Raw genomic sequence first — 103658 nt, forward strand, 5'->3', positions numbered from 1 at the left:
GTGGACGTGGGGAAAGAGGCAGAGAGCCGTAATACTTTCTTGCTCTTAGTTGTTTCCCTCTGAATTGACAAATCTTGCTGGAAAATGAAACGGAGACTGCTGTTGACAAATGTGCACTGACATTCATGTTATGCTACATAGCTCTATAATATCTGTGCGATGCCAACATGTGGAGTCTTTATTCTATTTGGTGACGCAAAATAGAGTAAAGTATGCTAATCAAGTCAAACAGAGCACTGATGCGGCCGGAGACTTTCAAACTACCCAGAGCACATTCAAACCACCAGCCTTCAACAAGTACCAGATGCGGGCGACCATGAGAAAGGCCTACACACACTTCCTCAGCGAGACCACACACCTCCACAGTCAAATCTCGGCTCTTTTCACTTCCGAGTAACATTACAGGAAGTCTCTAAAATTGATGGGCAAGTTTACTCTGTATTAAGAAGCCATTTTAGAAGTGTTTTTCACAGCTTTGGAGAGGCAAGAATTCAAAGAACCACAAAAATGATGAACTGGCAACTCGGCTGCCTCACAGGCTCTTTCAAGAGTTCACTGAGTCTATCACCGCCTCAACCAGACGCACAAAGCAACAAATATTGACTCTTCCAGATCCTGTGTCTTTCCTTGGTGTTGGGCTGGCAGAGCAAACAGCTGGACTGCTGCAGCACCGCCTTTCATCCTGACAAACTCCCCTTCCACCCCCAGGCCCCTGTCTGCTCATATACCTACAGTACTGCTTTCTCCATGTGGGGGGCCCTCCACACTTCAAAGCGCCCCGTGTGGGAGCTCCAGTGGGGTGACAAGCAGCCACAGTCCAGCTGAGCAGGATCGCACTTGTCAATGCCAAGCAAACACATGTTGGAGACTGGGTGTTAGCGACTTCTGGTTTTGACTGAGCGAGTGACATAAAATACAGATTACTGTGAGTAATCAGGTCGAGGCTGGAATTTCATCTGCATGTGTTGTGTTTATCAACCCCTCCAAAGAACTCATCTGACATCATTATCACCTTTTGTATCCTCCTTTGTGTGGTTTACGTATAATTGATTGTTGCCAAAAGGAAGTGCAATAATGCATTCCTTTAGTGTTTAGTGACGTTTCTCCATGCGCATGTGTAAAACCTTTAATATCCTTGGCCCAATAATCAGGTTTTGCCAGCAGAAATCCAGCTGTTACCTAAATTATTCTCAATCCCAGTCTGAATAGAGGAAAGCAGGTTTTAGCAGCAATGTAAAGATCCAGAAGGTCCAGATTTACAGACTTTGGCACTGGAGGTAGAAAGAAATGTTCAAATGATTTGGATGCTGTTTGACGAAACTACTGAAAGTGTTCTTGAAGGTTATAATAGTTAGACATTTTGGAAAATTTGCTTATTTGCTTTCTTGCCGAGAGTTAGATGTGAAGATCCACACCAGTCTTTAGCTTAGCATAAAGACTAGTAGCAGGACAAGAAATATTCCAGCACATAACCCCCTGTAACAGGACAACTTTTTACACCTTCGTTTTTTGTATCAATTAAACTAATGAAACACGTGTTAATAAGCTTTAGAGGTGCTGGAAGGATGATTTTTAAAAAATCTTTGGACAGATCCAGGCTAGCTATTTCCCCCTGCTTCCAGTCTTTATGCTCAGCTAAACTAACGGCTCCTGGCTGTAGCTTCATATAGCGAGTGGTCTCAATGTTCTCTGCTCTCGTTTCCTTTTAAACATAGTATTTAATCACAGTAATTAACAAAACTGACTCCCTCTTTTTCCAGGAGAAGCCACACTTGATAACATGACTGCTAACAATCAGAGTGTGGAAACTCCAGAGTATGAAAGTAGTATGAAAACCAACAAGGCATTTGAGTAAACGTGGCTTTAAATGAAAGCGTTTGTCTTTCACCGCAGCAAGATCACTGCGACCTAGACTGACTAAATTAGATAAATGAGCTCAAAAATAATGTGTGTATGAGCGAGGGAGGTTAAACGGGTGGTGGTATCATGATGTAGCAAACACAGCTGGCCACCTAATGCTTTCAACCCAAACTGACCTTCAGAAAAACCACGATGGTAGTGACCACGCAGCCTTATATTCTGAGGGGATGGGACCATTTGTATATATTTGCAGTTCAGAGCGTGAAAATTGACTCATCATCTCTTTAGATCTTCGCTCTTGTCACTACATATGCTCTGCTGTGTCTTTCTAGACTAACCCCCCCTCCCCTCCCTTTTTTTGGTTTGTGTAAAACTCTTGGGTGGTCCATTGATACGCGGCTTTAATAGGCCTCAGAGCGTATGCGTGTCTTACAGCAATAGAGGTTTGACCCTAAACAAATGTGTCACAGACAGTCGCAGGGAACAACAGGATCTGTTTGTGTTGATAGAGGGACATGACTTCAGTTTCCCATAAAGAGGATAAGAGAGGCATTTTCTTGGTTTGTTTTATTAGAACTTATACAGTATATGTTTTGTTTTTGTTATATTGCAGCACAAAGAGGCGATTTCTTCCAAGAATCTTGATATATTTCTATCACTTGCCTCTCTCTCCCTCTTGTTTTTGTTGTCTCTTTCTCCGCACACATTTCCATTACAGATCTACCCCTCCTCTGCTTTCGTTGCTTCACCTCTGGGACTCTCTGTGAAAACAGCTGCAGACGAACAAGAGGCGAGCGTGAGACAACGGCAGGAAGGACTAGAGGGACGGATGAAAGGTGGAAAGAATGCTGATAGGCAGGTAGGTTAAGAGGATGTTCCAAGTATCTTAGCATCTGTTGTCAAAACCTCTAATGATCACAGTGCAGCAGCAGCAGCAGCAGAGCGGAGCAGGCAGCAGGCTGGCTGCTAGCTGGACGTCCTGTTCGCCCATTTGTCCCAAGTACACCTGCTTTACTAGAGTTTCACACTCATAAAAGGCTTTTTGTGGCTTTTCCAACCCACGCACTGACAATACAAGGACGCACACACACACACACTTGTGCTTCTACATGTATGTGCACAAACACATGCGCATACACAAGCCAACACACACAAGTGGATGTACAGATGCCTGGTGGTGTGTTACAGCCCTCAGGCAAGATGAGGTGAAGCAGGACTTTCATGCGATTTGGCCTGATTATAAATAACAAATTGGCTTGGTGGGTTGGAATGATGCTACAAATGAGAACATGGTTCAAACTGCTTGAAGGAAATCATATTATGTTCAATCCTTTGGCTTTGATGATCAGATTTCCCGCCGCTATCTTCACCTGTTCTGCAGACGGCGTGCTTCATTTATAGATAAACATTTATTTTTAGGTGACAGAGATCGAAACGTGTTTGTAATGGGAGATGTCCAGGATCCAGATGGAGCAAATTGGTCAATCTTGCCTGCACTTATTATAAGGGTGACGTGTTTAGACTGAAATCTTACTTTGACTAAGTCTTTTCCCGTTTTTGGTTTGCAGACCTCTGTAGATGTCCTAGAGCTTCCAATTCCAGCTTTGACAGTGCTGAGGATCCCGTGTCACTCTGGGCAAATCTGTAATCTGTATCAAGTAATTCACTCTGGTCACTGTGACAACAGAGTATGAGAATCTACTTTGCATTCACTGCTTATGACCTTATTTCATCACTTACAGTACAGGGATATAGAGCTTATTAAATCTTTCAAGCAAACCTTAATAGTCTGCCTCTTAAATGTCCTAATGAAACTTCCTAAAACCTACTGTAGACAAGCTTTTCCATTGTAACTACGTACATTTACTTGAGCACTGTGCTTAAGTACAATTTTGAGGTACAATTTATGCTTCTTCATTCTTCTACTCCACCACATTTATTAACTAGCTGATTTTCCACACAAAATATACTATCAACTTATAAAATATAGTGCATTATTATAGATTAAAGGCACAACAACACAAGTGTTGTTGGTTATGTGGCTGAATATAGATGCTCAGGTTGAAGCTGTGCAAAGTTCAGCTGGGACTTGCATGAAGTCACCATGTACATGTAAGAATGATAAAGTTGTATTTTGTTCTACAACAAAATTAACAGGACAGACCCTGAAGAAAAAAAGAAAAACTATTATTTTTTTATAAACTTGCTCACAAGTTATTATCTTTGTTGTAAAGTGTAAAGTATCATCTGCTGGGACCTCCATATTTTAACATGCCTAAAAGGCTATTCTGTGTAATGGGTACTGAGTAAGATACTAGTGAAGTATCTAAATACTTCTTCCACTACTGGAGATTTGCATGGAAGCATTAAATTGGACATGAAATATTGAATGTTGACTGTTTAGTGAAAAAAATGTAGTTACAATGATAAGTAAAGAACTTACACTCAAATGTTGGGATCATGGGATCATGTGAGTTCAGGGGATGCAGCAGGGTGCAGGTCAGATGTGTTTATGTAAGAAATTGAGGAACAACTGGAATACATCTGTCTATGTTGTTCATGTTAACAATCTGTACGCCACTACAATCCACCATAGTTGCACTGGGGACCTTTACAGCAACACACCCGATGCAAAACAATTACATGCTGCGTTTTGACCCCGGGGCATGACTCACTTTTTCTCCACTGGAAAATCTTGCAAATGTTGTCTTACTATTATTATCGATTATATTATAAACGTTATCATTATGTGTTCTTACACATAGCAATAATTTGCAGGTTAATGGAACAAGTTGAGCCACGTTCTCTGGGGATTGTCAACCATTGGCATCCTTGTATGTGTAGGAAATCAGTACTTAATGGAGTAAATGAGTTACATCGGAGTAAAGTCACATAAAGGTAAATTACAACATTTCATCACAGAATAACATTTTGGGTTGAGGATATTTAATGGTAATAATGTATAAGGGTGACACATTTATGTTCTTGGGCATGCAAGGCCACAGTGAATTGCAGAGCAGAGCAGAAACATAAGGATAATGTTGGGCTCAAAGGTTCAATGTGAAATCTAATACTTCATCACAGATCACAGAGAGAGAACATACAACTGGACTAAAAACATTACAAAGTTGTCTCCAAGCCTGTAAACAGAATCCTCTATGATTAAATCTTAACATTTTAATTCCTGACAAATTTTAGTCTTTTAAAACATACATTTAAATTTAAATCCATGCAGGTATATATGTACTTCCGCATTGGGCAAATTATGGCTCCACAGGAATGGAGGAGACATGTTTATGGCACATTAAAATGAAAACATTTAAGAGGAGGGAAGGAAGGAGATATCAAAGTTGTTATACTCAGGTCATGCTTGACAGATTGTTCCAAAATCCAGACACCATTTTCTATGGCGCTGCTGCCCATCCCCCCCATCCAAGAGCCAACGGGAGAAGGAGGATTAGGCTTCATTTTTCACTTTTTTCCTTTTTAACTCAGTGCCATAAGTCATTTTGGGGGACCACACCTCAGTATGGACTGCCTCAAACTCACCACAGAGGCTGGGCTCAGGGAAAATTCTTGGAGGGTTTTATTAGAAATGGCAAAAAAACATACTAGTTGAAGTTAGTTATTGAATAGCATTACAGTAAAGTAGGTCACACACTGTCCTGATGCAAACCCAATGCAGTCACATGTCTTACAACCGCAAGTACATTTGAAGGTATATATGTGGTTACTTTTGTCCTCTCTATAGCAGTTATCTTGGATAGAATATGAATTCCCAATTTATTTTAAATGGACTTAATTTCCTTTTGGAACCATAAGTGATGATGAACTTCTGGGCTTTGATTCATTGAACATGCTTGATTAGTAGAGAGGGAAAAGTGGTTGTGTGGTAAAGACACAGGGAGGAGATATTTTAACAACCGGGCCTGTAAGAGAATATGTCTAAATGTTCAGTATAAAAAGAAACCCTGTGAATCTTTATAAAAGTGAGGTCATTTCTCTGTTGGCGGTGGCTAGTTGCCTGGCGACCAGGAGAGATTCCAGGACATCACTAGTCACAGTGAAGAAAAAGTCCATAAAACCGTGAATTGTTGGTTTTGATATTTCAGTTTTTGCACAGGTAAAACGTGTTAATTAGTGAGCGTCAGAGGTGCACAGAGCCAGGCTAGCTGCTTCCCCCTGTTTCCAGTCTTACTAAGCTAGTGAGAGTGGTATCGACCTTCTCATCTCACTCTTGGCCAGAAAGGGAAAATGTCAAACTTTTGCTCTAAGCTGATGACCTACACAATTTCAAAATGTGTTATCTCATTTTTACAGTACAAGTTTTTGACAGAAATGTAATAGTGTTATAAACTGTCTGATAAATGGAGGCCATGGTCTGTCACAGAGCAGCCATAATGTGCATGTGGCTGAGAGTGGAGACTACAGCAATCCACTGCCCCCACCACCCCCCACCCTCTGTAGTCAACTTTACAGTTGGAGCGAGAAATGACCTCACCTCGTCCAAGTCCCAGCTCCCCCAAAGTTTGAACAGGAAATAGGGAGAACACTACCCCCGCCCAGCCCCTTGCCCCCATTACAGCACTCCCAAAGAGAAAACATCAACATCAGAGGAAAGTATAGAACCTAAAAATTAAAGATGATTTGAAAAAAACACACAGGCCTGTCTGTGGATGTAAAACACATAATACTTGTAACATGAGCGAACATGAGATAAAGCTTTAGTTCTAACCACTGTTTTGAATTTTCAGTCTGTGAATTCCAGCCGTTGTTTGGATTCCTCTGAGAGGGAATGTTTTATGCTCCTTTGAAAATACAAAAGACGTCGCGCACATCTGAAAGCCATTAGCCTCTCAAACTGTTAGCAAGCAGTCTGAGGATTCTTTCCGCTCTCTTGGAATCTTTCTACATTTCTCTCTTTGCCTCTTTTCTCTTTTCATTTCTTTCTTTTTTCAGGGGCCCCAGCCTCAGTCTTTTGCAGTTACAAGGGTTATGGAATTTCAAAACTCAGCCCACTAAAACCAAAGCTATATCAAACACATCAACCTCTCTCCATCCCTCTGCCCGCTGTATTTTTTAACAGTCATTTAACTGTGGACAAACGAGCAGTGCAGAGTTACAATGTGATCTATCACTGGGGAACAACCTCACGTGTATACCCGCCTCTTCCTCTTCTGGTTCCCACAAAGCAGGCAGGGGACATGTGAGGCAGGTCTTCCCTCCTCCTCATCATCCTCTGCAGCCTAACCTCGCATAAATGGACCAATGTGTTTGTGTGCTGTTTTATGAGATCACATATTCTCATCCCCCCTTGAACACTGCCATTCTTTGTCTCCGCTCGTGTTATACTTTGAAGTTCTACATTCCTCTCCCACTGCATCACCGGGGCAGCACAGCTGCACAAGGCCAGGTCTTTACAGAGCCAAGCAGAGCAACGCTCCGGGTAAGGTGAGGCAAGAAATGCCTGCTTCTGAAGTAAGTGATGGAAAGAAAGATCGAAGAAGAGGCAGGAGGGGGGACCAGTGTGAGAGAAGGAAAAGAGGAATGATTGGAGGCTGAGAAAAAGGACATGTTGTGGTCTATCTATCTATCTATCTATCTATCTATCTATCTATCTATCTATCTATCTAATAAATTTATCGGTCTGCTTTTCCACTTTATGTGTGCTTGCGTGTGTTTGTTTGTGTAAGCGTGTCTTTATGTGTCGTTATGTGTGTGGTGCAGCGATCATATTTTCATTCAGGGAAAAACCACCAGCACACCACAAGATTCCCAGCTGGGATCATCTCTAGACCCAGTCACACTCCACCCTGACCCCACAGGCTCCAACCACAAACCCCAAGACCACGATGACACTACGAAACCAACCTCTAATCCCTCAGCCCAACCTTACCAAACACACACACAGACGCGCGCGTTGTATGCACACACACACACCTTCACGCTCCCATGACCTTAAGGTCATCCTCTGCCAAAACATACTACGAGTTTGAGAGGCAGAGAGTGAGGAAAATCAGTGGAAAATGGGAACTGAGACAGTCAGTGATGTACATTTGAGGGCTTTGAAGCTCCAGTGAGCCTCATCATTGCCTCATTTGACTTGCACACAAAAAATGAAAAGAAATCGTCAAAACAATCCCGTTTTGCCTCCAATGTCTTCTTCTTTAACCCTGCAGATTCAAACAACTGTTCCATAAACTTTAGAGCTTTTCTCACTTCTCTTTAACACATTATTATAGCTCCTCTTGGTGTAAATACACTACACATCTCAAGCACAACAACAAGATAACACTAGCCTAGCAGAAACAAGATAACACTAGCCTAGCTGAAGCATCATCTCCTTGGTGTGTTTCCAGCTTCACCACCTGTGTAAAAACCTGTGATTTCCAAAAAGTCTATATGGAATATCTTGCATCAGACCTGAGGCAAGGCATTTCAGAGTTACTGCACCTTTGAAAACCTCATAAAAGCACAAGTATTCTGTGCATTCGTATCACTTTACATCTTTTTTTTTTGTTTGTCAAAGTCCTGTCTCTAGCTGTATTATATTTTACATCATGAAGGAGAATATAGTATTCTGCTTGTAATTCATGTTTGTTGCCCCCTTAGGTACAAAAAGAGCTATAATACATAGCTATATAGGAAAACAAATTATGAAAACACATTGAAATCCTTTCACATAAAGTCCTCCGGCTCAGTCCTGCCTCTGATGACCCACAAACGCACCGGTTCACCCCTATGGACAGCAGTACAGTATGACTAATTCTGGCCATGAATCTCTCCCTGCAGAGAGGCTGTCATGGAAGTGATTTGGCTCAGCGATGGCTCTCCTGGCTGAGCTCAAGACAGTCTGAAAGCCCCCATCAGGCTCTGGTGGTCTCTCATGGTTCTGTCTTTCAGCGCTGGGAGAGATCAGGCATCGCTTCAAGAATTCAACTAATACACAAGTATAAGTGTAGAAAAAAAGTACACATCATTTTGGTTTGCACACAATCACACGCAAAGACGAGGAGACACAGTTGCATCACAACATATCCTCCTGTCAATGAATGATACTGATGATCAAAGCTGACATATATAGAATTGGAGTTAGGGGTGGGATTTAAAGGGTAGGCGGGTTTTATGTGTGTGTGTAAATGTAAAAGTGTGTAACTATGTGTTCATGTGAGGACAATGCAATCCTCATCTGGTTTCTGTACTGGCTTGTCATCTTTCATACCATGTGAGCTGCAAGAGGAACCCCAAAGCTCGGCACCGGCGCAACGACCGATCCGCCGCATTCCTGCTCCTTGCTGGGCCAGGCACATGTTATAATAATGCAGTGTGGGCCATTAAAAACAAATAGCTTGCTTTTATCAACGTGAGCCCATGTAGTCACCCCAACGCTCACCACAAGACTCTCTAGGACCATTTTTCTTTAATGGAATAACAAGTATTAAAACTGACAATACAAGTTCCTATCTTGAAAGCACATGTTGCACAGTTGAGGGCATCTAAAGCCAAACCTTTAAACATGAAACGCACAAACAAAAAATGACTTCTCTTCTACTTTCATGACAACGATCGGAAAAATCTGTGACATCACAAGCATACACTGCTCCTGGATCGTTTGGGCAGCCTGCTCCTAGCGCCATATGTATTTACTTTAGGTCGACATATGGTGTGTCTGTGTGTGTGAGAGTTTACATACGTGTATACAAATGTGTGTGCTGTAAAAGAAAGAGACGGAAGACAAGTGAGTGAGGAGAAAGAGGGGGCTAGTAAAAGTATTTCCCCGGGCTCTGAAAGTACAATACACACAGACAGTGGTGTGTTTTCACTGTAGCCAGATCTGATGGTGAAATGTGGTTCTATTTAGAGGGGAGAGGGAGGGACTGCTGAGAGAGAGCAGGAGAGAGAGAGAGGGAGGAAAGACAGAGAAATGGGGGACACACAAATATAAATGAGCTCCAAACTCCTTAAGGGTCTAATTCTTTGTTCCCAACTATCCCAGTCTTTCGTGGTGTCAGCGTGAGACTGTGAGTCTCCCTAAGAGCTTCTGAAGCACACTACAAATCATCCTGCTGCATGTTGAAGGCTGGTCCTACAGCATTCTGCATGTTCCCCATTACAATGAATTGCCGTGTTCAATCGGATGAAGTGAGAGGGGGTTTTGATGTGTGTGTTTGTATGTGTGTCCAGGAGAATGTAGCAATGCTAAAATCTGATTTAATGGGAATTTCCCTGGTTAGTTTTGTTGTTGTTGAAACCATGCGGTAGTAACAAAGCTGTACACTCATTCAATGAACACAATGAGGAAATGTTCCTGTTTTCAAGCAAAATTTAAATACATCCCCTGATAATTAAAAGTGGTTTTACATCATCTCTTCTGCAGAAATCCTCGGCCCCTGCATTCAGTTTGGTAAATTTAGACCACGCCAAGTCCTGCAGAGACAAAAAACAAATGCACATGGTTGTAATTACCCAACTTTGTTAATCTCTGTCCAAATACATTACAACAAAACATGTTAGCCCTATTCAGGCTCACCAGAGGATGTTGGAGAAAATAAATAAGGGTATTGCCAGGTAGCCTTCAGGTCTACACAATGCCCTATTGTGTAAAAAAGTATTTACGGCCGTTACGAAACTTGTGTGTGTGTGAACAGACAGAGGAGACGATTCGAGTGTCGCTGTCCCAGAGAAACACCCTGACTCTGCTTGTTGTCCTCAAAGAGGTTTCCAGTGATAAACAAGGGCTCTCCACTCAGATAACAGGGGCTCTTCAGAAGACCTTTGAGGGCTTAACGGTGTTCATCACTGTCTGAAGAACTACTTGAACCTTCAAATGCTTCTTTGCTTCTTTTTTTTCGGAGGGTTCAGCTTTGATGTTTCCAAAAGCCAGTTGACCAATGTAACTATGGCATGTATGCAGTGAAAAGCTTTCAACCACTGCCTTCCAAAAACACTATCCAGCTTGTATCAGTCTTCCTGGTAATATCAGTGATGAAAAACAAACAAGAATAAAAACTCACTCATCTTGTGGAAAGCACAACAGGGTTTAAAGGTTTTTCATAGGGTCATACTGGGATAGGAACATTTGTAGGGTCAAAAAAGTAGCATCAAAACAGCTTTGGTTATTAATTGATACGTTATTAATTTGATAATTTTTCACAGCGTCAGTTACAAAAGGAACAGGACAGATGTTGGACATTTCAGCAGGAAGGATGTTGCCAACTTGAGGTCTTGAACCTTCATGCCTTGGTTGTTTCTCTTCACAATCTCTCATCAAATCCCACAAAAGCACACATGTCCTGTGAAAAGTAATGGAACTTCATTCAGGAAAGTAACTCAAATTTGTCCGTAGATGTCACACCGAATATCCTATAACAACAGTTTTGTCAAATTAAGATGATTTTTCATAGGAAATTAAAGTCTATTTGAATATCTGTGGTCTTCAATTGATTTATTAACCTACATTATCATTTGTAACTGACTTGTAATGAATTTGCATCGAGAACAGGCACCTTTACTCTCGCTTTCACAATTTATTCAAACCAAAAGAGTCTTCCTTTCTAGAGCTACATTGATCCCTTTTTTGTTGAGAGTGGTGGAATCAGCACAGTAGGTGGAAACATTTGAGATGTGCTCAGCTGTCCTCACCAATATACCACCCAGCTGGCCACTCTCTCAATGTTAACTTCCTATCAGCACTTGTGGCAACAAAGCACAAGGATGTGTCAATCACAAGCACCAGTGGGCCGAGGCAGTAAATAGCAGGACAATTTGAATAGCAGGCGTAAATTTGACACACTGTGACAGAGTGACGTGCTCTTCATGCCTTGCTGTTAACTTCATTTATAAATTGACTGAGATCTGTCATAGAAGTGTGTCGAACCAGAAGACTTCACCTTTGATCAATGCTTTTTCATGAACCATCATGACCTCTTCACCTCTCAGTGGATACTGTTAGTTATCCTATTGATCTGTCATTGTTGGCTCATTTGCCACAGCCTGATGTTAATGCAAGTGCTGCTTGGCAATCATCAAAGATCATTTACTCTGGTGAGACTCATCACTAAACTAACTTTTTTGCAGAGTGGTGATAGTGAAGCCAGGTTAGCCACAGTGTGAAGGTTTAGCTGCTTGGCCCCTGTTAGAACAACTCTAGGAGTCTTGAGGAATGTGGGTTTGTCCTGCAGTCCTTCCTACCCCCTCTCTCTCTCTCTCTGTCTCTGCCTCACTCTCTCTGTCCCCTCCCCTCTCCCAAAACAGGGCATTTCCCTAACTTTTCTCTTTTTCTCACAAGGCTATAGTTCAATATTCCATTCTGGGACACATATCCTGTCTGAAATTGCGACTCTGGGCTCCTCGACGCCAAGGCACTCCAACTGTTGCAAGGTATTGTGTGCATTAGTGCTCTCTTGACTGCAGCACAGTGAAGTTATCAATGGCTTTGATTGTGACTATTGTTTCAGAAGCCCGTTGTTTCACGGGGGATTATCTCCTTATGTGTGTCTGCTAGATAGATGGGGGTCAAATCACAAGATTAAGATGCAGAAAGGCGGATAAAAAGTTTAACATCTGTCCCTAAACGGGTGCAGGTCAGAAGTTGCACATTTTTACCGGCTTTTTGGGAAACTGCATGGGGAGAAAAAAAAATCCCGACAGGCTAGTCACGTTTTACAGTTTGATCGCTCGACCTGTTTGAGTTTTCATACTTTGGGATAAGTTTTCCTGGCGAGTAAAGTGGAACAAAAAAAGGCGCTCTAATATATTTTCCCATCCGTGATTAACTTGTGTTTCAGCGAGCAGAAGCTGATGTTGCGTTTTTCTCCATTCATAAAGTTGCGGTGACGTGCAGAGCTCGTGCCAATGCTGCAATATTGTGAAAAACAATCAGATTTGCCTCTCAATTTGCAACAGACTGCCTCAGCGGCTGCTTTACGCTTTTCAAGTGTAGCAGATGGAACTTGAACTTTTTGTTTAGCGTCTCTATGAAAGTGTGTCAAAAGTGGATTTTCAGTCAATCTACTGTAATTGTATTGTTTTGCAACTCTTAATATTCCATGAATGTAAAGTTATGCTGTGATGTTTTACTTCTCAAATCACTGTGCGATTACAATAAATATGTAGTTATATAGAGTCACATTTAAATGACATGTTGATGATCAGATGATTCATTGATAAAGCTGGATGCTTTACCTGCGTTATTTTGACAGCACTGTTGGAGAAGTGCTCAGCAGAGCTCCCACTCGGTAATTGATCAGGCATTTCTTTTGTTCGGCATCGATCCCGCCTCCATTCACTTCTCTTACTGCAAGCAGCGAAAGCCAACTTCTTTTTTTGTCCTGTTAGAGTGAAAAAAAGCTTTTCTTTTTTGATTTTTCAGGTGTTAAGAAGCTTAATACGCCTACCTCTGGAGTATCTAGTTTACCATTAGAGCTATAGGCCACCACAAAGTAGTTGAGCAACACATTTTAATAGTTTTATTTGTGTCCGCCTTAAAAAACAAAAAGTGAAATATGGAATAATTACAGGCAATTATGTTAACATAAGTATCTTTTAATTCCCATCTCTTCCTGTCTAGTCCATGTCTTGCCAACTCTTTTTCTCTGCATGCTGGAGTGAGTTCACTGCTCATCTATCTCACATCTTCCATTAACATCTATCTGAGTCACTGGGATGTGGTGCCATATTTATTTTCTTCTCTTTGTCCAGCCCAGATATATAATGTGGTTGGACCCATGGCAGGAGGGCTGGAGGCCAGGTCTGCTGAGGTTGTATATCACCAGGTGCCCACAGTTCACTCTTAAACCTGTGGTCTATAATGAGGTGGAGAAGATAAAATAAACCTTATGGCTGTCCAATTCAGTTGGACTCTCTGGATGTTTTTGAATTTAATACACCCTAATGCAGTTAGGACAGGCTTGTAAAACTATATAGGCTATGTATGGGGTTAGCAAATACAAACCCGGACTCCATAAATCACATAATGAACAATAATGGGAGTAATTTAATTGTATGCCTTTATATGGATAAGTAATTGCTCTTTGTTAACAATTAAATACCCCCACTCTTCTCTCTGATTGTGGTATGTGTGATGGATAGAAAACATTTTGAGATGATGGATCATCTTACCTCATCATTTAAGTCATGCCTCTGTCTTTTCTACCAACCTTCCTCTAGTCTGTCTCTCTGGCTCCCTCTAGGCACAAGGCTATGATTTAGGGTGACTCCTAACCTTTTTGGTTTGTGACCCTTTAAAACGAAGCAATGTCTATTTATGACCCCTTGTCCTAGTTTGCATATATGGAATGAGAGTGATGTTCCCCTCTAAGGCTTTTTGCTATGTAAATTGTGTTTAGAGGCCTAGAGAAGTATAATATATGCAGGTTTTCACAGCAAAAAGAGAAAGCTAAGAGAAAAGACAGACAGAATAAAGATAATTTGTGCAGCAGTTTATCTTGCACTGATCTGAGTCTTGACCCCCATGATTTAGGAAAATACTGGATGGATGGACTGATGAATGGAGGCTCGAAAATAAGTCATTAATAAGTCATTGTGCTTAAAACGTTGCAGTTGTGGTGCAGTATAGAAATGTAGAGCCTTCTTTGTTGTGCAGTGGTTCACAGGGCAAAAACAAATACACATGTTTCAATCTATCACAGTTTTTTCGATTTTATGTGATTAGAATCCTTATTAACATCAATTTTATTGACAATAAACATTTAATATTCAACAGCACTGGATCTTTGACATTGAGCATGTCTCTCTAATGAGTTTATGACTTTTCTCTCTGTAGTCTGTAGTCGTACATACAGTATTTGGTGTCTGTGGAGTGATAAACCACTTATGAGACTGCTTTGAAGTTCACTAGTGAAAACAGATTGCTGGAAGTCAGGATTTGAGTGTCTCTTCTGTTTCCTTGCATGTTCTTCTTTTCACCCCCCAACTCATATGTTTTCTCTTTTCTCAATATAATCACCAAGCATGTCACAAACAAAAAAATCGAATCAGTGAATAATTCCATTGCACACCATTTTACCCGATAATGTTACGTTGTTGTGTTCACAAAGGTTGGAGGTTTAAGGTTGTAAAATGAATGATGTTGATAAATGAGAATGATTTAAGATGCATCACAGGGTAAAATCGATTTGGTCTGTTAGATCAGTGATTCCCAACCAGGGGTACGTGTACCCCCTGGGGTACTTCTGCAGTTGCAAGGAAGTACGTCTATGTGGGAAGATCATCTAATTAACTAGTTAAGTTACGCTATCCAGTAAGCTGCCCATCAAGTTGAGTCGTAACACATTAACATCAAATTGAGAGTGCATGAAAACTAGTTACCAAGTACACAAAGAAGATGAAATAGTTAGCTAAAATGGTGAATAAATCGTTGAAATAGTTAGCTAAAAGTAATGGATGAATGGTTTAAGTAGTTGGCTAGCTTTAGCTAAAAGTAATGGATGAATGGTTTAAGTAGTTGGCTAGCTTTAGCTAAAAGTAATGGATAAATGGTTTAAGTAGTTGGCTAGCTTTAGCTAAAAGTAATGGATAAATGGTTGAAACGTCCAGCCTCTGCCTCCTAATAGTAACTTACAAATGTAGTTAAACTTGACCAAAACAACCTAAACACTGATGATTCAATTGTATGCAAAAAACATTGTAACACAATGCACTTTCATATCATTAATAGAGCTAAATAACTTCAGTTTATAATCCATTCAAATGAACACATTTGAAGTGGTGCTGATGAAGGGGTACATGAACTCATCTGACAGGAATGTGGGGGTACGTCAAACAAAAAATGTTGGAAACCACTGTCCTAGATGAGCTGAGTTCACCATCAGTGTAAGTTGATCAGTCCCTCTGTGTTCAAAATATTTCTTAGCTTTCATCTTTTTTCTTCCTCTATCTAGCCCCTACTCTGGAGTGCACATCAGGACTTGGTTTGGATCCAGGTCAAGTTCCCTCTGCTCAGCCTGGGTCCACAGAGTGCTAAAACGGAAGTGCTACGGTTGGAAAGATAGCCAGACCGACCAATGGGATCAGGGAAGCTGGCTCAGGTGCTGCTGGGATGGGCAGCGGTGTGTCTTTCGGCAGTCCATGTGGCTTGTGGTCAAACCGGGGATGGGCCGTACCAAGCTAGCCGATTCACCGGCACTGTGGACCAGAGAGAGGTGCAGCGGGTTCGACGCCGTGGCCAGGAGACACTGAGAGGGTAAGGATGAGAATCGCTGTGTGTGTGTGTGTGTCACTGTCTGTGGTAAATCCCAAATGAGCAGCAATGCACAATGCAGTTTGGTATTGATTTTATAAATGTTAAAGAAGCATTCATGAGGACAGACATGAAGAAAAGTGCATTAAGTTTGTTTTTCATACACAACTCAGAACATTTGTAGCTGTATCTGGAGAAGGTTTAAAATATAAATGGCTTTCCCCTCTCTGTTTTCCTGGCAGCGCTCTTTCAACTGCTGTGCTTTCTGGGCTGAGGCCAAGCTCGTCTTATACCAAATTATGCTGCTGAATACTACCACATTGTTTTCTCAAAAACAGCACATGTTCGACCTTAACAGGCTGCTTGCCACACTGAAATCTCCCCGTGTATTTACAGCAAATTGACATTTTCATGGGAAAGGGAGGAAAAGGCAGCTTTCTATACATCTCATGAGGGGATGATGAGTGAAATACATGACCCAAATTCCCCAGAGTGTATTAGTTAAGCTGGAGAAAGTAGTTCAGGACTGCTGTGGGGAGATTTCTGGCCCCAGTGGTTTAAGTTGAGGCAGGCGATAGGGAAAATTATGTGTGTGTGGGTACATATGAGCATACGTGTGTGTTTTTAAAGGTGCTGTTCATTTAAGTGTCTGTATGTGGGGAGTATCCAGTGAAATGAACTACTACAGGGATCACATCACCTCTCACCAGCTGCAACCCCCCCAGTCCTTTCTCTCTCCTGCAGTCCGACTCTTTCACTTTGTTACCTAAACACCATGAATCTGGGTGTGGGATGTATGTCAGTGCAGCAAAGAGTTTTCACTGTAAATTTCGCCACTTCTTGAAAAACAAAGGATGTTTTGTTGGGGCCCGTTTTCAGTGTCTGCATCAGTTATTCCAATCAGACTCCCATCTGTCCCAGCTTATGGTTCCCCCAGTGCCAAGCCACAGGAAATGAGGTATTCGTATCACCCGAGGGGGGTATGAAAAGGGGCATTTGTTTCACTGCTGTAGGTGACAAAGCAGTAGAAGGAATAACAGAGGGCAGAAAAAGTATGAAAGAAAGACAGCACATGAGGAAATGGAAGATGAGATGAAGAAAAAATGGGGAGTGATAGTGAGAGAGGTAGAAAGAAACAACTAAACTCTGTGAATTGTATTCAGTTGTGGCTTATTAATAGTACAGGGTAAAGCTCACATATAGTCATACAACTGGTGTTTTCTCTAAAAACATATTCAGTGACGGCTCCTGCTGCATAATTCAAATAGATTTGCCTGCCCTGTCACTCATTTTGGTTAATATGGAGGGCATTTGTCCATGTTTAATAAAGAAAATCGTCCTCCCTTTGCATGTAGACATATTTTAAAGGAGACGTTTTATACCAAAATTAGGGCGAGCATGGTAGTCCTTCAACATTTCTACTCTAATGTCCATTGTACTATTTACAGCCACCATGACACCAATTGTCATTGGCATTGAACCTAAAACATTAAATATATGATCTGACTGAACAATAATTCACATTCACAGTTTGTCTAAGAGACAGTGAGCAGCCAGAGGAGAGAGTCACCACACACGGAGGCCTTGCACAAGAGCACATTATTCCCATCAAATAGTGTGTGATTTCATGAGAACATGTAACAAAAGCCTGCAGACTTTTTCCATTACACTGTTAAGTTCTGGAAACACTACTGTGTTAGGAATGAAATGCTCATGTAGTGATAGTTCTGTTTACCAAAGTAAATAGGTAATGAGACTAGACAGCATCTTTGAAACTCAGGGTATGTTGAGGCTAAAAAGCTCTGTTTGCACGCTGGGCTTCAGGCCAGTATGAGTACCACAAACCAGAATTATTTGACAAAATGTTCGACATCTTTTTGATTATTTTTATTGGATTTCTGGGTGTTGCCTGGAAACTGTCACTCGAATTATTCCAAAACTTTAAAGCACCTCCCATCTGTTGGCCAAAGCAAATTGGCCTAATGTGTTGACTTTATTTTCAGTTACTGTTTGAGTGTCGCTGGCTGAAAACGATCACAGTTGAATCGGGTAAAATTAGTCATCTACATGTGTGCATGTTTCATCTAACCACCTCTGGACAGAAGCTGTAGGGTGAAGAAATCACATTTGAGACAAGTGAGTAAATGTTTTGGCTGTTGATAAGGCTTTGCGCAGTGAGGGCCAAATGTTTCTTACACAGGAGTTGTTGAATTTTACTACAACTCATTCACCCCAACAAAGTATAATACATGCCAACCCGGGCTTGTGTCACCATACTGCTTTCATCTAAGAGTTGCAGCAATCACAGTGGACTGTCAGTAACCTTGTATGGTTACAGATTCTCTGAGTGGGTGATGGAGGGAGGTTACTTTAATGATGGTCATTACGCTGGCCTTGGGCTCGGGTGCAGTGTTTATTTGCTGGATAGAGCTCCATATCCCCTGGTCTGTCTCTGGTAGCGCTGGGTCTGATGCTGGCTGACTCTGATTTATTGTCTCTCACTGCAGCCTGGCATCAGTCCACTCAAGGGCGGTATCTGATCAGACCTTAGGCTGGCTGGCTGGCTGGCTGGCTGGCCTGCTTTACTCAATGGGTGATTGACCATCTGGTTGGTAGAATGAGAGAAGGAAAGTGTGAGGCAGAAACCTTTTGCTGTCTCTCTCTTGCTTTCAATTGCCCTACCAACTAAAAGCGTTGAATATTTATAGTTTAATAAGATCTCTTGTATGTTAGAGTTGAAGAATCCAGCCAAGATCTTTTTTTTGGAGTCACCCTCTTTATTAACTTAGCCCAGCTTGGCCCAGCTATACCCAGCTCTGCTGAGGAGAGACGCCTTGAATGCTGGCTAACTTGGCAGACAGTCAGCCCCAAAGTAGAGAATTACATTCAGCCACTCAAGTCGCTTCCAGGATAATGTCAATACCACCCCGATGGCCTCTATTTACTGTCTGCCTAGGCATATGACTTATTTGAAAGAGAATAATAGAATTTCCCTGGTTTTGGATGTCACAGGGCAAATGTCTTTACCTCAGACCTACGGTATCTGAGTGTTTTGAGGACAGAGGAAAGAAAAAAAGACCCACAAAAAGCTCAAGAAGAGTTTATATTCAGGCTGAGTGAACAATTGCCAGTTTCCCTTTCTGTTTTATGTGCATTAGGTTCCATTTTAGGTTTTTATGTGTCTGCATTTTATGCTTACTGTATGTGCAGGCTAAGACTGAGCTGTAAAGACAGGATAATCTGGGACATCTGATTGGCATGTGGTCTGTTAATAAAGTGGTTTCTACTTAATGTCAGACTGTATGAAAATATTCAGCCGTCAGTTTAATTCCCACATTTGACATCACCGCACACATTGACACACACAATAATACACACATACACACACTTTGCTCTCACACACATAAACGCATTGCATGAGCCTGTTGACAAACAATATCAGCTTTGCCACAAATCATTTGAGTTAAGACATTTTCTTATTTAAACAAAACAATAAACAAATATCCCCTCTGGGGTTTGTGTGTGGTAGACCACAGTTTAAGTTATTGTGCTATACAACTGTATCTCCTCATCACAACACACACCACAATAGCGGCTATTCAGTGAGTTACTGTAGCTTTTGTACGTTCCTGTCTCTGTTACACTTCCAACAATTTCTCACTTGTTCCCTCTTTATCTCTGTTTCTCAGTTCAATTCAATTTCTAACCCGAAATGGCATGAGTTTAGAGATCGGGATTTTACATTCACTATAAATATTGTCGTTCTTTCATTCATTGCTTTCTTCAGCTGCTCTGAAAGCATGAAAATCTTCCAAACTGTAGATATTACATTTTGACCTGAAAGTGAAACTAAATTTTACTCTTCTTTACTCGAGTACTTTTACCTTTGATACTTGTGTACATTTTACTACTAATGCTTGTTTACTTTTACTTAAATCAAATTCAGAAACAAAACAAAGTATTTCTAATTGTTTTGAGTAATCTGCCTTATCACCATATGGGTCATTTTCTATACACTTATCATCCCCAGCCCTAGACCTGATAGCAGAGCAACAGGCCCAGGTGTTGCTAGAGGCAGCAATACGTAAGAGTTTTGCTGAGGGGGTTCAGATACCAGGCAGATGAATGTTGACCTATGACCAGTACACCAACACACACATACACGGACACAGACACCGTAGGGCCGTAGCAACTGTGAACTTCTGGTCTGACTGTCTGTGATCATTTTCCATGCCTGCCCGGTGCTGCCCTTTCTTGTAGGTCAGTGGAGGCCGGCTGCTCTGAACTGCCTTAACCTTTGACCCCGTGGATTCCTGCATGAGCAGCGGACCCTCCGGCTACAGCCACTTAACTTGTTGATTTTGCAGTTTCTAATTTTATAACTCTAACTCTTTGCTAAAACCCTAAAGAAAGCTTTAACAACAGAAGAAAATCAACCAGAGCTCCAAGTAACGATTGTTTTCATAATCCATTAATCTGCCGCTCATTTTCTCGACTGGACAATCAATTGCTTTGTCTATATAATGACACAAAATAGTAAAAAAATGGCAATTTGAAATTCCCAGAGGCAAACGTGACTTATTCATATGGCTAGTTTTATCTCACCAACAGTCCAAAACCCAAAGGTATTCAGTTTATTATCTTATGACAAATTGGCAAATTCTCACGTTCTGGCATATTTACTTAAAAAGATACTGAAACGATCAATTAATTATCTAAATGGTTTCTTATAGATCTATACATATACATTTTCTATCAATGGATTAATTGACTAATTGTTTCAACTCTAAAACTAATTAACTGAGTTTCTTAAGAAGAAAAGCAGATTGTGATACCGTACGTAAAATGCAGTTTTATATGTTCATGGTTATTATAATAACTCCATGTCTGGAAATCTGTGTGAAACTGCCTCCCCCTTCGACTTTGAACTCTTGACTACAGTGTCTTTTTTTCCTTCATTCTTCATATTTCCCCTTAGATGAGGTGGCAGCCATTTTCCTTTTATTACTATTAATGGCAGTTAACGAGCGATCCACGGCCCGGGAGGCAACTTCAAAGGCGGCGACGTGGCCACAGAAGAGTTAATCTCCTTTAGATTGAGCCCTGTGAACAGTAGGACATTTCAATATTGAGGAAAACCCCTGGGGCTAAACTCCTTTTTTTTATGGCTTTCATTCTGTTTTACTTCAGTTCATCCTCTAAAGCCTCCTCTCTGTGATAGCAGTCCAGGCATTGACCTGGAGGAAAGACTGAGAGAGAGAGAGAGAGAGGAAGAATAACAAACCAGAGCACCTCAGGGTCAGACCCCTATAATCCTTCATATATTGACATCCCCAAGGTCTGTAACAGTGGAAAATCTTCAACGCTTTGTGGAGAAATAGATCAGGGAAGAAGTTGGGTTCACTGCTCATTAAGTGTTGGAATGCTGATGTCTCGCTCTATGCATTTTTGAAGTTTTTTTGAGGCGCTCTTTGGTTTGTGTGTTTGCCCCAGAAATTCAACTCCCACCGAGGGTCTGGCCTCTTCTTGCTTATGCTGCTTTCTCCTTTGTTTCCATATCTCTGTTTTCCGCTCCCACTCCTCCTCCTGCTTCCTCCTCTTCTCAACATAAACTTGTTTTGCTTTCCCTCCCACTGATCCCCTGTTCCTTTCCCACCGACCCGTCTTCTCTCCTTCTAACCACCATTCCTCTCACTCTCTTCACACTTTCTCTCTAAAAACCAGTTTCAGTTTCTGTGAATGTCCCAAATAATCCACTGCTCTTGTCTGCTCTTCCTGTTTTTATTTTTATCTTCCTTCTTTGTCTGACCACAAATTCTACCTACGTAAATAACTCTCGTCTGCCTGCCCACCTGTTTGTCTGTCTCTCTGTGCCATCTGGTAATGTGTTTGGAGGTGTGCTCTGCTCTCCATCCATCAGAGATTCAAACCCCAGCTGTCATCTCCCTGGTGACAGCTCGGGGTTACTACGGATACCGTCTGGCGAGGAGGAGAGGAAGGTCATCTGTTTCACGCAGGAGGAACTTGAGAAGTTCATCAGACACAACACTTAATGTCCCACTTTAGCTCTGGTCTTCTAATTTCCTGGTTTAGACTGCACATCTGACTACAAGCTGCACATTTTTGTTGTAGTCTGTTGGCTAACAAAACAACCTTCATGTTGACTTTACTGCTTTAGCTGTCAACACTTAGGCCTTTCACTGCAGCACCAATACATGAATTAACCAGTTAGCTAATCCACAGAAAATGTTTTGAAAATCTATAGCTAGATGTTTTGGGAAATACACTACAGGACTAGTAACTTCCTGGAGTCTGGAAGCTGGTTGCCTGGCAACTGGTCCCAAACAACAAATAGTCAGGCACATAAATATTTTTACACTTCGGTTTCTGTACGTGTTAAACTAACAAAATATAATGTGTTAATAATTAGGGAGCTTTAGAGGTGTTGTAGACAAAGCCAGGCTAGCTATTCCCCCCATTTCCAGTCTTTATTCTATATCTCTAAGTTAACTGGCTTCCTGTTCACGCTACATATTTGTTGTAAGACAGAGAGTGCTCTCAATCTTCTCATCAAACTCTCTGCAAGAAAGACATTCATAAATGTCAAACTATTCCTTAAAGTCATTTAATAAACAAAAATGCAAAACAGTCGCTGCTTCTAGTTTCTCAAATCTGGATCTGCTGCCTTCAGAGCAACTGAATGTCACGTTTTATGAAAAAAAAAAAAAAAAGAAAATGTAGCAGTTTTCCCTTTCAGGAGCACAACATACTTTATACATAAAGGTGAGTTTACTGAGGCCTGAGAAACAGTTGTAAAATGTCTTCTGGGGCTGTGGAGGGAGCTCTGCAACCCTGATGTCTGATGAAACTGTGGTCTGATGATGTCATAGTGATGTCATCAGGATTAACTCCAGTTATGCTTCAGACTTTGAATATTTGACAGAAAACATGAATTATAAATTATAAATTGAGTTTGAATGAGGAAATTTGACAGGCAGGGAAGGTCTAATGGAAGAGGCTATTGAGTTGCATCATGGGAAATGAAATACCAATTTTGACATGTCTCCTTTAAATCTGCCTTTTGCAAGTCCCCCAACTTTATGGAAATACAATACTAAATTCCTGGTGTATCCTTTTAAAGGGTTGATGAGTCTAATTTTACTAGGCCTTGGTCACTGTCAAACAACACTGGGTAATCTAGCGTTACTTTAAACAGTCATAAATTATGTCCAGGGAGCAGAAATGGTCTAGACTGAAGAGATGTGATCCCCGTGGCAAATTACTTTACCATGAGCATCTGGATCAGGCTTTATCCCAATTTACCAAGCTGTGGTCCCTTAATTCTTAGTCTTGCCATCAGCAAATGCAAGCAACTAACCACCAACACAGATGACCACAGATATACCCGTCATTATACGCTTCGAAAGGTCACTAAGGATATCATTAGTACCACCACATTGTTGGAATCCCCTCAGCTTGTTAAACAGCTTTATGGGTACAGTGCACACACTGACTCACGCACACTTCCTTATAGTACATGGATTTGGGTTTTGGGATTGATGCATGTTGGGATTTTTATTCCGTTTCTGAATAAACTGAGTTATAAGTGGGCGTGTAATTATTCACGGAAGATAAAAACTGAAGTGATCTTTGCATTAGCTTGTAGGGCAGCTTCAGACCTCAGTCCCACTGCCTGTTTATGTGCCTGTCTGTGCGCATGTGAGCAGAGGCCAGTCATCTCTAGATGTGGTTTAGTCATCTCATCAGAGGGAAACTTTGTGGCTAACCTGTCAGGCCAATCAAGCGCTCCATAAGCTGTGATGACTCTTACATCTGTCAGAGGGGGTCAAAGTTCACTGCAGGCGTTCCACCAGTAAGAATCAGAGCGAAAGGGAGCAGCACTGGATATTTGCCAGAGAACAGGACAGCCAGTCATGGAATTTGGGAGAAAGGAGGACTTTATACATCCTGTCTTTGCCAGTTTAAATTCAGCCTTGAATGAAAACAAAATGCTACTCCTCGTGTTGCAGGCGCCTTGCGTTTCCTTCCCCTCCTCCCCTCTCTGAAAATACCTCCATCCATCACTCGAGGAGGCTTTGTATCAAAGCTTGCTTTGTTTATTCTTAAAGCAGAGGCCACGCAGGTCTTGGGCAGCTCAGAAAATAACTCTTAACTGTGTGTATTTGTTTAGGGGTTTTACTAAAATATGTTTTGGAGGTTAGTAGTGAGTTTGTTTGTTCTTTCTTTTTTGTCTCTGTCAGGCCCAATGTGTGTGGCTCTCGCTTCCACTCATACTGCTGTCCGGGCTGGAAGACTCTGCCGGGAGGCAACCAGTGTATTGTTCGTAAGTTCCTCCATCCTTAAATCCTCTTTAATACGAGACCACAAAGCCCAGTGGAGAACATAACAAAAAGGCGTGGGATAATTCTGTTTATGTTACCATGTATAGCTGAAGACATGCACAATGAATAAACCAATTAAATTCACTCTCCGCTCCTCCTTTTCCTCTTCCTCTCTCCAGCAATTTGCAGGAATTCATGTGGCGATGGCTTCTGTTCCAGACCCAACATGTGTACCTGTTCAAGTGGCCAGCTCTCTCCCAGCTGTGGAGCAGGAGCAGGAGGTCAGTAACAGTGCCACTACTCACACACACATACAGTAACTGAATCTTCATCAAACATCAAACCCCATCGTAAAGTGGTAACGTACAATTAGAATTAAAGAAGGTGAATAGCTATTTAGCTGCATTCAATCCATTACGTTACATTCATCAGACAGTTTTATCCAAGACGACTTGCGCACAAATCAGAAGCAACTTGGGGTTCAGTGTCTTGCTCAAGGACACTTTGATTTTTGGAGATCAAATCATCAAAATTAGTCGATCGACAGCAACTGTTTAAGTCATTTTTCAAGCAAAAATGCCAGACAGATATGAGAGTGGCATCGATCCGCCAGAAAGCGACCAAGCGACCAAGCATGTATGCGACCAACATACATGCTCTGTTCTTTTGGTTGTTAGCTATGCTGCTATGAAATGTGCTGCAGTTGCAGAATAAATGGTTAGCATTCAGTCGTAGTCTGAGTAACAGTTGTTATACAGGTAACATGAATTGGTTAGAGATATAACAAGTGAGTTTGCCAAAAATATATTATTTTGAAATCCAACCTTCTCTAACACCTGAGCTGCAGCAGATGCCCATCAGTCTTGTAAAATTCAGACAGATAAAACAAAAAAAGTCTACTTTTTCCATCAATGTAAGTCCAATATTTGAATCCTGTAGACAACTCAAGCAGCAGAATTGCATAGTGGTCAGAGAGGCTTTCCTTCAACTGCGTTCCCTTATTGAATGCTGGAGAGCATTTGGCCTATTAAGCCTGACTTCACTTTACTGTGTGAAACTGCGAAGTGGCCCAAACTACTGATGAAATGATGTTGCTTGTTACACTGAGCAGTTTCAGTTCCTACTCAACCAATCCATCGGCAATTTTCCAAAAGTAATGGTTCCACCCTTCTCTCATGGGAGCCAGAATAGCACTGTATTCACTGTAATAGTAGTGTATAGAGTCCCAGGCCTGCGCTGCAGCCTGCAGGTCACAGGGTTTGTCAGGATTAAAGTCAAGAGTCTGGCTGCCCCAGCTCAGTCTGCTGGGCTTAGTTACAGACCACTCAGGATGTGTGTGTGTGTTTGGAGTGGAGCGAGGTGTTTTACTGCACACGCAGAGTGTGTGAAATCACGTTTGTCTTAGTAAGATTAGTGCAGTGTGTTCAGGGTTTAAATATGAAGTTAATATGTGCCGGACATGCAGAAAACATTGTCGTTAAGCAGCACTTTGGGAGCATGCAAAGTACGTGTCGATGTGTGTATTAAGTAGCGTGCAATGTGTTCAGCTTCACTGCTTTAGTCGGCCAAAGTCAGCTCGTCAGTCACGCCTGGCCCCTGCCAGACCCTTTGCACATGCTCACATTCCATTAAGCCTGCTAACACACACATTTTCACTTGCACAACTGCACACACTGACAGACACATACATACACACAGACACTCATACTCATATACACAGTGAGCATCAGTTGGCTGTGACCCAGAGGTGTAAAACAGGATCTGTTCCAGCCATAAGTAAGAACGACCCTTAGAGGAAGGGCATGGAGGGTGGGGTGGAGAAAAACAGCCTCTGACCTGTATGGCAGGATACGCACAGATCTCCTGCAGAGTCAGTGCTCTGGCAAGAGCAATGAAGTCATGTTCCTTAGAGGCAGGAATGGCCTGAGAAAGTGAAGTGATAAATTAGAGTGAGAGCTTAGCAGAGCTGGACCGAACTGATTGTCAAACTCAGCAGGGATTTATGGGCTTTTCTACAGGTTTACAGGCAGTGGAGAGGCAGGCACCGTGTGATATGATAATCACAGACAGCTTTATTGTTCTATGATTAGTAAATAGGAAATATGTTTTAGTGCACTGTTAAGAGTGTATCACTTTCAAGAAGGTCAGAGGTCAAACAGCTTTATGACCTGAAATAAACATGCACCCATCAGTGAATGCTGAATGCTGAAGAATGACCCACACTAAACCTGGAGGTCACCTTATTTGGTAAAAGTTAGCTGTCTCTTTTGTCAATGATTGAAGCTATAATTCTGTTTATTCCCTCACTGTAGCTACTCCCGAACTCTCCTGTGTCTAAATATTTGTTATATTTGGATGGGATGTTTTCAGTTGTCTTTGCTCCACTTGATATTTGGTTATAAAGCGTTGTTTTGATCTGAATTCCCAGAGAGCCATACTCACTGTTTTAGGTGTGTTTAACATATTACCAAGTTGAAAAACTGTTTTCACAACATGACTGTCTCGGAGGCTTTAGGCCAAGCCAAGAGAAGGCAAACACTCCTCATCGTAGATCTTGTCTTCCCAAATGTGCTAACTCGCAAATTCAGCTTTTGGAGAGAGTCCACCATTTAACAGGATAATTCAATGCAGTTGGAAACAAATTGCAGCTCTATGGAGATCCTTTTGGAAACGCCAATTTCCTCTGCCTTAATTATACAGCCTGATTCTAGCACCCTGGTTCGTTGGGTTATAGATAGCATCTTTATGTCTCACGTCTTGCCTGTGGAATGCAGAGGTTTAAATAAATCAGCAACACATTTAAGATTTTCTACATGTCTGTGATTATTGTTATATCCATGCAGATGGTTGTCTGTGATTTTTTTTATGACCCTTCCTGGAATCTTTGCTGGTTGCCAATGAAAAATAAAAGCACTTGTTTCTGTGGATAGCCTGGCAGACCTTTAGAAATGTACACATTTCCAGACTTACAAAAGTAAATTTTTTGCGAAGTCGCGGTGGCGTTGTAACTGCACAAGTCCCATTTACCGATAACCTGGAGTTACACGCCAGTTCCCAGACAACAAGGGTTCACGCTGTAAGTCAGCCTTGTAATAAACCCCCCTGACAGTTTAGGGCAGAGCAGCTGTGCTGAGGATCGTATAGGGTCATCTTTATAACCTTGTCTTCCCATAACCATAATTACAAAATCATTACCACTGACGTTCTCGCCCTAATGCTGAGAAACAGCTGTCTTTAGACTGACAGGCTTTCATTGGCCATTGACTAGGAGCACCAGTGAGTCCTGGGAAAGCAGAGAGAGGCCTTTTTAATTAGAAGCCATGTCGCTTCAACGTAGTTCATCTTGACCGCAAAGTAATGCTCTGTCCTCTTAGGTATGAGGTATGTAAGCAAATAAATTGATGATATCTGTGAGGTACGGAGTTCACTGAAAACAAGGTGGGGGACTCTGAGTTTCCAAGAATGGAAAGAAGAATCTCATGCAGCTTTCTGTTCAATACATCGCCCATCCATGCTGAAACTAAGGCTGACTTGTCACTGGTCCCTGGGGTGTGTGTAAATCAGGACAAAACACAGCTATAAAGCTCCTCGGTTTTCCATCAGACACACATATACCTGCACACACTCACACACTCAACACACAAGCCTGGACTTCCTGTGTTTCGCAGCCTCTCGTAAAAAACACCCAGATGTGAGCAGCTCACCGACGACACTGCACCAGAATACAGAGGTGCATTGTGGTGCCGCAAAACTACACCCAACTCCTTTTGCTCAAAGTCTGGAAGACTCACACACACACACACACACACACATGCACATGTACATCCCCCCACCCTGTTGCTCTACACGTGCAGCTTTCCAGGCAGGGGTCATTGGGGCAAACCATCTTTCTCCACCTGCGGGGGATGAAGTGCCATGTGGAGGGGGGAGTGAGAGGCGAAGTTAACCAGTGAGATCATCTCCTTCTGTCTCCAAATGTGCTTGTTTGCTTCCTCCTCCTTCATCTCCCATCCAGTTCCTGTTACAGAAAAAACATATGACACTTACAGAATCTCTGCGACTCGTACCTCCATCTCTCAGGCACCTGTCCCATCATCCTCTGATCCTGAGGGCAGAGAGTTCACTGACCATAAGCGGACAGAGAAGCTCTTACTGCAACGTCTCCCGTCCCTCCAGCTCTATCCACAAATCTTTCCCCATATGTTCTTGACCTATTTAGAAACACTTTGTGTGGGGTGGGGGGACTTGTTGAAAATGGAAGAGTTTACCCAAGTTGCCCTCAGCTTTGGGAGAGTCTGAATTGCAGCACTCTAGAAGGTTTTTCTCCACTGTTTGTTCCATGGCAGGAAAAACTGAAATCAGTCACTGCAATCATTATTCATGTTTCACATCACGGCTCTGATTGTTGGCCTTGAGTGAAGAAAGAGAGTCAATAGTGTGAGTGTAAAGGATTAACCTCATGTCTTGAGGTTGAAACCTGAGAGGAAGACCTGGCTCGTCTCCTGTGAGAGTGAATGAGAAGAAGGGAGAGAAAGCACACTAGTACACTGACCTATAAACCCAGCCTGCCCCAGAGTCCCAAACTATTTGCTTTAATTTATCACCATGTGTTGCCATGAGACACAATCCAGACAAAAAGTTGTTTCTGCCAAATCTGTACACAGAGTCTGCCAAGTGTTGCACATGAGAAAGTTCTCTGGAATTCTTTCTAGACTTTAGATGCAGTATGTATATGGAGTGAATTAAAGCCGTGGTGACAATTTCAGTGAATTACACTTCTGCCTTGCATTTACTGAAACTACACAGGGTCCACATCCAAGATTCGTGCTATTGTGCTTTGACTCATGTAACTGAAGTCAGTCCTGTGTAAGCTGCCAGTAAGGCAGGCATGGGGGATCACAATGAAAAGCTACTTAAGAGTATATTCACTCATCATGACTCACACAAGTCATATTTAGTGTGTGTGGGTACAGTCAGAATAAGTGGGTGGATTATAGTGGCTGAAATGCCTCCCGTTGGCAAGTGTGCAAACTCAGAAAGTCTCATTAGACAAACTCAGCTACGGGGAAGCTCAGTCATTTCCCCTCTGCTCCACAGCTCTGCATGCCAGAAATCTCTCTAAAGAGAGAAAGAGACATAAGCAGACAGATGGAGAGAGAGAGGGAGGAAATTAATGTTGAACTTGCGATTAAGATATAGATATAGACAGAAGAGCATGAAAGGCACTAAGGGAATAGACAAAAGTGGAGGAAGGAAGAAAAATAAAGGCACAGGGAGGAACTCTAAAGGACAATAAAATATCCTCTTGAGCCAGGATGAAAGAAAAAAGAGGATGCAAGGAAACATTTAAAGGATACAGTTCTCGAACATCCAGCACTGTAGGTATCTCCTCTTGTGTTCGGTAAAAGGCTGGCTCAGCAGAAAGCTGCCTGTCTGCCAGGAAGACCAATTAGTTTCCCATATGAAAGCTGCTGCTACGTGTTTGAGGCTGTCAGATTGGCCCTCTCACAGTCTGCTGTAGCAGTCTGCCAGCCATAATACCTGTACCACCACAGCACTTGGGTTTGGGGTTTGTTTACCCACCATTCAAAGTTACTCCCTTTCTTTCTCTTACATTCGCTCCTCTGTGCATCCTGTTTGGATTCTATTTTGCCATTGTGCCTTACCCCTCTCTCTTAGCCCCCTCACCCAGTTTCCCTCTCCTCTCAGCAAATTCCTGACTGACTGACTGACTGACTGTAGCTTACAGCTGGCTCGACTTATTGCCTACCCCCAGTCTGCTTGATTAGCTTTGGTTTTGTGGCCTGGGGGCCTTTGAGTCTTGTCTCTTCATCTAAAGCTGCCAAAGAAACACCAGTGTTGTGCAAACCTGAAAAAGCCTCTTAATGTGTTAAAGTGACCATGGTTATTTAACTCTCAGGTGTTTGGAAACAACTCTTTAGATTAGATTAGATTCAATTTTATTGTCATTGCACAGAGTACACGTACTGAGACAACGAAATGCAGTTTAGCATCTAACCAGAAGTGCAAAAAGCACATAAACATGTACCTCTATAATGTACATATAGAGGCAATATATATAACAGTAAGTGGTAGATATGAATACGATATGAACAGTGTGAAATAAATACACTATGTTACATACAGTATGAGCATGTGTAGCAGTTATAGTAGGCATTGCAGGTATAAGCATATAAGTAATGCTACGAGTGGACATTATATACATAAACAGGTGGAGGTATGATATGTATACACTATAGGTCAGATATATACAGTATGGACAGAAGTATAAATGTATGTATTGTTATGTGAGAGTATAAATAGTGCAGGAAAGTCTATCTTAAAGTGCTTTTTTATTGGCTAACAATACAATGAAGCAATCTAACCAGTCGAACAATTAATGCTCATTTCTTAAAAGTCTGGGTTTCGTTGATAATACCAGTGTAAGCTTTTATAAAACTTTTTGAATAACTGACTCAAAGCACAATATTTTGTGGTAATGTTGCAGCTTGAGTTATTTGATAAAACAGGGGATGTGAAGATAATTTCTAAAGTGTATCTGTTCACATTTGTCTTTCCGTCTTTTCTTGTACCCTCCCCACTCATCATCCCACTCCACCCCCCCCTTTCCTCTCTCCTACAGTTCAGTCCTGTAACGTCAGGTGTATGAATGGAGGCAGCTGTGCAGAGGACTCGTGCTCCTGCCCGAAGGGATACACAGGCAGCCACTGTGGACAGCGTGAGTGAAACACCTGGATGTGAATGCATGTGTGGGGGTAGTTTCACTGTGTCACCTGTTACCTGTTAGTATACCCCATAGTTATAAGGACCAAATGTCTTCAGAAAGATAGGGTTAGACTATTCCTACTTTTTGTGAGCTTGGCCAATCGGGCACTTTTGGTCCATTCTTTACTTGCAGTAACTTGTAAACCCAGTACATTGTATACACACACACATATATATATATATATATATATATATATATATACACATATATATGTATATATAATAATAATTATTGCCAAATACACAGTCCGACTAAAAAAGTTGTACTGTAGTTGTTTAAGGCTTGCATTAGGGTTAATCTGGGTTACAGCAAAGTTTGAAAGGGGGCATAAAGTGAAGAGAGTTGGTGTGTTGGCTAAAGAACTAATGTCATTACTGAAAATCCTCACATATGTTTGTAATACAAATATACAATACAGTATGTGTTTATGAGTCAGTGATGCAAGCGAAGTCATTTGAAGCCTTCTGAAAGATCTGTGTTTGTGTGTCTGTGAGAGAGAAACAAAGAGAGAGAGCGTGCAAAGTGTGTTATTCTCTGTTAATCTTTGTCTTTTCCTCTGTCTCCTGTAGCTGTGTGTGAGAACGGCTGCCAGAACGGTGGGCGCTGTATCGGACCCAACAGATGTGCCTGTGTCTACGGTTTCACTGGCCCGCAGTGCGAGAGAGGTGAGAGCTCATTCTGGTTTCTATGTTGATATGTTATGATTCTCCTCTGTCGTCCTTTCAGCTCTGTTTGTATACAACCTGGGTCTTATTTTGATAGTTTTGGTATAAATTCCTCATATGAGATTTGAGAATGTGGCGACATCCAAAAGAGAAAGGGAGTCAACTGAGCCAAGATCTGATTGGCCAGGAGATGGAAGCCAAGCAGTCAGATTGGAGGGGTGGTAGACCCTGCCTTTTATCAATAGACTCCCAACCCACCCACATACTCTAATGTTAAGGAAGTTATCGAACCAGGAAGGCTTTGATGTGGCCATGCAGTCATGAGTGTTGTTCCTGTCAGTCCAGACATACTGTTAGTTCATTACTGAGCAGTCAGGCTCCTCTAACGTGGATGACTTCATACAGCTGAGACAGACAGTGGGTGTTCATCTCCTGAGCTTTGAACAGAAGCCGGAGGTATTTGTGTGGTGGGAAGTGATGGCAGGGTGCTGGAAGTAGGTGCTACAGTCCCATGGCAGATGAAAAAAATACCTGAAATGTACTTAATTTCTGTTCACCCCAGTTCATCTTTTCAGAGGAGATAAACCATTACACCTTCAAATATTCTGTCACCAACCTCGCCTTTCTGTGACCCTCACCTTCCACCTCCTCCCTCTTCCCCCTGCTGTTACAATGAGGTAGAGGAAAGTTCTTGGCCTGTAATTTAACTCACCTCATTCATCTCAGCCTTTCTTCTGCGTCCCTTTTTCCTAACTACATGTATGTAAGTACGCTTGTTTAAAAACAACCATAAACACTCATCTGCTTCCTTCAAATACTGTTCTTCAACCCAAATCTTCCTTTCTCCAGTCTTCTTTTGTGTTGTGTTCGCTTGTTTTCTTCCCTATGTTTTTAACTGAGGCTACCACTTCATCAAATTCTATATTCTTTTCTAGCCTTCCTCACTTCCTTACTCTCCGTCCCTCATCTTATTTCTCCATGAAACTCTGGGGTCTTGTTTTCTTGGAAAATACAACATTTTGGGGGTTGAGTTTGTCAGAGGGAGCCTTAAAGACATCTGGCAATAAATACACCCCCCCCCCCCTCTCCCCCAGCATCCCCACAGGACTGACAGAATAGAGTTTCTTTGTCAAGTGATCGTGGACATTTCCTGATGAGGAGTGGAGCAAGGTAGGGAAGAGAGAGAAATAGGGAGAGAGGGAGAGGGATGGAGGGGAGGAGGGGGGAAGAAACGAGGGACAGGGTGAAAATGAAAATGGACTCCCCAGCTGTGTACACAAAGCCTGGTGGAGGGGAGTACAAACACTTGGAGGAATGGGAAGACTGCTGGGCCTGCAGGTATTCACAGGGGAAACACTTATAAATCTTTGTTTGTGTGTGTGTATTTTTGGTGCCAAATATCCTTCAGAGAGAGAGAGGAGATAGGCTAAATTTGTTAAATTAACTCCATAACTCATAAGGAATCGTATTAGTGACAACAGAAATAAAAATGATCCTAGCCTCTGTGCATTGGATATGAAAATAGAAAGTTGGACCTCAACAATTTGAATTCAATCAGCTACAACATATTTATTTTTGCTTAACGTGTTGTTGAATCTTTAGCAAACAGGTCATTAAGGAAATTTGTCCTTCAGTTTGTGTCATAGCCCAGGCTCAGTGAGCTAGAGGGAGACACACAAGATTTAAAGTAATTTAAACAAAGTTTTAATTGAAACTAAGACAAAGGCAAAAGTAATAAATGAATCTGTAGTCTGCAAGTCAGTGGTGGATGCAATGCTGAATGTATGTGTGGTGTTGTAAAGGCAAAACCAAGGGGTAAACTAAACCAAAAGGCTAGATGATGATGGTAAGAGAGAGAGAGAGAGAGAGAGAGAGAATGAGGAGCCAGCCTAAATAACATAGGCCCAGCCTGCCCAGGTGAAACGCATCAAATAGAATGGCTCCACCCATCTCTACCTGCATGCAACCTGCAAAAAGAAAACACAACACAGCAGGAGGAGCACTGACAGAGTCAGAGGCTGTCACAGTTTGCCAGAAAACAACTTAGCAGAATTGTTAGCACACTGACCAGAAAACCATCATTTTCAAATTTAGAGACTTAATATCCTCTGAGATATTCAATAATTTTGATAAATGACCTGTGAATTTCTTTAATAAGTGTCCCTGGTGTAACCTCTGGCTCTGTTGTGTATTGTGGTTTGAGAGTTTGTGTAACTGAGTCCGTGAGTCAGTAGATTTACTGCGTGATTCAGTGAGAAGACAGCTGATGAACTGTGATTATGTAGGAAGTGAAAGTCAACCAATATGGGTGAACTGGGTGTGCGGGATGAAGTCGTCATGGGAAACCCTGCATGTTTGCGTGTCTGGGGTGTGTGTGTACAGTTTCTTGTGTGTGTGCGCCTGCGGTTCCCTGACTTTGGTTAGGGTTAGCACCAGAAAGAGTTAGAGTTAGTCATTCCTCCTTCGTCAAAAATGATTCCCACCATCTCTTGTGCAACAGCTATACGTGTGAGTGTGTCACCGTTCTGTTTCTGCATATGTGTGCATGCATGGATACCTATGTCCATACCTTCATGTGAGTTTGTTTTTAGCCATGCTATTGGTGTATCTCTATGGTAATGTCCCTCTGCCTGTCTTTCGGTTTGTCTAGACTGAAATATCTCAACAGCTCTTGGATGGATTGTCATGATATTTGGTACAGCGTTCATGTTCCCCAGAGGATGTATTCTAAGGATTTCAGTGATCCTTTCCTTTCCTTTAGTGCCAGCAGCAGGTCAAGTCTCGACATCTACATAATTGATTGGCTCAACATTTTGTACAGACATTCACGTTTAATTATTACAAACAAGAGCTAATAAGAAAGCAGCACAAGTAACAGTATAGTTCATGTCAAAATAAAAAAATAAATTCTGGGCACAATTTTCTCTCGGCCCCCTATATCACCTATATGAAGCCCCCCCCCCCATATAGCCTCTGTGGTCAGTCCCAGTCCCAGCCTGCGGCCCAGTCCAGAGCAAATAAACCGATAATCGCAGAGGAGCAATTTTGCCCCCCAGCAGGCGGTGACGTCAAGGGCATTTTGAGGTGCTGGAAGCGTAAGCGTAAGTTGTGCTATTTCTGCTCTATTGACTCTGGACAAGAGTGGGCTGAACATGGCTGGACAGGATGGCTGCGCTGGTGGATGGGTGGGACTCAGGGGCAGGCACGGGTCACTCTGTGGAATAAATTCCCAATGACAATTTAGTTTGAGTCAGCCAGTTCGGAGCCATGCTAAATTTGATTTACAACAAGTCTGTAAATTATATCCTAATGCAGCATGACGTTGCCTCATAATGTAGACCCCATATGTGTGTTTTCCACATGCAGAAATGTCTGCTGCAAGACACACAATGAACCTTATCAAGCCACAAAGGAGCAAATATCAACTTAGAGTCAAAAGAACTGGCTAAGAGTGTTTTAAAATTCTACAACGCTGTTTTAATCCATGTCTGGAAATGTGTCTCACTGGGCTAACATGCAGTAATGAGCCCTGTGCTTCATCCAGATACTATGTATGATTATGTGCTCTGAATTAAATCATCATGTCGTGTATTAAGTGTAATTAGTAACGTCACATTTCACAAGCTGTTTTTACTGTCTGCTTTTCATGGGGGCACTAAATGTTTATGATGCGTCTCCTTAGCTAAAGGAAATTATTCACCAGTGCCCAGGCCAAATTTAGAGGCTCTAGTTTGTTCAAATCAATATTTGAGTAGCCTCACGGGATGGCGATGACGGCTGTCCTTGATCCGGCCTGATGAAAAATGGGCCGATTTACTCTCGCTGCACTTAAGAAAGCACTACAAAGACTTCCCCCTCACCGAATAAGTAACATGTCCCATGAGTGGTAGTTGTTGATGGAGTCTGGAGCCCACTTGCCCGACTGTGTTTTTGCCTGGCGGTGTCTGCATTCAATGGAGTCTGCGTTATTGTTCCACTGCTGGACGGCATTGTGATGAGAAGTTTCCCAAAACAGACGAAAATAACTGCAGAAGTCAAGACAGATTTTACAGTACAATGGGTGAGATACAGAAACAATGACTTAGGAGAGGAATTACTTGATGCCACAAGATATGAAGTCACAGTTCCAACAAGTATAGTTGTGCAAAGTTATTATGAAAACAACTATTTTTGATCTGTGTATATTTTTCCATGTAGTTCATGTGTGTTCTGTGCAGTATATTTACCCTCACACACAGCAGTTAGCTCAAGGCTTCAGACTTTCAGATCTTGGTAGATTGCTGAGGGCTTATGTTTCCCATTGCCATTCTCCCACAGTTGTTATCCCCTGTGTGTGTGTGTGTGTGTGTGTGTGTGTGTGTGTGTGTGTGTGTGTTTGTGCTGTGTTAAACATTTTGTCACGTTTGGGTGGCTGCTTTTGGTGTGGACGAAATGAAAGGAGCCGAGTCCTTGAGGAATGATTAGGGATAAAGGAAAAGAGTGATTTCAAGCTTGTTGATAATGGCGCTGATAAGACTAACAGAGACTGCTATGGTTGGCTATAATGAGGATAAACCTCCCAAACACACAGACGGGCACACACACACACACACACACACACACACACACACGCACACACAAACAAACAAGCCCGCACATTTGAATCATTTATTTATATCCACATCAGGAGAAAGGACACATGAACACAAACAATGCAATGCAATCAGAAATTCCACATGACCCGCCAGACATGTGCTCAGTATGCACACACCAACCAAAAATTAACACACAGACACACACATTCACACACGCACACACACATGCACACAGGATAATTAGAACATTTCTCCATTTCTCAACAGGTGAGTAACGGCATGACGTTTTGGCTCAGAGTAAATCTTCCAGCTGTATAAAGTCTAGAGAGGACATCCGGTTTGAATACACATGCATGCTTACACACACACACACACACACACACACCCAAAGGCAAGTGTGTATGTATATATATCTTTTCTTTATTCATTTGACTTGTTGACCTCTTGTCATACGAAAGTATGTATAAATGATGATAGCTTCATTTCCATGTGATCAACTCATATTTCAAGTGTCTTATCTGCCCCGACCTCCTCTCCTGGGAGTTTTATAAATACTTCAGCCGTTATTAATGAATATGAAATGGGATTTTCCTTCTTTTCTTGTGCCATTTCTCTTTCCCTGTCCTCTCCTTCTAGTACTCAGGTCAATGCCCTGTCCCATCTCCCCCGATCCCACAGCTGGACTGGGTTGATGGGAAAATGTTTGCCCAGAAGGCTTTGAGTTCCAGACAGGATTAAATATTTTTTCACCTCAGCCTTTATAGTATTTTATCTTCCTTTAATCCAACTTCCATCAGAGCAAAGAGTAATAGGCTTTGATGATTTTTTTTCTGCAATACCAGATTCTTATGTGGTTGGCTTCACTACAAAAACATCATATGTGAACGGTCCGAACCCGTTAACATCGCCTGATATGACTGTCTGGCTAATTTATGTGGACTGATCTAGGTGAAAGGTTACGAGTGCGTCTGCGGCTTTAAGCAACCTCTGGGCTGTGTTACAACTGGCAGCGATTCCTGGAAACTTTCATTACAAGTGCTGATGTTTATCAAATAAAAGTATTATAAACTTGTAAGAATGTGAAGACTCCATTAAGTCTAACACAAAGTTTACTTTCTCTTTCTCATTATCAGAGGAAAAGGACTTCATTGTGATGCATGCTGGTTCTGAGCACAGAGGTTATGAATGAAACCGGAGACGTCTGGATGAGACAACAGTGGATTTGGGAGTAAGGAGTCGATAGAGGACAGAGAGCAGAGAGGATCTCTGAATGTTTTTGATCTATTGAGCAATTTAAACACTAATTAGACGAAATTACTTCCGAATGTTGTCAGCAGGACCGAGTCAGGATGTTGGATTGCTCCCTTGTACTAACCTGCCCGCGCCCATGTTCGCACGTGTTCACTGAATTTACATGCATAATATACAGATGTGCGTACCACACACACACACACACACACACACAAACACACACACGCACACACACACACACACACACACACACAAATATGGACCAGACAAACAAAAGCCTGAACACATGGAGCTCACACATTGATTGGGACATGGTGAGACAGGCAGCCTTTCACTGTTTCTTATTTGGTGCTTTTAAAGAAAGCTGTGATTGCCGCTCCAGTCTTTTGTTTGGCTCGACGCTGCAGCTCGGACAGATGCTGTGTTTTCTCTCAGTCATGTGTATTTACACAGAGAAGTATGTGCATTCTTGTGTGTACATGCGTGTGTAAGAGAGAGGACGTTTGAGAAAGCATGTGCATGCATATATATATATATATATATATAATTTAGCACACATACACTGTTGAACTTGGCTGCTGTGTGCGACTGTCTGGTGCTGCTCCTCTAAGAGGGGATGCTGTTGATTTTATCTTAAAATCAAAGACTGCAGGATTGGAAGCACCAGACATTTTTTGTCCTTTGGTTTTCCTTCTTATTTTTTTCTTTTTTACTGTCCATTTTAACTGTTTTCAGTGTAATTATTGAATCAACTAGTCCCAAAACAAGACTAACTGTAGATTGTTTGATTGTAATAAATAGTATTAGCAGTTGCTGTCAGAACATTTATGTTGGTTTTAAAGGATAAGGCTGGAAATGTTTTATATTTCTCTTATTGTGTGTCACAGACAGGGAAGTGAAAGGTAGTAAAGTTGAAAAGTATTGAGAGACGGACTATAGCATTGTTGGTTTGGGTCTTCTTTTATTGTTGTTATGTTATTTAATGTAAATGTGTCAGAATCAGAGTAAGCAGGGAGTATTTTGCTTCTGCGTGTATTTGTGTGCAGGTGTGTATGCAGATCTTTTTGTACTAGAGCTCAGAACATGAGTAAACCCATGTGGTGTATAGGGGTTAGGGTTAAGGTCAGCCACTCCACTGTGCCAACCAGGCCACAAGGAGATGGAAGATCAAATAGCGGCTGATAGGCAGGCAACGAGAGAGAAGACAGGCAGACAGGAAGACCTAAAGTGGGCAAAGAGAAATGAAGACAGATGGACGAGAGGGAGAACTGGCGTGAGCCCCAACCTGCGCTCTGCATGCTCAGTTTGACCTACTTTACTTTCCTCTCTCTTTTGCTTTTTTTTTCTTTCTTTCTGCGTCTCCTACTCTTTGCCCCATTCTCTGTGATCCCCTTTCATGTAGCACAAGGAACTAATAAGTCTAAAGAGGGACTCCCACCAGACACCACCACTGATTCCTATCTTTCTATCTCATTCTGTCCTTCAGAGCTGAGCAGGCCGCTCTCTTTCTCCACATCTCGCTGTCACAGCCTTGGCTAGCCAACCATGCAGTTTGTCTTTCATCTCCACTGTGACAATCTAACAATCGACTTTTTTTTTTTTTTTTAATGAAGGCTATATTAAGTTTGGCGCCACTGCAGAGAACTTAATAAGGGTTTCTCCCACAAGGGAAGCCGTCATTAGGCTGTATGTGATTGAAAAGACGAACACCGTATTGCTGAAATGGTTTCAGCATGAGGTCATTGTGCCTGATTTGTGAAGTGCATTTAACGAGATTATGCCACGGTTTCACTGGCAAACGGCAGCGCAGCAAGGAGCCAAGGTGATCTCTGAAGATAGGGACATTTTGTTCTCATAATATGTTTGCTAGCAACATGTGTTTGAATGACTTTACTTCCCTTTATCTTCACTGTTGTTACCATCCTTTCCCAAAAGATTAGAGGTGCAATTTGAACACGTCTGTCTGCATTCCACGAGACATTTGTGTTACTTTTGTGTTATTGGCAACACATGTGTGACTGCGTATGTGTTTTTGCAAAGTCACACAAACGTGCATTGTCCCAAAGATGACATACAGATGCATTAAAATGTCCCATTCATTTTTAGAGTGAATGATTGTCATGGGGTGATTGTTATTGACGACCGCGCTGCCATTAGCATATGGCAGCGTCATATTGATGGAAACAGAGACCACCACTGTTCAGCCCACCACCAACTCCTAGTTAAAGTACAGGAATGTGCTTCAGTATGTCAATCCAATGGGTTAACTTATTATCACAGAGACTAAATACATGGCAGTCATTCCAATCCTATTGCTAAGTTCCTGCTGACAGAAACAGTGTGGATGTGTTTTGCAGTTTAATCAGAGCAGGTTTAATTAGAACATGCCTGAAATCACGTGCTCTGACGTGATTCCTTATGTTGCTACCAACTCTCATATTGTTCCTCTTAAGTCCTGGGGAAACCTGCTACTTGTAAATGCTCCACTTTGTAAGCCGATTGTGCGCCCAAAGAGTAAACACTTGAAACAACTGAACTGTGAGGACGTGTTTAAAGGTCCAGTGAGTCATGTCTCTGAACTCATCGTCTGATGCTGTGCCAACCTGTTTCCACATCCATTCTTCCATTTGTTGTTTGAGTCAAAAGAAAGACAGAGAAGATCACTGACTCAGTTAGTTGGATATTACAGGAAATATGCCTTCTCCGTGAAGAAGAAATTTTCTCATGTGCTTAATCTGGTTTCATTTAATGCTCCACCAGATGTGTTCGTGAAAATTAATCATAGTTTTATCATTCAATCAATCAAATGTTAAATCAGTCACTAACTAATGAAGGATTCGTGCCTCTTTCCCTCCACAGACTACAGGACTGGGCCATGTTTCACCCAGGTGAACAACCAGATGTGTCAGGGCCAGCTCAGTGGAATTGTCTGCACCAAAACCCTCTGCTGCGCTACCATTGGTCGAGCATGGGGCCACCCCTGTGAGCAGTGCCCCGCCCAGCCACACCCCTGCAGGCGAGGCTTCATCCCCAACATCCGCACTGGAGCCTGCCAAGGTCAGATTGGAGCACATGTGGAACTCTCTCTCTCTCTCTCTCTCTCTCTCTCTCTTTCTTGTACACACACCTGGCTGATCTTCTTCAACTTTTTTGTAACAGTGATGAACAAGGACACACATAACACTCTTGAATGCGCATACGCAGCCACACACGCGATCACCACAAACACCGTAACCATTACTTTATCCGTCATCATCTCAGCAGCAATTCCTGCTCACAACATCCTCGAGCCAGTGTTAACAACACCAAGGATGTTTACATGTACACAGTAGGCCGGATACTAGCTCGTATTTCCCTGTAAGGTTATTCAGCAGAAGCTGCTTACATTTATCTCCATATCCCTGTGTAGGCTGCAAAACTTGTAAACAGTGAGCTTCAAGTGTATTTATTAGTGATTATCAGCAGGTCCCAACTGCAGCATCAGTCTTTCATCAGTCAAAATGTGAGTTTATCCTCACCTTGCATCCTGTCACTGAATGATATCAGAACAAAATCTGAATATTAATTTGCATTTATTAGGCAAAGCAAAGACACACCGTTAATTGTATATACAGTGTTCACTCACAAAAATAACACTTAATCATTCTTGAACAGGTAAAATACAGACATAACAGAATTCAGCTGCTCCGGCTAAATTGGTCCAAAAGATTTAGATATAGAGATTATAAGGGAGATATTGAGGGAAATATGAACTGAGATTGACCTTCTTTCATCAACATTCCTGCTGCTGGTGTCCCAGAACCCCCTCAGACTAGACCAGACTCTCTCTGCATGCCTCTCTAATAACCTATGGCCCTGACCAGACTAAGCAATAAGACTGCATCAATATATGACACATGTGGAGGTCGTGTCCCTTGTTAAATGAGCCCAGCCAGGCTCTTTGTTGCCTCAATCCAGCTCCTCTCACACGGACACCCCCAGCACCACCCTGGGCAGATTGTGATGGTTGATGTCTAGCTGAAGCTGTCACAGAGGGAGACTGTTGTCTTAAGTATTTTTGTGCCAATGCTCATAACACCAGGCCACCCTTCAACAGTATCAAAGCTAAGGACATTAAGTTCATGTATTTATGCTGGGTGAGCTCATACTTGTTAGACATGCAAATTACTTCATGTGGCCTTGAACAATATAATTTTTATGTTGACAGGGTATATGTAAAAAGCCTGGTTCAGGCATCTGAATCTCTGCCCACATCTACCATTCGTCCAGCGATTCAAATAATGAACAAATGAAGTGAAACAAAATGGCCATTCAGTCTGCTTATCAGGATAGTATGTTGAGGTAACTGGCTCTGTTTCTGCAGGAACTAAGCTACCAAAACTACATATATTGTCACATTGCTATTTATTTTGTCAGGAGCCAGTCCATCTTTGTGTGCATGCGCCTGCTTGGTAGTTGCATTGCACCAAACCCATTTGTCCAGAATTGGGTGGAGTGATACTTATTTTGTCATGAAATTATGCAAACCAGTAATTTTCATGGATTTAGCTAAAGTGAAGGCAAAGACACAGACCTGTCTTATTTGTGCTTTTTGCAGGGAAAGTATGTAAATTGAGCTAGATGGACAAAATATCATTTCAATGTAATGCTATGTAATTTATCTCTTCAACATGTAAAGTGCTTTCACAAAAGTTTTACAAATTCAGTTTATTTAACTTTTGTTCAGGAAAACGCTAAATTAATTTATAAATGTTATATATTTAAAAAATTACACAGCTATATGTAAGTTATTTATGAGTTTTATTCAGTATTCAGTAACTGGTTTGTATTCAGCTCCACAACTTCCTTCCTTTTTGACGTGGCTGCCAGGCTGCTCATATGTTAGAGGTATGCCAGTGTGAGACAGTCATTTGTCTCACATACCTCCTCTCTTTTTCACTGTATGTCTGTGCTTCCCTCTCTCTCCGAATCTCTGTTTCTGTCTTTTCTCCACTCTCTCTCTCACACACACACACACACACACACGCACCAAAGACGCCTAATCGCCAGAGAGCCTAGAGCAACGTCTTGCTGGCAGCAGTACAAAGCACACCTGACCATGAATCCAAATGTAAGGACTGCTCTCCAGGCTCCACATCAGGATGTTGGCTGCAAGATGCTTTCCTTCGTTCTCTCTCAGCCTTTGGCATAGAGAGTTCCTCAACACTAGACAGTATTTTCAGAAAGAGATATTTAATGTATTCAAATGATTAGAAACAGGCTGTTTTTTAAAGTATAGCTGCACACTCACAATGCCTGGACCTTGCTTAGTGACTGGCGCTGAGGTGAATATAAGCCCACAAAAAAAATAAATTAGGAGCACACAAAGAAATTCAGGAGCACAGTGAAAAATACCCACGCTGCACCTTTAAAACAAGATTGCTGAACAATAACAGTAACAGCGGGGTTGGGGGGGTTACGGTAGGTTGTAATCTTTACTCGCACACTGCTCATGAATTATTTTTCCGGTTCGCACATATCTATTTTTAGGGGCAAATGCAAGTGAAATACTCGCACTATAGAGCCCTGTATCCACCGCCCACTGACATGTCCCCAATACTGGTAAAAGTGACTCACATTCAATTCTGGGAAAAACGTACATTTAAAAAGCTATTTCCTGTTCAAACAAGAGCTGAAGTTGGTTTCTTTCTGGAAGTGGACTTAGACATCACAGCCAATGCCAAGTTACTACTCATTTCTACCTCATTCCCTTTGCAAAAAAGTAGAATTAAAGAATGAAGAACAGTGTTTTAGCTACAGAAAGTGTGCCAGAAACATGCTATAAAACGTGCTTTGAACCATAATTAACTAATATAAACTTTATTGTTTGAAGTCATTTGTAGCTTTTGGTGTATTACAAACATAAGCTGCTGCATCTCTTAACCCAATGCTCAGCAGATGCCAGTAATTATTAGAACCTGTGTTCTTATCTGCTTTTACCTCTTCTCACCCATTCCTGTGTCTTTCTTTCCTTCTCTTAGATGTGGACGAGTGCCAGGCAGTGCCAGGTCTTTGTGCCGGAGGTAACTGCATCAACACTGTGGGATCCTACGAGTGTAAATGTCCCGCTGGCCACCGGCAGAGTGAAACTAGCCACAAATGTGAAGGTGAGTCTGAGTAATGAATTTAACACCAAGAAAGACAGCTTCATAATGAGGACCATCTGTATTATGGTCACCATATAAAAATGTATGGCCATCAGGTCTGCCTAACCCTGATTAATAAAGAGACCATGAGGACTAGCGGCTATCTTTGATGTGCTGCCATTTTCGTCTAAATTGCTAGATGATGAGTGACGGGAAATATTAATACGGGAGATAAAGCAGCGCCTTACAAGAAAGAGGCAGTAGGGCGGTGAAGTAAGCAGGGAGACAAGTTCCCATCGTGGTAAACATCTGTCCTGCTGAAGTGTCCCTGAGTAAGACATTGATTTCCTGCTGCTTCAGGGTTGCTGATCTGTAGCTGATACTCTTAACGTCTTTATAGAGGAGGAAAAGAGGAATAAGAACTTCGCTCTGTAGGAATCAGTGTTGTAATATTACAGGTTTAGGCTGTAGCAGTGAGTGCAACTGTCACATGTATTCCTCAGGCATAACAACAAATGGGTCGCTAACGATTTCACGACATGAAGCGAAGAAAACCAAGCTAATGTTTTTTGAAGCTACAAATTTTATTATTAACTGACAGCTAATAAGTACAAGCTGATTGTTAAAAAATGTAATAATTGACAAATTATCGCGAAATAAAACCTTACTTGAATGCAGAGTGTTTGAGTATGTTAACTTATCGCCAATAGAAAGAATTCAGTGGAACTTAAATTGGATTTTGTTGAGTTAATGGTGAGAAAGTATTGGGCTGTGCTCTTTATGATAACTGTGGGTTTACTGGGATCAGTTCACAAATCTCTTTGGGGCGTTCAGAGTTAAAGAACTCCGGACGTGTGCACGTAAACACACACGCACTCAAGAGTACTCAAGAGTGGATTCACGTTACAATGTGTTGATTGGGTGGAATTTAAACAATGCCCAGGCTGAACGGTCTGATAGTTAGCCAGGCAGGGGTTGTGTCACTTGGACTGAAGCCGATGTGTTCTTAGTCTTTAGGGAGGATTACAGAAAGCTCTTAAACTGTTCCAGCCAGATGACATCTGTTCTACTGAACAAGACCAAGGCTGAACTGGCTATCGCATCGTGTATCAGTGTATGAATTATTATTCAAATGAATGAACTTGTAGCATGGCAAAGAGCTGCACCAGATACAGGAAGAATACAACGGTTTATATTTACTGAAAACTAGCATCTCCACCTTCAGATTCATGAGAAGCAATTACTATGACACACACAAAAAGTGATTTATGTTGCAATGAATGAAGGAGGAAATGGGGGGGCGGGGGTAAGGGTTGATTCACCAGAATCCCTGTTTCAGTTGTGGTTTTGGGTGAAAGCCACCAACAGTTCAGGACTTACAGTAAGGAGAGAATGAGATGCTGAGCACTGCTCAGAGAGGTTTGGGTGTGGATGTTACATTCCAGCTGGTACTGAACAGCACAGAGAGGGCTGAGCAGTTATATATGCGACTCAAGGACACTCTGAGACAAGGTATAAACATTGCAGGAGCTCAGGATTCTTCCTCCCCCCTGCTCACCAAATGTTTCTGAAAAAAACTGGCTCCTGATGATCATGTGGTGATTGATGAGATATAGGGAGAGAGAGGGAAAAAAACAGCTGGTTTTTAGAGACCCGGAGGGTTACTTGGGGGTAAGGGCCTCTTTCCACCACTTTATACAGTGTTAGCTTTATTTTCTTCAGCAAAGGTGATTGTGGTCATAACAGGACTAGAGCTGCAACTAATGATCATTTTCATCCTTGAGTCATCTCTCTGTTACTTTGAATAGTAGTTTTAAATAAACCCAGTGAATTAGTTAAATTTACACGTTTAATCTAAAGGGAAAAATGTTGTTTCATCAACAATGATGACGTTAAATTACGTTAATCAATGATGAGATTCGAAATTCTCATTTTTTCTGAAAAAAAGCAGCAAATCCTCATATTTTCAATGCTGGAACCAGCAAATGTTTGAAGTTTTTGCTTGATAAATAAAGTGAACAATTAATCGATTAACAAAATTGTTGTTGATCAACTAACAGACAGAGTCAGCATGTCAGCATTTCACAAGACAATAAGACTCTTTAGTTGAAACAGCAAGTTGTTCATTATAACTTCTCCAGGTCAGAAGTTACATTTTATGGTAATTAATAAGTATCGACATACATTATTCAATTCAGCAAATGGATTTTCAAAATCATGTGAATCCTTTGCATTAGTACATTTGTTATATTAGAAATCACGTTCCATTATTTTCTGTTTTTCTGTTGAAAAATGACCTGATGCTCTGGTGTTCCTTCGTTAGACCCATGTAGAGTGAGGAGAGAAAGAGTTCAGTGTTTGTAAAGCTTGTAAAAGCAAAACAACAGTTGTGACGTGTATCATGGATCGGCAGGAAACACACAGTATGTTTAGTGAAATCTCACAAACAATCAGAGCAGGTCCTTTGGGGAAGGTTTTTATTGAAATGTCCTTTTAGCTAATGCACAAACAGCCTCACTTAGAGCTTTCACAGTGAAATTAGTGAGGTTTTGGAGCAGTTAAGATGAACTGTAGTTAAGATGTCATGGGTGTCTGATCGTTTTGGGCACAACAAGGCACCTGGTTTTATGGCCTACTTTTAGTTCAGACTGTGTTTAAGAGTCTCTCCCTTTTCCCCTCCTCCTCCTCTTTCTGCCTTTTCTGCTTCTCCTTCCATTTTCCTTCCATAAATACAGTCGTTTGGCTTAAAACCAGCTGTTAGCGCTGAACAAAGAAACACTTACTGCATCTGGGAGACTTTCTCATTACACACTCGGACCTCCCCGTTGCTCTGACGCTCACGCACTCATGCTGAACAAATACACACACACACACACACACACACAGTTTCACAGAACACATCAGTGTTCAGATCAGATGAAACAACAGTAACTTGCTAAATTACACACATACTTTATCTAAAATGTTCACATATTGATGAGCTAATGTTATGGATATGTACACACAGCTACACAAGGCAGATTTGATGGCTCAGTTGTAGACGTTTATCCAGGTGACACACATTTCCCTCCACACACACAGCCAGTCCCACAGCGCAGTCTGTGTGGAGCGTAATGTCTGGCGTGCTGTTGCTGCTGCTGACACAAGGTTTATTTGGCTGGGTTTTTACAGCCTCACCTAGGCCTTCTGCCGCTGCTGTCAGACAGGAGTCAGCAGGGGAAGGACAGCCTCATAGCTTCCCACGGCAGGCGTTACTACACACATCCACACCGAGACGCAGACACATGGATATAAGTTACACGCTCTTTACTCCTAGAAAGACAAACACTAACACACCCTTCACTTTTCCAACTAAGGACACACACGCACACACACTCATTGCCGCGCGCACCACTGCTGCACTAATGCTGTAATTGTGCCCCGCAGTGGTGCAGTAATTACGTATGCGTATAAATAAGCGTGACACATCATAAAAACCCAATACCTTCTGGAACTTCACTTTGGGTTCCCCGTCATGGAGCAATGAGGCCCCCTCTCACTGAATAATACAACTTAATGCCATCATAAAGTGTACCACACAAAGGTGGGCCCTGCCAAGTACCGTGCCCAGGTACTCTCAGACATCGCACACATTTCTGAGTCAAACCGTAGAACGTTTGAATTAGGTCAACTTATTCAGGTTTGTTTCTTTAAATACGGTAATTTCTTTCAATTTAGTTGCCATTTGTACATTGGGAGCAATTGTAGATACCACATTTGCACATATAAGCAAGCCAAATGCTGAGCGGTATACGGTATTATGTTTTGCCTTATTGCTGGGTTCCTTGTAGCTGGAATCATTTTCCTATCTTTTTCAGATTTCTGTCCACATTTGGGGTTCTCATAAGATTGCTTTGGTGTCTTTATTATTAAAGTTGTGTGTGTTGTCATTATTGCTCTGGGATTATTTTGCCTATATGGCCTGATCATTTTCTTTTTTTCACCTATGCCACAACCAAAAGGTTGAATAAAATACAGTCTAAAACTGGCTAAATTATTTTAAACCGAAAACCTTAGAAAGTGCTTGACAGTTTTCTCTGAGCTACAGGCACATTTCTGTCTTTTTGTTTTCTATGTAATTTGATTGGTTAGCGTGTTGTGAGAGAGGTTAACCTGATACATAATACATTTGAACTATTTTAGCATGGGTTGCCGTAGTAGGAATTATACATTGTTTAGTGCTGCTGCTGTTCTTCTCTCACTGACCTTCACAGTTTAGACTGTTGGATTGTTCCTGCCATTTACATGTCACGGCTCACAAGCTTGAGTTTTAATCCTGAACAGAACGCACCAGAAGTGAAGTAATTCTACTTTGGTGGACTGCTGATCCATTTGGTTTGCTTAATTTTTCCTCAGGGAGAAACTGTTGCTCCAGTGCAATAAAGTTTTACTGCAGCGTGCTACTGCATCTTTCCAAACAAAGACATTTTGAACATTGAAAAAACGTTCTGAGCTGGAGTGAGGCGTACTCAACAGATGTGTCCAGTGATGGGATGACCTGAGATATCTATGAATGTAACTGTATGTTTGTGTGTGTGTTTCAGATATTGATGAGTGCAGCACCATCCCTGGTGTGTGTGATGGAGGTGAATGCACCAACACTGCGGGTAGCTACGTCTGCACCTGTCCACGAGGCTACATCTCCAGCACAGATGGCTCCAGATGTGTGGGTGAGTCTCGCACACAAATACTCAACACATCTCCAACATTTCTCTCTCTCATTTGTGCATTTCCTCACCCCCTGGCAAGCTGAAAGCCTCACATCTGGCTGGTAACGTCCCTCCCTCCATCACTGCTTCCTGCAAGTGGAGTTCTGATGAGTCAAGCTGGCCTGCAGACCTGTGGTCACCATGTGCAGACAAACACACTTGCACGCACTATTTGGCCTTGACAGCTTTAATCTACTCTAATGCTAGTGCCCCTCTGACTCATTCACACACATGCTGACACACATACAGTGCATACTTTACTGACATGTCCCATGAAACACTACCAGGTGTTAATGTATTCCTGCAATCCTCACCCCTCATGTCAGCCACAGTGAAACACAATCAGGTGTTAATATATTATTTCAAGATTTAGCCCCAAAACGGACAGCTCAGGGTCTGCCTGTTTCACCCTATCAGCATCACAGGTCCAGCTCAACTCTCCTCCAATAATAGCTCCTGTAGCAAAGTGAAGCCTCTGGATTGCTGTAATTGAAAATTCTTGTTTCCTCACGGTTATATTGTAGTTTCCGTGAAATTCATCCTCTGTGGAAAATAATGAGCTTCTCTGTTTTTATTTTGGAAAAGTTTGAAAGGAAATGGGTCGAAAATACCAAGAAGAACACGTGCACATACATAAACAGGGTGGGGGCTGATCTCACAGGTAGTGTGTGAGCTTGCCTGTCATGTGGTGAATTGTTTAGCTTCAGTGTAACAGGCACATGGTGTTGTTTTGTTGTTTACGGGAAAACAAAGAGGAATTAGAGGAAAGAGGAAAACAAAAGACTGTGGAACCAATACACTCTATAACGTCAAAAGTATTTGGACACCCAAATATTACACCACTAAGTGATTGTTCAACATCTCATTTCAAAATCAAGGGCATCAATATGCTGCTGTAAAAGCCTTTTCTGTTCTGGGAACTCATTGTTCTATAGACGTGGCATTGTGCACCAGGGCATCTTTTGACAGGAAAGGACCTTTTACCAGTCACGTTGGGAGCACAATATTATTCTATTATAAAGCATAAAGATTTTCCTTAATTGGAATCAGGTGCCAGCCCAAACCATGAACAATAGTTCCAGAAATGCAAAATATATGTAGGCAGGAGTGTCTCCATACGTTTGGCCATGTAGTGTACACATGTAGGCACTGGACAAGAAGAAGAAAATGGCATGGTAACACAGAAAGGCAATGAAGAAAAATGCAAAACATAATTAAACATTTAAAACAGTTTCAAGTAAAAAGAGTAAAAAAAAATAGAAAAAAGATCAAAATTGGTAAGAGGAAAGACAACAGGCAACCTATGGCAGGAGACGAAGAACAAGAAGATGAAGAGGTGACAGGTTGTGTTTTCTTAAACAAACAGGTGAATCATTGGAGAGAGGAGTGAAGGACAATCAGGATCATTAGAAATAAAGTACCAGCTGGCAGCCTGGTGTGCCTGTGTCAGTGTGTGTGTGGGAGAAAGTGGATTATACATTGACACAGTGCTCCAATCACCCAAACCCAAAAGTTCTCCATCTGTCTGCCTTTAAGCGTGTCCATAATTTTCTTTCCCACCCTTTCCACTGTCATCCCCTTCCTTCTTCTCTGGCCCTGAAGAGATATATTACTCTCTATATTTCTGTCGTTCTTCTTCTGTGTGTGAATCGCACCAAAGCTCATTCACTCAGCTAACAGTTCAGTGATTTACAGTAGAAAGTTTCTCCGTTTACTCTGGAACTGTGCACGTTTCCATCTCCATTTGGATCTTTTCTCCCGTTCCGTCTCCTCTGGCTGTCTTTGTCTTTTTTTAACTTTTTATCTCCTAAACTGAAGCATTCTCGCACTCTCATCCTCCTTATCTATCTTACCGTTTCCTCTTGGAACTTGTTTTCCCTCCTGTCCTCTGACATCTGGATCCTGCACCTCGATTCCTTCAGTTGTGGTTTCCACTTTGCTCTTCTACCGCCTGCTGAAGGGAGAGAGAAAAAAAAGAGAGCAAATATAACAGGTGCCAGACACAACCCTCATAAATCCTTCCTCCGTCTCTGTCCCACTTCCAAAATGGACAGAACTAGATTGGGAGGAGACAGAGGCAGAGATAAGTACACCCACACAAAACTAGACTAGACATCTATATATTTATAGAGAGAGAGATTCCATACCAGGATCCTGGAAAGACAGATATAAACTCTGCACACAGACTTTGATTACATTTCCTATACTGTCTGATCTCTTTGCCTTTTTTGTGGTGAATAAAAGAGAGTAAATAGTTTTTATAGGGCTGATTTCTTGCTCGCTCGCCTTCATGTTGTAGAAGCAGGATGTATAGTTCTGGTCCGAAGGCTACGCTATGTAGGCTCTAGGTGTCCTGGCCTGTGTTTTGTAGGATGTACTGTACCGAGGTGAAGTAGGCCAGTGGGAGTAGTTGTGGGGCCTGACAGTAATCAGAGCCTAATGCCTTGTCACACAGTGGAAGTTTGAAAAAAAAAAAAAGACCTGTCCAGTCAGTCAGTCTGTAAAAACACCACCTCACCAAATGAAAGCATATGCTTGTGTAGTGGAGCAACACTACCAAGCAAACCACGGTCTGGATCCAATTTAAGTCATCATCATCCTCATCAGCAAACCCCCCCCCCGCCTCCACCCAGCCTCGAGCTCAGCCATTCCTATGGGATGCTTTTTAGTGCGTGTATTTGTGTACATTTATGCGTGTATGTACATATTTGTACAAGCATATGTCTGTGTGCCTATGCATGTTTTGTGTGGATATGTATGGGAATGCATATCTGTTTGTGTAATTGCATGTAAGTGTGTGTGTACTGTACCTTATGTGCTCCCAGACACAGCGCAGCCCCTCATGTTCTATCTAATTGGCAAGAATTGCTCCACATGGAACTGATTAATTCCAGACTGCTGGCTCATTAGTGAGTTAATCGACTTGTGCTCCCCCCTTCTTCATTCTGCCTTTCCTTTTTCTCCCCCTATTTTCTGTAGATGCACTTAACGTTCTCTCTCACATATGTTGTTCACTTTCTAAAATAATACACAGGCTTTATCTCCCACTAACTCCTGCTTTTTTCCTTCTCTTGGTATTTTCCTTAAATACCCGGAAACCCCCTGTCTTCCTCTACATTTACCCCTTACACACGCTCTTTGAACCCCAGCCCCCTCTCCTGCCCCATTGACCCTGACCTGGAAAACTGTAACAAATAAGACCTGCTTTTGGAGGCCCTTCAGATTCCTGCAGTTAGTCGAGACCCCAGGCAACCTTTCCCACTGCCAGCCCATAAAGAAGCTTCCTCCCCAGCCACCATGGAAGGGCCCTCTGACTTACTGCACTGCTGTTTTGAGAGCGGTGATTACCTGTAACCTTTTCCCGCATATAATGCAGTGTCAGTGATGGAAATAGTTCTTAATCTGTTACTTGAAGTCCTGCATTTAAAGAGTAACTAAACACCAGACTGAAAAGCAGTGTTTCACTGCCCTCTCTGGTTGAAAGTCTATTTATCTCAGTGGTTCTCCAACTTTTTCTGTCATGCCCCCATTCAAAAAGTGAAAAATATTCATGCCCCCCCACCATACGGGTTGAATTATTATCAGTCATTAACAATACTGGGGGAGCAACAAATAAAAAAGGAACAAAGTTGAATTTGATTGAAATTAAACAAATGATTCAGGTCAGCTTCAGCAAACATTTGTTTTTTTATTTCCCTACATAAATCATGTTCATTCAACTTAGTTCCACTCCATATTTTTCCCCTGGTCATCCATACATACATAGGACCCAAGCAAACATAAGATACATAAAACATAATGAAATACATGAAAACTACATCAGCCATGTGTACTTTTTTATTTGACTTCAGTTTTGATGACCTTTTGAGCATAAACGTATGTTGCTGCTGTCTTCTAATTCTGTTAATGCGTCTCTTCTTCCTTCAGATCAGCGTATGGGCACCTGTTTCTCTGCTCTGGCTAACGGCCGCTGTGCTGCAGAGCTGAGTGGTCAGTACACCAAGATGCAGTGCTGCTGTGACACAGGACGCTGCTGGGCTTTGGGACAGATCCCTGAGATGTGCCCTGTCAGGGGGTCTGGTGAGTACACACGAAAACAAGGGAGGACGTTTCAGTTGTTGACAAACACACATGGTTGTAACAACATCTACGCTAGCTGATCCCAAACAAAGTGATGGATATGAGCTTGAAATGGATAGAACATCCATCAGTTTCTTCCTCTGTTGACAAAAAACTGGCAGTCCCTACAATAGATTGTCTATGACTTGGCATGAGTTGTGGCAGTAAATAAAGCCGTGACAGCGTAAATGTTTCACAAGCCAAATGAGTTTAACACATTTAATGTTAAACTATACAAGACTGATGCCGTTAGACAGAGAGGGAGGAGCCTCCACTCAAACTGATGAGCATGATGTCATGAGCACAAACCAAACACAGAAAGATGGAAAAGATTTGTGCGAAGATAATGACCCTTCATCTCCTCTGTCGAGCTGGAATTCAGAAAATAATTCCTCTGCGTGAGACCGTGTGATCCATAACTGATCCGTTACTGATCTTCTTTCACTGTGTGTGTGTGTGTATGTGTTTGATTTATTGTGACTGTCAAACTAAGAGAAGAACATGCATACATACAAACATACAGTGCTGTACATGTATACGTAGAGATATACACACACAAATACATATAGTACTCGCATAAATACATTCATACATACATACAAACATACAATTAACTAATACACTAGACTTACTGTAACTACATGCCAAAGCAGAGTAGAGTAGGTCATTTTGCATGCACATTTTTCTCTTATTACTTGGTCAGGCTTTGCTCCAGTCAAAGCATATCTAAAACCAGTAAAACTCGTACAGTTAGATGGTCAATTTAATAACAAACTTCAGCAAAAGAACATCAAAATTTACTGCAAAGTGCAACAGCCTTTGTGAATTCTGCAGTTCCAGGAAACAGTGGGTATATTTCAAGTGCATACACTGTTGGACTTCGAGTGGTCAGGGTGATCCAAAGTGCTTTTGACTCTGAATTGCTATAATGATCTGCATAAATTAAACACAGAACCTTTGTTGGCACAAGCTGATGAATACGTTCCTCCTCAGTTCCATCTGGATGGTAACAAATGAAACATAACTTTCAGTTGAATGCATCCACTGACTTGTTCCCTGTGATCTCTGTCTCTCTAGACGAGTTCAGGCGTCTGTGTATAGTGGGCGTTCCCCAAGGTCTCCCTCATGGCTACCCTCATGGCTACCCCAACACCAACGGCAACGGGTTCAACTATGGATACAAGTTCCCCAGTGTACCTAACGGTAACGGTAATGGAGGCATCGGTGGCAACGGAGGAGGAGGCTTTGGAGGGAACGGTGGGAGCTTTGGAGGCAATGGAGGAGGACTTCAGACCCACAAACATATAGGTGAGTTGCTCTGTGGATTGGAATTCATCTGTTAAATGGCACGAGATAAAAGGGCTAATTTCTAGAGTTGGAAAATGATCTGGATAAGTTGTATTTCTATGTTGTATTGTTTTGTTAATGTATATGTTGTATTCTCAGGCACGGTTTCTGTGAACGACACCATTGACGTGTGCAAACATTTCACCAACCTGTGTCTGAATGGACGCTGCATTCCCACACCCACGAGCTACCGCTGCGAGTGCAACATGGGCTACAGACAGGATGTTCGCGGGGAGTGTATCGGTAAGAAACTGTATACTGTGCAAGTGTTCATGCAATGGTATTCAGTCAGTTCTCTGAGCCACAGACACAGTGACTTTGTGACACTGCACTGCCATCTTCTGCCTATTTAAGGAACTTAATGCAAGTGTAGGTTGATGCTTGCAGGAGAAATCTGCTCAAATGTGAATCATGTTCTTTGTGTATTTAAATCCATTTTCTCTGACAGTCAGGAAAGATCATGTTTTTTTGTTTGCTTTATTTTTTTTACTCAAGATGTGGATGAGTGTGTGAGTAATCCATGTATCAATGGAGACTGTGTGAACACACCTGGATCGTACCACTGCAAGTGCCATGAGGGCTACCTGGGAACCCCTACCAAACAAGCCTGCATTGGTATGTCTGCTGTCACACTTTATTACGATTCCCCAAGGTGTTTCTTCATATCCATTTTGTACAGAGTATTTATCACTGAAGTAGTAGTAGTTTAACCACATTTCCCTAAAGCTTTTGTGCACAGTTTAGTATGACTGGTGGTTAAAATACAATAAACTAATCCACATGTATCTTCCCTCTTCCTCCTCTGCTTCTGCTCCTCTCTTCAGATATTGATGAGTGTATTGTGAATGGAGTGATGTGTCGCAACGGCCGCTGTGTAAACACAGAGGGAAGCTTTCAGTGTATCTGCAATGCTGGCTTTGAGCTCACTCCTGATGGAAAGAACTGCATTGGTAAGTATTCAACACAGAAACAGGTTGAACTTCATATGAACTTTTCACTTTAAAGTTAACCTGAATTCTCCTCTTGTGTCCCGCCAGACCATGACGAGTGTGCCACCACCAACATGTGTCTGAATGGCATGTGTATCAATGAGGACGGCAGCTTTAAGTGTATCTGCAAGCCCGGCTTTTCTTTAGCACCTAACGGGCGCTACTGCACCGGTATGAATGATTTATAAAGTACAAACAGAGGCCTCAGGTCTTGTGCCAAACAGGCTGCTTCAAAACAATGTTGACAGATTTGGTGTTCTTTGAAATCCTGCAGATCCACTTTTTTTGAACCCATTTGTGCACAGTTTTGTTTTAGAAGTCAGACTTCCCCAAGGTGCAGTTATGCACAGTCCAGAAATAGATAGACAGATGAAGTTATGAGTCTCTGTTGAGAGATTTTGTCTGGAAGCTTCAAGAGTAGCTGCCTTTCCATTGCAGTCACACCGTAACACAGACAGCACAGGTGCATATCCCAAATACAACACATATCAACCCAGATAATGCTAAACTCCCCATGACCTGATTCCTCATCAAGCTCATTGTGATATCTATGGCGTCTTCTTATTATTGTAAGTCATGTGTTTACATATTTATTAGCATTGAAAGTCCTAAGGGACTGATTTTATTTATGACTGTTAAATTATAATCCTTTTTTCCTTTCATTTTGTCATATTAATAAAGCAATGTGGTTTTATATTTATTGTACCTAATGTATGTTAAACATCTGGAATAATAATAAAACAAACCATTAGATAGATTTTTGTAGGAAACGACACTTCATATTTACTGTCGTAAGTCATTTCTGGATTAATTTACCTTCAATTTACTAATTGAAAGAGACCATTTTGTACACACATCTGCCTTAGCTCATAAGCACATGTGCCCTCTCTTCATCAGACATTGATGAGTGTCAGACACCTGGCATTTGTATGAACGGCCGCTGCATCAACTCTGAGGGCTCCTTCCGCTGCGAGTGCCCTCCAGGCCTGGCTATTGATGTGGATGGGAGAGTGTGTGTGGACACACACATGAGGACCACCTGTTATGGCGCCATAAAGATGGGCACATGCTCACGGCCATTCCCTGGCGCAGTGACCAAGTCCGAATGCTGCTGTGCCAATCCTGAACATGGCTTTGGAGAGCCTTGCCAACCCTGCCCCTCCAGAAACTCAGGTAAAATCTTTGACTTGCTTTATACTGTTTATTTCTTCATTTTTTTTAAGTTACCAGAATATCATCTAATGTTTTTTTTATGTGTTTTATCTTCCAGCTGAGTTCCAGGCTGTATGCAGCAGTGGTATTGGCATTACTGCTGATGGCAGAGGTGAGTATGTTCATGAATGTGAGTGTTCCCACAGTGCTGGTTAGAAACACTCATATCAGTATTTATCTACATAATACCTGTCCTCTCCTAGACATCAATGAGTGTGCCCTAGACCCGGACATTTGTCAGAACGGCATATGTGAGAACCTGAGAGGAAGCTACCGCTGCATCTGTAACATCGGTTACGAGTCTGACACCAGCGGCAAAAACTGTGTTGGTGAGTCAGAGTGGAATGGATTGTTTTCTTGCTTCTAATGAAAAGAAACAGTCCATCCATAGCTAGCAAAGTTAGCAATGTTTCTATCCTGAAGTGAAATGATGTTTTCTTGTGTGAGAGAATGTGTTGTTTACTTTGTCAAAAGTTACACAGTCTCTACTCCGACTACAGCTGACCACTGCCTTCTCTTGCCTCCCTGCAGACATCAATGAGTGTCTGGTGAACCGTCTGCTTTGTGACAACGGTCTGTGCCGAAACACTCCCGGCTCCTACACCTGCTCCTGTCCTAAAGGATTTGTCTTCAAACCCGACTCAGAGACCTGCGAAGGTGAGCACTCACACACACACACACACACACAAACACACACTGCTGTGGATGTGCAGCCTCACATTCACATGTGTTTCGTCGTTTATACCAGCAATCAAGGTCATTATGAGGTGACATTATTACCAGATGTGTTGTAGTTTCCAGTAAACATGTGGCTCAGACACACACATTGTGTTTGTAACCGCCAAATGGTGATGATGATCCATTCGAATCAGCCTCTCAGCCCTGACCTCAGGTGTGTTTGCACATGTTTCAGATATCAACGAATGCGAGTCCAACCCGTGCATCAATGGAGCGTGTCGCAACGTGGCCGGGTCCTTCAACTGCGAGTGCACACACGGCAGCAAGCTGGACTCCACCAACACCATCTGCGTGGGTAAGACATCCTCCCCAAATGGCTGACGCAAATTAGAGCAGCACCGCGGGGTCCTAGAAACAGCTTGTGTGAGATAATGATTACACACTGAGACACGAGTGTCAATTGGAAATAATTAGTGCAAGAGGCTTTTTGTCTAATCATTCTAATCGAGGTTTACTCCCCACTTTTGTAAACAAACACTGAGGTGGTTCCAGGAGCCATCCAGAGACATTGCCATCCTCAGATGTTGGGCAAAATGGCACACACAGATGATTTATTAGATAAATACTTGCATGCATGGCCTTGGTTCACGTGGAGATTGCTTTACTTCATAGAGATCCACCGCAGATTTAAACTGACATGTGGTATGTAAGTCTCTCTGCTGAGGTTAAATATTCCACTTGTTTGGAGGTTACTTTTGGGAAATCATTCTGAGAAAGCTACACGCTAATACAGAATACAGATGTTATTGTAACTGGAAGGGAGAATGAGTCATTAAATAAATACCCATACATATTGCATGAGCTGGCTCTGTCAGAGGTCTACAGATTCCTCTGGCTCATTTCTGTTTTCTGTGTTAGAGCCCATCACTCAGCGGGGGAAGAAAGGGAAAGTAAATTGTGGTTTTGTGTTTGGGTGGCCTTGTGGTTTTGGAGAAAAGGTGTCACTGTTACGACTGTACACTCTTTCACTGTTCACTAGGCACGCTACAGCACAGGATTAGATGTAATGATGCATGGGCTTTCCTCAGCTCAGCATGCAGCCAAAGACACAAGTTTTATGGCATGAAGGAGAGTTGAAGGTGACATGATGATTGTCTTTGTGGTGTATTTTGTTGCCATGGTTAAAGGTACCCTGTGGAGATTTTGACCACTGGTGGTTGAGTAATGGTTTGATGAGCAGATAACTGAAAACTAGCACACACACATAAGGACAAGAAAACCCCACAGGGTATCTATAATCAAGTCTTCCCTGTTGTTACTGCGGCTCCACAGACAGTATGAAGAGTACTTGCTGGCTGACGATACAGGACAACCGCTGCGAGGTCAACATCAACGGGGCCACACTGAAGTCTGAGTGCTGCTCCACACTGGGAGCCGCCTGGGGCAGCCCCTGTGATCCCTGCGAGATGGGTCAGTTCCCACACACAGCGATTTTTTTTGCCAGTGTTTAATGTTTGTAATTCTGACCATTTTTATGCTAAAACTTCACAAGGTTCCAGTGTTCCTCCGGACTTGAGGTCGTGGAATTGTAGAAGAGCCCGTGAAACTGCATTTAGATCAGTGTTTAACAACCAAATTCACCATTGAATGTATTGAAATTCTATTATGAAAGAACTGTGACACATTCTACTCATTCAATACAAGAAATTGGGAAAAATGTTTTACATGAAGAACTACTTTACAATTGCACATATTATTATACAAGTACATCATCAATAAATGATCAAAAGAAAAATGATATTGCAGGTTTTACACATTTTGTTTGGCTGCTTTGGTCAAGAAGATCATATTGTGGACACCACAACTGGACCAATATCAAATTTGAATTAAAGGCCAATATTTCCCTTTTTGAAAAAGCAATGTATGCATACAAACTCTACATACAGTGTTCATACATAAAATGTCTTTATTACATCTCTCAATCTTCTCCTGTCTCCTCAGACACCGCCTGCTCTCGAGGGTTTGCTCGTATGAAGGGCCTTGTCTGTGAGGGTAAGAACATTTGATAACTTAATGAACGGTGACAAACCCACAGCGCTCCCTTCATCTAACATCGACGGTCATGAAATCATTTTATCTTTTTGTCCTTGCAATGTGCCTTAATGTTCTCCCTGGAGATTTCTCTTGATGAAAAATGTGAGCATGTTTGTGTGTGTTTCACCTTGTAATCATCACCTTAAAATGTGCTGCTCCCTGTAGACATTAATGAGTGTGAGGTGTTCCCCGGAGTGTGTACAAATGGCCGCTGTGTGAACACCCAGGGCTCGTTCCGCTGCGAGTGTGCTGAGGGTCTCACCTTGGACAGTACTGGACGCACATGTGTGGGTAAGAGGACTATCACAACCAAAGAAAGTGTAATTTTCAGCGGCTATCATGTCACTGCACTCTTAAGCCAAAACTCAGAAACAGAGGTGACTGTTTTTGATTTTATAACTTACTTTTCTAGATATGCGTAGTGAGCAGTGCTACATGAAGTGGCATGAGGATGAGTGTGGCCAGCCACTGCCAGGGAGATACCGTGTGGACATGTGCTGCTGTTCAGTGGGTGCTGCCTGGGGTATCGACTGTGAGGAGTGTCCCAAAACAGGCTCACCCGAGTACAGAGCCATCTGTCCCAGAGGGCCCGGCTTCGCCAACAGAGGAGATATTCTGACCGGCAGGCCGTTCTACAAAGGTACCAAGACTCTCCAACTCACTGAATCTATCTATCTATCTACTATTATCTTTGTGAAATAGATTTTGATTGTATGTCTTTCCCCCTAGATGTCAACGAGTGTAAGGTGTTCCAGGGTCTGTGTACTCATGGAAATTGCCGGAACACCATCGGCAGTTTCAAGTGTCGCTGCAACAACGGCTTCGCTCTGACGGCAGAAGAGAGGAACTGCACAGGTACGAGTGAGGGGCATTTATTTAATTTCTACCACAATCGTTAAGCAGTTGGTGAGTGTTCCTTTTTGATGTTTTTGTGCTTCAGACATTGATGAGTGCCGCATCTCTCCGGACTTGTGTGGTCACGGTGCCTGTGTCAACACACCTGGCAGCTTTGAGTGTGAATGTTTCGAGGGCTACGAGAGCGGCTTCATGATGATGAAAAACTGCATGGGTGAGTTGGAAACAAATTCACACACTCACAATTACACAATTTCAAATGATACACTCATGTCCACAGTGAGACAGCTCACCGAATCATGTTCTTTCTTGTTCTTTTCCTCTGATAATAAATCTTTAAACCTCCTCTTCCTCCTTTCTTCCCCCTTCATCCCTCCTTCCCTCGCTTCCTCTCTGCTGACAGACATCGATGAGTGTGAGAGAAACCCCCTGTTGTGTCGTGGAGGAACCTGCCTGAACACAGAAGGGAGTTATGAGTGTGAATGTCCCACCGGACACTCGCTCAGCACCGATGGATCTGCTTGTGAAGGTGAATCATACATCATACAGCACATACACACATATATGCCTTCACACACAGGGTCATATACAGCGTCATCATCATACTCGGCCCATCTAAGTTGATTTTAAAAAGGTGAAGTCCTGAAAAACTTTATTATTGATCTTTTATCTTTTAGTTTCTGTAAACTAGTGTTTATTACCCTGACATACAATACACTACATCGTATATAATACTTAATTCTCTGCATTTGTTTGCTGGTCCTGTCAGATGTGAATGAGTGCCAGCTGAGTGACAACTTGTGCAAGAATGGCCAGTGTGTCAACATGCCGGGAACTTACCAGTGCTCCTGTGACACCGGTTACCAGGCCACACCGGATCGACAGGGCTGCGTTGGTGAGTGGAACAAATTTTATCCAAAACATTTATACCAATGTTGGATAATCACTACCTATGTTACCTATGTAACTCTAATGTAATGAGACCTAGATGCCTAAACTGTAATTTTTACCTTTCTTTGCAGATATTGATGAATGTACCATTATGAATGGAGGCTGTGAAACCCACTGTACCAACTCAGAGGGCAGCTATGAGTGCAGCTGTAGTGAGGGCTATGCTCTCATGCCTGACCTCAGGACCTGTGCAGGTAAAACAACACAGCATATGTACAGTATATCAACATTTTTTTCTAAAACTGTATGTTTGATGTCACAATATTTCCATAATAAAAGACTGAGATGTTTTCCTTTCTGGTCTTCTACATGGTGTTGCCACCTACAGCATATTGTGATGTATTTCTGCTGTTTCTATTAGACATCGATGAGTGTGAGGAGACTCCAGACATCTGTGACGGAGGCCAGTGCACCAACATTCCCGGGGAATATCGCTGTCTGTGTTACGATGGCTTCATGGCTTCTATGGACATGAGGACGTGTATCGGTGAGAGGAAAAACAATACTTGGGAAAACACATGCTGCAATATCTTTAAATGTCTCACCCTCCCTTGTAATTTTTGTTAACTGCTTTTTCTGTCTGCCACATTAATTAATTCTTTCAGCTTCTCTTATCTGATCTATGGGACTTTCTCTGTCAGTCTCATTTTCTGTCACACTAATCTCATAAGGTCAGAACATTCACATATTATCTGCGTCTGTCCATCCCTGTCTGCCCAGATGTGAACGAGTGTGACTTGAACCCAAACATCTGTCTCCACGGCGACTGCGAGAACACCAAAGGCTCCTTTATCTGCCACTGTCAGCTGGGATACTTTGTCAAGAAGGGATCCACGGGCTGCACAGGTACACACACACACACACACACACACACACACACACACACACACACAGAAACATGAGGGGCTGAGCTGTCGCTGAGAGGTCTGGGCCTCTGTGCGTCCATATCTGAGTCGAGCGTTGAGACATTTCACTCATGCATACAGTAGTTCCAGGTCTACAATTTTTAAAATGATAATTTATTCAGGACTCACTACATATAGAATGAAAAACTATCTGCTAAGCAAAAAGCAACATTTTCATATCTCTCTGCATGCCAGTAATACAGCAGCATTTCACCTCAAAAACTAACTCATATAATAAATATATATATATAATATTCTTTATGGTCTTTTTTGTTTTATCGTTTAATGTTCAAAGGGAGGTAGCCAGTATAAAAATGTGTTTCTGCCTGATTATTGGCTAATTGATCTCTCTCATTTCTCTCCAGATGTTGATGAGTGTGAGATCGGGGCTCATAACTGCGACATGCATGCTGCCTGCATCAACGTGCCTGGAAGCTTTAAATGTCGCTGTCGAGACGGCTGGGTGGGAGACGGCATCAAGTGTGTGGGTGAGTAAATATTAATATTCAGAGTAACTTAGCCGTGATGTGGTTTGGAGACCAGATAGTTTTATTTTGCAATACGAGTTTTTAAGACAAAATAAAAGAACAAAATTGTCTCCTGTATTAGATTTTTGATTGTTTTGATTGAGTTCTGCCATCAAGTGTTTTTCCTCACACTTTTTTCTCTCTCCTCCTGCAGATCAGGACGAGTGCTCTGCAGAGGACCACAACTGCAACCTCAATGCAGACTGTGTCAACACACCAGGATCCTACAGGTGTACATGCAAAGAGGGCTTCAATGGAGACGGATTTTCCTGCTCTGGTAAGACTGCTGAAACTTTCTAAATAAATCCTAATTGAATACTAGCGACTATGTGCGCAGTGAGCTTCATGCACAGCAAGTTTATAATGCGCTGGTCTTTTTTAGACATGGATGAGTGTGCAGACAACGTGAACCTGTGTGAGAACGGCCAGTGTCTGAATGCTCCAGGTGGCTACCGCTGCGAGTGTGAGATGGGCTTCACTCCTACAGAAGACAGCAAGGCTTGTCAAGGTGCTGCACTCATTCTGTCACATTTTGTTCTCTTCTTTTTACTGGTCTTGTTTCACTCCGGTGGTGTAACTAATATTTTCTCTCTCTGTCGCCACAGACATCGATGAGTGTAATTTCCAGAACATCTGTGTGTTTGGAACATGCCAGAACCTTCCAGGGATGTTCCGCTGTGTGTGTGATGATGGTTACGAACTGGACCGCAGCGGAGGAAACTGCACTGGTCAGTGTAGCACTTCTGTAACTGCATCTCTAAAATCACAGTTCAGACACAGAACAGACTCCAATAGCTTGGCTGAGTTTCGACAATAACAGCCTTCATTCATGCATCGTATTACCATTCAAAAATTTCTGACCAAAGATATTCAAGATATGCAAAGCTTACCTACAACTCACCCTCAGTTTGTGACATAAACATGATTTTAAATAATTAAAAGTACAAAAACTATTTTTGGTTCCTGTTCTTGCAGCAACATATAAACTAAGAGGTTCATCCATGTCAGAAAGGTGTCTGTTATCTGGTGTGTGTTGCTGAGCTTGTGTGTGTCGCTGTGTACTGTAGACATCAACGAGTGTGCCGACCCTGTGAACTGCATCAACGGGCTGTGTGTGAACACTCCAGGGAGCTACCTGTGCAACTGTCCGACTGACTTTGAGCTCAACCCCACTGGAGTGGGCTGCGTGGGTGAGTCACACTTAAAGCTGGCAGGTTTAAATCCATGGCAAGGCTGAAATGAGACAAGATGGAGCATTCCCCCAAAAATTGACCCAGTGATGACTGATTAATTAAAAAGATGTAATTGTGTATAAACCTATCCACACTTTATTTCATTAATACACTCACACATCGTCCTGTTACATGAAAGTAAAGACTCCACATATTTATCAGTGAATGTGTGTCTTTCTTAGATACCCGTGTTGGCAACTGCTTCCTGGACATCCTTGCACGTGGTGACGGAGGAATCTCCTGCAGTGCGGAGATTGGAGTGGGCGTGACCCGAGCTTCCTGTTGCTGCTCCCTGGGAGGAGCCTGGGGAAACCCCTGTGAACTGTGCCCTGCCGCCAACTCCAGTATGCACCACATCAATTCAATTCAATCACTCAATTATTTACTGCAAAATTCTCATCCTTATGTCATAGTTAGTTTTTTTCCCACTGTGAAATGGAAAGTCACACTAACTTGCCGTATGTCTCTGTGTCTGCAGCGGAATATAAGACACTTTGTCCAGGAGGAGAGGGATTCAGACCCAACCCCATCACTGTTATCCTGGAAGGTAATCCATTTTTAAAATCCACCCTAACATGAAATCAATATATTAGTGGCATCTATGGATGTAACAATTTGAATGATTCTCTAGATATTGATGAGTGCCAGGAGCTGCCAGGTCTCTGCCAGGGTGGAAACTGTGTTAACACCTTCGGTAGTTTCCAGTGTGAGTGTCCCGCAGGCTACTATCTCAATGAGGAGACTCGCATCTGTGAGGGTAAGAACTGAGAGAGAAATTACACTGAATGAGTTTATTGACTGAAATCACCAACCTGCTCTCACTTCATCAAATCTTTATGTGCAGATATCGATGAGTGCACAACCCACATTGGGATCTGTGGACCTGGTACTTGCTACAACACTCTGGGCAACTACACCTGTGTGTGTCCCCCTGAATACATGCAGGTCAATGGAGGAAACAACTGCATGGGTGAGTGAAAGAGACCTCTGTTGGACTGACAAGAAAATATTTACTCTCATCATGTCGTCAAAAAATAAACTTAAAAAGTAAATCACAGTTTGAAAAGTGCCAATTTCTGCTTTTGGATTTAACCGATCGACTCTCTTCCTCCATGTAATGCAGACATGAGGAAGAGTGTTTGTTACCGTAACTTCAACGACACGTGTGAGAACGAGCTGTCTTTCAATATGACCAAGAAGATGTGCTGCTGTGCCTACAACGTGGGAAAAGCCTGGAACAAGCCGTGTGAGGCCTGTCCGACTCCTGCTACCAGTGAGTGTCAATGAATACACTGAGACATACTCTGAAGCAGCTGTTACAACATTGTTCTATCAGTGCACTTTATAACTTTCACTGAGTGCCTCCTGCCCTGTCTGTTTCAGCTGAGTACCAGTTACTGTGTGGTAACCAGGCTCCTGGCTTCATCATTGACATCCACACTGGCAAGCCAATAGGTAAGGTCATTACAAGGTCAGAACTGTTGCACCACGGTACAAAACTGGTACAAGGTACGTTATAGCATCATGTGCTGTTGTTTTGTGCAGATATTGATGAGTGCAGGGAGATCCCCGGTATCTGTGCCAATGGAGTTTGTATCAACCAGATCGGGAGCTTCCGCTGTGAATGTCCAATGGGCTTCAGCTACAACAACATCCTGCTCATTTGTGAAGGTAAAACTCGTTTTCTTCTGTTTTCTGTCTTCTTACTGCATCTTTTGCAACAAGGAAAGATAACGGGTAACTACCTGTGATTTGAAAACCCCACCGACTTATCATGAGACAATGTGCACATTGTGGTGTTACATAGATTTCCTGCTCTTTATCTGTTTTTGTTTCCTGTCTCTCTCTCACTCTCCACACACACAAATAAGCACACACACATTTACCTCCCCACACTGCATCTCCTCTTTTGACCCTGCTGCTGAATCACTGCATGCTTATGCGTTCCTTATACAGTATATAATATATACTTTCTGCTGGCACAAACACTTACTACCATTTCTGCACTAAATCACACCCGTACAGATACACACACACACACACACACACACACACACACACACACACATAAATACACTGACTCACTAGCAGAGAGGCACTTTTACAAGCAGCTCATTCAGTGGAGTTAATGCTGCCTTTTCCCACATGAATTATGCCCTTGTAAAGACAAGTACAGTGACTCTGAATGGGAGCACCTACCTGGACCTTCAATCATCCAGAACCTGCCAGCGACTCTCTGAACTGTAACAGAGCCAAAATGGAGCCGTTGTGTTTTGTCTCCTGCTGTCCACAAGCTGACTGCCGGCTCTGACCAGACACTTATGGAGCCTGTGATTGATGTCCACTGTTTCTCTCTTTCTTCCTCCTGCTTAGATATTGATGAGTGTAACAGTGGGGACAACCTCTGCCAACGCAATGCCAACTGCATCAACATTCCAGGCAGCTACCGCTGCGAGTGCTCGCCAGGCTTCAAACTGTCCCCTAGCGGGGCCTGTGTGGGTGAGTCCAGCCTGTCTGACAGGCCTTACTGGGGTTTCCCATCTTAAAATACCAGGGAGGTTGACAGACACAATGACTGTGTTGGTGATGTGAGGAAAATGTAAAACATGGACATCCCCTGTTGAGGGAAAGTGCAAATTAATTACGGGAGTGTAAAATCTGCTGAGGTATATTAATTAACACCTGCCTTTAACTGAACATGCTTGGTTTTATTCTGTCATAAACGACCTACACTTGTCCAAATATTCACAAAACAAAAAAATGACCTGGACATGCAGAAAAAATGACATAAAACAGGGCAAAACATATTATAAATTAATTAATTAATTAATTAATCAAAGAACAGATTAATCTTAAACTAAAGTAACTGTTAGTTGTAGCTTTTTATAATATGTTAATATTTTTCGTTTCTGTTTCTTTTCCAGACCGTAATGAGTGCCAGGAGATCCCCAATGTGTGCAGCCATGGAGAGTGTATTGATACGCAGGGAAGCTATCGCTGTCTCTGCCACAACGGCTTCAAGGCTACTGCCGACCAGACCATGTGCATGGGTGAGAAGCACAATCTAAAACTATACTAATGCACACAACACTGTGCTGCATGTAATCCTGCAGAGTAAGTTAATAGTAGTATATTTGAATGTTTTTACTGTCTCACCCTCTCTAAATGTTGTTTTTTCTTGCTGTGTGTATTTCAGACATCGATGAGTGTGACAGACAGCCATGTGGTAACGGTACCTGTAAAAACACAGTGGGATCCTACAACTGCCTCTGCTTCCCCGGCTTCGAGCTCACACACAACAACGACTGCATGGGTAAGGATCATTTACTGTTCTGCTCTACAAAGCTCAACAGCAGCGAGTGGGTTTTTTTTAAAGGTCAAAGCCTTGACACTTGGTGAGGATGTCATATCGTTAAAGATTACAACTATGAATTTCACACATTTTTTAAACAGGCTGACCTTTTCTGTAGCTGTATTACATTTGGACAGACATGAAATAAAATTAAGACATTAGATTTGACTGTGTTTTGACTTTTCTTTGGCTTTATAGGGAAATATATCAGACTGTATAACTGTGTAACAAAGAAATGTATACACAAGCCAGCTTTTTCAGAAACTGATGATGCCAAGAAAAACATGAATTTATTCAATCCAATTCAGTCCTAATCCTCTCAATGTTTACCTTACAGACATAGATGAGTGCAGTGCCCTCCAGGGCCAAGTGTGCAGGAACGGACAGTGCATCAATGGACTCGGTTCCTTCCAGTGTCTCTGCCATGAGGGCTATGAGAATACTCCGGATGGGAAGAACTGTGTTGGTAAGTCAGCGCTTAAATGTACAAGAAAAGTAAGAGCACGTGGGGTATTTATGGTCCTTCATACAGTACAGTTTTCTACCAGTTACACATTACTTTATTGTTCTATTTTTCATAGATATCAACGAGTGTGTGAGTCTTCCCGGCACCTGCTCTCCAGGAACTTGTCAGAATCTGGACGGATCTTTCAGATGTATCTGCCCTCCTGGCTATGAGGTGCAAAATGACCAGTGTATAGGTAAGGCACAAACACACACACACATGCAGGGATAGATACACTTATGTACAGACTAGATGCTCCACACATACTCAAACCAGCAGCCAAGCCATCTGCTCTAACACGCACACAAATACACCACCCATCTTCTCACCTCCCTCCCTGCCCAGATATCAACGAGTGTGAGGTGGAGCCCAACATCTGCCAGTTTGGCACCTGCACCAACACCCCCGGCAGCTTCCAGTGCACCTGCCAGCCGGGCTTCGTGCTCTCTGACAACAAACGGCGCTGCTACGGTGAGAGGAGCTGTTAGTTAACAGTAGGCCATAGCCCATAGTGCTCTTGAATGAATGTGGTAATCTGACATGTTTTATGGTGGTGGAGGAGGCTTTTTGTCTTTGTGTGTCCCATGAATGACAGATCAATTACTGTCCATCTACAGTAAAACAGAAGATTTAGTGGGTGTTTTTTTCTTGTTGCAGATACCAGAGAGAGCTTCTGTTTCACCAAATTCGAGGCAGGAAAATGCTCCGTCCCCAAAGCTTTCAACACCACCAAGGCTAAGTGCTGCTGCAGCAAGATGCCTGGCGAGGGCTGGGGACTTCCGTGTGAGCTGTGCCCACGAGAGAGCGAGGGTGTGTAACACAGACACACACACACACACACACACACACACACACACACACACAAAGCTTTAATTAAGACATTCACATGCACATGAAGACATTTGTAAAATAATGAAGCTGACCTTTCTTTTGGTGTGTCTCCAGCTGCTTTTGACACTCTGTGTCCCTACGGCCACGGAGCCCTGCCGGGACCGGGCGACGCTCGTGAAGGTGAGTGCTACAACTTCAAATCCCTTGACTGTAGTGGTTATGTTTGAAATTGTGCTAATTCTCTCTTGCTCTCTCTAGATATGAACGAGTGTCTGGATAATCCGGGCATCTGCCAGAACGGTATCTGCATCAACACAGATGGTTCGTTCCGCTGTGAATGCCCCTTCGGATACAACCTGGATTATACAGGAGTCAACTGTGTTGGTGAGATAGTTTCTAAAATTAAAGTTAACAATCGGTAACATTTTTGTATAATTAATGCTTTATACCCAAATGATGGAATCATAGAAGAAAAAAGAAAAGAGTATTTTGTGCAGACAAAGAAAAGTGAATGGCTGCAGGACTTTTGGCCTCTGGGATCTTTATTGCGATGTCTCAGAATATATCGCTAAAATCAGTCTCATCACCCAGATCTGATGTTATTTTAGTTCATGTTCAGCTTTTTCCTGCATTACAGCCTGATCTATTTTTGGACTAACATTTAAGCAGCTAATGAGAGTTTTTAAAATCTCAGGTACAGTATAAATGTTTCGTTGGTTTTAATTGCCTCCTCCATCTATCCCCGCTCTCTGTCTTCTCCAGACACTGACGAGTGCTCCATAGGAAACCCATGTGGAAATGGAACCTGCACCAATGTGGTGGGAGGTTTCGAGTGTTCTTGCCAGGAGGGCTTTGAACCTGGACCCATGATGACTTGTGAAGGTCAGTCATTCACAAAGTAACACTCGTACACATTTGCACAGGTGCTCTTATTTTCAGCATCATTTAAAGTAACTAAATTATCTTGACTCCAGACATCAACGAGTGCTCCCAGAATCCTCTGCTGTGTGCCTTCCGGTGTGTTAACACCTTTGGTTCCTATGAGTGTATGTGTCCTGCTGGCTACGTGCTGCGAGATGACCAACGCATGTGCAGAGGTGAGAGGGCACAGCAGGTCTCCTGTTTGCAAAGTGACACTTTTATCATCTCTGGTTTTTCACTCCTTTTCTGTGCCGTAGTAAACAGGATTTAACAGGTTTTATGTTAGCTGGCTGTTGTAGTTTTACATATTGGCCATCTCTCATTGTCCTTCACCAGACCAGGACGAGTGCTCTGAGGGTCTGGATGACTGTGACTCCAAGGGTATGACCTGTAAGAACCTGATTGGTACCTTTATGTGTATCTGCCCTCCTGGCATGCAGCGCAGACCAGATGGAGAGGGATGTATGGGTGAGTAAAAATGTTTCAGCCAATGTGAGAGGTTCGCCTCAGTCTTCTGCTGTTGTTACAGGATGTATCTGCCTCTTCACTCTCTTCATCCTCCCAATCCTTTGCTCTGTACACTGGCAGACCTGAACGAGTGCCGCGCCAAGCCTGGCATCTGTAAGAACGGGCGCTGTGTCAACACAGTGGGAAGCTACCGCTGCGAGTGTAACGACGGTTTCGATCCGAGCTCAACTGGCACTGAATGTATTGGTAAGATCACTGTTGCTGAAGAACATGTTGTCACACACTGTGGGGGTGAAGACGTCATAACTGACATTGTGCTCATACTCTTGTTTTAAATTCAGTTGATGAATTGCTGTTTTAGCAACCAAAAGTCCTCAATTTCTTCTTCCATCTCTAACCCCGAACACTCCTCGTGTCCTCCTGTCATCCTTTCCTTCAGACAACCGAAAGGGCTACTGTTACACAGAGGTTCTGCAGACGATGTGCCAACAGTCCTCCACCAGCAGAAGCAGTGTGACCAAGTCTGAGTGCTGCTGCAACATGGGCCGAGGCTGGGGGTCACAGTGTGAGCTCTGCCCGCTGCCTGGCACCGTACAGTACAAGAAGATGTGCCCACTCGGACCTGGCTACACCACAGACGGCAGAGGTGAGCAGCACAGTAATAATACAGAGTGAAGTATAGCAAACACTCCATTTTATTTCCCTTTTTTTAATTTAATTAGATTTTATCACCACAATCTTTTAAAATAGTAACAAAACTAAATAAATAGAATTTAAAGTTTTGGAAGGACACCAAGCAAGTTGAGGTACATCAAGTTAAAGAAAGAGAGCTCACATAAAAAGTCCCGTCCATAAAGAAGCTTAATAAGACTCCGAACTCTTATTTATGTGTTTGGCAGCGTGAGTATCTGTCTATTCCAGATCACTTTCTGAAATGTCTCCTGTACTTCCAGACATCAACGAGTGCCAGGTGATGCCAGATCTGTGCCGGAATGGTCAGTGCATCAACACCATTGGATCCTTCCGCTGTCACTGCAATGTGGGCTACAAAACTGACTTCACTGCAACCTCCTGTGTTGGTATGGCTGATCTCTGTCTATTGTTATGTGACATTTTGGTTGCAAAGATGTATAGTTTTTATAGAAACTTAAATATTGCTGCAGAATGTCAGCATTGAATTGATAACACTTCTGCAAACATTTCCCACAGCATCTCTCCCCATATTCCTAATTTCCCCTGTCTGCACATTCCAGATATGGATGAGTGCGCTCTGTCTCCGAAGCCCTGTAACTTCCTGTGTAAAAACACAGAGGGCAGCTACCTTTGCTCCTGCCCCAGAGGATACAGCCTACAGCCAGATGGAAAGACTTGCAAAGGTAGGTGTGATTTGTTTGGTTTGTTTGTGGGTTATTTCATAGCTTCATTAAAAACCATTAGATGCTATTTAAAGACCTTTTTGATAGATAACCATATTAGATGCATTGTAGCTCTGAATATACCGGCAGTCGAGGTTCTGTTTATTATCATTATTGTACGTTATAAATGAATGATTGCTTTCATATAATTTTTATACGCAAGTTTTATGGCTTTGAGGCTTCATCCCTCTATGTAATTTGGTTTTGATGATGGTTAAGGGCTTTCTTCTTTCCCTCTAAGATCTGGATGAATGTTCGACTAAGCAGCATAACTGCCAGTTCCTCTGTGTCAACACCATTGGAGGCTTCACCTGCAAGTGTCCTCCTGGCTTCACTCAGCACCAGACCGCCTGCATCGGTGAGTACAAGACAGGAGATCAATGTTACCCTGCAACTGAAAAAACATTTTGTCTTGAGGAAGAAAAAAAAAATAAAATCAATCAATTCAAATAAAATCTGGATTATGTGTTTCTCCTCTCTTTGCAGACAACAATGAGTGTGCTGCTCAGAACAGTGGGTGTGGCTCCCGGGCCTCTTGTGTCAACACACCTGGTAGCTTCAACTGTGAATGCTCTAAAGGTTTCTCGTTGGACACCACGGGCATGGAGTGTGAGGGTGAGCAGACACATTAAAGTTCACATTTAGTTACAAATTGTGGACACATGGAAAGAGTTTTGCTGAGGTGTCTGTGATCGAGGTAATTGAAGTGGGCAGAAAATAGTGGTTGCACTGAGTTGCTCTCGTGTCACTGCTGAAAATGAGAAATGAAAAGTCTCTCTTTCCATTTTCCTCAGATGTGGATGAGTGTGGCAGTAACCACCGCTGCCAGCACGGCTGTCAGAACATGCTGGGAGGTTTCCGCTGTGGCTGTCCTCAGGGCTACGTGCAGCACTACCAGTGGAACCAGTGTGTGGGTGAGTTACATTGACTCAGTCTGAGAGTTTGTCTTGTTTACAATAATGAACATCAAAGGCACCAGTGGACCTGGGGAATTCATGATTTCCAAGTCTTTTAAGGCTGATTATAAAACCACAATATGTTAATCTGTAGTATAATCTTATTTAAAAATCCCTGATACATGTCAGCAGAAATGTGAGATCAATTCCAACAAACTTGCGTTTTCAGTGTCATTAATTATTAGTGTTAAGTGATATATGAAAATTCCTGTTTTTGTAAAAATACTCTGCATAACAATATGAAACTGGATAGAGTTAAACTAAAGCATTTGTTTCAGAAGTCATTTTCTCCATAAGGTTTGATGTAAGCATTGTCTATCAAGATAATAATTCTATATATTGGCACTAATGCTGAATTATCATCTGCCAACATGCAAAACAATTGTCACTAGGCATGTACTGTGTCGTCTCCTAACACACTCGCCTTCTCATTTTCTGTCTCTGCACTTGTTCCTCTGCAGATGAAAACGAGTGTCAGGCAGCAACAGTGTGCGGCTCTGCCTCCTGCTACAACACACTGGGCAGCTTCAAGTGTGTGTGTCCCTCTGGCTTTGACTTTGAGCAGGGCGCTGGTGGCTGCCAAGATGTGAATGAATGTAGCACAGGCACCAACCCCTGTATCTATGGCTGCTCCAACACCGATGGAGGCTACCTGTGTGGCTGTCCTGGAGGTTTCTACAGAGCCGGACAGGGGTGAGGCAACCCAAATTAAAGATTAATTCAAGCAGACATTTTTCGAGTTATTCCTGGTGGCAAGATCTCACCATAAGAAAACATTTGACCATGTTTCATGAGCTGAGTGTTGCCTTCTCACTCAACATACTAAACTCTCCTGTTGTTTCCATGCAGTCACTGTATAACAGGCTCAGGTTTCTCAGGCCAGTATGTGGAGGGTGAGGAGGATGACAGCCTGTCTCCTGAGGCCTGCTACGAGTGTAAGATCAACGGAGGAGGAAAGAACGGACGACACAAACGCAATGCGGATGAAAATGAGATCAACCAGGTACATGTGTTGACAAACTGCTTCGCAATGCTTCCCTCAGTTCCTGTCAGGTCCAGGGTCAGGGCTGGGTCACTTTTGATATCTAAAGAACTCAACCTCAGAAAATGAGTCTGTTGAGGTCTTTATCTGAGTGTGCAACATTTCTACTACCTCATGTTTCACCTCCCTCCCTCTGTCCTTATCATCACTATAGGATTCAGCTGTGAGCATGGCCAGCGTGGACACCCAGGACGCCATCTTCATGAACCTTTCTCGGCCCTCGCTGCTCAACAAGGAGCCTCTACTGGAGCTTCTGCCTGCCCTGCAGCCCCTGGAGAACCATGTACGCTATGTCATCACCCATGGCAACGCTAATGAACACTTCCGCCTGCTGGAACGCCGCGATGGAAAGAGCGTGCTCCGGCTTGGCAAGAGGCCGCCTCCACCTGGATCCTACCGACTAGAGATCGCCAGCCTGCGGCTGTTCGGGCCCAGAAGACTACACCAGCTGGAGGAGCAGCACGACAGTGACTACCTACAAGGGGAAATAGGAGACGCCCTGCGCATCAAGCTCCACATCCACCTGCACTGAGCTCAGTGTGCGCTGGCAATCCTGTCCTGGACTGATTCCTGAAGCCTTTGAGTTTTAACCTGCCCTTTTATCCAATAACTTCTCCCCTCCAGCTCCCTCCTGCAGGACTATCCCCACCAACAGGGGGTAATCAAGGGCTATGAAAGACTGAGTCAATCAGCCCAACTCTACCACCACTTTGTTACTGTTCATGTTATTATATGTTCATGTTTTGTGTTTTTTTTTTTTACCCTGACTACACTTCCTCTTGCGCCCCTCCCCTTGTACCCGACCCAGCACTCATTCTCCACTGAGAGAGCCAGTGGAGGAGATGGCAGAGAGGTGCCCTAGTGCTTGGACCATAGCCCCCTAATAAAGACAAAATGGCAGACAGATGGTTCACAAGTCCATGAAGCACTTTTGTAGCAAAACTGCAAAACAAAAAAATATGCAAAAGAGGGTTTTTTATTAGAAATTAAGTGCTGAGAGTGGCCAAAACTGTCTTTATGCAACACGTATGGGAGTATTTAAATCAAAGTGGAGGATTTAAAGTGATGTGTTTTTGTTTAGTGTTATAAATAAGTGATATTAAGGCTTAAGATATGGGGGTCGGGTGCCATCATGGTGGTCCAAGGACTTTCTCACCTCTCTGTGATCTTGGTAAAAATCACAACACTGGGGAACAAGGTTTGTCACGTCCGCCCCTCTCAGTATTGTAGTGTGTCATTTAATGTATTTGTGCTGTTTGAATAATGTTAACACGAAGGACTGCAACATTTACACAGCATTTCAGGTTCTTTAGTCCATAGCGGTCTTTGTTTTATAGCTGGATGCCAACCAATTTTCAGATGAGAAAACAGCAAGCTGTGTTCTGCTCTGATGTGACTGACTTTTGTCCTGCCTGCGGGCAAGCAGCAAGCAGGGATCAGCGTGCTTGCGTGTGTGTGCTGTCATGTTTGGTTACCTCAGTACTTCTCAGAGAGTGTGGACACCATGCTGTGATGTTGACTTTTAAACAAAAGAGGGTGCTAGTGTCGCTCAGCAGCCATCGTGAGCAGGGAATACACCAGTTAGTAGCTCGTAGACTTAAAAGAAGATAGATCAGGTCACATTTGTATTTATCCTCGTAGGGATTAAGACTTCAGGTGCACTGATTCTGGACCTGAGAGGCAGCTTTTTCATTATGTCCAAAGTCTTTTTCCCTTGTCGGCTGTCAGAGGCTTGTAGCTCCTCCTGGTTCTGCATTTTTACGACAAACTAACCTAAACGTAAATGCTTCAGGAGAATAGAGATGCAGCTGACAGCTGGTGTTGGGAGGCTGAACTTGACAATGAGCTGACTTTATCTGACTTCTTTGACTTTACTGTGAGCTTGATGTCTGAGCCTCGTTTACAACACAAAGGGACACACAGCTGAACACAGTAACAGTCTCAAAGGTACATGACATGTTAACATTGCCTAAGCTGTAACTAAAGGTAGTGCTTTACAGTGTACAGGCACGCACAGGTGAACACGAAACCTCACACAAAAAAATACATATCTGTCAGGTCATCTTTCATTTCTCATGATTTTTTTTTCTCTCAAAGAGAAAAAAGGTGCTAGATAATTCCATCTCTTACGCTGTACAAACAAACAAAGTGCAGTCTTGAATCTGGATTGCAAAAGTGAGTTCTTTTTTTTTTTTGCTAGGATTTATTGTTGTTGTGTATGTCCGTCTTTTGTATTGTCTCAGTGCTGATGAAACCAATATTATCAAACTTGCTTCTTGAAAATTAAATTGTATATTTTTAAGTGAAATGTAGATGTTTTTTGTTTTTTTAAATGTCAAGGCTGCCAAAACAAATACTCACAGTAAACCCAAGATTGAAGGCCTTTAGTGCTGTTGACTTTGTTTTGTTGAGAAAAAAAAGCAAATGCAGCATTGTATTTGTTGACTATATTGTTTGAAACCACTGTCACCAGTCAAATTAGCCATTAGCAAAAATAAATAATCAAAACACGTCAGATGTAAAGATAATTAACATTCCCAACATCTATTATCTCATACAATCAATGCAAACTTGACCATCTGCAGCTTGGATCTATGGTGCTAAACGATCGTCTTTTTCTCTTAACAGTCAAAGTTGCTGCACTGTCCCACAGCCTCGGCAATGTTTATAATACATAACCATTTTCTAACCTGGGAAACTTTGTATACTTTTTATCTTTTATTGTCAGTTTGTATTTGCCACTATGTTTAAAAAAAGAAAGAAAAGGCAGTGTGTCGCATGTGCTTACTGTATCTCAGCTTCAGTGTCAAACTTGAAACAATAGTCGCCGTCATCTGCTCGTACTGAAATATGTGTTCAAATGTTCACTTTAAACCTGACACACCAGAGACCAGCAGAAAGCTGACACGACAATCATCCAGTCACACCACATCGACTAGCTGAGGATCAATAAATGAATCAGCCAATCAAGGAACATCTTTTAATATCCTGAACGATCATCGTCTTTGTGCGAAGACAAAAACCAAAGATTTATGACACCAAATGGCAGTCTGTAAAATTAGAGTGATTCACATAATATTGTAAACTTTTGTCCAGTGACATTAATGGCAATAAAGTATTGTGGGTTATATTTTTAAGTCTTGTGTCCTGAGTTTTTTCTTTTCTCTTAGGCTTGTGTGTCCATGGCTGACAAAACTGACACAAGGTAACAAATAAGTAGTAATCATTTTATTTAATTTCCAGCATGAACAATGTGGACTTTCCACGCAGTCCAGCCATCAGAAGAAGAAAATCCTCTTTTTTTGTTTTCACTGACTCAATCCAGTGTATCAAAAACAAAGCAGATAGTCAGAAAAATATGTAATTAAAAAACACACACAAAAAAGCAAAGCTACCTGCTTTGCCTCCTTCTAAGACGTGGCTGCATGACTACTTCAAAAATCCACAGTCTAGAGATTGATACAGTAAGAGGAAGAGGACAGAACGATAGCAAAAAGGAGACTCCCAAACTTGAGTCCAGAATAGAAAAATAAAGCTTTCTTTTTGCCTAAAGGTTGCTGTTTGCTTCATCACCACACTTGGCAGGCTGACTAAAGCAAAGGACACAACCTAAAGCAAAGGACACAACCAGTGAACATAAACTCTACTTGCAGTAATAAGAGATTATATAGTTTCAATATGGCTTTTCAGTTATAGACACAGTAACACACAAAACAAACACAGACAAAATGTTATGGAGACACAAACTACCTGCTTGACCCTCTACAAAGCATCTGAAACTGCAGTGCTGCTCGAGGATCAGTGTCAAAAATCAAAAAACAATTCGAGGATTTGAGCTCCTGGATCAGCACTTTACACTTGGATGCTTTACAACGGACATTGGTTCATTAAAGGGGCATCTGCTTCAGTGTAAACTCCTTCATTTAAGTTCTGCATGTCAACTGTTCTCATCAAAAGTGTTGCTCTGAGGTTAGAAGCTATGTCGTGAGTGAATGTGGTCTTCCCAAAAATCATTGTGTTTTGATACTGACAAGCTCTGGAGTTTGGAAAGCCTAGCCCTAAAGTGATGTTGTGGTGTGGTAGCATGTTCAACTAGTACAGTAGGTCAGGTTAAGGCAGCAGTGCAGCTCATTATTTCTGTCCTTCAAGGTCCAACATCTGGGTTTGGGTGTCAGTTCCAGTTGTCTGTGTGTCTGTTGTTGAACCAGACTTGTTACGGTTAAGAAAGGATCCTGCAGCCTCATATTTACACCAGTACACAGGCTGCAATACAGTGATATAATCCAGACACACTTTAACATCAGGTAACCCTCCCTCTTAGAGTGCATTCACAACATTATGTATTGGTACAGTCCATTCCCACATCTAAACTAATCATTGCTCTTAAAGATTCTGTCTATGTGCATTGAAATATTCCCCTTTCCACCCCCTCGGTACACATGCCCCTACACCAGTGCATAATCAAACTGGCCCCTCTCCAGCCCCTCCTTGTGGTCAGTCCAGGATGATGCAGGCATGCGGCTGTAGGGGTCCAGCAGGATCCTGAAGCACCTGACCAGCAGGAAGACCAGGAAGAGCATGAGGAGGCCTACGAAGGCCAAGGCAGTGCGCTGCTCATTGTCCACCCCAACCAAGGTCAGAGGGGGGCTGCTGCTGCCACCGCCAGGACTGCCGGGGAGAGAGGAGCTGGCCGGGGACAGCAGCAACTCGTAGTCAAGTGTGGGCACATCGTTCATCCTCCACGGGGCCCGAAGGCAGGGCTTACACACTGACTGGATGGGTGGTGTATTGGGAGGAGGTGCGGAGAAGGAAGGGAAGGTGTTCATGAGGGGTGACGCGGAAGGAAAGGCCAAGCTGGAGATTGGGAGTTTGATTATGAGGCGGCTTACAACTTTTATATTGTAGACCTTGTTTGTTGGGTGGCCTGAATAAGAAGTTAGGTAGTCTGAGTTAGCAGGTACTTAACAAGTGAGAAGACTGCAGAGGTCAGAGAGTGTGATGCATTTATCTAAGATGTGTGTGTATTCTGGTCACGGCACACACATCTTCCTCTGCTGGCCAGTTTATTTAGTCAAATGTAGGTCAATCAAAGTGACATGACCCAGAAAGGCCTGGCCCTAATCTGCTCCGACAATGTGACAGACACACATGCATGTGCACGCATGCACTTTTCAATTAATATGGGCTATTTTTGAGTGTCACACGTTTTGGGGAACTGACTGAACAGCGTGATGAAGCTCTACGGCTTTCTTATTTGAGTGGCCGACCCTCAGGCGCTAATGTTTTTAGAGTATTTATCAGCTCTCTCATTCTCACTCTCAATCAGAGCAGACAGGACGTGACGCCACCTCCTGCTAATGCAAACACACAAACACGTGTCGGTCAAGGTCAGTGTTCTCTATGGTTAATAGTGTGCAGATGGACTTCTAACACCCAATTGGGTATAGCTGTTTAAGTGTGTTAGCCAGACACAAGCATCTGCAGAGGCCAGCAACAGCAGGTGTGTGTCTGTGTGCGTGTTTGTGTGTGGCTAATTAGTTCAGGAGGTCAGTGGATCAATGGCCCTGAATATAAAACCACCTTTGCTTTAGTTGCCTGCTAAATGCAACGTTTTTCCCTTTTTGCTTACAGGAGCGTGATAAGTGGGTCAGAGCTGTCAAGTGTTCGAGTAAGTTGGGATGATCTCTTCAAAAGCTGCCTCTCTTGACAAGCAGAGCAGCAACAAGAGGTAGAAAATGATTTAGAAGCTTCTGAGAGGGTGAGTTTGCTAAATTGTCATGAATGAAAAGTGGCTTCATCCAGTTTGATCTTCAGTCTATTGAATGCAGGAGCTGTTTGTGGGGCTCTTCCAGCAGTCTTCAGCAGACATGACAGAGGGTCGTTACCAGACGTGGCGTCATCCGATGTTCCTGGTTAAGCCAAGCAACCGGTGAGTGACCGCAGCGCCGTTAAACTCGCCACCTGAAAGAAAAAGAGGCACCTGGTTAGGAAAGCGTTGAGATAATTGTCCAAAAATGTCACTAATAAAGCCCTAATGACGACGTTTAATCTGCACACTATAACATCAGTGCGCAGTCAAATCCCTTAAAATAAAACTACAGGACATTGCACAACTTTTCCATTAGGCCTGATTGTTTCTAATGTGGACCATAAGGAGAAGATGAAGTCATTCCTTCCTCATCTCATCACACGATGTGATTATTACCACCCTTTGCTCAATAAGTAACAGTGACAGTGACATTAGCCATCTGTGGGGAGAACACAGCACCAGCATCCCCTGTAATGACACTCAATTAGCAAGCTGATTATGGTGTCATTATGGCCACATTAGCAGTAATGAATGCGCGATTATAAACACTAATACCGCATTACATCACCCTCGTTTGTCAGTGCACCGTTACAGTGGACCGTTTGTTCACCTGTTGACCCCCTTCATTCATTTGCTCACATGATGGAGGGACAAACAAAGTGCTGTGGAGCCTCATTAATAATCTAAAATTACATCTCCCGTGGCGGACCAGGTTTCAAATCATTGAGGAAACGCGATAGGCAAACCATTTTTTACCTGCTCCCCCGTATGAATAGAGCGGTGACGGGGCTATTTGCTTAGACAAACATGATACAGAGAGATGTACAGAGCACTATTGTGTGTGTGTGTGTGTGTGTGTGTGTGTGTGTGTGTGTGTGTGTGTGTGTGTGTGTGTGTGTGTGTGTGTGTGTGTGTGGAGAGATGCTTAAGAGAGACAAAGGCGAGAGGACGCAGAGGGAGAGAGAGAGGAATGGATGGAAATAGGAAGAGACACTAATAGAAAGTGCCTTTAAATTTTAGGTTAATGTATTGAGGAGTGAAAATGGACCAAGGTGCAGAGATTCAGTTAGATTTGAATTTATGATAAACCTACAGTGAGTTAGTTAGTTATTGTCCGTACGGAGAGAGCGTTATAAAAAGAAAGACACACTCAATGTATCGAGATAAAAATAGGAAAACAGAGGAAGGAAGGAATTTAGCAGATTGATAGAGGAGGTGAAGACGGATGAATAGAGCAGAAGTTCCTGCGGTGAACGGGCAGCGGTACAGAGGAGAGAGGAGAGGTTTGCTGGCACAAACTGGACTGACTTTCCTCTGCATGACCATGGCAAAATGCCTTTTTCATATACTGTCTCCCTCACTCTCTCTGTCTCTCTCTCTCTCTGTCTCTCTCAGTTCAAAGGTTTTCTATCTGCTACTTCATCAGCCAGTGTCTCCAGGGTGGGTGGTGCACCAGACTCAGGCTGGCAGCAGGATGACACACCTGGGAGGTGGCACTCACACTGTGAATGAATGTGCACTTCTGTGTGTGTGTGTGTGTGTGTGTGTGTGTGTGTGTGTGTGTGTGTGTGTGTGTGTGTGTGTGTGTGTGTGTGTGTGTGTGTGTGTGTGTGTGTGTGTGTGTGTGTGTGTGCGCGTGTGTGTATTCAGCTTGTCGCTGCCTCTGACTGATGTGAGTTGCAAAAACGTAGGTGAGAAAACCTTGAAACTGTTTTCAAGGACATTATTACGACTGACCCTGTCGTTTTCAGCTGCTGTGAGAGTTTTATACTGATGATTTTGAAACAACATTTTGAGGCTTATAAGGGATAACGTTGTTCAGCTGTTACTCTACTCTTGTAGGCTGTTACTTGTAAAGTTGCCATTGGCATTAAGAATGATCTCTTAATTGTTAAGTGGTTATGAGGTAGAGCTGTATATCGGTCATGCTATTAGTAACACCTGTGCTTATCCTACTACGAGGAGTCAAAATGTCTGATGTGAGGGAGACCTATCACGTCACCATACTTCAAGAACCCATAAAGGGGGTTCAAACCCAGCCCAGGACAGATGGTCACTGCACAGGACCAACTCTACTGTAGCATGCAGGCAGACCAGTCTAATCCTGCTGTGAGACTCATACCCATTTATAACCACACACACAAACACACACACTTGAAATACAAGTGGGCGCAAAAACACACAGAGAAGCATTGCTGACGAAACCCACACACAGGGATAATTTCCATTTTGAATGTGGAAGGAGCGACTAAAAGGTACAAACATAACCTCCTCATCTGATCCTATCCACCCTGTAATTATTTAGTGGCAGCGTTCCTCCATTATCTCCCACTAACTCGTCAATGAGTGAGAGGATGATGAATAGTCTGAGGGAGAGGGGGAGAGAAAGCATTTGTTCCCTATGGAATAGTGAGATTTATCATATTATACAATAACAGGTATAACATTACTTCTACATATAGTGTATTGATTTATTTAGCGGAGTCAGGAACAGCTATGAGTGTAAAACACTGTGGATGCTGTGATTGATTTCATAAAAAAGGAACCTAAAATGGCAAAGATACAGTATTTCCTGCCTCTGCAACCTTTGTGGAGTCAGTGGTCAGATAGTTCAGTCATAGGCTCCCAAGGTGTGTGTGTGTGTGTGTGTGTGTGTGTGTGTGTGTGTGTGTGTGTGTGTGTGTGTGTGTGTGTGTGTGTGAATAAGTCATTGGGAGGTGGAGGGAGGACAGACAGAGATTGCTCAGCTTATTTTCCTCCTCGTTAAGTCTCACTCCCACCATCACCTTCCATCAGCCTCACACGCACACACAACCATGCACACACACGCACGCACACACACTGTCGTCCATCAGCCTCGTCTCGCTCGACTCGCATTAGTTCTCGCCCACTCCATTTCTCCTCCAGGACACTTCCTCAAAGCACCCCAAAGACCCCTGAGATGAAGGGAAGCGAAGCGGACACTCGTCAGTCTTCATCGAAAAACCTTTAAATGGACACATCTCTCTCTCTCTCTCTCTCTCTCTCACACACACACACACACACGCAAGTGCACCAGAGGGAACACATTCACAGTCAAAAACACACATAAGCACACAAACAATGGAATAGATACACAGGCTTGAAAGTGTTATACTTAAACTCATTTATTTATATATATATATATATATATATATATATAGTATATAGATAGGCAGAGATTCACTTAAACACACACACACACACACACACACACACACACACACACACACACACACACACACACACACACACACACACACACACACACACACACACACACACACCACTTTCATCACTTCCTCATCGAGCCATTGGTCAAGCTAACGTTGACAGAACTCATCAGTGTAAATGAAATGAAGAGAGCTGAAAGTAATTTAGTTACCTCTCAGGTGACCACGGTGTCACCTTTTCCCTCCACTATCTCACACACCCTCACGCACACATACACACACAGTTTCAGTGCTCTTTAATCTACAGTCACGATCACTCACTATACAGCTTTGGTGCAGGGTTGAAAACTTAGTTTACAGATACAGACAAATTACAGTATATTACAGTATTAGTGTATAGTATGTTATAAACCATTTATTAAATTTTTATGCACTTCTTATAAATGCCATATAGGTGGAATTAAGTGTTACCAAATGGTAGTGAGATGCAAATGCTTGCATGCTGAATTTTAGTCAAGTTAAGTTTATGTATTCAGGCTCATAGAAGTTGAACTTCATTAGACATTTTCCAGTACTGATCATATTTGACATTAGTGCTGCATTTGTGTTAAAAGGTCACATTAATCCATTTATGTGCGATGGAAAGGCAAGAAAATGGTGAAAAAACAGCTTGGGGGGGGGGGTACATTGTACTTTGTTGCATGACCTCCCTTGTTGTTTTGCTGATTGGTTCTTTTGTCTGCTCTCATCTCTCATACACCCACACAAATACCCAGAGTCACACACATTTCACATCAAAACAAGGACCAGTATGATCTTTTCAACAGGAAAAACACAGACCACTACTGCCCCCCCCCCCCCTCAAGCACATCACAGATAGCCAACCAAGCCAGCCTCCACAGGGTTCAGAGCAGAGACAGCCTTGATTTGTCATTATTTATAGCCTGAGTAAAGCCACTCTCTAAAAGTAATTAGACTTTTGAAACAAAGAGAAACAGGGAAGGGAGAGAGAAAGCGAGCAAAGTAGCAAGAGCAAAATAAAGAGAGAGAGAGAGATGGTAAATGTTTCCAGTCTCAGCCACAGCCTGCTGGGAATTGAATTAACTCTTTCCAATTTGCTGCTTATAAAGATAAAGTGGACCTGAACAAAAGGCAAAGGGGAGCTGCATGAGATCCACAAGCTCTGGTGGGTATCCCCCCTTCACACCACGATAAAAGGTAACGCACATTTCGTCAAATGGTGGAGGGCCACAGTGAGAACGTATTGATACCATCCATCATTAAGCCTCACTGATATGTTTGATTTTCTTTTTTGCTGTGAATCGCGGGTGTTTGTATGGGTTCATTCGTCACCTCAGGGAGCAGACACCTGCAGTGTGTCTGTGGCTAATGAGGACGATGGGGACCAGGTCACCTTGAGCTGTGCGCAACAACAAACACTCTCCAAATACCAACTTTATATAACTTCAACATGTTAACCTTTTTAAATACATCTTCTAAAGGAAGGGATTCTCTCTCATACACACACACACACACACACATTTGAATGCACACCCAAATTCACAGACCAAAACACGACCATCTTACAGGTATTTTTAGCACCTGAGAGAGGTAAAGTCTCTGTGGAGTCGTTTCTCTTTACACTTGGCTAGCAGCTCAGCTCACGACCAGACAGCTCCTCAGATAGCCCCCGTCATAATTAGGCTGGCAGACACTCAGTAGCTACAGTAATGGTGATAAAGTTGGGCAATTAAATATTCTGCTGTTCCAACACCGCCAGCCATTCGGCTCTCCGCACACACACGCGCTTATGGACAAAAAGGTGTGTATTTGTGTGAGAGGCAGATATAAAGACACATTGAGGGAGAGAGCGTCCTGTTCTCTCACCGAGTGTACATGCAAATGAGAAGGCAGTGCTGTGAGAGAGGAAAGCACTCAAGACCGCTGACCTTTTCAAAACAAACAGCGAAACAACAGAGAGGGCAATACACTTTATATTGATGTATTCTTCAAGAACCTGTCCATTGTCATAAACACATGTACTTCGCCCACTGCTCACTCCTCATCAGTTTGAAGTATGGATCTTACTGCCGGGCGTTTCTGAAGAGAAAAAGTGGTGCACAAACTGTCAGAAACTGTTCTCATCAGCTCACAGAGAAACTTAGATTGTAGTGAACCAGGAGAAATGAGCAAGGGATGGAGATATGGAGAGAAAGACAAATGGAGTTGTACACAGATGACGGAGCAAAGGGGGGAAAAAAAACATGCCCTTTGTGATTCTCAATGCAGCTGAGCAATTCCATCTTCCAAGCTGCCTACAATCTATCATTTTATCACCAGCCCAGATGAACACGCAGTCTATTTTCTCTATCAGCATATTTAGGGTTTTCAAGGTCACTCCTGCATCAATATTCAAAGTATTCAAGAGTCTAGATCAGTATTCATTTTGTACAAGATGAGTTTTCTGTTTTAACCCAAATACAATGAGGCGTGATTTAGATACAGCTACTGAGCAGAAAGTACACAGAGTATGTGGTTCATGTGCAGTACATGCATATATACACACCTATGTGCATTATATACAGCTTAGTTTTAGATTTGACAATGATGGATAACATGTGGACCAAAACAGCTACACAGGATTTAAATGTGAACGTTTCGTAAATGCTAGTGTCTTAAACTACAGATGCAGTACGTTCTGCATATTTGTGCATATTTGGGATTCGTAGAGCTGCTTGTGCATGCCATAAACATCATGCCGTTTTCAAGAAAAACATGGCTTAAGATACACAAACAGATGTTTGATATAGGTACAGATACTTGCTACAGAGAACATTGCTGCTTTAAATTCTGCTTTAAATTTGTAGTGAGATAATAAAAAAACTGTTTCGATTTCTCAATTTATTTTGTGTTACCTAACTGTTGAAATACTTTGTGCTCAAATTATATTTATTCACTTTCTCAGGAATGATTCACAAGCTCACAAAAAGTGATATAAAAAGCAGCAGTTTGAAATTATTTCTGGGCATCATTTCAAAAGACCTTTATTTGAGACCTACGAGCATCATGTCTAGTATTCACTGGTTCTGCTGCGCCCTGTTCAATAAAGCGGGCATGTCACAAAAAATAATAATGGCAATAAAAATATAATAAAAAAGACTAAATGCACACACTCACAGAGCAAACCTATTTGTGAATTTTATTTCAGTCATGACTTTTTTATTTCTGTTATGGAGCACCTCGGGGGCTGAGTCGAAGTCCTGAAACATATTTGTAGCTTCTATCCATCTGACTCACTGACGCTGGCAGCAGAAGAAACCACCTTTCTCGCCTCTTCACCACCACCACCTTAATCAATTCTGTCATATCTGACCATCATTTCCATCAATCCCTTGCAACACTTGCCCTCTGCCACCATTTGCTTCCCTTTATGAAATGCCCCCCCCCCCCCCCCTCTTTCTCCAAAAGTCCCCTCTGTCCCACCAGTCAGGGTGAATAATTTTGATTCAAAATCACAGACATGAAATATTCACACAATGATGACAATGAAGGGAGACCGGTCAACAAGTGGCGGCAGGTCAGGAGTGGGTGGATGAATGTGTGAGTCATGAAGCGTTAAAAAAAGAGAAAGAAAAGTTTTATGTAAAGGATTATTTAGAATAAAAGGCAGCAGAGAGGACAGAAAGAGGGTGTAAGTGAGCATGAGAGCAGGTGAAATGGCCGGTCTAACCCTATAATTCACCTTGAAAGACCCCCTGCTGCTGTCACGATGGCTAACAGCGCAGCGGCATAGCACCGGGAAAGTCCTGGAGGTGAGGTGAGAGGACGTCAGACGAAAGATAAGGTAAGAGAAGAAAGAGGACAGGCAGGAGGGAAGCGAGAGAAAGTGTAGAAGCAGGGAGGAAAAGGTGGAGAGCAGAGCAGTAATCCCTATGATTCACGCCTGCATTCAGACAGAGCAGAGGTCTGCGGCTTCCCGCGGAGCACAGGGGGCCGGGTGGCATCAATCAGGTACATTTGTATGGAAGAGGAAAAGAGAAAAAAAAAGGGGGGGGAAATAAGAGAGATGAAATTCGGGGCAATATGGAGATGTCAGCACTCTTAAAGTCAGAGGACAGCACTTTCCTTCCATCAGGCAGCCATTCTGTCAAGTCCTCGGGGACAGAGCAGAGCCTGTGCCAGCCAGTCAACCGGCCAACGATGAAGGCCATATATATTACATGCCCTGCCCACACAACTCCAAAACCAAGGTGGCAGGGCTTGGAGTCAGCATTAAAAAAATAGTCAGAAACTTTGGTGTAGGCAGTAAAAGGAAATGACCTTTGATGTCAGAACAGGATGTGAAACAATGCTTTTCGGTGGGCGATGCAAAAAAAAAGAAAAAATACAGTAAATCCGGACCACCTTTTAAGAAGAAGAGGAGCTATAAATGCTCAACAATGGCAAAGTGCTGATTCAAACAGTGACGCTGAAATAACTTTGCTCAGCAGGGCGCCGCCGAGTGCTCTGATCCCCACTGACAATTGAAGCCACCAGTTGGACTCCTAAGCATGGATTAAACACAGAGGAAAAGGCGTCACAAAGACCAGGACATATCACCTTGCTGAAATGAAGGCAGTCTGTTCAGCTGATTTGATTACTGAGCTTACAGTGGGGGCGGGAGGAGAGAGGGGAGAGAGGAGTCTTAAAGCCTCACAGACCAGAAAAAGGGAAAGGACAGGAGAGCTTCTGAGCACACTTTACTTCATGGTCCATCAGCAGATTTCATTCCAATAAGTGAACTGGCCCTCTTCTAGTATTTCCAGGCGAGTTAACAGACTCATGCTGGGAGCAGCTCTTTGGTCGGGGGGGGGGGGGGGCTGTCTCTGAGCTGAGATGGAGCAGAGACAATAAATCCTGGGCCCTGTGTCAGTTTTCAAAGGGCTATAGATTATGAATATTTGATGGCCGATCTTCAAAGGGAAATCAAAACCCACTACACCTTGGAGGATCGCCTCACTCTTGCTTGTCAAGGTTGAAGACCCGTGATGACTCGGCTACGTCTCCTCTGTGCCGAGACACAAGACATTTTCCACAGAAGCAGCTCCTTGCTGGTTTTGTGCTCATGCGAGCAAGAGGTGGCTCTTTATGGCGCAGCAAAATGGGATGTTTATGACCCCATGTGCCATGTTGCCAGGTTATATACAGCCAAATTGAATCACGCTCAGTATGACATTGCTATTATTTCAGGGGCAATACACTGAAGTACCACAGAAATGCACAGGTGATTTCTTGCTCTGTGCTCCAACGTGAGAAAGTCATTTCAGAACTGAACCGTGCCACAGCATGAAATCTAAATTGTGGCAATCAGGACGATGCAGCAAAGACACTTTACTTTCTCACTCAGCTGCTTTCAAACGAGGCCTGAACAACGTAATAAAGCAACCACGTTGGTGAGCAATAGAGAATAAATGATTTAAGATATCAAACCTAATAACGGAGATTGGCAGTGAGACTGTGAGGCGGCCGTGTGGAGGACAACCTGACTCACTAATGTGCTCCACGTAATACTGTATATGCTGACAGGGGTGTGAGAAGGGCTTTGTGGGTAAACCCTCCTGGGTTTTCTCTTTCTTTTCCATCTCTCCTCTCATTACAGGTCATTACATGATGACACTGACAACTTCCTGCCGATCAGCCTTACCATAGCGTGCCGTGCATTTATCAGAAGTGGTAAACTGAGAGTGGTCAATGAAGTAAAGTAGACTACTGCATGCTCTCATTTTCATGATTATTTATCAACCCCTCAACGTATAGTTTCCACCTCTTGTTTTACTTCTGTATGTTTACATTAAGTAAAAATTAAAACCCAAGACCAAGTTCCCTAAACTAAACTAAAACTAAAACTAAAATATACTAGATGTCTGTGTTTCAAAATTCAGCCTGACATATTTGGTATCTTTGGAAACTTTGGGATTATTCTAAACTTTGGGAGTTTAAAATAAAGTTCTGTGGCTTCAAAAAATGGTGCAATGCACCCCATAAGTTTGTGACGAGTGGCCCACCAGGGGAACTCTGCTTGTTATGGGGTATTATAGTAAGACAGCAACATTTCAGCCTTCATCAGGCCAAAATAAAAGACAGAATTCATCAAACACCCTAATAAAGTCTGTCTTTTTCAGTGTTGTTTTAATAAAAAATCATGAAAATGAGAACATATTGTGCAGCTACTTAGCCTAATTGAATATAGCCTTCAGCGGCATACGGTATATACAGTATACTATATTCCTGTTACTTTTCATTGAAGCTGAGAGAGTTGACCAGCTCTCCACTTACATTTTAATCTGAAAGCTCAAACTGGGTCTAAGAACAATACTGTACCTCTGCCCTCTGCTCAGTGACCTCCATCAGATTCCAGATACCAAAAACTCAGATTACTCATTACTGTTAACAAGGCACGGTTAATTATTCAGCAGTTGTCACTGTAACGTGAGACAATGCGGATGGAAGGAGCCAGGGCGGCGGAGGTGCATCCAACGCCTGGCACAGATTTCACAGAGTCCTGGTGGGGAAACAATAAGGTGTAGGACGGGCCAAAGTCCACACCTCTATGGCCAGGAACTGGATCAAATTACTCGGTGACTGATAGGAGTCGATCACAAAGTGTAATGCACTGACAGCACGGTGCTTATAGAGTTTTTTTCCTATCAGCATCAATTGCAAACCTGAAAGAGCAAATGAAATTCAGAATACATTACACAGTAAAATTAGATTTTTACTCTGAGTGACAGTTCTATATTGAATTCACTTGCCTGCTGCTGCTATCTGTTTAGGATGTATGCATCTATGCTATCCTAATGACCTATGGCCACTCTGTCTCAGTATGAAAATTCAATCCACATTTCTTGAAGGTGCCTTGCTCGGGGGGAAGGAATTCTGTCGTGCCACGCAAGCGTTGTCACAGTAATTTCATGGCACATTGGTCCACGATGTGGTGACCTGGTGGTTTTGTGGTTCCAAATAAATCAAAGTAAGCAGGTTTTGGTTAAATGACTCCCAGTATGCCAGGTAGTGATATTCTCTATTTCTGATATTACCTCTTTAAACTGACACAATAATCACCATGAAATAACGTTTGTATTATAGGCTACAACGTTTACAATAGGGAAAATAAATACAGTAGTCAATCTGCCTATTTTTAAAATAATCAAATAATAATTAAATGTGTTCTCCTAGCATTTCATATTTAAACTTTTAAGTTTGTCTTCTCTAGCACTCCTGTTTATTTCCAATCCAACAGACGCACAGACTGCTGCTCTTTGGCGCTATAGGACTCTGGTGATGAGCTGGTTTTGGTAGACTGGACTGGACTGTAGGAGACATACAGCATCTGTAGCGAGAGAATAACTTCGGAAGTTTGACACAAATAACACCGGAATCGACGACAAAGCTCTAAACTTGCAATACAGTCTCTAAAATACATGCAAGTCATTCTCTACAGTACTTCGCATCGCAGTCTCTTGCTTTAACTGTGCTGATCTTTAACACATGCGGGCATCATACGCGGTGTGATGGCGATATATTGGCCAGAATATTGCACAAACCTGATGGGTGTCCTGTTGGTGTGTCCGCGGTGTCCGAACAGCTGCAGCCTCAAACTTTGTGATGCGCTCGTGTCTCCTGCTGCTGCTGCTGCTGAGCGTCGCTTTGCCGGGAGACTCGACGGGAGGCAGACAGAAGCTCTTAAAGCTCCCCTCCCACTCCGGCCTCCCCCAGGGCGCACAGCCAATCACAAAGGTGGCCTCAACACAATAATACATAAATAAGTCATACAAAACACAACTGCCTATAGCCATCAGAGCTGTCATCTGCCCTGATAGGAAACAACTATGGAAACCCTTCGGTAAAATGTGCAGGATATTTATAGTAGGTCCTCCTGCATCCATCCTCCTCATTTATGTTTTACAATCTACATGTTGTCATCATATAAACTATGATTTTCTGTTGTGCAACTATTCTGTACACATGACACCTATTGTCTGGGAGAGGGATCCCTCCTCTCTTGCTCTTCATGAGGTTTCTTACATTTGAATCGAGCGTCTGAGGATGTTGTAGCTGTACAGATTGTAAAGCCCCTTGAGGCAAATTGCGATTTTTGATATTGAGCTATATGAATAAAACTGACTTCACAAGTAGGTGTCACGGCTGGTGCCAGTAGGGTATCAGGAACACAGGGGATAGGACCCAAATGCAGATGCCTGAGTCAGAACTGATGCAGTTCAGATAATTTATTAACAAAGTGACACAAAGGTTTATGGGATGGTGAGGCAGAAAAAGGTCAAAACCAGAGAAAGCAGTGCAAACAGGCAAACATATCCAACAAGGAGCAGGCAAAAATCAAAAGTCCAAAAACAGGCTGGTAACAGGTCTCAGGAACAACAGAAAAACTGGATTCAGAAGCTGAAGAGGGAGACATGAAGCACATGATCTGACTAAACAATCTGACCCGGAACAAGGGAAGTGAACTGGTATTTGTAGTGAAGGGTGATTAGGGAATTAGGTGCAGGTGGGGAAGCTCAAATGGGAACAGGTGTGTGGACGGGTGAGGCAGTCAGGTGATGAGAAAAGGAGGTAAAGTCCAAGGACATCTGGTGGACAGCTAGAGGAAGGCAGGTGTGAACGTGGCCTGGGAGAAGTGAGCAGGGGCTGGAGAGAGGGGCTGAGGGGATGTGAGGAGCAAATTGTGACAGCCGGTGTTCTTTTTGTCCTCACATCCCCCCTGCTTCTTTCAAAATCTCTCCATTCAAGGACCAATCCAACTAGCATTGGGATTGCTGTCTTGCGGTGTATGCAGCTTATCAAGTGGAAAACGTTTCTCAAACGCTGATGCAACAAATAGTAAAAGTTGAAAAGTTTGTGAAATCAGTTTATAGCCACAGGAGTCCCAGATTTTCTTTGATTTCATGCTCTAGTACAAGACAGGTCTCTACTGGCTCCAGGGCCCGCGGCTAGTGGTTAAACACACAGTGTAGCCTATGCAGGTCCATCAAAACTCGGGATTCCTCCAACAGAAAGTGAACTCCGTTTTGAACCACTCTGGATGAGGCAATTAAAAATGAAACAGGCAAACAAATAAAAACAATTTGAAAGTCTTGAGTCAAAAAGTACTTCTCGTCCTCTTGGATCTTCCACCCGCATTAGTCCACTCCGTCTCTTCATTCCTCTCTTCAACTCATTCTTTCACAACGATATGTACTCCTTATTCCCTCTCCATTTTTTAAACTGCCCAATCCTCCCTGCATGCTCCATCCTCTTGCTGCTCTTCCAGTCCATGTGGCATCCATGTTGGGGAACCAGTGACATCTGTGCAATCTGTGCCAGCTACTGCCACCCCTCCATCCCGCAGCCAGGTGCTACTGGTACCAGTGGCCACACCTGTGTCCCCAGTAGAGCGAGTCAGGGCTCGAGTGCCGGGGCAGGTGGGAAACAGGAGCATGAAAGCAGCAGCAGACGGGTCGTATGTGTGGAGAGGAGATTTATTGCTGTAGTTCTTTTGGTCCTCACAGACTCTCCTCCACAGTACTTATGTAATTGATGAGGGAATTTTGCCAACATGCTTCATGGAACTTTTTTTTTAACCAAGAAACAGGAGCCTATTTGATGCTCCTTTTGGAAATATTTGTTCAGAGCAGATTGACGCCTCTTCTCTTCTTACCTAACTATTTCCAAACCACTGCACCTGCTGACTGCAATGTGATTTTACCTACTGGCAGGAAGGAAGAATCTGAAAATGTGATAGGACATGTTACTGAACAATGTCAGATATTCCCCGCTGGTTGAGCAGTGTTCAAACCTTTGACAACCCAGCTGGACGAACATCTATTATCACTGCTGCTAATTCTAATTAAAGCAATTTTCTGTTGGAACAAAATGGCAGCTTCACATTAGGGGCTGAAAATGTCCATGTATTTTAAAGTGCGTACAAGTGTGTGTATTCATCCCCTGTGGAGTGGCTGTGTGGGTGTGTGTAAGTACATTACGGATGTGGAGTGTGTCACTTTCCCAAGTGTGTTTTGTTCAAATGTGTGTGTGTGTGTGTGTGTGTGTGTAGGAGGCTGTGAATGGAGCTAGAGAGCCCATATCTGGCATGTTGACTAAAATCTCCCGGCTTGTTAACCTGGAAGGGATATGTGTATAAATGTGTCTGTGCATGCGTAATGCTCCTGTATGAAAGTGAAAAATTAATCTCTTCTGGTTTTGTGTCTGTGATTGTGTGTGTGTGTGTGTGTGTGGGGGGGGGGGGGCAGGTGGCCATGACCAATCAATAAGCCTGATAATGAGATCTGAGGGGTGTCATTATGGTGGCCCCTCGGGCGTACAACGCCTCCTCTTCCGTAAAGAGCATCGTTGTCTCCTCTCCTCCGAGCGAACATGCACCTCATTAACCTTTTGAGCCAACACAACACCGACCAGACGCCATTTACTTTTCCCCAACATGCTCGGTTGTTTGCTCTCATGATTTAGCAAATAAACTTTTTTTCTCTCTTTGGAACATAAACTATAATTTCTCAAATGGTCTAAAAAAAGTTCATCTGTCTGGTTCAGTGAAGTGTTTCAGCAAGAGTTTAGAGGTTCTCATGAGGTTTAAGGTTTCCTCAACTTTGTGCTGTATAAAATGTTACAGTGATGAGATTTCAGCAGCATAAATTATTTACACAATCTAATGTTTGCATTTACAGTAGAAACTCAATTAGGCACCACATGATATATAAACACAATTTTAAAGTGAGCAAACTGTGGGGGGATTTTCATGCCAAGCGTGACAATGTGCTCCTCCTCCCTGAAGCCAGCTGTCCCTCATGGCAGTAATCCCTCCCATGTTGAACACCAGCACACAGATTATCACAATAATATGCAGAAAACCAGCAGCCGCTGTTTTCACAGTGAAAGTGGAAAAGTGAACAGGGTGTCTGAAAGTCGTTAAAACCTCTGGGAATCAGAGCTGTTTTGTAGCCAGTGACCTTCAGAGCCATGTCAGTTCCCCTGTGGTGTGTTAGTACATGTGTGCGTGTGTGTGTGCACTTTACTGTAGGGGTTTGTCTGATTGAGTGGTACAGAGGAACCTTGCTAAATTGAGCGTAGAGAGACTGTCCTGGAACCAGAAGGACACAAGTTTGGTCCCCTAAAAGAAACTCTGATTGCGTTAGCAGCCATGTGTGGTACTGAAGGGCTGTTGAGCAAGATACTTCATGCATATCCACGATGAGCTGTTGAATGAGAACATCCACTAAATGCACAAGTGTAAATGAAATTCAGCAAAGATGCTTTACTGGCTGAAACACAGTGCTGGATCAGCACATTTTCCCAGCATGTGTGGACACGTATTCTAAACAAGCAAAGGATTAGACGTCTAATTACACGTAGCCATCAACACAGAATTTCAAACACTTTTATACAACAAATGTAGTCATATACCAAATAATTCCTTTGAATGTGTGTGTACGTGTGTGTCTTTGTGCGTCCTCTGCTGTCGGGGCTGCTGAGGGCAGAGGCTACGTTTCCCCGGTGGTTTCGTACCGGCTGCAGGGGAGGTGATCGGTGAAAAGGGTTTAATCGTTCCCCCTCAGTCGAGGTTGTGAAGCAACATTCATCACAGTTTCACAACTTCACCCTTCATCGTCCCTGTGCCACCACCGTGCAAGCTTGGGCACCCTCCCAGTCCCTGACACACACACACACACACACACACACACACACACACACACACACATACCTGTCAGTCCCCAACCAGCTCCTCCTCGCTGATCCACACTTCACGGTCCATTTGATATTCTATTTTTGTTTAATTACATTAAAGTGTCTGGCCAGGTAGCTCCAAGGTCTTAGCATGCTGTGTGTGTGTGTGTGTGTGTGTGTGTGTGTGTGCGTGTGTGTGTGTGCGTGTGTGTGTGTGTGTGTGTGTGTGTGTGTTGTCCACTACAGGGCAACCTTGTGGCTCTGAATAACTCTGATATAAACACGACTGATTTTACAGTTACTGAAGGAGTTGTGGCAAGAAAACACACCATTGTTATTATGTAATGTACTACAATTTGTGTTTTTGACTTTGTGCACCACATAAAGTCCATTTTCTCTGTTGTTTTTAAAAGTGTACTCGTACCAGTTTCACACTGTCGGACTCACAATGAACAGAAAAAGAAAGATATCCTTGTTTCTATTCTCATTCTTCTTCCTTGTCAAAACCTGGTGACTACATTACAACACTTTGGCCAGAGATTCGGTGTGTTGTGCTAGCAGCGGCTAATGTAGCCTGGAGCCACTAGCCTCAAGCAGAGATGATGGACGAGCTACAGAGGTCTGATAAGCTCACTTCTCTCTAACTCCACACCTCCAGATTATTTTCATTTTAAAACTTGCTGTCTTCAGCAACAACCGACACAAGTGACATCATTTCAGGCAATTTATCAGATTTTGTGCAGCTCCCTCTGGAGCCACAAAAGCCATTTCTACAACTTTTTTCACATATGCAGTTTTACTCCCTGAGACATAAACACAGACTTAAATGAGTAAAATGGGTGGAGTGACAACTGTGGATCAATACCTTGAGGCTGTCCATCACTCCCCATTCACCCATGATGGCATGATGGGAAAATTAGTTTTTAATGAGACAATAGCTCTCCTCTTGACCTTGGTAAGAGTCTTCTGAGGATTTGTTTTCTGTCCCCAGGGAGAGTGCGATGTGGTTAAATGCATGGTCTTAGTTATTCATAAGAGCTTTAATTATGTATGGGTGTTCAACAGTAGTAAACAGTCCTTGTGTAAAGTGAGAAAACTAGATCCTGGTGAGAGTCTTTATCTGCTTGATGTGATTCTGAGACTGGGAACATTTATTACTCCAAAACTTAAAGCAACATGATTGATAACCGTTTGATATCAGCTTTGGAAATTAAGTGTAAAGCTGTAAAGGTCTGATCACGCTGAAGAAATAGACAGTGATTGGAGGAGTTTGTCAGACCAGGCTGCCAAAACCATTTTGTACTGCTGCTCACGGCGTAATTTTCCTTCTTGGAGAACAAGAGCGAGTGAAAGTGAGAGAGAGGGAGAGAGAGGGAGGGATTGAGAGGAGGGGGAACTGAATTAAATTAAAATGAGAGGACACTTGGTTCAGATAACAGAGTCTGATGGAGCCAGTTGACTGATGATGCACCGTTTCAAATTTTCTCCACACGATTAGCATTGCCAGAGGATTAATTCTGGCTACATAAAGTGATTGATCATTTCTATAAATTAATGAAACAAATAATATATATATTAATAATGAATGAAGGATAGGCCTTGCCAGAAAGGCAACCAGCCATGTTGCTGCAATGCATCACTTTCAAATTTGCATTTTTTACAAGATATACTTACACAAACACACATACCTATGACTCTTTTCAACACTCAGTGTATTTTCTTATGGGGACTCTCAGAGTCGATGTGGTCTGTTTTACACTTCACTTCTCCACTTCAAAGCCAATAAGTCAATACCATCCCTCTACCTGTGATTAAATAGACGAGGGCCAGGGATCAATCTCCTCTGATCCATGAGACACCTTGAGATATTGGAGCTTAAATACCATGCAGAGTTACTCCCATACCTATGAAGATATTAGGTTTTGATCGGCTGAGTGATTGACTCATGGAGCCCTTCTGCCGATCAGTCGATGGATGCAGTACGTCCCAGCTGCAGAGAGAGCAACTGGCCAGGAAATTACATGTGCAGGTCTGCCTCAGCGTCGCATCACCATCAGTGCTGCTCTGCATCCAGCCTGCATGAAACATGTCCGCTCATCACACTGACATCACATCAGCACAGTGAAAAAGCAATTACTGGACTGAGCTTGTGTTGACAGCTAACTAATGAAAATGGAAATTTCCATGTAATTATGACCATTTTTAAAATAGTAATGGTGGAGTGGAGAACAAGAATAATGACAAAATCACTTATTAATGCATTTATGTGCTATGCTAATTATGCAATTTCATTCATTCATGGTTCTTTCATGTCATTAATAAATTAATAATCTTATTCTACATATAATTTTAAACCTATTTTCCTTTTTATTTCAGAGTGTTTGGCAGTACTCAGAGTTTGAAACAACTTTCCAACAAACTTTTCAAGTGTCTGTGTGTGTAGTCTGACTCATGTGTGCCTGTAGTGATTCATGTCAGCAGGGAACTCTACTGCTCACACAGGATGAGGAAAGCCCATATTTAGTGTTGAAAAGGTCTGGTTGGCACCCAGTGGTATTTAGTTACAACGTGACGTCTTCAAATGATTTACAGCAAGAGAGGCCTGAAGAAGCAATTAACATCTGTAGTAGTTTGTTAACATCTTGTAGTGCATATGCTGTTAGAGCATTGCGAGAATTTCAGGGAGGAGAGACGGAGTGAAAATCTGTACCTGAATGCATCATACTCCACATTGAGCTGAAGGAATTTAGCAAACAGGCAAATACTACTACTACTACATTTAGAAACATTTCTGTGGCACCTGAAGTTTAGATTATTTCTATCAGAGAGAAATACGGTGCATGGTCACCTGAGGAAAGCTGTAAATGAGACGCAGTCATTCAGAGATTTATGGGTAATGACTGAAATCTGAATATTGCCTTTGTGAAGTGAAGCAAGTGCACAAGAACCTGAGCCTATGCTGAGCCTACAAGGCATACATAGACCAGACATGGTATTGGGGCCTAAAGGGGGCTCATTAAAAATTCAGAATTGCCTCTGCTTTCTTCATCATTCAGTAGAAATGGAAGGTAAAAAGAGAGAGGAGGGAGGTGTGGGGGGGGGGGGGCAGTTTTGATATTTTTGTCTGGGATTTAATTTCCTCCCTTTACATATTTTATCAAAAGCCCTCTCTCCCACTTCCTTAATCCTCCCCCTTCTACCTCCTCTACTCCTTTCCTACTGTCTTCTGCCTGCTATCCATCATGTCATCTGACTTTAATATGCTTTACGGAGGAATATAAGTCATTCATCACACTGTGGCGAGGCCCAGGACACTGCCATGCTGCACATTTCATAGGCCAGTGAGCCTCAGCAGTAGCATGGGCCAGCTGTAGAGCTGCTAATGCCTCTATTTATTTCACCAGGCAGGCTTGGTACAATCCGTCACTCCAGGCCCAACAACCCTGACTCCACGTCACGCCTTTTATGGAGCCACTAGCTGCTCCTTAGTAAACATCTCTCTGGTCACCTGATTGGCCTTTGTAAGGATGGATTGATGGGTAGATGGAGAGATAAAATGATGCATGGGAGTGAGAGACAGAGGGAGAATACAAGATGGAGAGGGAAAACTAGGAAGAAGAGGAACAGGGACAGGAACATTTTTTAGCAATGCAAGTGGAATGGCTCTAGGGATGATAATTATCTCAGAAACTGTTGGATGGATTGCCATGGACAGACATTCGTGATCCCCAGAGGATGAATCCTGACGCCTTTGGTGATCCCCTGACTTAGCGTCTAATTTGCAAATATTAGCCTGCTAACATTCCAAAATAAGATTGGTGAACATGGTTAACATTATACCTGCTAACATCAGCATGTTAGCATTGTTATTGTGAGGATGTTAGCATGCTGACAATAGCATTTAGCTCTAAGTACAGCTGTGCCTAAGTGCAGTCTCACAGAACACATATCTTTCTCAACCTGAAATTCAACAAAGCAAGCTACCTATGTTTTGTGAAAATTTGTTAAGTTAAGATACACATTATGTTTGGTTTAACTTCATCTCAATATTACCTACTGGTGTCTAAAGAAATAAAAAAACAGAGGTCTTCACATAGGTGTGACACAAGGGACAGGACCCCAATCTCGCTGTACTATAAACATTCACAAGCAACCAGCACAGAGTCCTTGCCACTGGCAAAAAGTAGGAAGTGGAGGATCACTGGGAAATTGGAGTCTGTGGGGAAAAGAAGTCATATTATCAAATACCATTCACGCATTGCTTTTAAATGACTGCAATTATTCTTTGAAGCACGATTAGCCTGTGGAGGATTCTCATGAGAGCAGTGTGGTGGATTAACTATGTCGGCCTGACACTTGTGTAATTTGACAGGGGACTGCAAGGGAACATTGCAAGCGGAGGAACATACAAGTTACAGTATATTAATGCGACTTATGTTGCAAGGTTCTGTAGGCTAATTATAAATCTTCAATCGATAAATTGAGAGATTAAAGTTAATTACAAACAGTTATGCAGTAAAGAAAGCCACATGGAAAATAATAGACCTTTGGGCTAATTAGCAGTGCTGAACCATGATTTATCACAGGTCATCCAAGTCCCAAATCCTCACATAATCTAACATCACTAATCCTTAATGGGAGGACTTGTGCTGTTTAAGGATTGCTGATCATTTGTGCAAGGTGGACGTGTCGAACATACTTGATTAGTGGACTCAAAATCAACCAAACATGACCTCTCTCTCTGCATGAATATCTGACCTTCAGCTAAAGTGAACTGTGTGGAGGAACATCAAACCGTATGTGCACATCTGCGTAAGCCATATCCCAGTGGACTGTGTCATGTGTATATTTTCGTCCTTGGGTCAGTCGCATTGTTTGATCTCTAATCTCTCAGGCTTTCTGTTCCTCCTTGTTGTATGCCCTCACCTTTCCTCACTTTCCCTCTTTCACGCTCCACCTTCTGCCTCCAGTAATAAACCACCTTACCTGTCGGTCTCTCAGACCCTGACCTTGATAACTATTGATGAGATGACGGAACTCTTTATTCACAACCTCATCTACCTGTCGTGCTGATGGAGAGAGAAGAGCAAACCAGCCATACTGTGCGGACACACACATCGTTGGCAGGCAGCAGGAGAGTGAAGGAAGGGATACATACATAGACACTACCTTCTACCTTCTCTCCTATGGATTAGGGCTCTATGTCCTGGATTTACCTCTGATTTCTTGGAGGTCAGAAGATCCACTTTTTTAACGATTAGAAGTTTTTAATTTCCTCTATGCTAATGCAAATCTTTGACGAGCAAACATTCGTTTGCCCGGCCCACTGGCCTCCATGACTGATAGGACATGGTAACAGTGTGGAAAGTTAATTTAACCGGTCCTCCATCATCATTAGAGTTATTGATAGGCTGGGGAAAGCAAGCGGACTAGCAGGGCAGTACCTGTAGCCCACTCCAGCTGTCCTTTGGCCTCTGCCCCATTCTAATTTACTCCTATAGATTAGCTGTCACTGGAAGTGAGGCGATCTGCCACAACGTCTACCCATAGGGCCCATGGAAAATAGAGGGTGTAAAGGAAAACATATGAATCGTGGTATACTCACTGGAAATGAGTCATTTTATCATGTTGCTTGTGAATTCTGGCTAACATACCTCCTCTCTCCTCTTGTTCCACTTGTTGATCTGTCCTTTGTCACCACACACTTTAATTTGAATCCCAAGATATACTGCCCTCTGTGTTGTCTGCACTGTGTGGGCCAGAAGTTAATGACCATGTTTGACGCTCCTCCAGACAACTTATGAAGCCGTGTGTGTCTGGTTAGGAGAGCAGCCTGTATTTACAGCCACGCTTTCCTCTGCTCGTCTACTGAAATTCTTCCTGCAGAGGCTGATACGGGCACCCAGGCCACTAAATCTTATGACATATCAGACCTCTGAACAGGAACAGTAAACACAGCCGGCTGGAGGGAGGACAGAGACACTGGCTGATCAATAGAAACAGCATTTGCTTCCATTGTTTTTCCTCCTCTCAGCAGAATATGCTCCCTGCAATTAGGGTGGGCTTGCTGATGGTGTGCTGGGTGGACAGGGGATTAGATTTAGAAAAAGATTGTGAGAGGGAGGGAGAGAGAGGTGACAATGGAATTGAAATAGTTGGAAACTGGCTAATTCATGAGATTCAAAAGGATGGATAGCATAAAAGCATAAGACATTATCAGAAAGAAAAGGCTCAAATATTAGTGAGTGGGAAAAATATATACTGTGAAAGAAGCAGCAATCTTTGTATTGTAACTAAATGCAGAACATGTACATATTGAGAGAAATGTCTGGGTATAGCCCATATTTTTTGCATTTACATTATATTGTGTACTGAATATAGTGGTGCTTCTGTCTACACACACATTGTACTCCTACATACAGGGATGACATTCAATTAAATAAACAGTTAGATTAAATTGACCTGAAGCTTTACTGAATGTTAATGTACGTTATATTGTCTTATTAGTATTATAAATCCATTATTTCAAATGAGAGATTTGATGATTTTAGCTTTCGATACTTCATCAGTAAATAGAACATTAGGTTCCTTTCTGAGGTTAATTTGGTCATCATTACTCTTAATCTGAAAGAAGTCATGATACTGGTGGCTGTGGGGAAGGTGATGGTCAGACTGCATCATAAACAGCATGCAGTGCATTACACATGCAGCTAATCGGGTTAATTAAGAGTATGCTGATGAGTGATTGGCAGGGGAATGGTAGTTTTAGGTTTACTGATTTTTACTTGAATTTTAATATTTCATAAATGTACGTAGGATGGGACAAGAAAGAAGTGAAGTCCCTTAATGAACGCTGGCTAAGCTGCATTTCTTCACTACACTTTCATGCCAAGAGTAAACTTGAATTTAAATTTTAACTGAGCAAGAAAGAGAGAGAGCAATATAATGAAATTTATCTTCTATATATGCTAATATGCCCTTACATTACATTGTTGATATTGCTAATATTTGCAGAATCTGTTGATTTGGTGATTTACTTGTCTGAATAATTTGAAATAGTTTTGCAACATTTATTTTTGAAAGAGTACTCCACCGATTTCAAGATGGACAATTGTACAAAAAGTCAATAAATCAATGTAGCAGAACCAGAAAAATCTTTTTTATTACACGCATTCTTTTACCTCAAACCTGTCGCCTACATTACCCATAATGCAACTCGACCACTGACAGTTCGGTTGGAGATTAGGGTGTGTTGTGCTAGTGGCGGCTAATGTAGCCTCAAGCTGCTAGCTTCAAGCTGAAATGAGGATGCGGAGTACAGAGGTCTGATAAGCTCACTTCTCTCTAACTCCACACCTCCAGATTTATTTCATTTTCAAACTTGTAGTCTTCAGCCCCAACCGATGCCGACTCAAGTGACATCTCTTGAGATAATTTATCAGATTTCGTGCAGCTCCCTCTGGAGCAATAAAAGGCTTTATACAACGTTTGTATAAGCAGTAGTATGCAAAAAGACCTGTAATCAGACTTTGATGTGTAAAATCTGCGCAGTCCCCCTTTAATTGAAAATTGAAATGAAAGAGAGACGGACGGAGACAGAATGGTAGAAAGAATATGTGAGAAAGAGGAATCTGTTTCATGACCTGGGGTAACCCATTTGTGCCTACGTGGAGTGTGATCCAGCCTGAGTGAGTATTTATCAGCACCAACGCATGCAGACACACAGAGTTGTGTCTGACACAGCCGTAGTGTAAGAGCCATCGTCCCACGTTTCTGCTGTAATGTTGGGCCTGGGAGTTCCAGCACGGCCGCCACATCCTGCTGGTCTCTGGATGTGCGTGGTTGGGTGAGACAGGGGGCTGGTTAGAGCACTCTCACTGCTTATTAATGCTGAACAGTCACACCTGACCCTCCATAAATTTGCCGCCTGGTTTGCCACTCATTTACAATGCTAAACAAGTCCTGTCTGTCTGCCTGTCAGTCCTTCAACCTCATCTCCCTTTCTGTCTCTCTCTTTCTCACCTCTCTATCTCCTTCCCTCTCATTTTTATTAAAGCTGAAGTGATTTTTTCATAACACATGTCCAAAGTTGGCTCCCCCTCTTTGTTTGGTATCACTGTCTTATCTTATGGGACTGGAGCAATATATGAAAATGAGATAAGGATATATTGACCACTGACTTTCATTGGAAGGCACAAAGCTCCTCAATATTAGATCCCAAACACTGTTAGAGTTGCAATAACAAGGGGGGCTTTATGAAAAGATGAAGAGGATAACCTTTAAAAGAAAAATGTAATTTTAATGTGAGGCAATATCCCCAAACAAAAGCCTCAAAGATCTATTATTGAACTGTCCTCGGCCAAAGGTACATAAGCTACTACACCTTTTTTGTCATATTATGCCTGAGAAAAAAGAGGAAATTGCAATGTTGAGGAAAATATAAATGATTTTGATTGGTTCACCCAAAACACAAATACTGTTTTCTCACTTGCAGATGGCTTTGGTTTTACTTGTCTATCTGAGATTTTGCCTCCATCCCCATACAATGGGGGTAAAGGAAAAAGCACACATTCTTTGTGGCATGTGCAGCACTGAAAATTACATTTTTAAAAAATGTCTTTTTCCAGTTTGTCAGGATAATTCTAAAAATCCTTAAATTAAAACAACCAAAGGAAGATAAATCCCTCTTTGGTTGAACTGTTCACAACTCAAACTCACAATGACAACACCAAAACCATAACCTGTGATGAGGACTCAACAAGTGGACATCGCTTCATTTTAAAGGGATCACAAGCCAGAAAAGTTGAGAACAACTGCAACAGAGGTAAATTACAAAATATATTTTTTGTAATTTGGGTGAACCAATCTTTTAAATAATTGTTTAAATAGTTACATGCGCTAAACAAATGATAAATTATTTTTCTATAACCGAAGAGGTGTGGATTCTGGAAGGTAGCAGCAACTAGTGAGAAGAGATGGAAAGTGTGACTGTGAAGTTGTTACAAGCCCAGACAAGAATACAACCGTACTGAGATGTGTGGGGGTTAGCAGGCTGCCTGGGCACTGTGATGTTGTACCTGGTCTGGACACACACACACACACACACACACACACACACACACAAAGACTACAAAGGAATATTAACACATATGCCTCACACAGGAGACAAAATGTCTTTTTTTAAAGTTTTTTTTTCTATAATTAAACCCCCCAGGCCCTCATGTCTCTTGTCCTCTGTCCAAGCAGTGCTCCAGTGAGCTCCCTGAAAACATGTCCTGCATAATCCCTCTCTCAGCGGGACACCTGCCTGACCTTTCGTCGGATTGTTGTCTGGCCGCCTGTATGAATGTGAGTGTGTGCGCTCTTTCCTGTGTGCCCATGAATTGACATGTTGGCATAGTGCCCCACTGCACTGACAAATCTGGGTCAGAGTGAGCACACACACACACATACACACACACATACAGACTTTGGTGACCTTCAGTGCATCAGGGTCATCAGCGTTGTTGTAGCAGCCAGTGCTTAACTTCAGATCAAATAAGTACAATGTCATGTTGCATTAAGCCCATCTGAAAACATCTGATGCATACATTTTGTCTTTGTCCCAGGAGTGAGATGCATATTGTTGCCTGCCACCATATTGCTTCTACTATTTGATATAATCAGATGCAGCAAAGGATGCAGTTAACCTGTATAGTTTTGCCTCAACAGCAAATATATTAAAATAGATAATTAGATGGAAGGAGGACTAGAGAAAAGGACGATGCTGGTTAAATCGTTCATAAGGACACTGGGTGCCAGGGGGGCTCAAGGACAGCATAGTTAATGGGGCAAAGGAAATGGGGTGGATGTTAAATAAAAGGACGGCTGACAGGCGAGAGACACTTGACATGTGTTGGAAAATATCCATTTGTGATATAAGGATGAATAGTAAATGTAACCGCCATGGAATAAAACAGCCTTGACTATACGTGGGGGGATGTGAACACCAC

General features: G+C 42.5%; 2 protein-coding genes across 2 annotated transcripts; one reads left to right on the forward strand and one right to left on the reverse strand.

Moving 5' to 3' along the window:
• The first annotated feature begins 15884 nt into the window (after window positions 1–15884).
• On the forward strand, window positions 15885–73483 carry fbn2b (fibrillin 2b). Its single transcript, XM_070908345.1, has 64 exons — window positions 15885–16063; window positions 24322–24404; window positions 24582–24683; window positions 31046–31141; window positions 31759–31854; window positions 40539–40736; window positions 43700–43825; window positions 48388–48513; window positions 52480–52632; window positions 53749–53979; window positions 54118–54261; window positions 54514–54633; window positions 54843–54968; window positions 55056–55178; window positions 55905–56180; window positions 56278–56331; window positions 56423–56548; window positions 56751–56876; window positions 57133–57252; window positions 58230–58367; window positions 58899–58949; window positions 59157–59282; window positions 59404–59631; window positions 59721–59846; window positions 59932–60060; window positions 60250–60375; window positions 60616–60741; window positions 60869–60991; window positions 61159–61284; window positions 61518–61643; window positions 62068–62190; window positions 62384–62506; window positions 62612–62737; window positions 62835–62957; window positions 63297–63419; window positions 63644–63805; window positions 63940–64008; window positions 64093–64218; window positions 64306–64431; window positions 64585–64734; window positions 64845–64916; window positions 65007–65132; window positions 65835–65960; window positions 66386–66511; window positions 66658–66774; window positions 67151–67279; window positions 67395–67514; window positions 67664–67789; window positions 67976–68128; window positions 68264–68329; window positions 68408–68533; window positions 68912–69031; window positions 69124–69246; window positions 69407–69538; window positions 69659–69784; window positions 69978–70184; window positions 70492–70617; window positions 70792–70914; window positions 71195–71311; window positions 71440–71568; window positions 71748–71867; window positions 72371–72602; window positions 72759–72912; window positions 73106–73483. The coding sequence occupies exons 1-64, from the start codon at window positions 15885–15887 to the stop codon at window positions 73481–73483; spliced, it is 8655 nt and encodes a 2884-aa protein (XP_070764446.1).
• Window positions 73484–77396: 3913 nt separating this feature from the next.
• On the reverse strand, window positions 77397–77786 carry LOC139288188 (cortexin-1-like). Its single transcript, XM_070909454.1, has one exon. The coding sequence runs from the start codon at window positions 77775–77777 to the stop codon at window positions 77397–77399; it is 381 nt and encodes a 126-aa protein (XP_070765555.1). The 5' UTR covers window positions 77778–77786.
• Between the last annotated feature and the right edge of the window lie 25872 nt (window positions 77787–103658).

Source organism: Enoplosus armatus, chromosome 7 (assembly GCF_043641665.1).
Source record: "Enoplosus armatus isolate fEnoArm2 chromosome 7, fEnoArm2.hap1, whole genome shotgun sequence".
Lineage (NCBI taxonomy): Eukaryota > Metazoa > Chordata > Actinopteri > Centrarchiformes > Enoplosidae > Enoplosus > Enoplosus armatus.

Excerpts from the sequence above, each read along its gene's own strand:
- fbn2b (XM_070908345.1), top strand. The coding sequence starts at position 15,885 with ATGGGATCAGGGAAGCTGGCTCAGGTGCTGCTGGGATGGGCAGCGGTG. Across the intron at positions 63,420-63,643 it reads CACTGGAGTGGGCTGCGTGG|ATACCCGTGTTGGCAACTGC; the intron begins GTGAGTCACACT and ends TGTCTTTCTTAG. Across the intron at positions 70,185-70,491 it reads CTACACCACAGACGGCAGAG|ACATCAACGAGTGCCAGGTG; the intron begins GTGAGCAGCACA and ends CTGTACTTCCAG.
- LOC139288188 (XM_070909454.1), bottom strand. The coding sequence starts at position 77,777 with ATGAACACCTTCCCTTCCTTCTCCGCACCTCCTCCCAATACACCACCC.